At 37.7% G+C, this 144179-nt stretch overlaps 10 protein-coding genes, 3 long non-coding RNA genes, 1 other non-coding gene and 1 pseudogene across 23 annotated transcripts in view; 9 read left to right on the top strand and 6 right to left on the bottom strand.

Annotated features, from left to right (window-relative positions):
• Positions 1–5214: 5214 nt before the first annotated feature.
• Positions 5215–6245, bottom strand: LOC147517520 (uncharacterized). Its single transcript, XM_086593623.1, has 3 exons — positions 5715–6245; positions 5337–5666; positions 5215–5295 (listed from the first exon to the last, which is right to left on the bottom strand). Exons 1-3 carry the CDS (start codon positions 6243–6245, stop codon positions 5215–5217), a joined length of 942 nt encoding a protein of 313 aa, XP_086449749.1.
• Positions 6246–31751: 25506 nt separating this feature from the next.
• On the bottom strand, positions 31752–35024 carry LOC147517519 (uncharacterized). The gene is made up of 3 exons (XM_086593622.1): positions 34493–35024; positions 32032–32140; positions 31752–31917 (listed from the first exon to the last, which is right to left on the bottom strand). Exons 1-3 carry the CDS (start codon positions 35022–35024, stop codon positions 31752–31754), a joined length of 807 nt encoding a protein of 268 aa, XP_086449748.1.
• A 5296-nt stretch (positions 35025–40320) lies between these two features.
• On the top strand, positions 40321–45071 carry LOC147517518 (bifunctional 3-dehydroquinate dehydratase/shikimate dehydrogenase, chloroplastic-like). Its single transcript, XM_086589684.1, has 10 exons — positions 40321–40641; positions 41500–41605; positions 42542–42757; positions 43160–43497; positions 43587–43650; positions 43743–43851; positions 44029–44178; positions 44290–44438; positions 44529–44691; positions 44909–45071. Exons 1-10 carry the CDS (start codon positions 40427–40429, stop codon positions 44950–44952), a joined length of 1554 nt encoding a protein of 517 aa, XP_086445810.1. The 5' UTR covers positions 40321–40426; the 3' UTR covers positions 44953–45071.
• A 2035-nt stretch (positions 45072–47106) lies between these two features.
• LOC147517517 (uncharacterized) lies at positions 47107–51048 on the top strand. Of its 2 annotated transcripts, none has more exons than XM_086589683.1 (5): positions 47107–47273; positions 47961–48210; positions 48787–48962; positions 49462–49753; positions 50665–51048. In XM_086589683.1, exons 2-5 carry the CDS (start codon positions 48032–48034, stop codon positions 50729–50731), a joined length of 714 nt encoding a protein of 237 aa, XP_086445809.1. In that variant the 5' UTR covers positions 47107–47273; positions 47961–48031; the 3' UTR covers positions 50732–51048. The 2 variants fall into 2 exon arrangements, with proteins under 2 accessions (XP_086445809.1, XP_086445808.1); XM_086589682.1 differs by lacking the exon at positions 47107–47273 and adding an exon at positions 47306–47726.
• A 216-nt stretch (positions 51049–51264) lies between these two features.
• LOC147517516 (bifunctional 3-dehydroquinate dehydratase/shikimate dehydrogenase, chloroplastic-like) lies at positions 51265–59410 on the top strand. 2 transcript variants are annotated; one of them, XM_086589679.1, is made up of 11 exons: positions 51280–51576; positions 51666–51901; positions 53612–53717; positions 54721–54939; positions 55988–56334; positions 56644–56707; positions 56852–56960; positions 57044–57187; positions 57852–58000; positions 58184–58346; positions 59092–59410. In XM_086589679.1, exons 1-11 carry the CDS (start codon positions 51562–51564, stop codon positions 59130–59132), a joined length of 1593 nt encoding a protein of 530 aa, XP_086445805.1. In that variant the 5' UTR covers positions 51280–51561; the 3' UTR covers positions 59133–59410. The 2 variants fall into 2 exon arrangements, with proteins under 2 accessions (XP_086445806.1, XP_086445805.1); XM_086589680.1 differs by lacking the exon at positions 51666–51901 and having other exon boundaries at positions 51265–51576.
• A 151-nt stretch (positions 59411–59561) lies between these two features.
• LOC147517515 (pentatricopeptide repeat-containing protein At2g36980, mitochondrial-like) lies at positions 59562–61490 on the top strand. The gene is given in 2 exon segments (XM_086589681.1): positions 59562–60559; positions 60561–61490. Coding segments are annotated over 2 exon segments (1473 nt in total). The 5' UTR covers positions 59562–60010; the 3' UTR covers positions 61485–61490.
• A 1490-nt stretch (positions 61491–62980) lies between these two features.
• On the bottom strand, positions 62981–63628 carry LOC147517514 (uncharacterized). The gene has a single exon (XM_086593621.1). It carries the CDS (start codon positions 63626–63628, stop codon positions 62981–62983), a length of 648 nt encoding a protein of 215 aa, XP_086449747.1.
• A 1960-nt stretch (positions 63629–65588) lies between these two features.
• On the top strand, positions 65589–65660 carry TRNAP-UGG (transfer RNA proline (anticodon UGG)). Its single transcript has one exon. It is a non-coding gene; the product is annotated as a tRNA-Pro (tRNA).
• Positions 65632–70943, top strand: LOC147517512 (uncharacterized). Of its 4 annotated transcripts, none has more exons than XM_086589677.1 (8): positions 65632–66026; positions 66143–66172; positions 66259–68708; positions 68801–69070; positions 69221–69301; positions 70057–70168; positions 70256–70322; positions 70731–70943. In XM_086589677.1, exons 1-8 carry the CDS (start codon positions 65831–65833, stop codon positions 70828–70830), a joined length of 3306 nt encoding a protein of 1101 aa, XP_086445803.1. In that variant the 5' UTR covers positions 65632–65830; the 3' UTR covers positions 70831–70943. The 4 variants fall into 4 exon arrangements, with proteins under 4 accessions (XP_086445803.1, XP_086445802.1, XP_086445801.1 ...); XM_086589676.1 differs by having other exon boundaries at positions 66253–68708; XM_086589675.1 differs by having other exon boundaries at positions 65632–66038.
• A 6416-nt stretch (positions 70944–77359) lies between these two features.
• LOC147517511 (uncharacterized) lies at positions 77360–78244 on the bottom strand. Its single transcript, XR_015213893.1, has 2 exons — positions 77825–78244; positions 77360–77734 (listed from the first exon to the last, which is right to left on the bottom strand). It is a non-coding gene; the product is annotated as an uncharacterized LOC147517511 (long non-coding RNA).
• A 1156-nt stretch (positions 78245–79400) lies between these two features.
• LOC147517510 (uncharacterized) lies at positions 79401–80514 on the bottom strand. Its single transcript, XM_086593620.1, has 2 exons — positions 80457–80514; positions 79401–79951 (listed from the first exon to the last, which is right to left on the bottom strand). Exon 2 carries the CDS (start codon positions 79947–79949, stop codon positions 79401–79403), a length of 549 nt encoding a protein of 182 aa, XP_086449746.1. The 5' UTR covers positions 79950–79951; positions 80457–80514.
• A 4118-nt stretch (positions 80515–84632) lies between these two features.
• LOC147517509 (uncharacterized) lies at positions 84633–88231 on the top strand. 2 transcript variants are annotated; one of them, XR_015213892.1, is made up of 4 exons: positions 84633–84767; positions 84849–84906; positions 87775–88029; positions 88114–88231. It is a non-coding gene; the product is annotated as an uncharacterized LOC147517509 (long non-coding RNA). The 2 variants fall into 2 exon arrangements; XR_015213891.1 differs by having other exon boundaries at positions 87770–88029.
• A 12-nt stretch (positions 88232–88243) lies between these two features.
• Positions 88244–89057, top strand: LOC147517508 (uncharacterized). The gene is made up of 3 exons (XR_015213890.1): positions 88244–88259; positions 88567–88655; positions 88749–89057. It is a non-coding gene; the product is annotated as an uncharacterized LOC147517508 (long non-coding RNA).
• A 40839-nt stretch (positions 89058–129896) lies between these two features.
• LOC147517507 (uncharacterized) lies at positions 129897–131691 on the bottom strand (annotated as a pseudogene).
• Positions 131692–140606: 8915 nt separating this feature from the next.
• LOC147517506 (uncharacterized) overlaps positions 140607–144179 on the top strand; it is a 5399-nt gene continuing 1826 nt past the window's right edge. The window contains exons 1-4 of one of the 4 annotated variants that reach the window (XM_086589667.1): positions 140632–140744; positions 142163–142577; positions 142708–143959; positions 144077–144179. The exon at positions 144077–144179 is cut by the window's right edge and continues 14 nt beyond it. In XM_086589667.1, coding sequence (XP_086445793.1) covers positions 142799–143959; positions 144077–144179 — 1264 coding nt within the window. In that variant the 5' untranslated portion in view covers positions 140632–140744; positions 142163–142577; positions 142708–142798. Of the gene's footprint in view, positions 140745–142162; positions 143960–144076 lie in introns of those variants that run through there. The other 3 variants (XM_086589666.1, XM_086589668.1, XM_086589665.1) reach the window with 3 other exon arrangements.

Here is a 144179-nt window from a genome sequence, read left to right as displayed (position 1 = left end):
ACTATATTTCATGAAGCTAACTATTGTATTAAGTGATGCTAATTATTGTATTTGTGAGCTTCCCAAAGTCCAAGACCACATGCTAATTACAAAATGTATATTTCATATGTTCAAAGTTCAAACAAACAATGAAAGGACTTGTAAGTAAAAGGATGATACACCGACGCTATATGAGGAAAGACTACTTTCATTTGTTTAGTTGTTAAGTGTATAATCATAGATGACGTCATCATTTGTCCACAGGTAATTAAGGTTTTTGTGACCTTGTTCTATATAGGTGTAAGCTTTTTCGCTCTCTCTCTCTCTCTCTCTGTCTCTCTCTTGTTACGCCTTCTTGTATATCTAACTTGCTGTAATTGATATGGGTAGTGTTTGTTTTGCTACACACGGTGCCCGTACTCTATGAGAAATATGAAGACCAAGCCAGGTCCTGCCAAAGGAAGGTTGTAAATATCTATGGGAATGATGTGCCTGCTTGTCGCTTTTAAAGTGACTTTTGTAAGTAAACAATATCAAGAGTAGTATTTTCTTGTATTTTTCTGTGCATGTTTATTTCCAGGGAGGAATATATTGCGAGATATCGTTCTTAGTACGAGATTTGTGCGGAAGTTTGAAAGGGTTCACTAACAAAAGATAAGCACTCTCAAGTGGTCGGTTGCTCAATTGAATTTTGCCTTGGTGTTTAACAAGGACCCAGGTATACAATGTTTTAATTTGTACTTAGTTAACCTCAAAAGTTATTGTGGTTAGTAATTAGATATTTTCATTGGTATATATGGTTCTCCTAGTGCAGAGTTATCATGTCTACTAGTGTGGAATTACCATAATGACCATAAGGAAGGTTGAATGTATCAGTTGTCAAATTTAGTTTTAATGGTTACTTTAGATTGATGGAAGAGTGCTCGTGATTGGAAAAGTGATTCTTTTACTATTTCTTATGTAAATTTTGAGATGTAACTAGTCTGCCGCTGCATATAAGATCATATTTACTAGACCGCCTTACAACATGTGATGAGTTTTAGTCATATGTACTAGTTCCTTATGTAACTTATATTTTGTTATCTCGATCGATATTGATAATCACATGTAGCAACACTTCATAATAACATATAGATAACTTCATAATAACGTATAGATAAGTAATCTTTAAGATTGTAAATAGTGTACTGATTATCTTTTTCATTCAAATCCATTGAGAGTATTTTCTTTTCGATGGATCTATAAGCTCAAAATGGGAAGAGCGCTCACTCAATGATAGTGAGAGGTTGATGGTTCAAATCCATCTAGATTCAATTGAATTTCTTTTTAATGGATATTTATAATTTTGAAATCAATTAAAACTAGAATATGAAAATGTGCATAGATCTCTAAAACGTCATAAAATAGGTATAGCATTTTAGACAAAAATGCTATTGAAATAGGGATAGCGATAAAGAAAAACGTTATTAAACTGCATAGCGCTAAGGAAAAAACGCTATTGAAATAGGGATAGCGATAAAGAAAAACGCTATTGAAATGCATAGCGCTAAAGAAAAAACGTTATAAATATAATAGCGTTTGTCAATAAATGCTATTAATTCCATAGCGTTTTTTTATAAAACGCTATCAATAAAAGCATAGCACTGTCATTAATAGCGTTTAGGAAAACGCTATGGTACACGAACCATAGCATTTTTCGCATGCTATCATAAGACTTTTTTGTAGTAGTGTAATCTATGGGAACTGGCGGATATGGGGCCTTGAATATATTGGCTCAAGGATATTGAGTAGCACGTGAACAGTACAATCTTGTGAGCTATGTGCCAACATCTAAAATTCTAAACTCACATGACTAAAGGAGGTGCTGAAGAGCGGACCATGTGTACCCATGTACAACTAATTAGACCAACCCATAACTAAACATCAAAGCCCACACTTCCAAGCCCATACAAACATATAACCCACCAAGCCATATTCTAACTATGTTGCACCTTGGACCACCGAATCAAACAGTTTCCTTCTCCAAATTCAATTCGCACGAATAGAAGAAACCCGAAACCGATCCCTCTAATTTCGGCGATCCAAATCAGCACCCGAACCAATCAAAAATCCCAACCGACCGAGCCGCACCATCTGATCACCCATGGGCTTAAACCATTATTTCTAATTTCGTTTTTTCTTTTGGAGAAAACAATATCCAATTCTCAAGAGACGTGAGCAGGTCAATCTTTGGGTTTGCAATCCAATCCCGAATTTCACGCAACTCGACCTAATTAGATACTTCTAATTCAAATCAAATTCTGAATGTTAATCTATTATATATAGAAGAGAGAAACAGTAGAGAGGGGCGCTCCAGAATATCCAGAAAATCAGATCTTGGGGGAGGAGAAACTCGAGTTAGCGCCGGTGGAATTGAAACTTGGGCAAACCGAATTGGGAGAAGACGACACCACTGCTGGACTACGGTTTTGCGATGATTATCTCTTCTTTTAATTTCGTTTTTCCCTTCAGTGATATTATTATGTGTAACTAAACTCTGTCTAGGACTTTGATGAAACTTTAGATTACTGTTTGTGTATTGGGATTGATTTTGATGATTTCCAGTTGGTTTAATATCGTTATATTCTTCTAAGTTAAGTAATTTGATAGCAAGAATTTATCTTTCATATAGTATGTCACGATGCGATATAGTTCGATATTCGCCGTTATTGATTAAGCCCGCTTTTAACTGTTTGCATCAAGTTTAGATATTACTCGTGCGTAAAAGACGAGTAATCTTTTGAGTTTGATCATTAGTACTTGAACTTTTAGAAGATACATGTTTAGTTAAGAGTTGTCACGATCATATCTTCGAGAAAGGAAGGGTTACCTTTCCCTCGTGCTACTTTCGTGATTAAATCGGAATATTAAAATTACTCCTAGAAATATAAACGTAAGTCTAAGGTGGATTCAACAGTCCTAGAATTCTCTCTATTTGATAAAACCCAATTATTCAGTTTATAGTTTTCGTAAACGTAGTTAAAATAATTAGCTTTAGTTAATAATAATTCCAAATTTCTATAAAACAACATTGTCGAATTAGGTTAGGTAATATTTTAGTACTCGTTTGTCTGAAGTAGCAATCCCTGTGGGATCGACCCGTTTGCCGCAACTATTTTCAACGATAGTTGTGCGCTTACGGTTTAACTAGGGTTATATTAGTCTAATTAATTTAGACTGACTGATTTCCTATCAGCTGTGAAGCCTGATGGGGGCAGCTTATTTGCCCCCAATTTGATTCGGACGTATAGTCCGCGAAGGGCTCATCCCCCCAGCTTTCTTTGGACGGCTGTGAAGTCTAATGGGGGCAACTCATTTTGCCCCCAGTTTGATTTAGACGTGTAGTCCGTGAAGGGCTCATCCACTGCCTTTGATCGGTTGTGAAGCGATGGGGCAGCTCATTTGCCCCAGTTTGATTCGGACGTATAGTCCAAGAAGGGCTCATCCCCCCCCACCGCTGTCTTTGGACGGCTGTGAAGCCTGATAGGGGCAGCTCATTTTGCCCCCAGTTTGATTCGGACGTGTAGTCCGCTGGGCGGCCTCATCCCCCCATTGTCTTTGATCAGGTTGTGAAGCCCGGGGGGCAGCTCATTTGCCCCAGTTTGATTCAAACGTATAGTCCGAAAAGGCTCCCCCCCCCCAGCTTTGTATTTGGGCCGGCCATGAAGCCCTGATGGGGCTTTTATTTTGTCCCCAGTTTGATTCGGACTTGTAGTCCGCGAGGGATCATCCCCCCCGCTGTCTTTGATCAACTGTAAAGCCTAATAGGGGTACCTCATTTTACCCCCAGTTTGATTTGGACCTTTAGTCCGCGAAGGGCTCATCCCCCTTCTGTTTTTTATCGGCTGTGAAGCCTGATGGGGGCAACTCATTTGCCCCCAGTTTGATTCGGATGTATAGTCTGTGAAGGGCTCATCCCCACCACTGTCTTTGGACGGCTATGAAGCCTGATGAGGGCAGCTCATTTTGCCCCCATTTTGATTTGGACCTTTAGTCCGCGAAGGACTCATCCCCCCGCTGTCTTTGATCAACCAGTATTCATGCCATGTTTGGAAGAAATACATTCTTTATTTCATTGACTTAGAATTTGAAATGCAATACATTTTCTAATCACTTTATATATATAAAGACTTTTCTTATCCCACTGGAAAGTTAAACAATGCTTCTTTCATGGAATTTCTTCAGCATTCTGATGTTCCATGGTTTTTCAATCTTTGCCCCTGCTGGCGTCTCAATCTTGTATGTTCCAGAAGTTCCCTTCTCTGTCACGACATACGGTCCTTTCTAGTTGGGTCCCAGTTTGCCGTCATTCTCTTTCTTAGTGGTTGGGGTAACTCTTCGCAGCACCAAATCCCCAACCCTGAATGCTCGCGGCTTTACTCGTCTATCATACTGTCTCTGTAGCTTTTGATGGTACTCCTCCAGTCGCATGCGAGCTATATCTCTTTTTTCCTCAATGACATTCAACTCAATGGCTAACATCTTCTCATTTAGTCCCATTTCCACAGCCCTGGTTCTTGTCGTTTTCTCTATCATTTCCACAGGTATAATTGCCTCTACCCCATATGCCATTGCGAATGGTGATTCATTTGTGGAGGTTCACGGTGTGGTACGATAAGCCCATAAAACATGATTCAATTCATCGGCCCACGCTCCCTTCCGGTCCTCCAATTTTCTCTTTAAATTGTCCATGATGATTTTGTTTGATGATTCCGCTTGACCATTCCCCTCCGGATTGTATGGCGCCGAGAACCCTTGTTTCACTTTGTAGGCTTGAAGGAATTGGCGCACCTTTCCCCCAGTAAATTGTGTTCCATTATCTGCGATTATTGTGTAAGGCAATCCGAATCTACATATGATGTTCTCCCAAAGGAACTTCTTCACATTCTCTTCTTTGACTTGCTATAATGTCACTCCCTCCACCCACTTGGTAAAATAATCAGTAGCGGCCAGCATAAATCTTCTTTTGCCGCTTGCCATAGGCAAGGACCCAACTATATCCAGTGCCCATATGGCGAATGCCCACGGACTAAACACATTATGTAACGGCTCAGCTGGGGAATGTATGAGTTATGCAAACCTCTGGCATTTCTCACATGTTGTTGCATACTCTGTCGCATCCCTCTTCGGGGCCAAAAATACCCCTGAGATATTAATCTGTGGGTTGTTGTTCGCCCAGCTGAGTGACTTCCGCAATCACCTTCGTGTACCTCGGCTAGGACTTCTTGCACCTGCTGAGGCCCTATACACCTTAACAGTGGTCCGCTGAAACTTTTCCTGTACAAATCCCCATATAATATAACGTATCTCTGACTTACTTGCTCCATCCTTCGTCTCTCCTGTTTATTCTCTATCTCCACTCCCATCAGAAAAAAATTTATAGGCGTCATCAAACCTGACTCCCTCTCAATGGTGAGCCATACACCTTCTTCTTCTGATGTACTTGGTTTGTTCAACACCCTCACTTCAATTGAACGACCCTCTGTTCCTGGAAGCACAGCAGCCACATATGCTAAAGCGTCAGCATGTCTATTTTCACCGCGGCCCAAATGGGCGAATTGAATCTTTTTGAACTTGCTTGCTTTTCTTTGTAGGACCTCCAGATATCGTGCCATCCTTGGGCAGCGCACCACAAACCCCCCATTCATCTGACAAATAACCAAGTTAGAGTCAGAGTACACCAATAACTCACTTACTCCCAGATCTCGTGCCAAATCTAAACCTGCTATCACTGCTTCATATTCAGACTCATTATTAGAAGCTGCGAACCCCAGTTTCATTGACAACTCCAGCCTTGTGTTCTCAGGAGTCACCAAAACAACGCCAATTCCATTCCCTGTATCTGTAGCAGATCTATCCGCGAATACTCTCCATCCATTCCGCATATCCCAAGGATCCAAGGGATCACGGTTAGGTTCTCCCTCCTGGTCCATGACCATTTCCTCTCCCCAAGTTGGATCCTCGGCTGGGAATTCTGCCAGGAACTCCGCCATTGCTTGCGCCTTTTCTGCCGTTCTGATCTGATATTGGATTTTGTAACAACTAAGCATCACTGCCCATTTTAGCATTCTACCTGACTTTTTTGCCTTCAACGCTTGCTTGAGGGGCAGATTTGTTATCACCACCACTGAATGAGCCTTGAAATAGGGCTTCAACTTTAACGTAGAGAATATCAAAGCCAATGCGTACTTCTCAATTCTACTGTATCGCGTCTCCGCGTCTAGCATGGTTTTACTCTGAAAGTAAATTGGCTTCTCTACTTTTTCTACAATTTGCACCAGGACTAAGCTTATTGCATACTCTGAAACCCCCAAATACAGATGCAATTTCTCTCCCTATTTCGGTCGTGACAGTAAAGGTGCTTGTCCTAAATAAACCTTCAACTCCTGAAAGGCTTCTTCACACTCAGCGGTTCATTGGAAATCTGGTGTTTTCCTCAACAAACGATACAGCGGTCTGCATTTGTCTGATGATTTAGAAATAAATATGTTCAATGCCGCGACTCTTCCCGCCAACTGCTGCACCTCTTTCACACTCTGAGGGGACGACATCTCAACCAATGATCTAATATGCTCAGGATTCGCCTCTATTCCACGGTAAGTGACTATGCATGTAACCCAAGAACTTTCCTGAAGTTATCCCGAAGGTGCATTTCTCAGGGTTGAGTTTCAGCTTATGCCTCCGTAGTATGTGAAAAGTTTCTTGGAGACCCCTCAAGTGTTCCTCCTATGACATGCTTTTTTCCACCATATCATCAATATATATATATATATCCATGCCCTTCCTAATCTTGTCTTCAAACATTTTTTCCCCTAACTACTAAAATATAGCCCCCGCATTCTTTAAACCAAAAGGCATTCTTGTATAACAGTAAGTACCTCCTTCCACCACAAAAGTTGTCTTTTCCTGATCTAGGCCAAACATCACGACCTGATTATATCCCATGGACGCATCCATGAAAGAAAACACCTTGAAACCAGCAATTCTGTCTACTAACTCATCCACTCGCGACCTAGGATAACAGTCTTTTGGACACTCTTTATTCACGTCTATGAAGTCAACACACATTCTGACCTTGCCGTTCTTTTTTTGAACAGCGACAACGTTGGACAGCCATTCCGTGCATTCCACATCCCTAATTATCCCCGCACCTTTAAGCCGTATAACCTCCTCACGAATCCCCTCTGCTTATTTGGGTCTTACGCTTCTCATCTTTTGTCTTATAGGCTTCACATCTTCCTTCATATGCAAGTGATGACAAGCAAACTCTGGGTCTATCCCTGTGATATCTTCAATCTCCCATGTAAATATATCTGCATTCTCTGTCAACAATTGTACTAGCTTGATTTTCCATTCCTCCGGCAAGTTCAACCCGACCGATGTAAACTTCTCTTCCTCTCCCACCCCCAGGTTCACGACCTCAATCTCATCCAAAGTTTACGGTCCCTGAGGAGGTTCGTATTCTTCAGTCGAATTCACCTCCTGTAATTGCTATGCTTCTCCTCTCTCGTGTGTCAACTTCTCCCCTCCTGTTCCGCGGACTATATTTTTTACAGTCACCTGATGTATGTTTTGCGCGACCACTTGATCCCCCCTTATTTCGTACATCCCCCCCTTCGTGGGGAAGCGGATTATCTGATAATATGTCGACGGAATGGCCTTCATTTCATGAATCCATCTTCTCCCCAGAATGGTATTATATTGGGACCCAGTATCTACCACCATAAACCTTGTGAATACCGTCGTCGGACTTGTTGTTACTGGTAGTGCTAACTCCCCCATGGGCTCTGTCATGCTACCATTGAAGCCATACAAATTGGTCTGAGGAGCCTTTAACTGATCTCTATCAATGTTCATCTCTTCCATGGCCCCTTTAAATAACATATTCACCAAACTTCCACAGTCTATCAACACCCGCTTCACTAGATAATTACCCATTGCTATGGTAATCACCAAAGCATCCTCATGCGGCGAAATCACTGATTCCAAGTCTTTCGAGGTGAACATTATGTTTCCCTCACCTATCGCGGTTCCCAAAACTAACCGCGGTGTGCTCGCCACCTCATTTACCTACTGTAAGCTCGCCGTCTTTCTTATCTTGTCTCGGTGTGCATTTCTTCCGAGTGTCTCTCCACTGAAAATGACATTTATAGTTCCTAAGATCCTAGCAGGAGCCTACACTCTCTCAACATGACGAACCCACAAATTCTCTGAGCATCTCCTTCTCAATCATTCTTTCCACCAGCCACTTCAAAGCATAACACTCGTTAGTGGTATGGTTCCTAATCTGATGGCAGGCACAAAAGGGTTTCCCCTCTATCTCTCCAGGCGTATTCCACGGTCCTTCATAATGCTGCAACCCCTTTATCAGTGGCAAGATTTCCTCTAATGGCCTGTTAAGAGGTGTCAGTTCTATCTCATAGTATGGCTTTCTTTCACGAATATCTCTCCTACCCCGATCTCCAGTTCTTTCGAGTCCATGATTCTCCCCTCTGTAGGATCCCCCCTCTCTTTCTTCTCTCTTGCCTTTATCTTTTCGATCATCCTTATCCACAGCCTGTACTACCTTCCCGGATCTCTTTTGTTCCATCGCATTTCTTTGCATTATGTCCTCGTACCGAATATATTTTTCTACCTTTGGGTATAGAAGATGCAAAGTGGTGATTTCTATTTTAGACACTGACTCGTGGACTCTAGTTCCCTGTCTCAAGCCGTGCTGAAAGGCAATGACCACTGTATGTTCATCCAGATTCTCCACTCTCAGGGTCTCTTCTTTGAATCTACACAGAAATTCCCTTAACGATTCCGCTGACCTTTGCTTGATGTTGAATAGGGCCACGATATCCACAACCTTCCTTTTCTGGTGGATGAAATGATCCACAAAGGCGCGCTCTAGCTCTTCAAATCTACTGATGCTCCGCGAAGACAAGCGATAATACCAATCCGAGGCTCCCCCCTTAAGGTTGGCAGGGAACATCATACAGCGCAGTCTATCATACTTACTTTCCTACCACAACGACATCTGTTGCCTAAAGTGATGCAAATGATTTGTTGGGTCGCCCTTCCCATCATACCTTTCAAATCTTGGTTGACTGAATCTCTTAGGCACCTCCGAATTCCATATCGAATCTGCCAGCGGATTCTTATTGAGGTTAGCAACTTCCTTTTGAGCGACACTTTGGTTCACTTTTTCAGCCGCACGGTTCACTTCTCTATCTTTCTCAATCATCGTCTGTACTACCTCCAGCGTGATGCCCTCTACTGGATCTACTCCCCGGGGCTGGTACTCTTCATTTTCCCCTTCCACCTCACTGCCTCGATGATCCCCACGCTCTATTTTCTCCTGTGTGGTCTCCCTTTCCTTTCTCAACTCGACATTCTCGTTCCTTAACCTAACTATTTCCTCTTGCAGAAGTCTGGTGGCATCTGCCGCCACATCAGATATCTCTTCCTCTTCGCCCACCTCCCTTTCTTCGCTCACAACCTCCTCTACTGCCTCTCGAACAACTTCTTTTCTAGGTCTTCCTACTCTCTTTTTTGTTACGGTGGCCATTTTATTTTGCTCTCCCCACAGACGGCGCCAAAATATATACTCAAATATTACAACCTATGAACTCACTTGTATTAGGGTATCTCTCTCTCCTTTTTTCTTCCCCCTTCTTCTTTTTCTCCCTCTATTCTTTATATCCTATCTCTTTTTTCTAACTTCTCTTTTCGTCAGGTTCGTTCATCTCTCCCCCATCTTGCGCTCCTCATCTCCCCACCTGTTCCACTCTCTATATGACAGTTCTCGGCAGGTAGGTTATCGCAGACCTGATCTGTTGCATCATGTCTCCTCTTCGCTACTCTGCATACGACCCCTTTGCCACCTATGACTCCACATGTCATGAATACGTCCTATACAAATATTTATGTATTATAATGCACATGATTTCTTACACGAAATATATACGTGAGCTGTGTGAGTTGATACTCACGAGAGATGAATGTACTCTCTAGTTGTGATTTCCTCGATCCCGTAAGTAGATGAGTGGATGCATATAATTTCTTATGAAGGAATGTACGTGAATGTGATTAGCGTGATATGATGGATAGGGTGGTGTGACATGAATGTTAATATTTGCGATATATTATGTCATATTATGTATACCCATGATGGTTGCAGTGAGAGTGAAATAAATGTAGATTTTTAAAGATTACGTTTGGGAAATCTAATTTTATTTTGCAGGCGGGTAGGACTTATTAAATTTTTATGTAGAGACGTTGTCCTACCCTAACACGTAAGCGGTTATAGGTAAGATTTTAATTAAATTAATTTACGAGATAATGGGATTGAAATCTTACTTGGGAAGAAACTACACGCCGTTTTGGAAAACAAAACTATCTTGTCTTCCAAGTTGAAATGGTTGGTAATGTTATATTTATTTGTTTGGAAGATGGAATGTAGTAGTGTATATTTTATTTTAGTCTTACTCATACTAGGAAATTCAATTTGATGATCCATGTTTGCTTTGTTTTACAACGTGGGTGTGTTCTTAAAAACATAGATGGTAGAATGCAGTGGATGACAACGTTTGATTTGGATTCACTTTCGGAGCCTTACTGGTTTAAGTTTTCTGAAGTAGAAAGTTTTTATTTGAAACAGATGTAATAGAGTTGGTTAGTATTTTTTTTATTTATAAATTAAAAGTTGTTCTTTTGGTTTTAATTTGATTTTTTTTTTTTTTTTTTTTTATATCATGTTATTAGGGTTTCATTTCATCCTGGGTTTTCAGAAGATGGAATACGGTATGGATAATTTTTTATTTTTAATTTTCTGAAAATATAGAGTGTGACATATATTGTAGGACTTATATACTTTATAACACCCCGTCTTTTCTTTTATTTTCCTATAATAATAATAATAATAAGTATAATAATAATGATAATAGGTTAAACTAAATATATAATAACTATCAGTTAAGGATAAAAGCCCTGTAGGTAAATAGATAAGTTTCATCCTTGTTTTTCGGTGAGATTTTAAAAACTAAAAAAAAGGGATTCTCACGTAGAGTTTTTGAGGGAAAAACACAGCAAGAGTTTTATACAAAGGAAAGAAACAAAAAGGGGGGAGTTTTACTGACATAAGAAAAGGAAGATTTTTCTGTTAGCTAGCGGATAGTCGGAACGCAATACGGGTGAGTAGTATGAAGACATTCTTTTAAATTTTCATTGACTGCTAATCATGTCGGTTATAGTGTTTTCCTTATATGATATAGTGTTATTGAACATATTGTAACTCTGTCAATGGTGACCGGTGTTCATAAAACAAAAAAATGTTGAAGTACTGTATCTATGCAAATTCTTATTTTTTTGTGATTATTATGTTGTGATGATGATGAGCATGTGGTATTAGTAAATACCAAATCTTTGTTTGATTGGATTCGAATAGATATGCTATTACAAGGGTTTTGTTTTACTGCTACTGTGGGTCTGTAGGATTTTGTAGGTGGTTGGAAGTGTTTTAGGTAAGGAGATGATCTATATAGATTGTGTGGGTTGCCGGAGAATGATTGGTAGTGGTGGAATTATAGTAGGAGTGTTGTGAAGCTTTGAACAACCATTAATGGCGTTCACACAAGAACCAAACCGTCCTGTTTTTTTTTTTTTTTGTGTAGTTTGAATGATTGTTTTGTATGACTTTTGTTGTGCGATTGTTGTTGGGTTGAGGTGGATTGTTGGTGGTTGATTGGGTGTTGGAGAGGGGGCGATTGAAGCTTGACGAAGCCATTAATGGCGTCGATCACAATTTTCGCAGTATAAGGGAATTGGGAATTGGGAATTGATGGTATCGGCGGATTGGGTTTTTTGTGAGGAGTGAAATCGTGGGTTTTATATTGGAGATAGGTTGGTGGTTCGTGATGGCCAATTGGTGGAAGTGGCGAGCTGGTGAGGGAGGAAGAAGATGAACAATGAGGTTTTGGGTTTTGTTGGGCTTGGGCCGAGCTAGTATGTGGGCTTGTGGGTTTTTTCTTTCTTTTTCATTTATAGGCTTAAGTTTTAGACTTTGGGCCTTAGTCTTTGGGCTTTTGGGTTAGAGGAGTTTAGGTCTGGTTGACTGTTGTTGACCTAGCTGGTTTACTGTTGTTGACCATTGGCAGGTTTACTTTTAATGTTGACCAGGGTTGACTTTGACCCGTTGACTCAGTTTGACTTTTAACTCGGATTATGATTTGGTCTATTAGGATAGGTCTAGGGCTATTAGCATGCTTGGCTTTAGGCTACGACCTTTCTATATATACGTGTGTACGTGTATTAACTACTATATGATATTTCAGTATTTTATGATATGCAACGTTATGACATTTAGACATTAATCTAATTAATAACGCGTAAACCAAACATACATGAAACAAGATACTCCTTCATTCTCTAAAATAATATATGCAATAAAATTTAATAATGCGTAAACAAATTTACCGCACCCTTTTAGAACTCTCCACGCCTCAAGTTTTGGTAATGAGTTTTATGACTGATGATGTCATATGTTAGGTAGGCATTTATTGAATGTGCCATAAATGGCCCGTTAGCGTTCTAAATGAGTATTCATTGAATGTGCCATGAATGACCCGAGTATTCATTGAATGTGCCATGAATGACCTGATTGTTTGGACTGCCCAAGAGAGGAACTAAGGTATTCGCCTTGCGGGTTAGTTGTATTCCTTGAGTGTACGGAAATGTAGGGTTGGGTATTCTTTGAATGTGGCGGGAATGACCCAGGGCATTCATTGAATGTGCCATGAATGGCCCGTTAGTGATATGATAGGTATTCCTTGAATGTGGCGGGTATGACCTAATGTATTCATTGAATGTGTCATGAATAACCTGAGTTTTATGCCCAAAGAGACTATGAAATATGTGTATGAAAGCCCAGAGATGGCTATGATATTGTGGTATTCGGTGGGAGAGAGGCACACAGGAATGTGTGATTTGGCAAATGTGTGGAGTGCAAATCGTGGAGTAGGTACTAAAGGGTGGGTGTATAAGAAAAGTAATTGTTTAATTGATAAGAGAAATTGATTTGATTATGCGAGTGTGTTTGGGCTTACATTTGAATACCTATAGGATATCTATATATGTTATATAAAATTTTTAACTTTCTTTTGCAGGAGGGTAGGACTTAATAATATTTTGTACAGGGACGCGGTCCTACCCTTATACAGTAGTGGATATCGGTAAGTTTTAATTCAATTACTTAGTTATTAAAACAAGTTATTATAATGAGTGAATAAAATGGAAGTCTTGCTTGGGAAGAAACTATGCCGGTTGAAATGACGGAACTACCTGTCTTCCAAGCGGAGAATGTTTAAGTTATGATATATTTAAAGTGCTAGTTTGATAAGTAAAGACTAGAAATGAATTTATGTTGTTAGTCTACTCATACTAGCAAATTCCATTTTGCTGACCCATGTTTGCTTTGTTTTGGTAACATGGGTGTGTTCTTGGGAACATAGGTGGAAGATAGTGGAACCGCGGCGTATGATTGAGATTCTTGCCTGGAGCAGTCCGTTAGTTCTTTTATTAGGTCCAATTATTTTGGAAGGATGTAATAACGTAGTTTTATTTTTATAATATGAGAACATGGTAGTGAGGAATTTTTATTCTTAGAGTTTGGTTGATGTTTTATTTTGGACGGATGATAGCTTAATAAAGTGATGGTGGAAAATTCTGGGGTCTATTTAATTCATGTTGATTCTTTTATGATGAGAGTTTTTAGGTTTTGACATGTGTTGTATCCACTCAGTCATAGCCTGGGTTTTTAGACAATTGAACCGAGTGATGTTTGAGATATTTATATTTCAAATATTCACTTTGTAATTGTTTAGAAATTCGGGTTGTGACATACTTAGTTCGAGTTGGAGTGTCTTTTAGTCTTTTATGTATGCTTTTTTCAATTGGATTAGCAGCTTATTCATATTTTTGAACTAAAATATCTGAACTTGTACACAAAAATATTTTCGGACTTAGTTCTACGGTTTCTTCCTCGACCGGGGTGGGCTCAGTTGCATTTGGAAGCTTATTTGAAGAAGAAGAACCATGGCCCCTCGTGTTGGTAGGTAAGCAGTAAGCCTAGCATTATTATACCAAATATTGAAAAGGATAAAATACCAACTATTGAAAAGAATTATTCAATTTATATATTTCTATCACATCATTAGAGGTATTGAATTTCACTTGTTCCTCAGGGTAACCACTGACCAGTATGAGACTCAAGATTAATCATGCTGTGATGCTGATGTTGGTTATCGAAAAAAAGATTAATCATGCTGATGTCATCAACTATTGCGATGGATCACACCTGGTGTCTAATTGCCGCGATGTGCATTTCTAAGAGCATCTAACGGAAACTGATTAAGGAAGATGACCCTTTTGAGGTGACAGCAGAAGTTCGTGTTTCTCGATGGGTTTAGTTTTCGTTACACTGAACGTGTAAGTAATAATCAGATAAAACCTTCACTACAAACAGCGAATTAGAATTAGAATTAAATCTTCATACAACTCCGTCATCGGTCCTACCTAACTTACCTACCCCTGTTTCCCTCTGCGATTTATCGCGACCTGATCAGGAATCCATTTGCAAAAGTAAAAGTTGCGAGGTGCGCTGTACTGTGCCCACTTTCACTCGACCCTGACGCCCTGTAGCTGCCACCAAAAATCTTGCATGCAGCCACCACTTCGTTTCAATGAAAATTTGGTGACCGTGCGCGCAGCTAGTCAGCAAACACTTAGAAATTGGGTTAAGACTAAAAGTCTAATATATATTTTTCTTCAATTAAGATTGTGCATCTATGTCACAATGACGAAACTAAAACCATATTCGAAACGATAATAGATGCCCGATTTATAGACCTATATTAAATATACAAATATATTTCCATATTAACAATGAGTCGTTGACTCAATGCCTCAACGGTCTCACTCACGTTGCTTGGGGGAGTTTTCACAGTGAATTATACAAAGTAAGTTGTGACTTCATGGCTGATCGGACTATTCACCATATAGACGGCGGCGTGGGTGTTCAGGTGGCCGGATAAATGGACAATGGACTGAAACGATAGCTAGCGAATCTTCCATGCATCAAGGGGTTAATTGTATGATGCGGAGGCCATCTTTCTCACTATATCTCTTTCATCAAGGGGGTTTTCGTATCAGGTGGAAACATGTCCTCTGGCAATGTTTAACATCTCTATCTATATAGTTACCAAAAAAAAACATCTCTATCTATATTTCGTATACCAAATTTGTATAACTCATCGTGGTTTAAACAGTTTTCTTAAGAAATTCGGATATTCCTTTACACCACAAAGTCTTGCAAGAAAATGTATCTGTGCGCAGTATACTGTATGCATAAAATAAAATGGAAATGTGTTGAGTCATTGTTGACTAAGATAAGGGGTTGGTGACCTCGTGGGTGGTGGACAGAATCAATGCCTTATAAATCTATGATTAATTTGCGAAACTTTTTTATTTTTTTTATACGTTATATTTTCCACTTGTGCAGTTGTGCGTATCGGTTGTCGGTTCTACAACATAAAAGTTCCTTGAGCTGGTCAACAAAACAGAATTTCATGAACTACCTAGCAAGTAGCAACTCAGTCCTTCCGCCACTGAATGATTGATACTCTGATTCATGAGCGAATAGTGGAAGATGATTTTTTTTTTTTTTTTTTTTTTTATAATTTATTTTCTTTTGTTTTATGGAGAAATTTGTCCAAACTCCCTACTTTTGAATAAACCCCCCACATTTGTAAACATCACGATTTTTCCTCCGCTCCGTCTGACTTCCATCGAAGTTCCGTTGGTATTTTACATAATACCAAAATTACCCCTCAAGAAACATATATACGTGATACTTAGTTTCACTTAAGTTGTTGACCCTAAGATGAGTTTAAAATCAAGGACTATGAATTAGCCATGTGGCAAGTCAAAATCAATTCTTTTTTGCTTTTCCCTTCAGCTAGCCCAAGCCAAGCCAGTCGCCAGTATTGTCATCTTCTTCCTCTTGACTTCTATGACTTTTTTTTCCCATTTTTTGAGACGAGTTGTGAGGACGCCGATTCCATTTATCAAAAAACAATTTGAAAATCATACTAACAGAATTCGATTTATCTATTATCGATTTTCTTCCACTAAAAATGAACAACCTCTTTCAAATTCATCTCTTCTCACTTGAATCCCAAAATATGAAAGCATTCTTTTGAGTTTCAGTGAGGTTTTAAGTGATTAGTTAGTAAAATATAGAAATAATGGTATGTTCGGGTATTTGATTTGTATCGTCGAAATTAACGGGGGTTTTGGGTCTGTTCGTGCGAATTGGAATTGAGAAATATGAGGGGTGATCAGGTGGTGCGGGAATAAGAATGATAGATGATGTTGTGGGCTTTGATTTTGTTTGATTGGTTGGTTCGATTTCATTCGTCGGAATTTGAGGGAGAAATGGATTTGTTCGCGAGAATGAATTGGAGAAGAAAGATGGGTTGCTACGGTGCATCTAGGGTGGACAATAATGGTATGGCCATTAGTTGGTGGGTACGAGATTTTTATATTTACACTTGAAAAAGATGTGATTAAATACCCGTTTTACCTTTCGTTTAGGGGTAATTTTGGTATTAGATGAAATACCAACGGAATTTGGATGAAAGTCAAACGGAACGGGGGGAAATCGTGATGTTTACAAATATGGGGGGTTTATTCAAAAGTGGTGACAAAAGTGGGGGGTTTGGACAAACTTTCCCTTGTTTTATAAACGAATATTTTAATTTTGATCATATCTTACTATATTAAAAAAATATGGGGTACGATAAATAGTGATTTGGTGTCACTTTGTGTCCGTCACAGGGGCAAAATTGTAATTTCCTCACTTAACAAAACTTATAGCGTCTCTCTCTCTCTCTCCGACATCAGCACACTCAAAACCCATTTATTGTATATATATATATTAGAAAAATATGGTGTACGATGAATAGTGATTTGGTGTCACTTTGGGTCCGTCACAGGGGCAAAATTGTAATTTCCTCACTTAACAAAACTTATGGCGTTTCTCAATTTTTCCTCTCTCTCTCTCTCTCGGTCTCCCCATTTCGCTCTCTTCTCAAACTAGGAGGTCGCCCACTCTTTCTCTGAAATTCATCTCCGACATCATCACACTCAAAACCCATTTAATGTATATATATATATATATATATATATATATATATATATATATATATATATATATATATAACCTGTCTTACACATGTTCTATTTGATTTCACTGGAAAACAGATTCTGATTCGTCTAGGATTTGCTTTAACAATACCTGAGTCACATGGTCAGACCATTCCTCATTGCACTCTTACTAGTAAGTAATTAGATTGTGAATTGCCGTAAGTGAACTCTATACGCAGTTTGTTCTTTTTTTTTGTGCAGATTTATTATTGTGTGAAAGATGTTTGTCCTCCAATGGTTCTAGGTGTAACAAACCTGTTTTTCCTCAAGTCCCTTCGGTGCATACCACACATTGTTTCAGTTGGTAGCCCTGATCCTAATTCAAGCAGGCTCGCCTTAACTCCCAAGTCGTCCTTTTCAGGCAAGACCTTTAGTAAGCTAGAAGGTTTTGGATTGCAGCAGTTGTCCTTAAAGAAGTTGTCTCCTTCAAATTTGTTGAATTTTGTAAAGTTGTAGAGAGATGGTCCTCTTTGTCTAATGACGGAACATAGGGAGGCTGTTTGGAGCACATATAGTGCAACAACCAAACCAGGCACTGCTATCTTGAACATGCTTATTGACGCAGGGATGTCCCCAAGGGTTGAGGAGTCAATGTCAGTTGTTAACAATGAGATCCTATAGAGACATTTCTTGGAGCTAACAACAAACTTCCTTGCACCTTTCGGCCCATACTTGAGAGCTACTACGCCTTCTGAAGGAGCTTCGCCTTTCTTTGATCCTCCTCCTCTGCCTACATTTAATGCTGATGAATTTCTTAAGAGCTTATCAGCCCGGGGAGCTGGGAAGTTCTTATCTAAAAGGATGAGGGTGAATTGGCTGGACCTATATAGGTAAGACCTGCTAGCTGCTGATGCCTTTCAGTGTTTTGCTATTGTTTTCTTCGTTCTTTAGCATGTCATTCACGGTGACTACTTTAATCAATCGCTTATTTGGTATGTCTTGGTCATTTTATTCTCGTGCACTTTTTGGAAGGACACAACTTTATGCCATGGTTCCAGAGAAGGCACACTGTTGCTGAACAAGAACAACATAGACTATGGAGGCAGGCGAGGTTGAGGACTGAGATTCAACAATATCTTTTGAAAATGTCTGAATTGGAAATTGTTGATTATTTCAATGTAATTGAAAAAACATTTACTTGTAGATATACAGGTAATATATTTTTTGTCTCTTCTAATTACTCTTCTCACTTGTCGATGAGTTTGAGTATTTGATGAAATACATAGTAGATCTGTTTGTAAAAGCCTTTTGAAGCTCTATAGATGGGAAGGCTGGCTTCAGTCAATAGTTTAAACAACACAACCCATTAAATTCTATATCACACATTTTTTTTTTAAAAGTAGTGTTGGTTTAAGGCATCAGTGTAAATGACACAACCCTTTGCATACTAAATTATAATCTTTTTTCTTAAAACTTTCTAGTTACAAAGATTCTCGCGCATGAGTGCACTCGTGGTTGTGTGCCAAAAGCTCAAGTGTGATTTGCAAGCAGTGTTCAAGGTGCTTCCCAAGGACATGCAACAACTTCTACTTTTCAACCCACAAACGGCAGCCTTACTACAAGGTAGTTTGGAAGTGACTAAAGTCCCTGGGCATCCTTCCAGTCAAGTTGAGGTTGTTTCTCCCCATTCACCAAGGTAAAGCCAGATATTGTTACTTTGCCTCTATTAAAGGGGAGACCTTCCTCAATGCCAAAAGAAGACAGTACCTTATGACAGGATTGACTAGATTCTTTGATCACAGTGCTTTTGTGTTGTCGAGGTTCAAATGAGTTTGTTCTACTCCCTGTTTGGTCTCAAAGCTTCCATTGCAATTTCAACTAGCTTCTGTCCATATATATATACTAGCAAAATACACGTGCTCTGCACATGAATGACAAACAAAACTTATTGAAGATAATGTGAACATAGTTATCAAGAGGAAAGCTATATGTCAGATTGTTACTAATTCATATTCAGAAAATCTAGCGACGTGTTACAAAAACTACAATTTTTTTTATTTGGGAAAAGGGACAGTAGCAATGGTGTGCTAGTAAACACAATAGGTCAGTGTGCATTGCACTAAGAAAAAAAAAAGGAGATGAATGTATATGGTCCTGAAAGTCTTTGTGACACATTTGAAGTATGTGCATTATAAAATTGTGTTAAAAGATCATTGGTTTACTGCCCCAAAATTCCTAAGATGAAGATCTGGTAAGGAGGTTAAGTTCTTGAAGAGAGCTAATTTTATGGGTTTCACACAGAGGAGTAAACAAACACGACTTCAATGCCTAAGAACTTCCTTCATCATCATCAATTGCTCCAACTAAATTTGTACCATCAACCTTTGGCCCCACATAATTCGTGAAGTGCTCTTTTACAGAAATGTGCGAGCATTTGCAAAGAAATAGAACTCGAGCTACTAAAAATATTAGCGCTTCTAAGGTGCACAAGATGCACCCTAGATTTTAGATAAAAATATAAGTGAAACATCAAGACATCTTATTTCTCATAATTAAGCGTAATTACATTTGGTCAAAACAACTAAAAACAAAGATGATTTCCTTAAATGCGTTATAGAAAAAAAACTAATACAAATAAACACATCATAAAAGTTTAAGCTACAGAGTTTTTTGGTGGGTATTGTTGTGTTTCTTGCTATACTTAAATAACTGCTTGTTCTGAGAAAACTCAAGTCTTCTAGCATGTTTAACATTATTGTTATTGGAAAAGAAGCTTAGAGTCCTACCAATGACCAGCAATCACGTACAATCTCTCAAATGTAAATGAGGAAGAAGGCCAATTCAGGTGTCCCTAAACCAATCAGTAAGCCAATTAATAATTATCATCAAATAAATATACCATTGAATGTAGCTTCATAAACATACATTTTTGAATCATCTTATTCGTCCATTTGTCAAATGGTAAAATGTAAAGCGTAATAAGCTCAAAAAAAAAAACCTCAGATTGGAACTCTTCTAACTTGCTAGTTGCTACCTTTAGCATTCAAATTGTAGATAAGCTTGTTGAAGAATTGCAGATTGTAGATTAGCAACACTCAACATTACACCCAGCAAAGATGATAAAATAAAAGGGTACCCAAAATAAAACCGCTTTCAACAAACTTCAACCATGGTTTCATAGGAATGGTCCAGCTCATTCTAAACCATCCAAAACTGGGCACTATGCACAGCAATCAAGCAAAGGCCTCAATATGTAAACCTCTTCGGCATACTTCACATTGCAAGGTGTAGTTGTTTTCATTATTGAAGCCTAAACCCCTTCAATAAGTACCCATGAACCAGTAGGAGCTTTGGCCACAGGAACGCAGTAACAGGCTTTGTTACTTCTTTTACAGTCATGTCTTCTTCGTCCAATTGAGATATAGAATTAAGCTAGTAATAATAATAATTAGTTGAACTTCTTTTATGAAATTGTAATAATAAAATTAATATGTTTACCTAATAAGTTATCATTAATGAATCATGCATATTCATTTAATCAACCATATCATGAAATTGTAAAAGTGCTTAGTTCCTGCTATCTATTAATTAGTACACCCTCCAAGCAGCCAAGAATTATATTTAGAATCAGGCTCAATTATTACCTTTGAGCTTACAATATATGTTTCGTTGTAGCCATATTTCAAAAGGATGAATAAGTTACTCCTTGTCAAGATAGTCTAATTGTACTGTGATGGTAACAAACTATCAATCATATTCTACTTACATTACAAACTTTTCTCACCGTGCGTAAAATTCTAAGCAATCTATGTAAAGTAAAGTTAGTTATACTATGAACTCCTCTCACCTGGTTAAAATAATGAGCAGCCCTCGTAAAGGGCGGGCGATCTAATCACTTAGGGGTTAAGAAATTACACTCCAAACCCAACCTGAGAATGGTGTGACCCAACAAAGGTCACAGTAGCCACAACAACAATATCAATACTAAAGTATATATGCCATATCCAATCCTATCAGGCAGTATAAATGTTTATCTATGCAACATATCTACCAAGCTATTTTTGAGAAAAATGGCTTATCTTCTAATTTCTAGAGGAACAAAACACGTAAAGCTCCCAAAAAAATCATTTAACAACACTAACTTGTTAGTTCAAAGTACATAAGTTAAACAAATGCCTATAAAAGAAAAGTACATAAGTTAACAAATGCCTAGAAAAGAAAAGAATCATACCTATGAGGCTTGGTAACAGCCTTGACTATCAATGATCAAGTTGGATATTAGGAGCAATTACTTTTCTCTTTGGGTATCAATGAGTTTGAGTGTGGGTAGTCCTACACATCTACTAACATCAAAGAAACAAACTCATCACCTCAATACCTATAACAATATATGCACAGCCTCCAGTGGACCAGGTTGTACAGGTGCACTAAAACATATTAAGCAATGTAGCAGTCTACCTACGTTCTTCAAATTAAAGTTATTAAGTTAGACAATGACATACCTGGTACAACTTTGCTGATTCTTCCTTTTGGTCAGCAGCAATTCAAACGCTAACTTTTGCACCTTATACCTCACCATATCCAACACTTTCGATGCACACAAATCTCCATCAGGCAAACTAATATGACTTCCAATAATATCACCGTCCACACATCCTTAAAAAAAAAGAGTAAAGATATAAAGAGATTCACATTAGATTACCTTGGTAACTAAAAGCGATGGGAGTAACTAAAAGCGATGGGAATGAAATTCCAACAATAAATCCAAAGACAACTCCAATATTAGTTGTGATTGTGAGTCTAGCACCATTATTTGATTTCTTACTTACTCCAAAGTTAATGAGAAAAATAGCCTTTAATGGATACAAACCTGTAGTCAATTGTAATGAAAGTTAAGAGCAAGATAGGTGCTAGCAAACTAAAACCACATCAATACATATCACTATCACTAAACGTATCTAACAGCAACTCGATTCAAGAGATAATACCACTACCAAGGAACAAACACTGAGATCAAAACAATGCAATCGAGAACAACTTAATAGTAGTTCAGCAATAGAGAATAGAATTTACAGAAGATGAATTGTATACATACTAATTATGGTCACTTGGTGAACCACCTCTTCAATCACCGAAACAACTTCTTCAACTGGTTCAATAACCTCCGCAGTATTGATAGCAATAACCGGTGCTTCCACCCCTTCCTTCGACTCGCTCAATTCCTCCATCTTTGGCCCTTCAAATTCCACTTTATTCTTAACCTCTACATTAGAAGTATTTTGAAATGATAGTAAAAGATTGTGAAGTTTATATCCAAAGCCTTACATACGTGAAACACTTGCACTGTTGCAAACAAAAGGTTTGACAATAAAAGAAATATTCCAAATTAATAATAAGTCATGGTTCAATGCTGCACCTTGATGGGACCTTTAGAAAAGCTAGTAAACCCACAAGGTTGTTTGAGTCCCTTCATAGCTTGATCTTGATTCTTCCACATACCCTATGCTACCAGATAGCAGACCCAATTACCTAAAGTAGATTTGCCTTATGCTTGACAACTTGAATTTCTTTATTTAGTCTTGCACTACCTCCATTGTTTTGTATCCCATCTTTATAGCCCGCTATAATCCATGGAAATTATTCTTATATTGAACAACTGATATAAGTTCAGTTGCATATAGGGAAAGCTTTAACAGCTTCCTAATGAAAAACCTTGATGATGATATTACCGGCAACTTCACAACAATGCAGTAACACTGTAACCAACAAAAACGATGTCAGAAATTCTTATGTGGTGTATTTGTGTGTGTGTCGGAGGATATATGGAACAAATGTTTGCTGTATTTGTGATGTACTGCGGCTTTTTAACAAACAAATGATAAAGTTATTAAACATGCAACTGAAACGAATATTGTATGAATCAACTTCTTCTAAAAATTAGACACCATAATCACAGTGAATCCAACCCCAGCCAACTCCCATACTGTATAAATAATTCCATTTATCAGCGACAAAGAAATGAAAATCTAAAGAAAGTGTGCCAATAAAGTCATGAACACTATCTGGTCCATGTAATGTGTTGAGACGATCTATTGTAAAGCAATAGCAATATAGCATAGCTTCCATTTCAGGTCTAATATAAAAGCAACTAAGTTGTCTAATATACCGGCCCATAGATTTTTAGGTTGTGCAATGCATGTTAAAAGAAAATGACAGGCCTATATTTTACACTTGAATCCCAAAAACAACCTAAAATCACCTGATTTTTACAAACTTGTTCAAGTACATACTACAAAATCCAATACAGGAATCAAGCTAGCCAACATGAACAGAAATAAACTCGTGTACAAACCTCGACGCCCCCCCATCAAGTCTCATATGAAGTCGTTGTCCGACAAATGCTTGCCTGCAATCATCCAAATTTGTTGCTTCCACCATATTAGTGAATGAAGTGAATGATAATATAAATAAATAATATAAATAATTAAACAACCAAACATATGAATGAACTGGTAGAGGAAACTAAGTAGTATACTTTTCCTTCAAAGTCTCAAATTCAACATATATTGGGTTCTTTCACACTCTCAAGTGCTCTTCTTAGCTGAGGCTTCTCCAATCCCAACTCGAACCTGCACTAGTTCACTTTAATTCAGGCCAAGGACCAGATACACAAGCTTTTAAATCAAACGTGATAATTAAAGGAATCTTTACATTCTTTTTGTTTCACTTGTTTGCATGAATATAACTTTTTATTTATCAGGGACAATATACAGAAGCTTTTACATCAAAAGAAATGTGATAAACAGAATCTTGCATTCTCTATGTTTTGCATATTTGATTGATAGTACTTTCGATCTTTGAAAGGTGACTTGATTTTGGTTCTTTTATGATTTTGATTATGACATGAAGTTACAGCTAGAAATTTTGACACGTTCACATAGTTTGCCATGATTAGTTCTATGAAGATGAGATCATCTTTAGATGCCAGACATTCAACAGGTTGTGGTTTGATGCGCACTTAGCACAAACCTTAGTGGAGCATTCAGGCTGTGGTTCCAAGCCTTTGAGGCACTTATAATGTTTTTGTTATATTCTAATGACCACCAGCCTAGGGGTCTGAGATTTTTATTAACAAATCAATAAACTTTGTGGTTATAGATAAGTAGATAACATGATTAACATCATAATAAACTTACTTCATCATGAAATCAAGCCGTGCATGGGGGTTCTTCCGAAGAGCATTCACGATTGGTGCATACTCGTGGGGCTCAAGTCCATACTCTGACAGTATCCCTCCAACCTCAGCAGCCTCTGCAGTTTACATAGAAAGAATTTTACATGCTTGAATAAATTGAAAGAGGATGTATATTTTTCCTGCCAAACTATGTGATTATAAGCCAAACTCGTTGCAGTAAAAATAATGAATGTATTAAAAAATATATATAAAGGAGAAGAAACAAAAAAGACCTGTATCAGGGACACTGATAACTCTTTCCCATCTCTATTCAAAACCCTTCCCTTCATCCTCTACATCATCTTTTTAGCAGTGAATTAATCCAAATAGAAATCTCAAAAAAATCAAAATATGATGAATAAAAGGAAATTCTCATGATTTAGAGAATTGAAAGTAACAATCATACCTAATTTAGAGAAATAGTCAGATGGTTTTATTGTCCATGACCTTTTAATTTTTCAATAATGAGAGGAGATTGGAGAGAAAAAGAGAAGCTAGAACGATGTAACTGGTTTTCTAGTAATGAAATCGGTATAAATGTTAATAAAAGTGGTATTAATGGTAAGCGTACCTCGCGTACAATTGAAATGGTGCGTGCATTTTATTTCCGACTTGAATTTACACAAAAATCCTTAAAGGTATTATGTAAACTTAAGGGTATAAACGGAAGCAAAAACTGAAATGACGAAATAGTCCATTTTAAGGGCATTGAATAATTTGTTTTAATATTTGATCAAGGGTATTTAGTGGTAGAAAAAAGGCTGGTCCAATTTAAATGTCCATGTTAATTATGGTGTACTCTACTAATTGAGATATATATATATATATATATTAACATATTTATTTTCTTGCATAGTTACTATTGCATAATTATCAATAATATTGTCATTAGTAGCCAAACACAACCTTTTGGATAAAATAAATGCTATGAAATTAGTGGTGTTCATGGGTCAGTTCTTACCGGTTTCGGTAGTTACTATTGCATAATTATCAATAATATTGTCATTAGCAGCCAAACACAACCTTTTGGATAAAATAAATGCTATGAAATTAGGGGTGTTCATGGGTCAGTTCTTACCGGTTTCGGGTTCGGTTATATTTTTAACGGTTTCAACCGGTTATTTTTTTGAAAATCCGGAACCATGCATACCCATTAATTAAGTCGGTTCCGGTTCCGGTTTCGATTCCTTCTCGGGTCATACATTATTATTATTATTAAAATTACGTTTTTAATTATGTAACCGATATAAAAATTAGTTTTTAGTGCGACACTAACACTTGTAATGGTCCTAAATTCAATAATCTTTTAAAATTTTCTAAAAACTGTAAACCTTAAATAAATATCATAAATTGTACGCACGCATGTATTAATTTGCATTTCAAATTGAACATGTGTACATTATACTATCAGATATAATATATATCACACACCAAATTGTTAGTATTGCACACATTCATAATCATATATGTATATGTATACACGTGTAATATATAAGTACGTGCACTTATATAAATATTATCATGTACACGTTTAGTAGTTAATATATACAATGTATTAATTAATTTATAGTATACGTGCGTGTAGTCGTTAACATTATTATTAATATTTATAATACGCATGTTCAATGTAATGTTACAAAACATGCATGTAATAACATATATTCACTGTTATGCTACTCCTATATATTTATTAGACTTTTACACCTAAAAAAACAAACAAATTATATATTATAATGTTTGGGTTTGTATTTATTTAGTGTAACATAATACTAAATTTTATATATAAAAATCATAATAATCGGTTCCGATTTCGGTTCGAGTATCCGCCAATTTTTTACTATTCGGTTCTAACGGATTTGATTATTTATCGGTTTGGTTCTTGAAGACCTGCTTTTAATGAGTTTAACATTTTAGGACCCCAAACCGCTATAAACGGTTCTAGTTTCGGTTCGGCTTCGAATAATCAGATATCCATGCACACCCAATGAAACGTTAATTCAGCATTTAGGTCACAACCAACAACATAGCAATTATTATATATTGTAGTATCACACTTTCCTTACTTTTCTCTCCCTACCCTCTTCTCAGTCTGCTCCCCTCTCTCTAATGAAATTTAAGCTTCTTTTTCCTTCACATCTCTTTCTCTTTATACCCCTTCCAGCCTTCATCCTAGACGTCCACCTGTCTCCTCATCACTCGGTCTCCCTTCTTCCTGTACACCTGCCACATCCGCGGTTTAGGTATCTGCGGCAATGTTCCCCTACTCCTTGGCTTCCCCTATTATGTTGCTTCCCAAACAACTCACCGCTAACCAAGTCCCCTTACTCTTCTTAGGCCCCTACAAATGTCCCTCTCGACTCCGCGGTCATCTAATTGGCCCGGGGTTGAGAACTCCTGCTGCCCCTTTCCTTCTGCATCTGGTTTTCCTCTACATCGGCATACGCGTACTGCTAAGTGCAATCATCACGCGCATCTTCAGTAACTCTTCGTTTTTCGTGCTTCCACGTGTCACCTTTCTACTGGACCACCTAATGACCCTTCGATTTCCCCACCCTACTTAATTTACTCTTTTGCCCTTCCCCTATTTAAATCCCACTCCTTCTTCCTCCTCCCTCATTTTATTTCTCCACTCTCTCTCGATCTGCTTTCCCTTTACCTCGCCAATTCTTCTTTTTCTATTCGCTCTCCACCCGCGTGTTCTCCAGTGATATCTCCGGTGACTCTCTTCTCCTTTAGGCACTCCCCTCAAGATTGTTATCTCCTTCTCCCCTTTGTCTTGGTACGTTTTCTTTCCTTCATTTTCTTTTGTTTGGTAACTGTTCTTGAGTTTTCCCCCTCCCTCGAGTTTGTTCATCTCCCCTTTCCAATGTCGAAATCCAAATCCAGTGACTCATCATCTTCCCAGTCTAATAGGATAGCATCCCCACCTCCACTGGCCCCGGCTACGACCCCTTCCACCTCTGGGCGGCTCACACCCTTATTGCCACCCCCTTCTCGGTGTTGTAGACCTAATTTGGACGCAATTAGGGCTGCCTATGGTTCCAGCAGATATATTATTAGAACATGTGACCTCAGTTACCCACTACCCTCATTTGGTTCCCCACAGGCCTGGGTATCTTGTCGTTACCGAAGGTCAAATCGTTGCTAGTGTGCGGCTTCCCCTCACATTATTCGACGTCTAGGTGTGCAACCATTTCAACATCCCTCCTTGCCAAGGCATTGAGAACTTTTGAAGAATTATGTATGCCACGAACTCTTACAATAGGATAGGAGAACCCAAGATTGCCAGCCAGTATCATCTCTCAATACTATATAAAGACAAGTACCAAAGATGTCAGTGTAGGGTATCAGTCCTTTTGCGTACGCCCTAAAAAGTAATCTTTTGTCCTTCGTATTACCACTTCAGACAAGGTGTGCCATCACTATCTGCTATACGTATCTGGGAACTTTTTATCTGTATAGACCTTCCTTCCGGTTTAACTCTTAATTATCTCGCCTTCCAAACCCGTGGTAAGTCTTCTAATACTTTCCTTCTTTTCTGATATATACTCCCTGTTATCAACTGACTCGTGACTATTTTCCCTTACAGATTGGTGGACTGATTCCAAGTCTAGAATCTACTCTGGCACATCCTGTCCTGTTTTCGAAAGACTCCACAGTCCATGCTCTGCCCAAGTTAACCGCCTAGGTATCCACCCCACCTAAGGTACTCCGTTGCTACAAGTCCCAGCGCTCCATTCTATCGGCAGATATTCAGCCCCTTTTTACCGTCCTCTGCCGCCCAAGGAAAGGAAACCCCAAGCTTCACCCCCACCCAAGAAAAGATCTTGCACTCAGTCTTCCTGTCGTAGCCATCCCTGGACCTCATCTCACTCCCCTGCATCCGTTAAACTCCGCGAACCTCATACCTCATCGACACCAGAAGACGTCCCCTCCTACCGCTTTATCTCCACTTAGGAAGATCAATACACCTCCTCTCCTTCTCCCACCGACGATATGGATGTCAACAAGGCGAAGTTGTTTGACAGCGACTGATGAAGATGATGAAGTGATAGAGGTACCCTTTACTGAGGTGTGTGCTCCTACTGATGGGCCTCCACACAAAAGCCAGTGGACTTCTGTGTCCGAGGAACCTGCCTCTGCAACATTGGCTGTCGATTCTGCGGCCTCTTCCCCCCGCACACGCCGGGAAGGGAAAGATCCTGTCATACCTTCGGGCCCGAGATCCACAATTGTAACCCCAGAGGAATTTTGCCACACCTTTAAGGTGCGCAAGCGCAAGGTGAACACAGCGGATTCAGCTCTGGAAAATCCGGTTGTGGCCTCTTCCCTATTTTATGGTGCCCATCTGCCCAAAGATCTGGCTTATGTAGAAGTTTGAACAACACTCGACTTCTCTTTATACCAATTGGGAGAAGGTACAACTATTTTCCTCTACTTTTTACTTTACCACATTCCATTCTTGATCCACCATCCTCCTTGATCTCAGGTGAGTCTGGACATCTCTTATATGATCTGTGGCCTTTTCGGTGCCAAGGCCAAGGTGGAGTCCTTTAAGAATGAACTCAGCGGCCCTACCGGACTACGGGCTGTCTGTGCCCGACTCCAACAAGAGCTGGAGGCTACTAACCTGGGCAAACTCAAGGCTTAGGATGAACTCAAGTCCGTGGAGGACTCCCATCAATAGTACATGGATGGGGTCAACGACCTTTTGAGTCCTCAGCGGGAAGTACTCTTCCAATAACATCAAGAGAACCTAGATGCCATCACTCAGTGACATTAAGATGCTTCCGCGGCCCCTCTGCAGCAGCACCAGGCTAACATGGGCAAGCTCCAAGAATGCTTCAAACTCTTGGCTGACAAGAGGGTGGCAAAGAAGATCCAAGAAGAACATGTGCGACTCCTCCAAGAACCCTTCTTCCCGAGAAGCTATCCACCCTTGTACCTGAAGCCATGGAAGCCGTGGTGGAAGATGCCGCAGAACTTGCCGCAGACAAGGATGCGGTAGATGAACCCACTGCGGGAGATGTTGTTGAACCTACTTCCAAGATAGTCTAGGATTCACCCCTCCTCTTGGCTCCAATCCTTGTACTTTTTTGGTTGTTCCCTTTAGCTTTTATCTATTGATATTGTACTTATGTGTGAAAACTCATGATCCAGTTATTGTCCCGGATTTTATCTTATGGATACTCTGCTTAATGTGTTTGTATTTACTCTTTTGTTCCTTCAACATTTGAAATCTACTAGCACTTGAAATTATGAATTGCTTTAGTCTAGTGATTCCTGATTCCACTATTCATCCTCTTCAATCCCCTCTGATCGTGTATGTTTGGATAAGTTATGGCTAGGGTTAATACCCCTGATCAATAGCTTGGTACACACATTCTCATTGTACTCGTATGGAGTTGTATCATATTTTCCTTACCCCATTAATATTCCAGGTATAAGGTGTCTCCTTTGACCCTAAGTTCCTAAGGCCTCTCTACACATCCCAGCTCTCTCTGATTGGCTGTGCAACCTGCTAGGGACAACTCCCTTTGCCCCCACGTGTGATTTGAACCTCTCGTCTGTGAAGGGCTCATCCCACTCCGCGATCTCTATTAGGCCATGAAGCCTATTGGGGGCAACTCATCTTGCCCCATGTTCGATTTGGACCTCGTGTCCGTATAGGGCTCCTCGGCAAAGCACGAAATCTCCTATTTGGAATTGCCGCAGCTTGACTCTCTTGTTATACTGTCTCTGCGGGCGTCTATGATACTCCTCCAACCTAATACGGGCGGAGTCCCTTCTTTCTTCTGCCAAATTCAAATCCCTTGCCAGTATGCCCCAGTTCAAACCTTCCTCCACGGCCTTTTTTCATGTTGTAGATGCCACCATCTCTTACGGGATCACGGCCTTAACGCCGTAAGCTAGGGAGAAAAGAGTCTCTCTGGTGGTCGTTCGAGGCGTGGTTTGGTAAGCCCAGAGGACATGATTCAATTCATCGGCCCACGCCCCCTTCTTATCTTCCAACTTCCTCTTGAGATTGCTCATTATGGTTTTATTAGAAGATTTAGCCTGACTGTTGCCCTCGGGATTGTATGGGGCCGAGAACCCCTATTTCACCTTGTACACTTGCAAGAAATCCTACACCTTTGATATTGTGAATTGATTTCCATTATATTGTCCGCTAGATATGATATTTTCCCATAAGAACTTAATCACCTGCGCCTCCTTCACCTGCTACAAGGGCACAACCTCTATCCACTTGGTGAAATAATCGATGGCTGCTAGCATGAATCTCCTCTTGCCGCTAGTCATGGGCAGCGAACCTACTATATCTGTTTCAGCAAGATTCGCTAAAACACACCAGTTGAGGGTCGGAAGTAATATTTTTTTTGGAGATGGTGGTTGGGAAAAGATGAGACTGGACTTTGGTTTTGAAGTTGCCTACGTACCCAAATGTATTGCTTGGGATCAAGTCTCGATGCGTAGTTCTGGAAAAATGACAAAGGTTGGATTTTATAGGTAGGATTGGTGATAATTACTTCCTCGTTCTCCAATATTCCAATCGTGGGATGAAGTTGGAGAACTGGCGAGAGAACTGTCCACTCGTGGGATGAAGTTGGAGAACTGGCGGGAAAATTGTCCAATCGTGGGATGAAGTTGGAGAACGGGCGGGAGAACTGTCCACTCGTGGGATGAAGTTGGAGAACTGGCGGGAGAATTGTCCAATCGTGAGATGAAGTTGGTGGAAGTTGTTTGACTTGCAAAACGTGTAGGTATGTAGGCTTTGAGCATGGGTTCTGAGCATGGGCTTTTTTATAGATGAGCTCTGAGCATGGACTTTTTTGTAGATAAGCTTTGAGCATGGGCTCTGAGCGTGGGCTTTTTTATAGATGGGCTCTGAGCATGGACTTGTATTGAAATGGGCTTTATTGGGCCACATTTGTGGGGGCCGGAACATCGCCCTCTCTTTGTTACATGGGCAAAGCCTGTGTGGCGCCGTCTGTGGGGCTACCCTCAACCACAAAACAAAAGTTATGGCTTCTCGAAAAACAAACAACGGTGAAAGTATCCCTTTTACCGCACAAGTTTAGCACTCCCCTTCTGCTAGGAATTCACTTTCTAAGTCCGATGGTCCTCGGCCATCTGCAACTGAGAGAGTGGGTATCCATGTATCCGATCCATCAACTCAAGTCGACTGTCGTCTCCGACAATTGGAGAGCAAGAATAACAATCTGAAGAAACATTTGCGTCAACTTCTCGAAGATGATTCAGGGTCCACGGCAAAAAGTGTTTGGGATCGCTTTGAACACATCAAGCATCTCTCTCAAAAGACTCCAAGTACAAACTCCCCCGCACCAGAGAAACCGTATGAAGTCGCTAAACTAAAAGGCTTCACAAGAAACAGAATGTGCAACGCAGAAAGCCAACACTTTCCAGTGTAATCGTAAGCGAATCCACAAACTCCTCTGCCGACCTTGATGCCGATCACCCTGTGAGGGATCACCAACTCACAAAAGATCTCATGACGAAAACCGGTTTAGCCGATTCGAACCGTACTAAGGGAGATCGGCAAAATATGCATATAGGTCGGCAAGGTAGACTACCCAACGAACGAAAAACTCATGAAGTTCCTACCCCAAGCTCTAGGAGGGGTAGGCAAGCCACTACAAGTCCTCGTCGCAACAGCAGTATGCGCTGATCTCGACAACAGCACTATTCACCAAGCACATAGTCAAAATGAAAGACCATATATACATAAGGGCATCTTAAATATCATTTTACATTTATAATTTATCTAATCTTCATACATGCATACATTTAAATTAGCATTTCATTCAAAGTATTTTAATCATTGTACTATGGGGGCGGCGACACCCCAATTTCCATTACGTTATTGTTACACTATGGGGGCAGTGTCACCCCAACTTTCAATATATAATCGTTACAATCTGGGGGCGTCACCTCAAATTTCATTATCATTACAATATGGGGGCGACGACACCCCAAATTTCATTACGTTATCATTACACTTTGGGGGCGACAACACCCCGAATTTCATTACGTTATCATTACACTTTGGGGGCGGCGACACCCCAAATTTTATTACGTTATCATTACACTATGAGGGCGGCGACACCCCAAATTTCATTACGTTATCATTACACTTTGGGGGTGGCGACACCCCAAATTTCATTATGTTATTATTACACTATGGGCGGCGACACCCCAAATTTCATTACGTTATCATTATATTATGGGGGCGGCGACACCCCAAATTTCATTATGTTATCACTACACTATAGGAGCGGCGACACCCCAAATTTCATTATATTATCATTACACTTTGGGGGCGGCGACACCCCAAATTTCATTATATTATCATTACACTTTAGGAGCGGCGACACACCATATTTCATTACGTTATCATTATATTATGGGGGCGGCGACACCCTAGATTTAATTACGTTATCAATACATCAGACTAGCCGAACAAAATTAATGGCCCGTCAATACAATTACATGTCCAATCAAATTATTTGCCGACCAAATAATTTGCCAACTAATCACTATTGACCGATGAATTCAATTTTGGTAACTCAACTTCCTATTTCAATTGGTAGCCAGAAAATTTTAGCCGATCAATAATATACAACTGATCAATTTGATTACTTGCCAATCAAATTCATCTTGTGTATCAAACTCAACTTGCAAATCAATCACTACACACTTAATCATCAACTCAAACAGCCGATCAATCAATCCAATCCAATTACATCTTGCTGGCTGTAATCGATCAATTTGTTCTCCAGATCCCAACCGATCAATTTTTCAAAAGAATATTGAGATGACTGGATCAACCCTTCTGTGAATAATTACTCTTCTGCCGACCCCTCCAATTTTGTAAATCGTCATATTTTTTGTTTTTTTTAAAGCAATATATATGGAATTGAGCAGATCATTTGTTGAACCATTTTTCTCTATCTATTGATACATGCTAATTTTGGGTACTGCCAAACACCAATTTTTAAATTTGCCTACCCTTTGTCCGCCTGATGGAATTAATACCCTATCTAAATTAAACCAAAAATTCCTTTTTCAGACTTATCAGTTTGTATAGCCCACCTGAGAAGCTTACCTTTTTTGCCAATTTATATCGATCAACAGTTTTTTTTTTTTTTTTTTTTTTTTTTTTTTGACCCTTTAATTTCCTTAGGGCTAACCAACCCACCCACTTTGTCCAATATGAGAAAGCGGTCCCGAAACCGATCCTAATTTTGTTGCCGATCCTAATATAGGCCTTTGGCACCTTAGTTTCACATTTACCTTAGCAACCTTGCTTCACTCACAACTCAGAATAAGCAAACCATTGAATCAAACTAAACTGAGTGAAAGAATCCCAGCCAACAGGATATTCTTTTAAAGAAGTTGAATTAAAGGAGTTTAGCGGAATTAAAGCCTAGGAACCATTCAAGCTTATATGGGTACCGATGCATCGCCATATCAATTGTTTAACGAGGGGCTGTAATTGGTAGTTGCCGTAACCAAAGAGATAGAAGATAAGTTCAGGGATTTTCTGTTGGCATTCAAGGCAATAAAGATCGGCAAGTGTACTTCAATCAATCTCATAAGCTTTGAGCTGCCAACGGGAGAATTGTCCAATCGTAGGATGAAGTTGGAGAACAGGCGGGAGAACTGTCCACTCGTGAGATGAAGTTGGAGAACTGGCAGGAGAATTGTCCAATCGTGAGATAAAGTTGGTGGAAGTTGTTTGACTCGCAAAACGTGTAGGTATGTAGGCTTTGAGCATGGGTTCTGAGCGTGGGCTTTTTATAAGATGAGCTCTGAGCATGGACTTTTTTGTAGATAAGCTTTGAGCATGGGCTCTGAGCGTGGGCTTTTTTATAGATGGGCTCTGAGCATGGGCTTGTATTGAATTGGGCTTTTATTGGGCCACATTTGTGGGGGCCGGAACAATATCCATCGCCCACATGGCGAATGGCCATGGACTAGATACGTTATGCAGTGGTTCAGCGGGTGCGAAGATCAATTGAGAGAATCTCTGACACTTTCCATATTTCTTAGCAAACTCCACCACGTCTCTTTTCATATGGGGCCAAAAGTAACCCTGAGTTAACAGCCGGTGTGCTGTGGTTCTTCTCGCTGAATGGCTCCCACAATCTCCCCCATGCAATTCTGCTAGCACCTCTAGTGCCAACCTCGGTCCGACATATTTCAACAACGGCCTATTGAAGTTCTTTTGATACAACTCTCCCCCTAGCAAAATGTATCTCTGAGAAGTTTGTTCCAATCTTCTTCTCTCTTTCTTATCAGCCACCTCTTTCCTAGACAAAAAACACTTGATAGGATCCATCCAACCTCCTTCTTCTTCCTCAGTTTGGCATACCTCTGCCGCCTCCTCAGTGCTCGGTTTCTCCAACCTCCTTACTTTTATCATTCTTTCCTCAGATCCGGGTATTGTTGCGGCTACATAAGCCAGGACATCAGCATGTTTATTATCACCGTGACCCAAGTGTACAAACTTGATCTTCGTAAACTTCGCAGACCTTTTGTGTAACACCTCCAAATACCTCGCCATTCGAGGGCACCGCACGATGAACCCTCCATTTGATTGACACACTACTAAGTTTAAGTCCAAATACACCGTCAGCTCATTTACCCCCAAATCCTCGGCCATTCTTAAACCCGCTATCACCGCCTTCATACTCCGATTCATTATTAGATGCCGCGAATCCCAGCTTCATGGTTTGTTCTATTATGTTGTTCTCAGGCGTAACTAATACGACTCCTATTCCGCTGCATACATCCATTGCTGATCCATCTGCGAATACTCTCCACCCATTTCTCTTATCCCATGGGTCTAGAAGGTCCTGCTCCATATCTCTTTCAGGCTCCATGACCATCTCTTCCCCTCAAGTGGGATCCTCTGATGGGAATTCCGCCAAAAATTCTGCCACAGCCTATGCCTTCTCTGCAGTCCTGATCTAATATTGTATCTCATAGGAACTCAGTATCACTGCTCATTTTAGCATTCTTCCGGACTTTTCTGCCTTTAGCGCTTGATTTAGGGGTAGATTTGTTACCACCACCACCGAGTGTGCTTCAAAGTAGGGTTTCAACTTTAGGGCCGAGAATATCAATGTCAAAGCGTATTTCTCAACTCTACTGTATCGGGTCTCGGCATACAGTAAGGTTTTGCTATGAAAGTACACCGGTTTTTCTATCTTGTCAACAACCCAGGCGAGGACTGAGCTAACCGCATACTCTGTGACCCCCAAATATAAGTACAACTTCTCCCCCTGTTCCGGCCGTGATAACAAAGGAGTCTTGCCCAAATAACTCTTTAACTCTTGAAACACATTCTTGCATTCTGACGTCCATAAGAAATCTGGTGTACTTCTTAGCATAGCTAGTAAATTCGTGGACGGCAAAAGTTTGATACGACAATTATTTGCCTAAGATTCGGAATTTTCAATAATAATACTTTTAAATATTCAGTCCAATAAAACGCTAACAGTAAAAATACGATATATGTGTTTTAAACGAGTATAATACGAATGCATTCCTTTAAAATTGGGCTATATATTTTACATTTAAAACTTTGATGTATAAGTACATAACGTTTTTATTTTTATTTTTACAATTTTATTCATGAAAAAATAATACAAATGTCAAATTTTTTGTTCTACTTACTATTACTAATACATTTATTTTTGGTTCCAACTAAGGCCCGACCTTTTTTTTTTTTAATTTCAAAGATCCGGACATTATAATTCGGTAATTATAAGCCTGGCCCAACCAATTCACGAATTAAACCTTATCATTCAAAAATTTGCCGACTTATTCGTTTTATTCACGAATAATTCGGCGAATTACTAGCTATGCTTCTTAGCAATCGATACAACGGCCTACACTTGTCTGACGACTTCGAAATGAATATGGTTAAGGCTGCGACCCTTCCCGCTAGTCGCTGTATTTTCTTAACGTTCTATGGATAAGGCATTTCCACCAAGGATCTTATTTGTTCGGGGTTAGCCTCTATCCCCTGGTGAATAACAATGTAACTGAGAAACTTTCCTGTGGTCACTCCAAACATGCACTTCTCTGGATTGAGCTTCAAATTATGTGTCCATAGTATGCTGAACGTCTCTCTTAAACCCTATAAGTACTCCTCCTCTGACATACTCTTTTCCACCATGTCATCTATGTATATTTTAATACCCTTTCGGATCTTGCTTTTAAACATTTTCTTTCCCAACCGCTGAAAGGTAGCCCCGACATTCTTCAAACCAAACAGCATCATCATATAACAATATGTACCGCCTTCTACCATGAAGGTCGTCTTCTCCTGATCTGGTATGTACATCACGACTTGATTGTATCCCATAGATGTATCAATGAGCGAAAATATTTTGAATCCCGCTGTTCTATCCACCAGCTCATCTACTTGTGGTATGGGGTAATTGTCTTTAGGACACTCTAAGTTGACATCTATAAAATTGACACACATACGGACCTTGCCATTCTTCTTCAATACCACGACGACGTTAGACAATCAATCTGTGAGCTCCACTTCTCATATTATTCCAACCCCTTTTAACCTCGTAACCTCCCTCGCAAATTCCCTCAGCATACTTCAGCCTAATACTTCTCATCTTTTGTCTCACCGGCTTAACATCTTCCTTCATGTGCAAACAGTGATATGCGAAGCCTGGGTCTAATCCAGTGATATCTTCAATTATCCAGGCAAAGACATGCTTATTTTCTGATAAGAATTGTACCAACTTATTCTTCCACTCATCAGGCAAACTGGACCATACTAATGTAAACTTCTCTTCCTCTCCCGTCCCCAAATTCACTATTTTGATCTCGTCGAGGGTCTTAGGTCCCATTAACGACTCTGCCTCCTCCTCCACAGAGGCACATTGTAATTGATATGTCTGCCTCTTCCTAGGGTTTGATGCCTCCCTTTCTGCCCCTTGGACCAAACTCTTCATCGTACCCTTATGACTATTTTTAGTTGCCATTTGATCTCCACGAACTTCATACATCCCGGTTGTGGTGGGGAATCGAATCACCTGGTAGTATGTTGACGGTACCGCCTTCATCTCGTGGATCCAACACCTCCCTAGAATCGCGTTGTATTGTGAGTTCGAATCCACCACCATAAATCTGGTGAATACCGTCACTGGACCCGTTATAACAGGTAATAAGAGTTCTCCCATGGGATCCGTTATACCCCCATTGAATCCATACAAGTTGGTTCGCGGAGGTCTTAGCTGCCTTGGATTAATTCTCATTTCCTCCAAAGCCTCTATGAATAATAAGTCCACGATACTACCGCAGTCAATTAACACCCTCTTGACCATGTAATTGCCCATCGCTACCGTAATGACCAGTGCGTCATCGTGGGGGAAATCGATAGCTCTGAGATCTGCACTGGTGAATACGATCTTATCCCCTTCCTCCGCCGACCATGACTTTGGTCGCGGATTGCCTATTACTTTATTGATCTGTTGGATATTCATGGTCCTTAGAACCTCCCCGCTGAAAATCACATTAATGGTTCCCAGTATTCTGCCCTGAGCTGGCACTTGCTCCTCATTCTGAGCACCCCTTACAAACTCTCTCATCATTCCCTTCTCTACCAGTCTCCGAATCAACCATTTTAACGCATAACATTCATTAGTCTCATGATTTTATACTTGGTGATATGCACAATATGGCTTGTTTGGTATCTCTATTAGCATGCTTTGCAGTCATTCATAGCCCTGAAGATTTTTAATCAAAGGCAAGATCTCACTCAGTGGCCTATTCAGTGGCGTCTGTTCCAGTTTGCGGTATGACTTTCTCTCCCTATTATCCCTCCTGATCCCATCCCTACTCTTTTCAGGCCGTGATGAGTATCTGCGATACCCACCATTCCCTTTCTCGGACGTCTCCATTTTCTGGTGTTCCCCACCTTTTTCTAAAGATAATACTACCTTCCCTAACCTTCTGGAATCTTTCTGCATGGTGTCCTCATACTTTACGTACTTCTCCACCCGAGGATACAACTCGTGCAAGATCGCGATCTCATTCTTAGCCACGGACTGATGCACTCCTGTTCTCGGTCTCAGACCTCTTTCAAACGCTATTACCACGGTCCTCTCATCCATGCTCTCCACTTTCAATGTCTCAGCTTTGAATCTACACAGATAGTCCCTAACTGATTCCGCGGATCTTTGCCTAACGTTTAATAAAGTCACAATGGCAACCACTCGCCTCTTATGATGTATGAAATGATCTATGAATGCTTGTTCCAACTCCTGAAAATTATTTATGCTCCTTGATGGCAATATGTAGTACCAGTCCGACGCTCCCCCTTTAAGGCTAGCCGGGAACATCATACACCGCAGCCCATCATACTGAGCCTCTTGCCAAAGAGGCATCTGCTATCGGAAATGGTGAATGTGATCCACAGGGTCTCCTTTGTCGTCATATCTTTCGAACCAGGGCTGATTGAAACATTTCGGAACCTCTGAAGCCCATATGGTGTCCACTAACGGATTACGGTTCAGACCAGCCACCACCTGACTAGCCGCTCCTCCTTGAACTTTCGCTTGCTAAAGATTCGCCTCCCGGTCATTGTTTATCATCTCTTGAACTTGCTCCATCGTCAGGTCGGTCACCGGATTTTCAACGACGTCCGGCACGCCTTCTTCATTGTCAGACTCCTCGCTCACTTCCTCTCCTGCTTCTTCCTCTACTATTTCTCTTTCTCTTCTAAATGCGTCATTCTCCTCTCTCAACCTCATGATCTCTTCTTGCATAAGTCGTGTCTCTTCTGCTGTTGACCCCGCTGTTGTCTCCTCTGCTTGATCTCCCCCTTCATCGCTCACCACCTCCACCACTGGCTCATGCACTACTACCTTTTTTGGTCTACCCACCCTCTCTTTACTACTGTTGCCATATTTAAGTTGCTTTGATATGTTCCCCACAGACGGTGTCAAATGTAGTATCATACTTTCCTTACTCTTATCTCTCTACCCTATTCTCAGTATGCTCCCCTCTCTCTAATGAAGTTTCGGCCTCTTTTTCCTTCACATCCCTTTCTCTTTATACATCTTCCAGCCTTTATCCCAGACGTCCACCTGTCTCCTCATCACTCGGTCTCCCTTCTTCCCGTACACCTGCCACGTCCGCGGTTTAGGTATTCGCGGCAATGTTTTCCTATTCCTTGGCTTTTCCTGTTATGTTGCTTCCCAACCAGCTCACCACTGACCAAGTCCCCTTACTCTTCTTAGGCCTACAGTGAACACAAACAGATATCCACGGCCTATATATATGTGCGTAGATTGTGTATTAAGAATTAGGTATCTGCGGCAATGTTCCCCTATTCCTTGACTTCTCCTGTTATGTTACATATAAATCACACGTGTGCGGTTGGGATGGCACCTAGTAGAAATGTAGACTAGTTCTCTTCGCATCTTGGATAATAAGACGTAGGCAACAATCATTGCGTTTAAATTGAGATCAGATTTTTTTTTTGAGAACTAAATCGGATTCCTAATTTACAAATTGCAATTTTTGAATCACAATCCAAGATTACATAACACTTGTTTCCGTTTCTCTCAATCTAAAAACGAGACACCTAAATACCTAATTATATCCATTCTACTCCAATAAGAAAGAAGCAACTGATACCAAAATAACCATGTGGACCCCTATATACAGTGCTGTGACGGCTCCACTTGTACTTCAATTTTAACGAGGATTTGCCGATTAATTTACCTTTTCAAAGTCAGATTTTCAAACACGACCTGCCAACTTCCACTTCACTTAACATTTCTTCTATTTGCTCTGTTTTTCTTCTTCTATATAAACTACCTACCTTTCTTGCACTACTCTCCATAACACATTCATCCATTCTTTGTTCTACATTGACAACTTAAGCTTCTCATCTTCATTCTTTATATTTTTCGTTTCTTTTCTAATAACATGGGTAGTCTTGGAATGATGAAGAGTCCAACAATGATTTGTGTCCCATTAATGGGACAATCTACAAAGCAGATTGTTTATGAGATGGCTGAGGCAAAGTCGCAAGGAGCTGATCTTGTTGAGATTAGATTGGACTGTATAAAGGATTTTCAGCCTCGAAAAGACCTCGAAGTCATCCTCAATGATAAGCCATTGCCAGTAGTTGTTGTCAACAGGTACAATGAATTTTTAATCAAGATTTTTGTTCTTGGATATGTATTGAGTTTGTTAATCTTTATATTTGTTTATTTTGGCGTGCCTTTTCAGTTTACGAAAGTAAAATTACATTTGACGTATCAGATGTATCATGTATTGGTTATTCCAACTTCCAAGGAATTTGTTTTCTGTTTTATTATTTTTACTAATCTTGCTTTGATGTAATCTGTTTAAAGTCCTGCAAAATGGTCCATATGCTCCATAGTCCACACAGAAAAGGCTGTGAGCAGAAGTACCTTGTTCTCGACAAGTTTCAAAAGATTAAGATTTTTATGAAGGTTTGAGGGTGTAAAAGGGAGAGGAGCAATTAGTATAATTACAACGGGTAAATAGTACAAAATGTAGATGGTTTCCTTAAAAAAAATTATGGCTGAAAAATAGAACGATATGGACGCCAAAAAAAAAAGCATCGTTCCTTTCAGTGGGAAAACTTGAATCAGTGAATACTTGGCCAGGAATGGTATTTGGAAATAGGGACACCAAAATTGGCTGAACAAATAATATTTGAGACTTAGTGTAGAAATATCCTGAATACATTATACTGTTAAAAAGAAAAAGAGAATTTTCGTGATATAAACCCTGTTTGTGTTTGTACTATAAGTGAGGAACCTTGCAGAATGCAGATGATGTCAAAATGAAAATTGGACTAAAGGTTAATACTCTGGACCTACTTGGTGGACTCTAAGTGCTTCCACCTGCACTATATCAAGAAGCTCAATAGCAGTTTTTTCCGATGCTTAACATATAATGACCTCTTCCTTCATATACAGTTTAGTCTACTATGGGCCAGGAGCTAATATTTGATGTGTTTTTTCCAGGCCAAAGTGGGATGGTGGTCAGTATGAAGGTGAGGAAACTTCACGACTGGATGCACTTTGTTTAGCAATAGAGCTTGGAGCAGATTATGTTGACGTCGAGCTCAAGGTATCTATCTGTTTAATTGCCGCTCAAAACGCATATTGTTAATGGAGTTGAAATAAGTGACATGTGTTTTGTTTCTTTTAGTTTTTGGTTTTTCATAGATGTTGCCTGGCATAGCAAAGGAACTTCCTGTTTTCATAGACTATTGTTTCAAATGTTTAATAATTATTATACTGGAAACATCATAACTAAACTGCATCATGTTTTATAGGTAGTTAGATGGTCTTTGGCATTAAAAAGCTTCTTCAAGTTATTTAGTACTCAGCCTCGTAGATGGTCAACCATGAATTAGCATAAAAAGTAGCATATGAGATTATATTGCCGCTTTCTTTTATCTTTTTCTAATTGGCGGGTGACCATTTTTTCCCTGAATTAGTTGCGCCTTTAGGCGCTTTTAAATTTCTTTGTAGAGTCCAACTCAGAAAGAATGTTTCTTGATTTATAAATTTGTTTTCAGTCACATGCAATCTAACCCTCTACTGACCAATAATACTAGCTATGAGCAGAGGATTATAACAATCTACTCACAACTACGCGATGTCAACCCAAAAAGGCTTCGGAAGGCAGCTTCTACCTTCTAGTTATTACTAGAGTGCAGCTTTCTTCATCAAATGTTGCAATTTATGCTACTTCAATAGAAAGAAATAAGTAGTCCCCGCTATATTGTACAACGACGTTGTATTTTATTACCCATGATTTCAACTTGAAAGAACACAAGTTATTTGGAGTTCTCCTTCAGAAAATCTTTTCTAATCCTTTTTCCGAAACATATATATTGCTTATAGTATTACCGTTCCATATATAAATTTTATTATGATCATATAATTGAGACAATAGACATATTCATGAAGTGCTTTAGTTTCCCTCGATGTTACATATGCATTTTTGTGTTTAAAGCATTAAGCCTGGAACTTACACTATCTGCGTGACAACATTCAGGTAGCTTCTGATTTCATGGTGGATGCAAATCTTATTGGGCCTTGTAATAGCAAAATTATTGTTTCCTGCCATTTGGGCGGTGAGACTACAGAAGAGGACCTGAGTCATATACTTGCACAAATACAATCTACAGGAGCAGATATCGTGAAAGTTGTCACAGATGCAACTGATATCACAGAATTAGCACCACTTTTCGATGCGCTGTCACATTCCCAGGTGTGTATCATTGACAATGTGTTGATTCTAATATTACTTCCGATGGTTGTCAGTTCAACTAACTGAGAATAGTTTTGAAAATATAACTAAGATTTTTTTTTTCCACATAATGGTTGACCACAATAAAATGATAGAAACATAGATGTTAATGTTTGTCAAATTATCAATATAAAGCGTATCCCCCTCTCGGCCTCTCCCAAATGTTTGGCGTCATTTGGGAGCTCTCTTTCTGTCCATCCAATTGTATCCAAACTTTACAGTATAGCCTCTGATAACTTCATTAACTTGAGAAGTTTATCATTTCACGCACATGTATATTGAGTTTGGTAATTTTAATATTTCTTCTTATGTTAGAGTTGTGGTGACACCTCAATCTCAATTTCTCTCAATTTCTATGTGCAGGTTCCATTGATTGCATACTCTGCAGGAGAACGAGGTCTTATAAGCCAATTACTATGCCCAAAGTATGGTGGTTTTATGGTTTATGGATCTATGAGAGGCAGCACAATACCTGGCTTGCCTACTCTGGATCATCTTAAGCAAGCTTACAAGCCTGAGTGGATCAATGAAGAAACCAAAGTTTTTGGGCTCATCTCCAAACCTGTAGGCCACAGCAAAGGACCTCTTCTACATAACCCTACCTTTAGACATGACAGTTATAATGGTGTTTATGTTCCAATGTTCGTTGATGATCTCAAGGAGTTCTTTAGAGTCTATTCATCAGACTTTGCCGGTTACAGGTATATAAATTAAATTTAATTATAAGACTCATTTCCTAGCAGACTTTTCTGTAATCACGATTCTTACATTGTTGCTGTGTGAATTGAAGTGTTGGAATTCCATACAAAGAAGCTGTAACTGGGTTCTGTGATGAAGTGCATCCACTTGCTCAGGTAACTTTGTCGTATTTATCAGCTTACAATTTATTGGATGCAAGTTCATAGTTGTACATGAGTTTTAGATTCTGATTAGTATGCCTCATCAGTCCATAGGAGCTGTAAATACTATTATACGAAGGCCTAGTGACGGGAAGCTGATTGGTTATAATACAGACTGTGAAGCTTCTATCACTGCCATTGAGGACGCATTAAAAGGTACACTGCATCCTTTGACACGTTAACATTATAATCTTGGAACTGATTTAAATTTAAAACTGTTAGTCACAGAAATCCTGATCTTATATACAGAAGGGTTCCCTATATAGAAGAATTAAGGAGTATTGTATCTTTCCCATTTCAATATTCTTAATATGTGAGAACTGAATGTTCCAGAAAGAGGATGCACTAATGAGGAGGCATCATTCTCATCTCCACTCTATGGTAAACAATTTGTGCTAGCTGGCGCTGGAGGTGCTGGAAGAGCACTCGCTTTTGGTGCTAGAAGTAGAGGAGCCCACATTGTTGTTTTCGACATAGATTATGGTAAGTATGTGAAAGGTTACTTTTTACGATGATAATGAAATTCGGTTCTCTTCCATTGTCATATGGTCTATATTCGGATTATATCTGACAATCGACGTTCTTTCTAAATAGAGAGAGCAAAGTCTCTTGCTCACTCAGTTTCAGGGGAAGCTCGAGTTTTGGAAGATATTGTTGACTTCTGTCCAGAGATAGGAGCAATACTTGCAAATGCTACGCCCATAGGAATGCATCCAAATACAGATAGGATTCCTGTTGCTGCGGTAAGTAAGTCCCATATTTTTTTGCTGGAACCAGCTAGAGCAATTCAATCACAGTGGTTGGAGCTAAAATTTCCGTATCTGTTTGTTCAGGAGACCTTGGGAGTTTACCAGGTTGTGTTTGATTCAGTTTACACACCAAGAAAAACACGACTCTTGAAAGAAGCAGAGGCTGCTGGAGCCATTGTTGTGAGTGGAGTTGAAATGTTCCTCCGCCAGGCAATGGGCCAGTTCAATCTTTTCACTGGACGAGAAGGTGAGCGTAGAATCTGCCGCCATCTATTTTAAAAGCACATATATACTCTAGAGTTCCGATTGATAATTGATCATTCGCGAGTATTCCTAGCTCAAGTTATTAGCAATATGTGCTGCACCAGGCCAAATAATTTCCAATAACTTTCTGATATATGCTCCCATTCAATATTGCATTATATGAACGAATATCTAACATAATCTTATATTTGTGTTTGCAGCACCAGAAGACTTCATGCGGGAAATTATTCTAGCGAAGTTCTGATTTAACGAAACAAGAAAGAGTGTTGTTTCATATATCGTAATCATTGTAAAACTGTTTACGGGTCTGGAATCGGACCCTTAATTGAAATCGATTATTTTTATACAAAACTTCCTTGATTACATTTCATGTATATTCGCACAAATTGTACATAATGTAGCGGAAACCTCTCAATTATACAAAACACTAAACGTTTCTGATGCGCAAGGCACTACCACACAATTAACTTAAGCAACGAATTGCAAAACGGACCAGGTTTGGGAATTGGGACTGCTAAGGGCATCACCAACGCAAGCCACTAAAACCCAGGTCCACATCAGATTTTTGAAGTGACAGGTTGGATGAATGAGGAGCATTAAAGAGGAGCTAAACCTCAAAATAGTTTGGTGTTCCAATGGAGATTTTCTTTTCTCCTTTAAAAATGGTGAGAAACTGAGAATAACAAATATTTGATTCAACTGAAGTCATGTGAGTTTTTAAGTTGAGTCATGTGCAGAAATTCTGGGCTTGGGCTCCTTCAAAAACTCTGTAAGAATGATAAATTTGGAGGCTCATTTAGGAGCTGTGTTGGAGGCTGTTTTTTTTAAAAGTCCGTCATATTTGAAGGCAAAAGCCCGTATCCAAATCCCATTGGTGATGCCCTAAGTTGCCGAATCTAGTTATGGTCGGATTTGGTTTTTTTTAATTTTCGGAACCGTACTCGAATACGGTTTTACAACATTAGATTTGAGTAGAGCGAGGCGGTTCAAAAAAACTGAGAAACCGAAAAACCAAACCAAATAGAGTCGGGTGAAATTAATGATTTTATATTTTTTCGGTTCGGTTTTCAATTCTCAAAAAACAAAACCATCTAGTTAGGTCTGGCTTTCGGTTTGAGAGTTTGATTAACCGATATAACCTGAATTGAATCGGGTGCTAGATATATATAGAAATTTTAGAGTTTTTTTATCACTATTTTTTTAGCTAAATAGTTAATGTTATTAAGCACTTGAATATTTGTTTTTTGTCAACATGTTTAAATAACATCAATATTATTTAATTAAGTGAGCTGGTTTTGAATGGGTATCGGGTTATCTGAACCCAGACTGGTTTTTAGTGGGTCGGGCTAAGAGTCGGGTATTTTGTTGAGAAGTGTGACCAAATCCTACCCTAATCCTATATTTCGGGTACCCATCGGGCTCGGATTCGAATTTCAGGTAGGATAAAGCCCGATATAAATGAAAAAAGAAGACAATAAGAAACTTTATTTAAAATATATATCTATATTTTATTCCTTCTTCGACTATCCAATCCTTCAAACAAAATAAAACTTCTAATGAACTTGGAAATAATTATCACCTATACTCGAACATAATTATTTGATATGATTTTAAAATAAATGAACTTGGAATAAACTATAGACACGTGATCACGTGCAATTACTGAAAAAATTGAAAATCCCGATATAATTTTTTTCATAATCCAAAATATTAAATAATTCATCATTGTAAACATGAATGAGATCATAATCTAAATATCTATCTAACTCATTGTTTTATATGAGATTAGTAGTATACAATTGAAACTAGATTTCGGGTTTTTTTAGCCTTTTTAACAGATTTAAGACTAAATTATCGGGTCGGGCTCGGGTCGGTCCGGATTTAGAGAGTGTGACCAAATCCTATCCTATGTATTTCGGTTTGAATTCGGGTTCGGGTTTTATCGAATTTGGACAGGGTTTGGTGCAGGTGTTTTGTTCGGGTTTTGGTTGGATTTCGGGCAAGATGGACATCCCTACACAAATCTCTCCTCTATCTTCCTCTTTTCTCCACTCCACGCCTCCAATCAATATCGCTTATCTAAGATAATCTAGTATATTTACTAAGATATCTTTTGTCGGCGGATGAGATGAGCGAGGAGGGAGAGGGAGAGAGAGGAGTGCTTATATGGACCTGAAAATGAAAGCGATGACTGAAATCAGCTGACAAGATTGAGTGCTTCAATGATATATTAAACTTAAACACGACACTAACTATAAAAAGCCTTATAGCATATCCACTGTAAAGTTTTGCAAGCACCAGCCTAGATATATTTCATATTTTTCTTGAGTGGTTATACATATAAAATCCAAGTCAGACATTTTCATAGATTGAGCTACAACATTGCAAGTGAAGAAAGAAAGATACATACCAAAGCCACGGAGGTTCTGAGTTCCCATTATGGTAGTCTTTGAATGAAGGATGAAGGATCACTTTGGGTACCCCAGTTGCTGTTGGAATAAGAATATTAAATATGCAGGAACAAAACAATAATTGATGTGAGAGAAAAATACTACTTCTTACTGTGTAAGTTCAATTGTAGCCTTCTCTAAATCTTAAACAGTATTATCAATTTCAGGACCAAAGACTCCCCATTTAGGTGATTTCATAACCTAGAGGAAGCTATCGAAAAATTGAATTGAAATTGAAGAAACAAAGTCCAAGAACAACACCTTAAGTTTTAAACAATAATAGTGGAGATTTACTTGGTTTGTTTTTCTTCTTCAACCTATCGTTGACCCGGTTTGTCTACTACTGAGCTGTTGTTCGTCTGCTACTGAGAGATGGTCGTCTTCCTCCTCCAATCGGTTAGACGGAGAGAACGAGCTAGGAGAAATTCACAAAGTTTGTGCAAGAAAGAAAAGAAAGAAGAAAGGGCAGACAGAAACCAACCAATTGACATTTTAGGCCACGTACTCCCACCCGGCCCAAAATCGTTCGCTCCGCTCACTTGATTAAAATTCACTTGGATGGTGATCGGTAGGCCATATAGACTTGAATCTTGATAAAAGGCCCAAATGGCAAAACCAAAACCAACCGGACACACTTTGAAACACATTCCGTTAAATTTCATATCGGTTTTTGTTCAAATTCGATTCGGTTTCGGTTTAGATTTTTAAGAAAACTTGGATCTTGATACGTTCAAATTCGACTCAGCCTAAATTGTTTCATACTTCAAAGTCTTGATACGTTTATTTATTTGTCAACTTGTAGAGATACCTATATTGAGATTTGCAACTCGTTCGCATCAAAACAAGAGGTTATTTAGTGGGTTGTGTAAGAAGATGTCTTGGGAGTCACGAAGATGCAACACAAGTGTTGCAATGAAGACAGCGACGGAGACAAAGGAAGTAGTTGTTCCAGCAAAAGAGGAGTATGCCGATGATGCAATTATAGGTATCAAAGAAGGGAAAGTTATTGTTGTACCTACAGATACCCTGTATGGATTCGCTTGTGATGCTTGGTATGTTCAATACTTTTTTTTTCATGCCAATAACACCATTTACATAAGTAGACCGATTGTTAGTTAAACAAATATAGCAGCTATTATGAACAGTAGAGGAAGCTTGTGAGTTGTAACTTATCAGCTGATTTGTTCGCTGTTCAAGTTACAGATTAGATGGGTGGGTTGAGTGACTGTGTTTTGGAAAGGGTGTTTTTTAATATGAGAATTACAATTCTAAAAGTCTTCGATAGTAGAATCTGGCCTTTCTGAGATTCCATGGAGTAGTAAAGTTATGTCAGGGGTTCTTCCTAATCTTGAGGGCTGCCCTTTGGTGTTCTCTGTGTATATTACTTCAAGGTATCTTGCATTGCCTTGAGGCAACATATGAATGGATGAGAGGGACCTTCCAAGAATAACAGATATATTGAACCATTAAAACTCTGCTTGTTACCATTCATTTTTATTATCTGTGTCCTACATTTTACTCTAAGAAGCTGGCTTCTTTAGATTGATCCTTGCTGTTTGACCAAAACAATTTTATTCCTTCATCTATATTTCATGACTATAGATTACATTTTTGTCCAATATTTACAGTTCTCCAGAAGCAGTAAATAGAATATACGAGATCAAAGGGCGCAAACAAACAAGCCCTCTAGCTATCTGTGTTGGGGATGTCTTGGACATAGAGCATTTTGCTGTCACAGACTTCTTGCCTCATGGATTGCTTGATAACTTACTTCCGGGACCTGTTACTGTTGTGCTGAGTCGAGGTGTGCTCCCTATTTAATATTTATGTGCTTGTTTATTATTTGTAGTGGGAGAAAATGTTTATTGTCTGCTGTCTTGATATGTATTTGCATAAAAGTACTTCTTCGTACAAGCGTAGAATTTTGTAAAAGTATTGACTCGTTGTTGGCAGAGTGCTATCGTTTGGGGAAAAGTGTAGTACCCTTATATAAGATGGTAAAATTGAACTATGATCTAAATAAAACCATACTTGAACAGTTACGTTTTATCGTGTCCTCAGTCCACTTGCCTATGCGAATTCATCATTTTGACCACACTTGAAAACCCAGTAAATTGTCACCTCTGGTCGGTGTTCACGGCTGTATATCCGCCTCATGTATTCTCAGTTGCTACTCCATTAAGAGTGTCCTACATGCCACACTAGTAGTTTGCTCATAGTGTGCGAACGACTGTACTTTGAGTCATTTCTGTTAACATATACTTTGCTTAGGAACTACTTTAGTTTTACTATCGAATTTGCAGGTGAATCTAGTATACTTGAGAAATCATTGAACCCAGGATTGGACAGCATAGGAGTTCGTGTCCCAGATTCTAACTTTATCCGAGCCATTGCCCGTGGTTCAAGGAGTGCATTAGCCCTTACTAGTGCCAATTTAAGTGGGCAGCCTAGCAGCGTATGCATCCGAGATTTCAAGAACCTTTGGGAGCACTGTGCATATGTGTATGATGGTGGTTTGCTACCTTTGGGACGTGCTGGATCAACTGTTGTGGACCTGTCAGTGCCAGGAAAATACAAGATTCTGAGACCTGGAAGGTAAAACCAAGTAGATTTATTTAGAAATTTGTCTCATGGCTGAGTTCAGTTTTAAGTTTCTTATTTGGATATGCATAACACCTATGATGCATGGATTCTCCTAAAATGGCATTGCACCCGTATCGGTCGGGTACGACAGTAATCCGGATACTGGATACTTCTAGGGTACTGGAATCCTAGAAATAGACCTGATCCGATAGTTCTACTCCGTTGAAATGTAAATTGTTCTTGAGGCTTCAAGCTGTATTGATTCTGTATTGACTTTGACATGTGCTACAATAGTTTTTCACATGTTCCTGACTAATTTTACTCAAAGAACTACTGACATAATTCTCAGAATACACATATTTTAAAATATTTATATTAATTAGCCGTACCCGTATCCTAATATTTCAAAAAAGCCGTATCATACTCCATACCAGTGTCACTGTATCAGTATCTGTACTTGTATCCGTGCATCATAGCATAACACCATGAAAAAGCAGTTCTTAATGGTGTCTATATTGGATTGGTCGAGGCTCAGTTGAGTACTCTTTTGAGTTCTTTGATTATCTGGAAACCATATTAACCTGGCATTGTGCTTAACTATCTTTTCGAGCTCTAAAGTTTAAGTTGATTTGAATGCTTTCTCGTTCTTTGTTTTGGAATTCTGTTTTTATCCACTGCAACCTGAAAAAGGACAAAACAATAAAAGAAAAAATATTGGAATAATTTTGGTTTTTCTGCTAGTTGAATAAGACGCTGGATGTTGTTTGGTTCAACCTAACTTAATCATTTGCCTATTATTAATTCAATTAGAGTAGAAGGGATGTGTTCACTGTTACCTGCTGGAAGAATATGCAAGATCTTTGCTCTTTCCTTTTAATGGATAATATAAGATAATCATAATGAGTCTTGTGCTTCTATTGCAGTGCCTTGGAGGAGACTCTATCTGTCCTTCAGAGATACTCTTTGAAAAAGAGTAGGAAATTATTATGAAGAAGATTGGACCGGTAGGTGTTTGATTCTTCAGGCCTTCAGGTTGATTATGTCCATGGGTAATATGAAGTTATGAACTAAGCATAATGACATTTACTTGGATGAAAGATGCCCCTGCTGTGTTTCTGACTGACGGCCTTAGATGCTAATTTATCCTGTATCTTTTTCGGATAGAAAGCAGCTAATTTATCAAGGAATATTTGAGGGAGTTCTGCTAATCCTTGATTCCCTATTGTATTTTTGAGTCCATTTCTAATTAATTTATAATTTCATTCGACAAATGGTATATATTCCAGCCATACAAGGTTTTATACTGATCACAACATATTGAAGTACTCGTTTAATGATGTTCCCGGTTAGTTGAAGTTTTGTAAATATCAGCATATACCAGTTTTCTTTTTTTAATAACCATCATCTACTCTACTGAAATGCTCTGTACCTCACCCGAAAATAAATTGCAAGGGTCTTCTATTGGGACATTTTGTGTAATTTGTTTATAAATCGGCTATGTTACTACTCTGATCCACGCTGAGAGTAGTTACAAAACTATCCCCCCTCCCCCTCCTCTGTCAGGATTCAGGAATGTTATCAATCTAAAACGTTCATGAAACTTGTCGTTCAAAGATATGGTCTAAAACCTCAATATATCAAAAGCACGGGAATACTCACTGCGGGAGTGTGGGCTTTACTCTAATCCGAACGCCAAATTAACAAAAGCCCATTGTTTGTGTTTATGTAAACCAATGATCATACAAAAAATCATATAAATAGCTGACCACTCAACTCAAGTCAAATCCCACCAACCTTCTACTTCTCCTCTCATTTCCAAAATGAGCTCCGTCACGGTAACTTCTAACCAATCAACTTTTTTTTTTTTTTTTTTTTTTTTAACTTGAATTTTGTTTATTAACTATTTATATTTTGGATTTTGTAGTTAACGTCACCGGATACTGCCGAAACAAGTAGTAGTAAGAATAATAATTCAACATTAATATGTGCACCAATAATGGGAGATTCGGTTTCACAAATGTTAATTGAGATGGGAAAAGCGAAAGAGTGTGGAGCTGATGTTGTGGAAATTAGATTGGACTATTTAAAAGATTTTAATCCTAGTCATCATCTTGAAACTATTATTAAACAATGTCCTTTGCCTACACTCTTCACTTACAGGTATATATATATATACTTAGGGGTTGTTTGAGATTAGAGAGGATTATCTTATTCCTTATTTGAGTGTTTATAATGTTTGTGAGTCCGGATGAAGATCCAAATGGCTTTCATAGGGAGCATTATATTTATGTGATGAAAAAATTAAGTTTATAGTTGAAGTGTTTTAAGGTTTTCTAAACTTCCCTATGCATGTGGCAGTATGGGGCTGTAGGCCGATAAAAATTTTCTGTATTCCATGGCTCCTAAGATCAGATCAAGAATTGTAATTATTCGTCAAATTATGTACGTCAAGATCAGTGGTTATCTTCTTTATAAAGATACAATCAAACATGTAGATGTAATATTTCTATCTACTTTTTTTGTTTGTATGAAGATAGCCACAGCCATCGATCATGATGCACCTAACTTGAAGATATATTACTGCTATTGGTTTTAAAGTTGGGATCCATGTAATGTATTTTTCTTTTTTTTTGGGCTTTCTACACCTCATTGCAGATAGTTTGTTGAATTCATTTATTTGAACAAAGCATTAATCTGATGTAGAAATCCTTGTCCATATTCATATTATGAGAAAAATGCTCCCGTAAGACCATATGATATAAAGCCACAATCATATACTGACCCCTAAGTACATGAATGCACTCATAGATCTCCCAAAGACTCATTATGATTGAGTAAATTGCATCTCTTCTTAGGATTACGAAATTGACGTACTTAAGAGATATATGACCTCTAAGTTTATATACCAAGGTGATGAGCATCCTGTGTGATTTTTGAGTATTACTTTTTCTAGGAGTCCATGTATGTCCCCTTGAGGGAGCTCCCAATGGAGAGGGCTCCCTATTGCCTAAAAAAAAAGTGTGAACGTGGACACTTAGATTGATCTAGTGCTAAATAAGTTTCGCAGACAATAACGGAATAGCCACCGTATGATCATTATCAAAGAAACTAGTGTTCAAATTTCTAAAAGTTCATATATAAAAATATTTATTTCTGAACATGATTTTGAGACAGTTTCTAAAAGCTTGCACATGTTTCAAAATTTTAACATAAATGAAGACACAATTGGCATTTGATAAAGTCATATGCAGATGAATTTAGTGCAAACAAATAATATAGTTTAAACAAATAAAATCCTATAAAAGAAATTCTAGTGGCTGACACTTTGTTCCAAAGAACCCATGTCTAAAACTGGGATCCCAAGTTGCCATGTGCAGCGTTTTGAATATAATGTACTACGCAAGTCCAGCTCATTTGAGTCTCCTCTTATTTGCGTTCTTACCTACTAATTGCCCACTTCGAAAATGTCCTAATATATGTACAATGCTGCCAAAGAAATATGAGAGTCCAACTTGGGTTTCGCAACCCAAGATTGCATCGACTCCTTCATTTAACGATGGAGTATGGATTGTTAATTTTGCTTCATGTACCACACACATTATTCTCTCCATTTATGCATAGGCCTCTTTATACTTTTAGTGCTTTATATTTCCGTTTCTTTTTGAGCATATGACATATCAATTCATGTTGTCTGCTCACATCTGCTATATCTGTGATTCTCTTCCTATGCTATTACTGACTTCAGGTAAATGGTGAATGAGTTTCTGTTTTACTCTTTCTAATTCATCATTTCCATGTTATAACAAAAGCACACTGTTACGTTGCATCTTGCATCATAGTAACTCTTCTGAATGCTATTTATTTCTGTAGACCAAAGTGGGAAGGTGGTCTTTATGAAGGAGATGATAGTAGGCGATTGGATGCGCTCCGACGGGCCATGGAACTGGGTGCTAATTATATTGACGTTGAACTTCAGGTTGCATTCTTATTAGCACTCAAGAATTAAAAGTATATTAATGGCTGACATATTGGGATCTTCTTTACCGGTCAGCTGGTGGGAATGCATGGTTTATTTGCAGTTGATTGTGATTTGTTTGGTGATTTCATGACTAATCACGCTTGTTTAACTTTTCTTTTCCTCTTTGGTTTTTTGGTTGAAATTAGGTGAGAAAACCTGGCTTTGGTACTATTAGGAGTACTACTAGTGGCACCAGTAGAATAACTGACAGGGTTTTCTATGTAATATATTCATAGGATTAGAATGGATGGAGTGATTGAACAAATTATAAATAGTATTTCCCATGAAAAATTGTCCCCAAGATCTGTCAACCTTTTGGTTTATAACTAAGTGAAGAATTTCCACTCCGAGTGGAGATTAGAATTGATGTGCATTATGGTATGTGTTTCCACTGATCATCCCAATCCCATTAACAAGCCACAGACACAAATGAAAGAAATAAATATGAAGTCTTCCCTGTTCCATCCACGAGTCCGTTTGTTGAGTTATTCTTATTGAATGGAGATATTCTTTAGAGAGTGTTGAACTCATAAATATGCTTACTTGATAGTTTTTTCTTTCTTGGATTGAGCTCTAGTTCAAAATCCAAATCAATGTAAATTCTGTATTCAGGATTTACTAGTCCATTTCATGGAATCCAAGATATCATATATCAAAAGATAATTACCACTTAGAAAAAACACGCACTAGATAATTACGAATTTAGATCTTCTAACAATCCAATTTTAATAAAATTACTGAGACTGCTGTGTAATGTTCAGAAAACTAAGTCAACTGTACAGATTCACCTGCAATTTCGAATGAGCAGGCCTATTAGTCATTCATGTTCTAATACTCTAAATTTTAAGGACTTCCATGAAACCACTATTTCTTGTGAATCTATTTTCAAAAAATGGTTGCAGTTTAGTACTTGTATACGTCTCGCAATAATCTAACATTTTTTAATACTGAAAATTTGAAGGTTGCCCGTGAATTCATCGATTCCATCCATGGGAAAAGGCCCAAGAACTTCAAAATCATTGTATCCTCTCACAACTATGAGCGCACTCCAACTTTTGAGGAAATTGGTGACCTTGTTGCTAGAATACAGGCTACTGGAGCTGACATAGTTAAGATCGCAACAACTGCTCGTGACATCACAGATGTGTCACATATGTTTCAAATAACCGTGCATTCCCAAGTAAGCAATGCAAATACTGCTCTCCTTGTACTCCTCTTGATCTTTTCTTATTCTTGTTGCTGTCTATGTTAAAGTAGTGGGTTTACAAGTGTATCATGTTGTGAAACAGAAAGCTTACAGTAAAGTACAGCAGAAAACAACACATCTCACTTCCCATTCACCCTGCAAAAACTGAATACGCGCAGATAGCCTTTGACCAGCAAGTCATTTGTTTTCACAGGTTTTCTAGTTACTCATGTTGGCATTCTCACTTCTCATACTCCAGGTGCTGTCACCAAAAGGTTCCCCAATTGATACAGCGTCCTGTTACTGACACTTGGAAAAACTAGATTTTAAGGTCTGGTCGCTTTGGAGAATCACTTGAGCAATGATACGTTTTGAGGGGGCACCTTTAGCTTCTGTCAACCATTTAACAAATGACGCTTGGTCCTTCCGCAATTATTTAGGCAGGACGCCCTTTAGTCTCGTAGATAAAATTCTGCATGGCTTTATAGACAATATTCACCAGACTATTGACCTCAAATTGCTAATATCTCTAGCCCCTTTATTTTGCTCAATAATTCATTGTTGACTGCAACATGGTTTTTCCTTAAAGTTAATAGGAACCTTCTGAGAGACCCACTTACCAGCTTCTACCAAGTATTTTGTGTTTTTTATGGTAAACATGTTATGAAAGCATGTTTTGGTATCTTGGTACTACCAAATATGTATGACTCCACTGACCTCTCTGTTTCTCCTTTTAAACCACATATTCAGATCCTACATTGATTAATCCTGAAGCGTTACATCATAAAACTCAAAAAAACCTGTTCCTTAGTTCCTTTTATTATTATTTTTCTATCTTGACTATTGCGTGCTGTACAAAAGTAACTCCATGCGCTTTAAAAAAATTTACTTTTCCATCAGTTATTTGACTCATGTAGTAGATAGAGATGCATGACCTGTGACCAGACAGAAGAAATGCTCAATCCGTGTTTGGCTTATTTGCATGTAGTAAAAAATTTCTTTTGCAACCACTATGCAGATGACCTGTTATTTTCAATTTCAGGTTCCAATTATTGGATTGGTCATGAGTGAAAGGGGATTAATTTCACGATTGCTTTGTCCCAAATTTGGCGGATATCTCACTTTTGGTACAGTTGAAGCAGGGATAGTATCGGCACCTGGGCAACCAACAATCAAAGATCTGTTGAGTGTATATAATTTCAGACAGATGGGTCCTGATACAAAAGTATTTGGACTTATTGGGAAGCCTGTAGGCCACAGCAAAGGACCTATTTTATACAATAGGGCTTTTAAATCTGTTGGTTTTAATGGAGTTTATGTGCCTCTTTTGGTGGATGATGTTGCAAAATTTTTGAGTACCTATACATCTTCAGATTTTACTGGATTCAGGTTTGATATTCTCTTTCAAATAGTTACATACAACCCAGATACCTATTTATCTTTAGTCTTGCTTTGCTTGGGGTTTGTGGCATCTAAGAGTGTTGTCTGGTTGCTGTTAACCTGTAATTTTTTCATGGGTAATTGTTATGATCCTGTATATTCATCTATTCTTCCACAAAAGAATGCGCTAGCGATATTTGGATTAAGTATATCATCTGCTGAGTACTTAAAAACAAGCATCTTTCATAACAGCTAGGTAGTTCAAGTAGTAATGTTCTATTCCCTGCTGAAGTGATTTAATTCTTATTTGTAATGCAGCTGTACTATTCCTCATAAAGAGGCTGCACTTCAATGCTGTGATGAGGTTGATCCCATTGCCAAGGTAAAATTGGTGACATTTTACCTCTTTAATGTTGTGTTACATTTCTATCAAAGTAGTTTTTTGCAAACTGGTTATATCTTGAAGTTCTACCCCCATTTTCACCCCTCATGTGATTAATTTACTTTCATGATTAAATCCTTTCAGTCAATAGGAGCAGTAAACCTCATTATTAAGAGACCAAGTGATGGAAAGTTGGTTGGTTACAATACCGACTATGTTGGTGCAATTAGTGCTATTGAAGACGGACTAAGAGGTCTTTTTCACTTTTTGAAAGCTGTGCTGGAGTATCTGTAGAGTTGTTTCTTAAAACTGTTATCAAACTCTTTTCTGTAACAGGTTCATATAAAACAGCGAATGCAACTGGTTCACCTTTATTTGGAAAAACATTTGTGGTCATTGGAGCAGGTGGGGCGGGTAAGGCACTTGCTTATGGCGCAAAAGCAAAAGGAGCAAGAGTTGTTATAGCCAATCGCACTTATGGTAAATATTAACTTCATTCCACTATTTATCAAACTGTAGTTACTGACCCTGATTATAAGATGTTTTTGTGTATATGTGTGTTTAAGTGGGTGCATTAGTCAATTAATACGCCTTGATAAATTGGTTGAAAACTAGGAAAGCTTTCTCTATATTACCAAAATTTATTTGATACTTCCCTACAGCAAATCTTGAACCCAGTATGTGTAGAGTTCTATCTCCAAAAAGAGTATACCTTTATATACCGAGGGAGGGTAGAGACTCTGCTAAATGCATGAAACTATAATCTGATGAAACTGTTTTTTTGTTGTTTCGTGGATTGATCTGATTACTGTTTGGTCACTTTAAGGATGAGAAGAAAAGATAAGTAAAGAACAAATGCAGAGTCGACCGCCCAATTCTCTACTTTTTTTTCTTCCCAATTTATGCATATAAAAAGAAAATGATGTTTACAAGCCTTGTGTTGATTTATGCCCCTCTAGTTTTTCATGGTCTAAAATGTGATAATTTTGTGGTTTTATGATTATCTTATTGCTGGAATTAAATATGATGGTTTTCATGATCCAACTGTTGAGTTGTAGAGCACGTCAGAGGTAGATTTTTTATTAACAAGAACAAGTTTCCTTTGTAGATTAGTAATGAGTAATCTATTTTTTGTCACTACTAGAAAGAGCTAGGGAACTTGCTGATTTAGTTGGAGGAATTGCATTATCTAGTGCTGAATTAGAAAGTTTTAGACCGGAGGTCGGGATGATCCTTGCGAATACCACATCCATTGGTATGCAGCCAAAAGTTGAGGAGACACCACTAGCTAAGGTTTGCATCCCTCGGTTTCTTCAAACCCAACATGCTTGCTCTTTTTTCCCACTCGTGCTTAAAAATTGCAGTCTGTTTAAAACTATAGGTAGCCTTGTCGGGTATATCACCAATTCACCATTGATAAGTAAGCATGCAGAAGATTGTTCACGAGCTGATATCCATTATAATCTATTTGTGCAGCATGCTCTGAGTAATTATTCCCTTGTTTTTGATGCGGTATACACACCGAAACTAACCAGACTTTTGCGGGAAGCAGAAGAGTCGGGGGCTGTTACTGTTAGTGGATTAGAAATGTTTATCGGGCAAGCATACGAGCAATATGAGCGTTTCACTGGTATGCCAGGTAAGAAACATACAGACCTTGCCATTCCTAAGTTATTTATGGATGTCCTGTATATTCTTTCACCTTATAAGGACCACATTTGATAATGGGTGTTTCCATTCTTGCATCTAGGTGTCATACCATGATTTGTTAGTTATAACCCAGAACCAACATGTCCTCGATGCTGAAATCAACTCGAGAAGCTTGCCTAAATTGTTGGCTTAACTGAACATGTCGTAATTCAGGATCTGGTGATCTAATTAGGATAAGCTGACGTGTTGATTGATATCTGATACTGTTGACAATCGGTTTTTCAGTGTTAGAAGTAGGGCAGGGTTGAGATTTTGGCAGCTGAAAATTCAGTATTTCGTGTGATTGGGATTCCTATCTATTATAATGTTAACATTTTAGTGTTATAGTTGAACACAGCCGGTTTCCTTTCTTCTTGAATGCCTTGCTAAGGAAGTAGAATTAGGGGTCTACCGTCTACACGTCCTTCTCATTTGGTGATGCATTGTTTATATCTTCAGTCAATGAGTATCTTTTACTGATTCTCCTTTTGGGATTTCGAGACTCGTATATTTCTTCCACCTACGGGTCTTTTACTGATTTCAAAAGAGCTAAACATAGGAAGTAATATCAGGAAGAATATAGACCTAACAGTAACCACTTAAAAGGCATTTATCGTTGTCTTCCACTTTGATTTCTTGTGATCTACTCATGATTCTGCTTTTTGTCCTGCTTTGTTTGCTTGTCTCGAATGCAGCACCTAAGGAGCTTTTTAAAGAAATCGTGTCGAAATACTAGGCGACTTGCTTTCAGAGAAACATCAGTTTCCATGGGCCTGGATGATTCAGTACATGCAGTGGTTTGTAACATAAAATGATTTGACCGTCAAACGAATTGAGCATCTCATCTGTTGTATTTTGTAATTATTTATGTACTTTCTTGGGAGGTTAAGCAATAATTGTTGTATCTTCTGTATTATCTGAAGGACTTCAAAGCAATTTTTACTGCTATGGTTATATAAAAACGATCTATGTCCGATCTGTCCTTGAATTAATTGAAACAGAAAATGGAAACCCTGTCATTTGTCTTTTCCATTGCCAATTTGAAGTTTGAGACTGTTCAAAGTATGCAAGTACGATGTTTGCTAAAGTCAAATTAGCAGTCCCAAACTTTTTGTCCAGAAATTGAGGTAATGCTACATCCAACAACCCAATGGAATTTTGGTTAATTCTCGATGCTAGCTTCAATGGCTGTTCAGCTCGGCTCCACAAACGAGGTAAGCTTTAGTTTTTCATCTATACCACCTTACATCTAAGATCACTGCATTAGCGAGATCAGGTCAAATAACCACTGCAAGAAAACTATTTGATGAAATGTCTCAAAGAGATATAGTAACTTGGAACGCCATGCTTAGTAGTTATTCTAAACTCGGCCTTTCTCAACAAGGAATGGAACTTTTCACAGATATGAGAATTTCGGGCTTGAGACCTGATCATTTCTCTTTCACGGCTTCTTTAAGTGCGTCTGCGGACGCCGGGGAGCTTCATTTTGGAAGGAAAGTTCATGCACTAGTTGTTCGTTTTGGATACCAATCTTCAATGCCAGTGTGCAACTCACTTGTTGATATGTACGGGAAATGTTTGCTTCCGTCGAGGGCGAGTAGAGTTTTTTAAGAGATGGAGCAAAGGAATGAGGTCTCTTGGTGTGCTCTGTTGTTTGCTTATGTGAAATTTGGAGATTTTGAGAGTGGGTGTCGAGTTTTTGATGATATGCCGAATCAGATAGAAGTTGCTTGGAACATTTTGATGGCTGGTTTTTCTCGATGTGGGCAGACTGAGATGTGTATGAACTTGTTTAAAAAAATGAAGGCAAGTACATGTAGCCCCGACGTCTGGACATACACTGCTCTTATGAGTGCCTGTTCTGAATTAGCAGAACCTTTTCATGGTCGTGCCGTCCATGCATGCATTGTTAGAAGTGGTTGGAGTTCAGCAGTTGCGGTTAAAAATTCAGTTTTAAGCTATTATGCCAAATTAAGTTGTCATGAGGATGCTATTAAGATATTTGAGTCGATTAGTTCTCCAACCCAGGTTTCTTGGAATACAATGATAGATGCCCACATGAAAATGGGATTGGTTCATGAAGCCCTCGTTGTGTTTCAACTAGCACCAGAGAAGAATATGGTTTCTTGGACAGCTATGATCACAGGGTACATGAGAAATGGCGCACGAAAAACAGACCCTTAGCTTCTTTGTTGACATGACAAGGAATCTTCTTCTACCTGATGATTTTACTTTAGGGGCTGTTCTTCATGCTTGTTCTAACTTGGCTGTACTAGGCCATGGTAGGATGGCCCATTGTTGTGTAGTACGTCTTGGTTTCCACTCTTATGCTTATGTGGGAAATGGCTTACTTAACATGTATGCGAAGTGTGGAAATCTAGAGGAATCATTTCGAGCTTTTACTGATATTTCCGATAAGGATTTGGTCTCCTGGAATGCAATGTTGTTTGGGTTTGGATTGCATGGGTGTGCTGTAAAAGCCCTAAAGATCTATGATGACATGGTAACTTCTGGGTTGAAACCTGATAGAGTGACTTTTATCGGGTTGCTGATGGCTTGTAGTCACTCAGGACAAATAGAACGAGGCCAGGAACTTTTCAAGTCAATGGTGTTGGTTCATGAACTCACTCCAGAGGCAGATCATGTAGCTTGCATGGTGGACCTGCTTGGCAGAGGTGGGCACTTGAGGCAAGCAAGCGAGTTGATTGAGGAATATTCAAAGACAATTACAATTACTTCCCTTGAAGCCTTGCTCGGTGCTTGTGCTGCTCATGGAGATGTGAGGCTTGGGGCAAAAGTTGGGGAGAATTTGATTTTGATGCAACCAGAGAAAGAGGTTGGCTACATGATGTTGTCAAATATGTACTGTGAAAGTGGGAAATGGAAGGAAGCAGAGAAGATAAGGAAAGCAATGAGGGAGCAAGGGGTGAAGAAGAAGCCTGGTTGTAGTTGGGTAGAAGTGGGAAACAGGGTCATGATGTTTGTAGCAGGATGTCGTCATCTTCAAATGAAAGCATTGTGTGTGTTGTTAAACTTTCTAGATTTTGAAATAAGAAATCCAAGTTTTATTATATTTGAGAATTATTGAATTTTGCATATGATGGTGACAAAAACAAAGGCTGTGTTTTGATTAGCACATGAAGCCATGCAGGGTAGTTTCCCCTGTGATGGGATATAATTTGTGTGTTTTGATTAGCACATAAAGCCATGCAGGATAGTTTCCCCTGTGAATATATTTTGTTGGAGAGACTCCATGGGAAAGTAGAAATTCCCTTGTCAGGAAGAGTATGTATACCCTTGTTCATGGAAGTGTTTTTACATGTAGAAAAGGTACTTATTAGATATGTTTTCTATCTCATGGAAACTCTCCAGGGAAATTATACTCTGCTAATCAAACATCTTATTATCAGCACAGCATTCATTCAATGGAAAGAGAAGTCATATAGCTGAAACTATTGGGTCATTAACATAATAAGATTTTCATCGGGTCTTGATTAGCTATCTGATAATAATAGATTATTTGGTTTGCTTAGACTTTCTTTGAACTCGGCTATCCCTAGTCCTTTGGGATAAGGTTTTGCTGTCGAGATAGGCTTTCAGTCACTTTTCTAGGATCCTATGTTGCTAAGGCCTGGTCGATCGGTTGAAGATAAAGCAAGGGAAGCAGCAAATTCCTGATTCCTGACTCCTGAGTTGAGTGCTAAATTTGTGAAAATTGCAATCATAAATGTTAAACCGTTTTATTTTGTTGAGCATTTCATTGCGTGGGACAGCACAACTTTATGAGGAATGGAAGGTTGCCACGCTTAAGAGGTCTCAGGCTTGGGAGAGGAGAGCTCCAAAGGTATTTCTATATCATCTTCTCAACTGTCTTCTATATCTACTTTTTTCTCTCTTGTCATCATCTTTAAATGTTTCTAGCTGAAGTTTAAAGTAGTTCGTTCTTTTCTTATTCTTTATCATTTCAGTAAAGCCGTTCAGGATCAAGGTATCCGTGCTGTGAAACTGAGTGCAATTAAATTGTCAAAAGTGAAGAAAATACTAGCATAACTATTTAAGGATATCAAGATCTTTGATCCAACTTTCCAGGCATTACAACTTCTATATGTTTACCTCTGGTCCTTTTCTGTTCTCTGTTCCCATGAGTAGGGAAATCTTGAAGGTATCAGGCTGGAAATTTTGTTCTTCCTGAAAATAAGCGCCAATAGAATTCTGTCCTAAAGAAAATTGTGATCTACCCCCAATGACCGATCCTCACATCAATAGCTAAGGAACCAATGAGTCAACAGTAAGTCCTTAATTGGACATCCAAAAACAAGCAGTTGATCAGAGAACGAACTTATAATTGTAATCTTTACTTGGGATTGCAGTAAGGTTGTGTTTCACAACTGTTCTTTCTACTCTAGTAGTAAGGAAAATAAGGCAAGTCAAGAACAAAAGGAATGGACAATTTTTTAAAAATGTCAACTGTATACCATCTCCGATCACTGATATGAAAAATATATAAATAACTAACTACGTAAATAAATACAGGAAATAGAAAATCCTAACCAGAAGAAACAAAACTGAATGAACACTTCACTTTCAATCCTTAAAGAGACCAGCTCTGATCTGATGGGACCTGAAAGAATCTAGGATAGATCCATACCCCCTTGTTGCGACATGGTTTCTTTTCATCCCAGCATTCAGGTTTTCGTTGTGAATGTACCTGTCGATTTGACTGCTTATTGGTACAAGTGTCCCACAAGTAGAAAGAGATTCACCATTTTCCAGCCCCATTTTCTGCTTCATGCTGTCGCTAAAATATTTCCTTCTATATGCAAAAGGTAGGGTGCCCACAACCGCTGTACCAGGTGCATTAGGATCTAATATAAAATAGTCATCGAAGGTTTCACTGTCAATAGATAAAGTTATCAGCGACCTCCCTGAGTCCAAAAAGTAGAAAATCCCATCATAAAATATTGCTCCGGTAATAGAAGTCAAACGGTTCTCATGTTTATGAGCAATCCATTCAGTAGCTCCACGTTTAAGCATGTTCACCTCCAGGGTGATGCCATTGGAATGTTTAATGACACAAACAACACAATCTGGAGAAGCAGGTGAGGATGAGAAAGCTGCAACATGATCAGACAGGTTTGAATGTGGAAACTTTGGAAGGTCTATTCTTGCACGGGAAAAGGGACAGAAAAAGAATACTGAACTGTTTTGAGAAAGAAGAAGCCACCCTTCCATTGATGCAATGCAAGTTATTGTGCCATCAAACTCTGGGATGTGGATAGTCTGCAACTTGTCCGATGATGGTGTATACAAGCGACAATGTGAATTATCATTATAGAGTAGAAAGCGCGGCTCTTGGTAGCTTGCGTATTCACATTCAGCTGAAGCATTTGAAGAGGCCTTAGCCAATCCTTACAGGTACTTCGAAAAGCAAGAAGCTCTACCAAAGGCAATTGGCTAGCAATTTTCTCCAGAGGTCAGAAGGAAGGTCCGACCAAGAACTCATTGCCTCACGAGGAATGTCAGTAACTGAATTACTCTCTTGGCTCTCTGCTGCACCCGTTTCTTCCAGTAACATTGTTTTTGCTGCAAAGAGAAGCGGTAACATAATTAGTATTCAGGAATACCTGTCCTTCATTAAATGGAAATTGGATGCAGTGTAAGCCACAAACTTGATCATGTTCATAATTGATCCAACTAAAAGTCATTACTTAAACTAAGAGCATCTCTAGGTGGTGGTAGTATTTCCTTAAAATTTGAAGGCAAAATTTGGAGAAATTAGACACAAATTTTGACCAACAATATCATTTGCAAATTTGGAATAGCTGTTGCCCCCAAGTTGAAAAAAAAAACTCACCACTCGGCGACATTAGCAAAATGGCGCGACAATACCACTGGCGCAGTGTAAAAAATTGGTGCGACATTTGCAATGGACATTACCACGAAATTCCAAATTTGCGAACAAAGATGCGGCTAGACAGTCAACTAGAGTTGGATTTCCGCGAAATTCTGAATTTTGGAAGCAAATTTGAAGAATTTGAGAGGTGATATTGATCATACAAATTTGTACTAGTTTATAACTGTGGGCGTCTTCTGCAGTCAACCACCTCTAAGATTACTTACTTTACCTTCATTTTCTCAAATGAATGCAACCTATTTCTTTCATGAGCAGTCATGTCCGAGTGCGATCCAAAAGTGAATGATTTTTTCAATCTCTACAAAATCAATTTCCTTCATAGCAGTGTCAAGACCATCTAACTATTGATCAAACATGTCGACTTGCCTATATGGCTATATTGACTCAGTAATTCAAACTATAATCAATAGATGCACATACTTGCATGCATCCATCAACATCAAACGGCATAAAATGGACTACTACCATAGAAAGCAAAACAGGAAAAAGATTGAATTTAGGGCATATACAATGAAAAAACAAGGCAGTCGTGCAAGAAGAAAGTGGAGTTGGAAGAGAAATTTTCCTGCCTCCAACTTGGTGGCGGCCTGGATAGTTGTTCATATATATATATATATATATATCGAGAATTTGGGATAAAGATTCTCAATGTTACATTAAATGAGTTATGGAGTTTGAGTTAAATTCTACTTCTATCTCATGGACGCTCTCCACAACAAGGAAATTCCTGGGAAATCAAATGCAACATTAGGCTTTTCTGTTAATACACGTATTCTTAGAATCAAGGTTTAGGCACCTACGCGATGTAGGTTTTGTTACGGATAAAATGGCCCAACATTCTCGCCGTGGTTTGAGTATTGTGCACCCTCACCACTCACCAAGTCACCAGCAACTTTGGTTTTGTAGGATGAGTTCTACATATAAGTTTATTAATCATTTGCTCTGCTTATATATGCCCAGAATCTGGGATAATACGCTGTTGTTGCAGCTTTCAGGCTTCCAGCCATGACCAAATTGATTCATGTAAATTAGATAGCTGAGTATCACAACGCAAATAAACAATGAATTCACTAATTACCGTATTTCAATATAGATCAGAATTGCACTCTTTAGTTTAGAGTTTATCACTATGCAAATTAAATCGATTTTGAATTATGTGAATCTGTGATATTTTCTTGTTTTTTTTCTCGGTAAGGTGTGATATTGAACTTTGGAGCAAGGACATAAACCCTATATGCATAAAGTGTTATATATTAACGTAGAGATGATCATCAGGAAGGGCATTTGGTCTAGTGGTATGATTCTTGCTTTGGGTGCAAGAGGTCCCGAGTTCGATTCTCGGAATGCCCCCCCACCAGAAACTTCACTCTTTTTTCTTTCCGTACCACGTGTACTAAGTAGTAAGTACTAACCCCGCTCACTCTCATTTTCCCTCCAAAAAACAATTCCCACACAAACCCTAAAAAAAATATATATATATAAATCTCTTCTTTACATTTCTAAACATTTATTTTTTCTTGATGGGCTCCATTCAAAACACAATTGACACCGAAATTGCAACACAAGTTATCGATTCTGAGGCTTCCACTCTTCCATTTGACGATTACGCAGATACCCAATTACTAGAAGATTACAATGTGGATTTGCTGAAGACACAAGTTATTGATAGCGATAACGAGACTGAAACAACTCAAATTTTGAGTGACAATGATGAAGGTAGTGTAAATGGTGAGAGTTTTTAGTACACGTGTCATTTTATTATAATATATAAAGATTGGTTATTATTATTATTATTTTTTTTAATTTTTTCATATATTTTTCTTTAATTACAGTAGAGCAGCGTGTATCAGAACCAAATTCAGGTATGTATTTGTTTACTTGTTCTGGCTTTAGGAATAAGTGTTGTCTAGGCACTTGCTCATTTAATTGTCCTCCAACTCAGGATCAGCAAGCAGAAGCTTTATGTCAGTTCGTATCGCATCGCTGCGTGCTTCTGGTCTTGCTGCTGCACGCAAAACAAGATCTGTTCTGGGTAATAATTACTCTGGGAAGGAGGTTTCTCCTAAAGATAAAGAAGTGAGTGGCACGATTGGAAGAGAAGTTGATGTGGACCTTGGTATTTTGAACTCTATTGGGAGAGATGGGATAAAACACAGGGCTGCTAGTTCAACAGCAAGGAAGCTTTTCACTGAGAACGCACCTGAGAGAAATAGTGGATCAGTAAATGCAGACAATGTCATAAATGGTAGAAGTGGCTTGCCTGAGTTTGTTGCCGAGGATCATGAGTTTGCAGGGTTAAGCTATCTTAATTCACAGGAACCTAATGAGCTATCTCAAGCCAATGCATTGAATGTTGTGGATAGGTTATTTTCAGATGATGAAATGGAATTGCCTTGTGTGAACGGGGGAAGTAACATGAGGGGGAAGTCACCTCCTGTCTCAAATGCAAAGGGTGCTCGTATTTTGGCTCAAAGAGTTAGTCGTAGAAACCCAGTTCGAGAGGTTGCTGTCTTTGAGTGGGATGACAGCCATGAGGATGAGGGAGGTGGTTATTTCTTTAGCAAGAGGAAAGAGGAGTTAGTTGGAAGCAGCTGCCATGCTCGAAGATCTTATACTCAACCCAAAAACCTTAAGCCACTAGGTGCCAAAAAGGGCCAAGGCACAGTGGATAAGCTCGGAAAAGGAGAAAAGAGTTTAAATTTTCATCACAAAGTTATGGGCTCAACTCACTCAGATTCGAGGTTAGTTGTGCATAAATTAAATGAGGATGATAACACACTACATGCATCCAAATCAAGAAGTGGAAAGAATCTTTTTCAGAAGTTGGATCAAAAGCTGAACCCTGAGTCTTCACCTAGGCATTTTAAAGCAACTGGGATTCGCAAGAATTCATTGGACATGTGTGATGTTGGTCTTGATACCCAAAACGCTGCTGAAACACTGGAAGTCTTAGGTTGTGGGGTTACTGTTCAAATTACACCGAATGATAGTGAAGGCGGTACAAGAGATGAGATAGGGAACAGAGGAGAGTCAAAAAAAGCACCCTTCAGGAAAAGGAGTTCTAATTCAAGTGGCCTTTTGAGACGATCGAAACGAATAAAGGCGCTTGATATCAATGTAAGTAGAGAAATCTCTCAAAAGAACTCTATAATCCAAACAGTGAAGGGACTTGCTTCAGATTCGGCAACAAAAGTAAATGAGAAAAGTTTGAGTGCAAGACAGCACTTAGATAAACGGAATGCTGCAAATAAAAAGAAAAGCGCAAGCGGAAGATCTGTAAATTCTGTCAACCAAGTAGAGCCAGTAAGTGCAGTGACCAAGACCCATGTCAAAGACAGTGATAGATTTTGTAGTTCATTGACATCAAATGGAAATTTATCATTGGGCAAAGGACAGATGCAAGAGGATTATAAGACTTCCACACCAGTTGCCTGTCAGACTAGGCAGTCTTTAGCTTTAAACCCTTTGAAGAGTTCCGAGTTTTCACATAATAATTCTTGTGATGGCACGGGTATTGTGGTGGAGATCAGGCGGAATAGGAAAAGACCAAGCAACTTGGGTGTTGATGCGCCAAAACCGTCAAATGAAGAGGACAAGTCAATTCAACACAAGCCGTTGGATCGTGGGTCGCATGAAAAGATAGCTAGAGCCAGTTATGAGGTTAGAGATGCACAAAGATATCATGGAGTAAGAACCCGTCAGAGCAAGTTAAACCTCATAAATGGAGTTTCCAATGCAGATGCTCCGTCCATTAGTATTCTTGGATCAGAATCTTATAGGCAATTTCTGGATAGGCAAGAATTGGAGGTCAGCTGTAATGATGTAAAATCAGTTAAGAAGAGGAAAGGTCGGTCATCTGCCCACTGCAATATATCCTCATTGTCACCGGAGAAGAACTCTGAGAGGCGCTTAATAAGGCAACCTGTACCAGAACAAGCTATATCTGTGGCTGCTGATAACAGTTCTTTAGCTGTCATGAGTGAGAGGGTGGTACCAAAAGGTACTCCCACAAAAACATTATCTACACGCTCTGTCAAAGATTGCAGTGGAAATCATGTCTCACCCACAGGTGGTGTAGAGGCAAATGCTAGTTTAGATGCGTCCCCGGCAGGGAAAGCTAACCTTTCTGGTACAGCCTGTGTTACGCCCACTAACTGTACGACACCAATACATGCGGCATCACCAGTTTGTATTGGTAATGGCTATCACAAGCAGTCGTGTAGGAAAAAAATATCAAGATTGTCTCTTGTGATAGAACATACTAGATTGGATTCCAATGAAATATCACTTTCTAACAGCCCTGCATCCAAAGATTTGAGGAAAAGGAGGGATCTGGCCAGTGTTCGAGCTTTGTTTAGTCACCATTTGGATGAGGATGTAATTAGGCAGCAGAAAAAGGTAATCGTTTGTTTGGTGTTTTTCTTGTTTAAGATCTATTGGTAACATGAGCATAGGCATTCTGATATGTGCCGCGTGTTTCTCATTTTCAGATTTTGGTACGGTTAGGAGCTTCGACTGCATGCTCTTCTTCAGAAGCCACACACTTCGTAACCGATAAGTTTGTGCGTACGAGGAATATGTTAGAAGCAATTGCTTCTGGTAAACCAGTTGTGACACATTTGTGGCTTGAGAGCTGTGGACGAGCAAGCTGTTTTATTGATGAGAGAAATTACATTTTGAGAGACTATAAGAAGGAAAAGGATATAGGATTCAGTATGCAAGTCTCACTGGCACGAGCTAGCCAAAATCCGCTGTTAGAGGTATGCTATCTTCTTTTCGTACCGAAATGGAATCATTTAAACCTATGTGCTGCACTTGCGGTGGATTTTCTCTGCAAATTAGTAATCCAAATGGTGGGGCATGCTTACTGATATCTTGATAATTGATATAGACCTAATCCTTCTTTGCAGAGTAAAAGAGTATTTATCACTCCAAATGTGAAACCAAGTATGGAACTTGTAGCAATCTTGGTTAAGGCGGTCCATGGCCAGGTATGTATAATTGTAAATGGTCTGTTATCTGTGTAGATTATCTCGTAGGAATGTTGCATACTTGCATATATGTGTAATTGTAAATGGTCTGTTATCTGTGTAGATTATCTCGTAGGAATGTTGCATATATGATATATCTGAAAGTTCATATTAATTTTATGTCTAGTGTACCTTAGAGAAGATAGAGGTGTTAACTGTTGGAGCTGCAAACATCGTTTCTGTAAGGAAACATGGAACTGAGTGCAACAACACTGGTTATGCTTATAGAAAGTAAATTTGTCATTACGGAGAGTGATTCTTGTTATAATCTGATGTCTGTTATGTAAACATCAAAAACTGGATTTCCCACCAACCTTGTAAAATGCCTTTTTTCTGACTTAATTAAGCTTCTTGGAGATTGTTTAAATTTATCAAATCATTTTCCTAGTAATCGTGGTAAGACTAATGTGATGTCTGTGTTCAACTACACTGTCTAGAATTGCATGCTTATTTTTGAACTCTAGATATAAGATATCTGAGCGACTGGATGATGCTGTTCCAGCTTCCATTTAATTTTTTTTTATTTTTATTTTAAGATTTCTCCGATGGAAATATATTTTGTTTATTTATCGAGTTAACAATACGGATCATTATTATTATTTTTCTCTAAATGAGCCAAATGTGTATTGTTGAATGAAAAGTTACACGGGTAACTTCCTTGGCTAACCAAGTGGAAAGTCCCTGAGGTAGTTAACAATATGGATCATACTTTTTAGGCGGTGGAGAGATTAGGGAGATCAGTGACGAAGGATGATAAAGTTCCAGATGATCTTTTGGTCCTTTCTTGTGAAGAAGACTTTGCAATCTGCATGCCTCTTCTTGAGAAAGGTTAGAACCTGCCATATATTTCTGTATTTTGACAATTACATGTGCATTCAGATTGTAATAACAAATAATATGACCTTTGATTTGCAGGGGTAATGATTTATGGTTCAGAGCTTCTACTGAATGGAATAGTTATTCAGAAACTGGAGTATGAAAGGTTAGTAATAGCAACAAATACACATTTGTTAGGAGGATCACATAAGGTAGGCATGTCTATAGGCTATAGTGTCTGTCGCCTACTGGTTAAAACTTGGGAGGTTTGGCCCAAGGTCGTAGGTTCGATTCCCACCTTCACCGAGGGGAAAGGGGATTTAAGGGGTTTAGAGCCAAACATTAATATATAAAAATAATAAAAATAAAAAACTGTAGTACTCCTTGTGTTTACTATGAGTTTGAACTGTGTAGTATATATATCTGATTATACAGATTAACACACACACACACAATCATATATATATATATATATGTGTGTGTGTGTGATTATCTTGTAGGAATTTGCATGAAAGAGTGTTTGCTTACTATGAGTTTGAACTCGCTGCTCTAACACATTTTCTGTACTGAACAGACACCGTTTATTCACTGATCATGTTAGGAGGACTCGGTCAACAATATGGTTGAGAAAAGGAGATGGACATCAGTTTCTTCCTGTAACCAAGTGTAAATAATTTATTCTTATATATCAAGCCTCTTCTGGTGATGTTTTCGGCTTTGTATCAACTTTTCTGTTTTTATATTGAGATATACGCAGGATGTATATATCATAATATTTATTTGTTTAGTCTGCTCGCTCACATTTCTTACTAAGGGGCTGTGTTTGTTTACTGGCAAACCGGGCTGGCAAATGGTTTTGGTGATTCCATTGGGCACTCATCAAATTGGATTGGGCAACCCCTCAAAAAAAAAGAAATTTTACAAATTTGCCATATTACAAATTTGCCATAAAGCCCAAGCCCAGCAACCAATTCAACCGGTATTGTCAAAACGAACCCTCCGGTCGTTTGCATTTTAAATCAAACGACACGACCATGTCGCCTCGAGTGTACACTCAAACGATTTGGCGAAGTCGTTTTTACACTCAAACGACATGGTCGTCGCTTGAGTAAAACGTAAAACATACATGACCATGTCGTTTGAGTGAAAACGAAACGACTTCGCTTTCAAGTCGCTTGAGTGTATACTCAAACGATATGGACAAAAGTCGCTTGAGAGTGTTACTCACACTAACACCGAAACTACGTGTCGATGTCGTTTGAGTTTACACTCAAACTACGCCGCCATATCGTTTGAGTGTATACTCAAACTACATGACCAGTAGTTTGAGTGTACACTCAAACGACATGGTCACAGAGTTTTGAGTGTACACTCAAACTACATGGCACAGTGGTTTGAGTGTTAGTGTGAGTAACACTCAAACGATGGGTTCATGTAGTTTGAGTATACACTCAAACGACATGGCCGAGTAGTTTGAGTGTACACTCAAACGACATGGCCGCGTAGTTTGAGTGTTAGTGTGAGTAACACTCAAACGACGGGTTCATGTAGTTTGAGTATACACTCAAACGACATGGCCGAAAGTAGTTTGAGTGTACACTCAAACTACATGGCCACAGAGTTTGAGTGTACACTCAAACGACATGGCCGCTAACGATATGGCCAATGTAGTTTGTGTGTTAGTGTGAGTAACACTCAAACTACTTGTCCATGTAGTTTTTTGTATACACTCAAACGACTTGGACATGTAATTTGAGTATACACTCAAACGACTTGTCACGCGGTTTGAGTGTACACTCAAACGACGTGGACACGCGACTCAAACGATTCCAAATGCACTCAAACGATTTCAATTGAATTAGAAAAATTGAAATCGATTTAAAAAATCAAGTTAGAAACAACACAATTACATCAATAAAACTACATGCACTCTACACTCTTTATCCGTTATGACATAGTATCTTTATAACCAAGTTAAAACATGTAATCAAACATGCTATAAAAATCTAAAATAATAATTTGTTTTATATCTAAACTTGTTATTATTATTATTTTTCAATTGTGAATCATAAACTAGTTTGGGGTTTAGAGTTCAGAGTTCAAGGTTTAGAAATTTCGCATCAACATATTTCACTTAATTATTTGAAATAATAATTTGTTTTATATCTAAACTTGTTATTTTTTTTTATTTTTAAAATTGTGAATCATAAACTAGGTTGAGATTTAGGGTTTAGGGTTTAGAGTTGTTTACAAATTTCGTGCTAACAAATTTTACTTAATTATTCAAAAATAATAATTTGTTTTATTTATAAACTTATTATTTTTTTTTTCTTTTTCAAATTTTGAATCATAATCTAGTTTGGGGTTTGGGGTTTGGGTTTAGGGTTTAGGGTTTACAAATTTCGTGATCGACAAAAAAAAATTTAATTTCAAACATATTTCACTAAATTATCCAAATCTAAAATAATAATCTGCTTTTATATCTAAACTTGTTATTTTCCATTTTTTTTATTCAATTGTAAATAATAAACTAGTTTGGGGGTTTACAAATATATTTCACTCAATTATTCAAATATATCAAAATTTCAAATATATATAGAATACTCATTCACTCGGTTTTTAGAGTTTAGGGTTTACATAGAATACTCAAGTTTCTCTACATACTCAAGTTTCTCTACACACTCAAGTTTCTCTAAATGGAACATGAAGATGAAGAAGAAGTATTTGAGGTAATGTTTGATGTACAACAACAAATTAGAGAAGAACAACAAATTAGAGAAGGAGAAAATAGAAGATATGTTGAAAGTGAAGAAGTGGAACAAAATGTTGAAGGTCAAGGTGAAGAATTTGAAGATCGACACAAGTCGAAAGCAAATGAAATTCGAAATCGTCGACGACAAAATGCAAACCTAAATAATGAGGTAACACTTGATTAAAATGAATACAAAACACTTGATTGATTGAATGAATGAATGAATGGATGCAAAATGAATGAATGCAAAACCCGAGCCCAAACGACATGGGTCGGTCGTTTTGGGAACACTATCAAACGACATGGGCCTCATGGTTTGAGAACACTACTGAACGACATGGCGGTGTAGTTTGAGAACACTACGAACGACATGGTAGTGTAGTTTGAGAACACTACGTAATCGACATGGGTCGGGTCGTTTCATTACACTATATAGAACTACATGGCCGGTCGTTTCATTACACTATAAACTACATAGCCGGTCGTTTGGACTCTTGATGAAACTACATGGTCGGTCGCTTTTTGAAACTAAATGCATTGTTTGAGACTCTTGTTTTATTCTTCTATATGTAGAATTCTTTGCCGCTATCCGGAACCGATCTTCTCGCAAACTCGAATGATGTGGATTGTCAACCGATTTTAAGTGATACAACAGAAATTTTTACTACGTAAGAGGTATGATTGAGTAGGCATTGATTTCATTTTTTTTTTAAAATTTTCTAAATATAATTTTATTAGTGTATTAATAATAGTTGTTGTTTTTATGTGTTTAGGTCTTTCATACACGTGAATGCGAGGCAATCGATTGGGCAACCGCTAGAGGAAGACAAGTTAATGTTGTTGTGGTCATTTGAAAAGTCTGAGTGTGCCAAAGGAAACCGAAAGTAGCAAGATTGAATTTGGCTTTATGAAAGTGCTTTCGGGTGTGTATCGGTCACACAAGAAGGAAGGCTAAGAGAAGGCTAATAAGAGAAGGTCGGGAACCAAGAAATCGGATGTCCATTTAAGTTAAAAGGTATTTTCCAACGCCAAATCGGCCGATAGTTGGAAAATTGTCGCTTCTTAATGGTGTTCACAACCATCCATCAAGAAGACCCTTGAAGGACATGCATTTGCTACTTTCGACTAACCGCTCCAGAGTTCGGTATTTGTCGAGATGAGTAAGTGTGGAATAAAACCTAAACAAATATTGATTCCATCAAGAATAGGTATCATGATAACATCTCTAGTATATCCCAAGTCTACACCGCAAGGCGTAAGGTGAGGAAATCGATATGAACGGTCTCACACAATTACGAGATTAAGTAAGTTGTTAGCAAAAGAACATTATTTTGAGGAGTTGAGACAGGGATGAGAATACCGAGGAGATAACGGATTGTTATGGGCCCATCCGAAGGTGTTAAGTTGGCTCGACTTTTCCAACAGTTTTCATGTTAGACACTACCTACAAAACTAACAGGTATCGGTGGCCTTTCGTACAGTTTGTTGGGGTGACTTCAACATGGAAATCTTTCACCGTGTGTCGTCTTTGCCGATCACCAAACAACAAATGACTATGAGTGGGCCCTACATCATTTTAGTGGCTTGCTTGGTGACATAAGTCCATCTGTGATCGTGTCTGACAGGGACTTAGCCCTGATGAGTGCCGCTGACAGAGTTTTTCCTAACGCACACAAGCATCTATGTAGATGGCATATCGCTACGCAAGTCCCTTTCAAATGTTACGATATTTTTCCAACTACAGAACTTGTAGAGAAGGCCCAGTTCTCGTGGAACACTGTAGTCAAATCGAAGACAGAGGTTATTTTCCAGTGTAGATGGGATGATTTGGAAAAATATTACAGGGTTGAGTACTCCAATTTTGTTTGTTATTTGCGAGAGACTTGGTTTCCTCACAGGGATCGATTCGTATGTTGTTGGACTGACCAACACATTCACTTTGGGGAGTACAACGACCAATAGAGTTGAAGGGTCTCATGCTTTCGGTGAAGCGTGTACTAGGAAATGCAAACCGTCATGATTTTTGAGTATGTTTAGCTTAATCCACCCGATTCTAGAGATCCGGATGTCCGAAATTAGAGCTACCTTCGAGAGAAGTATGATTGTAACTCAAAGACCACCACCGGATTCCTTTGTTTCGCGAACTCGGAGGCCTTGTCTCACGCAAAGTGTTTAGACTTGTTATTTGAAGAAATAGATACCCGCGTAAAAGCGTGTTAAAGATGGAGAGATAAGGTGTTGGTGCTATTTGGCGCACGAGCCATGGACCGCCATGTGCTCATGAATTAATTGAGTTTGAAGAGCAAGAGCGGTCCATCCCTTTGATCGCTATCGACCCCTTTTGAAAAACATTGTCCGCTTCTCCTAATGTGTCGGTGGGTGTTGGTCCCGATGTTGCACCTTCTTCACGGACTTGTTCATGAATAGGTTTGCAATGGTTTCAAGAAGAGCGAGGGTTATGATTAGGAAGCTTATGGAGATTGCCGCATCGTAAAGTACATGGCTAGTACCGCCTTGTGAGGAAGCAAAACCAAAGGTCGGCCGAAGGGTAGCCGCAGCAGAAAGCTTCAAACCGAGATGATAACTCTTCAAAGCGAGATCCATCTCATTTTGAACATTCTCAACGTGACCATGAAGAGAGGGTCTCGTCCACAAACCAAACATTACCACCCAAAACATCCACACTACACCAAGAAAGAAGTCTTCTCCAAAACTACCAACCCAAAACATCCACACCACACCAACAAATAAGCCTTCTCCAAAACACCAAAAACAACCACACCAAGAAATAAACCTTCTCCCAAAACACCAAAAAACAACCACACCACGAAATAAGCCTTCTCCAAAACAAATACACCACGAAATGTGAGAGATGGCTTAGACTTTGGAAAGACGATGGGTCCTAAGGATTACGGGTTGGATGAATTCCCGAAGAAATGCATAAATACATTGTTAGAGTCCATGACCACGTTGGCGATGGCAACTGCGGTTATAGAGCTTCTCTGCATTGCATTAGGAAGAAGTCAAGAAGAATGGCCACAGATGAGAAGGGAGTTGTACGAAGAGCTTACTGACAACCTCCCCCTTTTATTGTACTTTGTACAATCAAAGTGAGGTTTTTATTCGATGAAGGAAATCCTACATGAAGAAGGTTACGCACCCTTAAATAAGTGGATGAGCATGCCTTTTCTTTGGATACTTATTTGCTTCAAGATTTAATGTTGTCCTTATGCATTTAGGAGCTCGTCGCTTGCTTCCTTCTCATGCCACCGAGAACCCAAGCAAATCCTGAGAGAGTGACCCAAGTGTTGGGTAGCGATATGTTGGTGGAAATCATTTTGTCAATGTTGAACTTGTTGAAGATTGTCCGGTTCCTCCAATGTCGCCCAATGGCTTAGAGCTCGATATGATATTACTGAAAGTTGGAATTTGGCCTTGACAAGAAAGGCAATTGCAATTTATGGCATTGAACATTCCCAATTTAATATGGGAAAATGAGCTCGTTGAAGAGACCCAACAATACATGTTATCGACTAAGTTGTTTGTATGTTGTCGATATGATATTTTGATGTAATTTGTATTTTGATGTAATTTGGAACAAGTGTAATTTGATTTGATTTTTATGTTATCAATGTTAGGGCTTTTATTTGATTTGATTTGGAAATCGAAAGTAATCGACTAAGTTGATTCGACGGCAATCGAAAGATTTTGAAATCGAAATTTATCGACTAAGTGATATATTGATGTAATTTGATATTTTGATGTAATTTGGAACAAATGTAATTTTATTTTATTTTTTTGTTATTTGGAAATAATGTTAGGGCTTTTATTTGATTTGATTTGGAAATCGAAAGTGATCGATTAAGTTGATTCGACGGCAATCGAAAGTGATTTGGAAATAGAGCGATCGACTAAGTTGATTCGACGCCAATCGAAAGTGATTTTGAAATCGAATGATCGACTAAGTTGATTCGATGGCAATCGAGTGATCGACTAGTTGATTCGACCTCAATCGAAAGTGATTTGAAATAACGTTAGATGTTGTCAATAATGACCGAAACTACACGGTGAAGTCGTTTGGCTTTAATACAAAACGACCACCCGGATCGTTTGGTCTAAAGGGCAAACGATGTGGCCATGTCGTTTGGCCTTTTAGACCAAACGATGTGGTCATGTCGTTTGTCATTTAGACCAAACGATATGGTCATGTCGTTTGGCTTTTTAGAACAAACGATCTTCGTGGGTCGCTTTGAGATTAAAAGAGACCGATCTGCCATGGTCGTTTGGCTTTGATACAAAACGATCTGGCGAGGTCGTTTGGCCTTTATGCCAAACGATGCGGCCGGTCGCTTTGGAAGCAAAATTTTTCAAAATTCGTTTTGTTTTTACAACACTTTCATATTCATCAAATTCCACTTTTCCATTTAAACATCAAATATCAAACACTCTCATTCATCAAATTCCACTTTTCCATTCAAACATCAGATATCAAACATTCATCCATACATAAAATTCCATTCATACATTAAACCTTAAACTGAAACAAATTACATTCAAACATTAAACCCTAACCCTAAACATTAAATTCCATTCAAACATTCATGCAAACATCATATCCATCAATGTATGAATTACATCCATCAAACTAAACTACAAAGTTACAAACCCTAAACTGAAACAAATCAACTATAGCGCCCACCAATGTACTTGCACCTAGTCAAGTTGTACGCCTGTTCGAAGGAGGACCTTGCTTCCTCTGGCATATCATTCCCAGCCAATTGCAGACCTCTCTCTAGCAAACGACTGGTTTCATCGATGATGTCGTTCTGTCGAAAAAAGAAAAATCAAGATAAGTTACCAATCGAATGCAAAAAATCACAGTTAGAGAAAACTCAATTAAAAATCACAATACTTACAATCGGTGAACAGTTAGGCAGTGTCTCCAGGGAGGGATGAATAGGAAGAAGCTCCGGGTTTCACCAAAACTACATGAGAATTCCTCGCATACCAAGTCATGTAGTTTTGATGACACTCCCATGGATAAGATGAAATAGGTCCTCGGTTGCGAGTTGGATCACGTGATTCTGCCACTACTCCCAATAAAGTGGCCCAATATTGGTCCAGCTCACCTCATACCCGCGTCCTGCCACAGTTCTTGTTCTCCAATTTGGCATTGGAGGATCTTTAGGTACAAGTTGCACGTGACCCAACTGACGCACCACCCTTGCGACAGCGTAAAGCTCGACAATGTTGAAAAAACATAGCAATCCCTCAAAAAATGCAATGTCATCGATCGGGTTTGTATCTCTGATATTTTTGTAGGGATGCCAAACAACCTGAAACAAAATCAAATGTGTCATTAACAACTCTAATGATCAATTACTAAAAAAATAAATATAAACAAACTTAAATACCAAATTGTCATTGAATTTAATACTTACATTGAACTCATTCAAATAATCAATTATCGCCGATAAAACTGCAATGCATACGTTGTGTCGTAATAGTGTGGAGCGGCCGGATGTGTCTATGAGCACGCGGCCGACGAGATATAGTTGAAATTTGGGACTGCCATGAATACCGAAAATACTCATAGATCCATGCCTAGATATACACAAATAGTTAACATATTGATAGAGTAATAAAATTAACATTAAAAAAAAATAAACTCTAAAATACTCAAATTTTACCTAGAAGAGTCATATAGCCCTCAGAACCCCTTTCACCTTCGCACATGTGGCAGCCCCGAGACCTCTATATAAAACGCCAAAATTGCCGCACCCCATGCATACTCTTCTATCTCATCAATTTCAACAACGGCCTCGAGATAACATATAGGCACTCCAGTCCCGAACTTGTCGGAAAACGGCACATCCAAAGAAAACAGAATAAAAAGCTCTAACAAATCCGTTGAACATCCCGAAACTCGAGGCCTTCTCTACCACATTCCCAAAGAGCGTCACATATAGGGCTATCATGAATCTTGTTCGCAAAATGCTTCCGGATGAATTCTAGCCTTACTTTTGAAGTGAACTTGCTAGCTTCCATCTCCGCCTCTAATCAAATCAATAGGGAGCCCCGGCACGAGATGTAAGAGATTTATCGATTGTTGTAAGTTCAAATTCATCGTCCCCTTGCACCGCTTCTTCCTCATCTAATCGTGACTCCACAGATTTGGACAACATCGTCCAAAGTCACAGTCATCTCCCCAACTGGCATATGGAAGGTGTTGGTCTCCGGATGCCATCTCTCCACAAACGCCGAGATCAATGGTGGATCCATATGCTCGTGATAACCTTCCACGAGATCAAACAACCCAGTCCTTCTCAACTGCACGGCAAATCTCGGAGACCTTTCACATTCATTTTGAAATTCCATTGGGATAACTTCGCTAAGTGTGAAACACACTTCAACGCCCGCGATCCTCCCCGAAACAACCGAAAGCACGATTAGATATATATGAACAGAAATAAAATATTTTGTAAAAGAAAATCAAAGTACACAAGAAAAACAAAATATTACCCTTCTCTCCCAAACATCGCGAGCGACATGCACCGCATAGTCATACAACAACTCTGACTCATACGGGCCTCCCCCATACACACCTCTTTGAAACTCCAAATCATCATTGGATTTTCTTACGAAATCCAATACTGGAGGTGCTTCTTCCACTGGTGGTACGTCTTCTACCACATATTCTTCAACATCATCATCCTGCTCATCCTCCTCCTCACTCTCCTCCTCACTCTCACTCTCCTCTTCTACTATACTCTTCCCTTTGTCTAAACCTACATCTAAACCTACATTAGTATCACTATCTACACTATCTACACTATCTTCACTAAACGAATCAACCTCAGGAACCTCAAGAACCTCTTTTTCCAAATGGTCCCCTCTACGCGCTGATGCCGTTAAGCCGTCTGCCCTATGTCTTTTTCTTCCAACTGCATCACCGCTAGAGGAACCGCCACCAAACAATTTCTTAACACCCTTTAATGTAGTTTTCGCTACATTCTTCACATTCTTTGATCGAGGACCCATCGCTACAAAGAAAAATAAAACAAGTATTAGTAAACCATATTTAAATAAACAATGTACAAAGAAAACCACTAGAAAAAAGAGATCATCTCAGTCGTAAAACTAATAGACTTATAAGCTTGCTATGATAACTCCAAGTATATATGAAGAAATAGAATGAGGCGTTACGCTATCCAAATTCTATCGAATTTTGGGCAGAGTTTCCTTTGTTTGGTCAACATTTCGTATACTTAAACCTGTCATAACCTGGAAATCAATAATGACATCCTTCCAACAACCATATGTACATATAACCTAACTTTTACACGATTACAAAATGTATATATATATAAGACTGTTTCTGTATGAACCGCCATTTATGTACATCAAGTATTACAACAAAATAACTGGACTCTCTCTACAACAAAATGAACTTGACTGTCCCTCGTCAAGTATAGGGGAAACCACCCAAAAAAACCACCTTGATTGTACATTCAGTAAAATTTGATAACCAAAGAAAGAGCTTCTCACCTATAATGCTTTACCGCTTCAGTTTTGTTCCCTCAGATCCGGACCTTAAGCAAGTACTGTAAAAAGCCATGTGATCAAGGTCATTACTCATTAGCCAAGACTCAAGAACATAAGCGATGAAAGGTGAGTAAATGTAATGTACGTAAACACTAATCATAAAATGGTAAAAGTATCTTCTCTTATAACATCATTCATCATTCATGATCAAAGTAGCTTTCCCCCAAGTAGTAACTTCATATTCATCATTCATGATCAAAGAAAAAGGTTTCTTTACATAGAAAGTCGAATAAGTTCTTGGGCTTGAATTTTTGCAAACCAAAACTGCGCCGCGGTGGCTTAATTTAGCAATACTAAGAATCCTAGCAAAGTCCAACCACTAGCACCTTTCCCCCTAAATTCATTATCCGCACATATAACTCAAACTCAAACATGTAGATTACACCAGAAACAGAAACAAGGAAATAAGAAATAAAGAAGCAGACAAAAGAAGAGAATAACCCTAATGTATTTCGCTTGTCACCTATCCGAAAAGTAGTCTTTGATCTATGATACATAACCCTAATGTATTGATCCTCAAAAGAGAAAGCCTCGTATAACAGCAGTGCACCTTGATGCTATGACACATTGTCACCCTCTTCTAAGTTCTAACCATACCACAAAAATATTTAGCTTGGGGGCCAATCTTAAATCAAAATGCACCAAAAATTAGATTCCAATGAGATCTGAATTTACATTGCTTCAGAAAACTAATTTACAATTGAATCTGAATTTGTATTTTCAGAACAAACGAAGTTTATTGTGATCCTTGATTACCAGAAAAAAAGAAAACTCAAAAAGAAGAAAACAAGTCATTTTCCAAGAATTGTAACAAAATCAAGTTCGATGTCCAACACCGTGATTTAGGAAAACAAATCGGACATCCAAATCGCAATCGGATGAATATAACCTTTCTTTGTTTTTGACTTCATTTGTGGTTTTGAGGGTAGTTTTCCATTTCAACTATTAAGGTTGGTAAAAGGATTTGAATCCATACAGGTTATTATTTGCTGTTTGGGCGGGCTAGGACCTCACATTTCAACGCAGACTTGCATTCGAAGCCTAGCATTGGCCAACCCCATGTCCCAAACTCCCAAGTCCCAACCCCTGGGCAAACTGTCTTCACGCAGTGATCCGTCGAGTAGAAACCAGTTGCGGAGAGTTTAGATGTCACACAATCAAGAATTGAAACTAAGGTGCGTGTGCGTGTACAAGGATGCATAACCAGAGAACCGCTACATAATTGCAGTTGTAAACTGTTCCTTAATAGGTGAGTTAATAGTTAATACCTCTGAAAACCGAAAATACCATCAAGTATTGTCGAAATTTAATTGAATGCACAACTATTTAGAAGGCGTGGAGGCTTACACCATGACTTGCGAGAAGGCAAAGCTTATGAATCTCCATTAAGGCTTCAAGGAAATGCCCTTCAACGGCTTACAAATACTCGATATGAAGGCAAGCCTTTTAATTTATCTTATTGGTTGTTTGTACAAATTTACAAATAGTTATTTCTTCAAATAGTGAAGCTATCACGAATTATATTAACAACCGAAAACAAAAGCTATTACACACTTTCCACCAAGCTTGAACACTTCATAATACACTTACTATTTTCTTTTTTTACCATTAATCTCTACAAAGCGATACTCAAGTGAACCACAACAATCTCGACCTCTTTTACCTAGTTCATTTTACAATTTTTATTCAAGCTTGACATACTCCTCCTGCCTTCGTCATTCTTGAAGACAATGATATACAATTCTATTTTTGACTGGAAGCATTTGATGGAATAGCAAAACGCTTTGTCATTCATCGCATGCATCTTTGCACACTTTTACTTAACGGAGGTTATATTTACTCACTACTCCAAAGAGCATCATCCAAAATTCAACTCTCCCCGACTTACGGTGACGAAAGTGAAACTAAGTAGGTGTTCATGCTCATGCAAGACTACTATCCAAAAGGAATTCTGAATAAGTTTCTAAAACGACACAACACGAGCAAGGGCTCAAAATGGTGGCGATAAGTAAAAGTAAATAAGAGAAGGAGCTTTCAAGAGCAAGAACCTTCTAGCCACCGACACTGCAGTTTTACTACACTAGCAAAATGGTGAAAGTAATTAGAGACGGGCTGATGAGGAAAAACCTCCTAGCCACCCCAATCTGTCTTAGCTATCGACCAACCAAGTGTTATGTTTTAACCTTTCAAAACAGAACAAAAAGCAAAATCATCATTTGTTTCAAAGCATTATTTTCAGATCTGGATAATTAACACAAAGAAAGCATCCTTCTAACAACCCCGATTGAAAACAATTGTTGCCCGGAAAAACAATTTCCCAAAGTAAAAACTAATATTTGGAGCCCCGACCATATCATTGCCCACCTAACAAACCATCCCAAAAGAGGCCTCCTAGCCTCTGTAGGAATCAATCGAAAGGCCCGAACTACAAGACATGAACAAAGTCGATCTGAGGGCCCTACCTGAACTCCTCAAGGCCAAATCAATTAAACATATTTTTTTTCTTTTCTGGTTTTGCACATGCCAATCCTTCCCTTCAAAAACGACAAATAATGCCTTGAAACGACCCAAGCAATAATAATTGACATGTTATAATTCTTCCAAATTTACCTGATAAACCAACTTCCATAACCCACATTTTCACTAGGCGTCAGTATATATACTCACTAACATGCCACTAAAACTTCTCCTACCAAAAAACAAAAAACAGGTTCGGAAAAGATCAAAGAGGATACTCCTCCCATCAACCAGATAGAACACATTGCCTTCAACATCTGGCAATTCAGGATACAAAGGTACAATCTGTTATGTACTCTACTTCTACTTAAGTACAGCCGAGCATTATGAAGAAACTCCGAAATCAATCAGGCCCGTGAACCCTACCATACAAGTTGCTATCTCCCTGATCTCTTCCTCCAGTCCTATGAAATTCATTTGAAAGATCTTTCACTCTCCAATAGAATCAAAATCTACTCCAAGCTCTAAAACAAATCAACCCCCTAGATAAATAAACTTCCTCAAACTGTTCTCTATCGAGCATTAACACTAGAAACCACTCACATTACTTTTTTCAGCAGAGCCATCCTCGTATCTATTACTTTTTTTTTTTGGATAATGTCATTGTCACTACTACAAAATACAGAGACTTGAAAAAGAAATCGTGTTTCAGATTTGGAGCAGCAAATGCTTTTTTTCTTCTAAGCCTCATTCTTTTACAAATATTTGACCTATTCTGTAAGCAATAAAGTAAGGATTGCATCCTAGTATATCTCCAAATTGCTTCTCTTTCATGTAATGACATAAATAGATTCGATTATATATATAAACCACAAAGTGAAACTCTTAGCATTCTCAGGTACGCTATCTATTGTCTTGTTCTTTTTAACGCAAACCAAAATTCATATAATAGTAACTATGCAAAGATTGGCAGTAATGCATGCGACATTCAAGTGATTTCTTATATTGTTAGATAATTACGAGAATCTAGAACTAGTATATATTGAATCTAGTATATAAGAAACGCCAACTAGTATATAATCTATAACTAGTATATAATTGAAACTAGTATATAACAATATATACACAAAAAAAACACAATATATACCTGAATCAGGATGAAGAAGATTGAAACGCAAATCAAGGGCAAGCTATTGGCGATAAACTTGAGTTTGATGAAGGGCAAGCTGTTGGCGATAAACTTGAGTTTGATGAAGGGCAAGCTGTTGGCGATAAACACGGCTTTCTTGCTACTAGAACAAACCCTTCCTCATAGTCGAAGGTTCAATTGGATTGCTTCAATTCGGATTTTGATTTTTTTTGGTTAGGTTTCGCGATAATTGGCCGAAGGGTTTTGGCAGAGAGATGACCGAGAGAACAGGTTTTTCCGGTTTGCGATTTGGTGGGGGGTGTATTGGGCTTTCTTGTTTGGACTTTGTTGTTTGGGGTACCGAGGAGGCTGCCCCGATCTAATTTCGATGGCCAATACAAAGACTCATGGTTTTTCCCACTTAAACAGTGATTTTCCCCGTGTTTGGCTGCCAAAAACGCAGATCGGCAAACAAAAACTGATTTGCCGGAAAATGATATTTTTCCATCAGAAACAAGAAAATAGGACCCCAAAATCCTTTTGCTAGTGGGAAAACAACCGAAATTTTCCCGCTATAGCAACAATATTTTCCCACTATCTCTCGCTCTCATCTCTCACACTCTCAGTGCCGCCACTCCCATCTCCCATCTCTCGCTTTGGATCGAAAGGTAGTAACGTTCTCTCCATCATTTCTTCTCCTCTCTCGATTTTTCTCTAGTTTCTAATCTCTTTCAAATCTCTCTCTTAAGTGGACAATTGTTTCAGCGTCAAAGGAGGGATTTTTTTTGTTCTAATCATCAAGCACAGGTAAAATTTCTAATCAGTTCTCTCTATGCTATTTTTCTCTCTAGTTCTCTCCTCTCTATCTCTTTGTTATGCTGTTTTTAGATACCTTTTTCAATTTATTGATATAAACTAATTTTTTTATAGATTTTAGTAGTGAAACTCGATATATAACTTGATTATAGAAATTATCTACTGTTATTTTAATTATTTGCTTGAATTGTTGTTTGAGTTTGGTAAAAAAATCTTTTTTTTTTTTTTTTAGTTTCCGAATAGTTGTAGTTTTGCAATTTGGGTGTGGTTATAAAATTTATGAACTGTCCTTGTTGTGATTTAAGAGGGTGATGAAAGATTCTAATCAAGTGTAAAATGTTCTCATTTATGATATTTTATTGTTCACAGATGTTTTTTTTATACTATTGAAGAACTTATAATTGAAGTTTTCAATTTGTATATGTTTGTTTCAGCAATTATAGCAATTATCTCAATGTTTGTTGTTATTCCATGTTATGCTAAACTTTCTGTTGAAATTGGGTAAACTGTAAACACTTTCTTGGAATTTAAATATATGTTGGTTTGTTGTCTCTAGTTGATGAACTTTCTGTTAAATGGTTTATTCTATTTGAGTTTTTGTAGAATGAGAACAAAACGTGAGCGTAGACTAGTTGCGACTTTTCTTATTATTATGATGGGTCATATTATGATGACATGGTGGTATAGGAGAAGGTATATAGGAAGGTATAGGCCTAGGCGTAGGGCTCCGCCCCCGTCCCCGCCCCCCCGTTCTTATTAGAGCTCCTCGTACAAATTGAGATTCTATACGGGCAACTGCGTTGGGTAGGATGTATATAACCACTGACAGATTTTGTTATGAGCAATTAAGAATGAGACGAGAAATGTTTCGTCAATTGTGCACTCGTTTGCGTGGTCATGGTCTATTTGATAGTAGACATGTCACCGTCGAAGAGCAAGTGACTTTGTTTCTTAACACTGTTGGGCATGATATGTGTAATCGAAATGAAATATTTCAATTCTTGCGCTCGGGAGAAACAGTCCATCGTTACTTCCATGTTGTATTGGTTGCATTGCTTCGGTTATTTAGGAAGTTAGTAACAAATGCTACTGCTAAGAACTCTCCTCGCGAGTGCTCCAACACACATCATTGGCATTGCTATTTCAAGGTTAGATAACTTTTTCTTACACAAGTTAAGATGAGTGTTATTTCAAGGTTAGAAAATTTAATCTTAATGAATTTTCTTTGTTAGGATGCGGTTGATGGTATACACTTTCCAATCAACTTACCATTAGAGCAACATGCTAGGTATCGTAATAGGAAGGGTAACCAGGGGTGGACCCAGGAGTTTCGTCGAGGGTATTCAAGTCAGAAATTCAACAACCGAAAATTTTCTTTAGTGTTGTGTAAAAAAAAAATCAACGAGTAATTCTGTAAAATCTTGAGGACACTAAAAATAGAAGGTTCAATATAAATATATGATTTCAAAAGGCAAAATGATATCCGCGAGAAATTGAATTGAGAATTCGAGATGGTTTGAGAAATGAATCTGAGAAAAGGTCCAAATAATAGAGAAGGTGATTGAGAAATCGAGAACGCTTGGGAAGTTTACTGGAGAAAAAAAATGAAATGAATTGGAGTAATTCATTGGAGTAAAAGTAAAAGTGTAGACTTGGCCCAGAGTCCATAATCCAAAATGTTAAAAATAACTGGTGAACTAATGAGCCAAGTTTTTTTTTTTTTTTTAGCTAAATACTAATGGGCCAAGTTAAATACTAAGGATTTAAGCCTACTACTTTTGTTTTGGGCAAACTTTGAATACCTTGGTTATACACTGGGTCTGCCCCTGAGGGTAACGTCACCCAAAATGTGTCACCCAAACTGTGTTGGTGGCTTGCACATTTGACATGAAGTTCACATACGTACTTGCAGGGTGGGGAGGGATCTGCCCACAATGGACGATTGTTGAGAAGTGTCGTGTCTCGTCCAGGGCATAAGCTTATTCTACCCATTGGTATAGTTTACAACTTAAACACCCCATGTTTAGTGTTGCATTACGCTTAAAATGACTAGTTATAGCTAGAGAACAGTTTTTGTCTTTTGTCAATTTCAGTACTATGTTTTATTGAGTGTTGAATAAGAACGGAATTTTATCTATCTTGGGGTGGTCATGTTTTGAAAATAAAACTTGTTTGTATTTGAGAGTGCTAATTTATTTTGGATATTATCATGTTGATGTTTGGATATTATTATTATGTTGGCGTTTTAGCTATTATTACTATGTTGATTGTCTTGACTTTCTTGTATTTTTTTTTTTTAATCTCTACTAGTAGTATATTCTATAATGATCGTGGCCTCTTAAATTCATCCGGGTCTTTTTCTTACGCATAATACCCCTAGATGAATAATAAAATCAGATACTTAGATATTTATTAATGAGGACTATTTTGTCTTTTTATGCCTTTATAAATTTTCAGTGCCGATATTGTCCTTAAATAAAAATATTGCTTAACACCTTTGAATAGGAGCAATCAGTCTTTTCATGTGGCATTATATTAAAAAACCAATTCCACGCCATTTTGAATTGTACACATTACTATAAATAGCATATAATTAGCAATAATTGAGTTATTTAATAAGACTTTAAGAAAGGGAAAAGTCTAGGAATACAAAGCGATTCTTTTCCTTTCTCTCCCATCTTTTTTGTTTCTCATATTTTTTTTCCCTCATTACAATGAAATCCTTTCTGTTCCAACACTATAATCAAACATCTTACAACTTTAGTCAATTTATGGGACAAGTGATTGCTTGAATATATTGAATAGTGTGAATTGTTAAGGAATAGTAACATGTTTCATTCTTGTAACAACTAAGGTCAGTTGTGGACTAAGGTCAGTTGTGGAATCAAACACTTCTGATTATGAAAAGGAGAAGTTGCAAGAGAGACTTGCAAAGCTTTCTGGTGGTGTTGTTGTTTTAAAGGTTTGGTCCTAATTTTCAATGAACTGCTTCTCTTTTCTTAATGGTGATAATGGTGTCGATTTTTTGTATTTGCAAATAATTTCCAAGATAGCCAGATGACTTCAAAATAAAATGATTACAAAGAGAAAGAAGGGATTCATATAAATCTCAAGGTACTTCTCTTATTGATTAATTATGAATTTGTTGTTGTCACTCCCAATCTTGGACCTACATAACCAAATTATGTGGCCAAACAGGGATTCACCATTGGCAATGGACTTACCGATTCAGCAGTTCAGTACAAGGTTTCCACGGACTATGCCTTACAAATGAAAATTATCCAAGAGTCCGAAGTATTAATGGAATGGTTCCGAATCTTGAAATGACACAGTAGAACTATGTGGTAAGTCTTCCCCACTTTCTTAATACTACTCCCAGTAATAACAATTCTCAGACTACAGAGACATCATTGTAGTTTTAATGTTTTGAAGTCTTAGATGTTTGTCCATTTCAAGATACATCATTTATGACGACGGGATTTGGTCGTTGACACCACTTATTATTATTTTTTTGAGTTCATCTGAGATGAAAAGATTTTAGAAGGGAGCATCCAAACTGATCTCTCTGTAAATGAATATAGAAAGCTTTCTTCTATACTTTTCACTATGATTATGTTAGACTTGTGGATTATTTTTGAAGTGTTGTTGCAGCGAAAAATGGTGGAGATGATTGCAACAAATCATATGATGCTTGCACTTCAATCTTTAATAAGATCTTGGACATAGCTGGGAATGTCAATGTAAGTAAGCATGGGCATTCATCCTTTTTGTCAGACTTTAGACAATTGGTGACAATACAGCAAGCTTGATATATATTGTGTTTCCGTATGCAGTACTATGATATTAGAAAGAAATGTCAAGGGAACCTCTGCTATGATTTTTCGAATACGGAGGAATTCTTGAATCAAAAGCCTGTTAGGGAAGCTCTTGGTGTTGGGAATATATAATTTATTGTGTCATGCAGCCCTGCTGTTTACGATGCAATGCAGATGAACTGGATGAAAAATTTGGGACTTGGTATCTTTGCACTTCTCAAGGACAGAATCAAATCTCTCATATATGCTGGGGAATACGGTCTAATCTGCAATCTAATCTAATCACTATATATAGGCCCCCCTATATATATATATATATATATATATATATATATATATATATATATATATATATATATATGGGGCTGGCTACCTTGACAGCTCCAATTGACAGCTTATCTTGACAAAACTCGTCCGTCCGTTTGATCACAACCCATCCAACGTCCAAGAACTATTCCTTATCAAACAAAGAATTCAGGGTGGGTATAATGGTCATTTTGATTTTCTAATCATAAAAAAAACAAAAAACCCAACAAAACACTCTGAGACTTCTTCTTCCTCACTCACTCTCTACAGATAAACCCACGCCGGTTTCTTCTTCACAAAAGATCACCCGACTATTCAATTAGAGCCCATTATCTTTCTTTTTCACAAAAAATCACTATACTATTTTTTTGGAATTAGCCATCTCTGTAAACCAAGGTAAGTTAATCTTATTTTATCGTTCTTTTGGTTTTTCCGATTTGTAAGAAGGTAATATTCTTTGCTTTGATATTGTCCTTTTGAACTTGAGTGCTTTCTTTTCGAATTAGAATTCTTAGTTGTTTGTTCTCGAAGAATTGCTCTATAGCCCTCTTTTATACCATAATCGTTTTTTGCTAATTAGAATAGACGTTAAAATTGTCAATTTAATATATGGGAGTCATTAATATCTATTTTAAGGTCATTTGATATTTTCTCTTTTTTTTTTGCTAGAAATGGAAGAAAATGTTAGAGCTTTTGTTGGCACTTCTTCTTGTTGTACTTGATTCTCAAAGTAATGACGTTAATAAATTAGTTGCTCCACACTTAGGTATGAAATTTAATAGTGTTGATGAAGCAAAGACTTACTACGCAGAGAGTTTGGTAAACAGGGGGGGATTTGAGATTCGTGTTCGACTACGATAAAAACAAACGGGTGTGGAATTGCCTTCTAGTTGTCTATTGGTTTGCTCACGCCGAGGGGTCCATAACAAGAAAGAAGAAATTGAAGGTGTAGCTTCGAGAAGTACTTCGACTATTAGATGTGGTTGCCAAGCTAGAATGCGAAGTTACAAAAAAGAAAACTTGAAGATATATATGATGTGAGTTTGGCTGAAAATCGCCATAGCCATGGTTTCACGTCACTCCATCAAAGAGACAATATATGAAAGGTAACAAAAATATGCCTGAAGCTGCAAAGAGTTTGACAGAGGTTTTTCATGACAACGGTATACCTGTAGGGAAAGTGGCAGACGTTTTCCATGGGGATGAGATTGGGTTTTGGAGAAAGCATTGTTGGAACCACCATTATGGTTTGACGAGAAAAATGCCTAAAGATAATGATGCAACAGCCGTGCTTCACTATTTTAGGCGTAAGAGTCTTGAAAATCCTCGGTTCTACTATGCCGCTCAATTAGATACAAAAGGTGTAGTAGTAAATTTCTTTTTGGGTTGATGGAAGGTCCCGTGTCCAATATGAGTACTTTGGGGATGTCGATCTTTTGATACAACATATAGAACTAATGTTTACGGTATGCCGTTTGCCCCTTTTATCGAGTCAACCACCACATGCATCCATTCAGTTTGGTTGTGCCCCCGCTACTTGATGAGACAGAAGAGACATTTGTGTGGTTGTTTCAGACATGGCTTGCAACTATGGGTGGTCGTCCACCAACTTCAATACTTACTGACCAAGATTTAGCGATGACTGCAGTAGTTAGAAGAGTTTTCCCTACTATTCGACATCGATTTTGTCTTTGGCACATTATGCAGAAATTTTCAGAGAAGTTGTCATTTGTTTACCATAGGCTCGATGCTTTGTGTTCAGAGCTTACATATATTATTTGGAAGTCATATAGGATTGTTGATTTTGAAAGCAGGTGGTCTGCACTACTGTTGAAGTATAACTTGACTGAAAATACTTGGTTGACAGAAATATATAAAAACCGTACGTCTTGGGTTCCGGCTTATCACAATGACATTTTTTTTGCTGGTATGCATACGACTGGGCGAAGTGAATCAATGAATTCTCATTATGATCAATTCGTTAGTTCGACGACTACACTTATGGAATTTGTCCATGGTAATGAGAGGTCTTTGGAATCGATAGCCAGGAATGAAAGGGAATCTGATTACCGTACCGAACATACTTCTCGCATTGTGGCTAAGGATGCTTTCCTCCTCAAGCATGCAGGTAAAGTTTATACAATTAGTGCTTTCAATAAATTCAAGAAACATTTAGAAAAGGCTAAGATGAAGTATAGAATTGTTGGAGAAGAGATAGACATACATGGAACAGGAATTTATACGGTGAAGACAAGAGACATTAAGCAAACTTCAATTTGGAAAGTGACTTTTAATAGAGGAACTTTGGAGGGTGACTGTGAATGTAAGAATTTTCAGTTCGAAGGATTACTTTGTGCTCACATTTTAAAGCTTTTTCAGCGTTATGACATCGAAGAGATTCCAGATCATTTTATTTTGAAACGGTGGACGCAAAAGGCAAACACATACAGAGCGGTGTTTGATGGTGGACTAGTGGCCGGTCATGAAGACCATGAGCCATTAAGAGTTGCCCATTGTATCAAGGTTGCTACTCAATTGGCTTATGATGCATCAACTAGTGTTGAGACATATGCATATTTTATTCAGAAGATGAGTGAAATGTCTATTGGAGTTTCGGAGCTTAAGGAAACTATCAACAAAACGGATGCAATGAATAATGAAGCACCTCCAATTGAAGAGCCTATAGTTGATACCTCACAGGTAATTTATTTAGTTTGTTTTTTTTATCTTTGCAATGATAAAAATCTTATTTGATTTTAACTCTTAAATCTTCTTTTCAGCTCTTGGTTTTAAATCCCAACATTTCAAAAGCGAAGGGGGAGGAAAAAGAAAACGGAGAGAATGAAAGGCCCTGTATGAAGCCTTAGAGAATCCAGGAAGAATGTGTAAATCTTGTAATAAGATTGTTAAGCACGACTCCAGAAATTGTCCAGAAAAATTAAAAAACAAGAGTGTGGAATGACATGCTTGTTGAGTGTGGAAGGACCGTTGGTTATGTTCTTACTATCTTGTTTTTTTGGGTGTTTTTCTTCTAATTGTAAGAATTATAAAACTATCCAATTTTTTGGGAGCTTACACCAATGATTTCGGTTTTTTTTTATGCCGGATAATTGATACTAGAAAAATGGAGCTGATCCTAGGTTGTAGAAATCATTGGTGTAAGCTCCCAAAAAATTGGATAGTTTTATAATTCTTACAATTAGAAAAAAAACACCAATGATTTCTAATTAGCAATTCAAACAATTCAAAAAATTCAAACAATTCAAAAAATTGACATCATTCGTGTTCGTGGTGGCACTTCGTTCCAATTTTTTGAATTGTTTGAATTTTAAATTGACTATCCATTTTTTTGGGAGCTTACAGTGTGGAAGGACCGTCATTTTAAACATGCCTCCACGAACACGAGGAGGATTAAGCACCCAAACCCGAAAAAGAAAATGTAACGAAGTGCCACCAATTCCCATTGTTTATGAACCCAATGAAGAAATCGCAAAATCAACAATGAACACTTAATGTTCATACTCTTGTTGGACTATGAACATTCAGTGTTCATACTCCTAGTGGATTATGAATATTGAATATTCATACTCTTGTTAGACTATGAACATTCAGTGTTCATAGTTGATGCAATACAGTTTGCCAATGATGTCAATGAAGTTGGCATATGATGTGTATGTCAATGAAGTTGACATACGTCAATGAACTGGAAAAGCGGGTAACAAAGTCGGAAAGACATGGACGTGCCCATATTTGATTGGAAATGTCAAAATAAGCATAACCCACAGCTTTGTTGTGGGCACCACCCTCTCGGTCCCTAAATCCATCATTTAGGCCGTCAAAATCATGTTTTTGCTATATCTTTTGATATGAGATTCCGTTTTCGATTTGGTCAATTGGGTTAATTCTATTTTGATTAGTAGTTTCTTAATATATGGTTATCCCAAAACTTTCCATTTTTGGAAAATTTTGAGTTTTGTGGAAATTAGGGTATTTCGCCTATATAAAGGCTGGTAGTTTGTATTAAAGTTTTCAGTTTTGGTTTTGAGTTAATCATATTAAGAGTTACCACAATTGGACTATGAACAGTGATATTAAGAGTTAATCATATTATGGGCTATAAACATTCTTTGTTCATATCACAATTGGACTATGAACAAAGGATCGCTCATAGTTCGGTAGCTATGAACACTCATTGTCTATAGCTATGAACTATGAACATAGCTATGAACAATGAGTGTTCATAGTCCATATTGTAATGCATTTATGAACAATCATTGTTCATAGTCCAATTGTAGTATGCACAAAAGAATATTCATAGCTCATGACTATGAACATTGATTGTTTATAATACGCATGCAAGTATGGACTATGAACACTCACCGCTCATAGTTCAATTGTGATATGAACAAAAATGTTCATAGCTCATGACTGTGGTATGAACAAAGAATGGTTAATTTGAGATACCCCCTTGTTTTGAAGTGAGAGGAGTGATTTTTCCCGATAATAATATCATCCTTATTTTTGTTTTGGTAAACGGTTGAGATTAGATCATCTCATTTATTTTAGATCGGCGGTCGAGATTAGATCTAACCATTTTGGTAGTCTTCCACACGTGCACAGCTTATACATTGTCGTATATAAACTTTCTCTGTTATATAGTGTTGTACACAGCTTATATAGTGAGGTATGAACATTGATTGTTCATACCCCAAATATGTATGAACAATGAATGTTCATATGAACAATGAGTGTTCATAGCTCATATTGGGGTATGAACAGTGATTGTTCATACCCCAAATAAGAGAGGGTACAATGGTCATTTGACTTTCTATTCACAAAAAAAAAAAAATAGATCCACAAAAAATCCACGACCCCATTCTTCTTCCTCCTAACAAAAGCCATCTCTGCATAAAATTTCATAGTTGGGTATTGATTTGTGTATAATTCTTCAATTTGGAGATGGGTTTAATTTACCTTGGAGTTATCCTCATAAATATGAAGTGGGTGATCGGTTATCTGTTGAAGTGAATTCTTTGACTTCCATTGAATCATTGATAAAGAAATACCTTATATAGTTATGACACATTTTTTTATGTAAACCATTGGAAGGAATTAAAGATATGGATGGTTGAGTTGAGAATCTTGGTGAGTTTTGTATCTCTTTGATTCTATTGTTGAAGCAGGAGGTAATCAATTTTCAAATGAGTTCTTCAAACTTGATTGAGTTGGGTTTCAAGGATTCAACTTTAATTATATTTTCCTTTTGATTCTTAAGATTTGATTGTGGGTTAACCGGTTCCATTGAGTTTCCAGGCAGAGTTTTCATGAAAAAACATGGTAGTGGGTTTCTCTGAAAACTTGGTGGTGGGTGTCCCTGTAGTGAGGAGAGAGAAAGAGGATGAGGAAGAAGAAAGAGGCGTCAGTTTTTATCCAATTTTCTAATCTAATTTGTGAAAGAAAAATAAAATAACTATTGTACCCTCTCATATTTGCTTTGTGAAATTAGTGCAAGATCTGGACGTTGGATCGGGTATAATCGAATGGACGTGATGAGCTGTTAAGATGGGCTGTCATTTTAAGCTGTCAAGTTAGCCAGCCCCTATATATATATATATATATATATATATATATATATATAACATGCATATATGTTGCACTTAATAAGGTTATAAATGATGGTTTTGGATGGTCTAATTATTTTTTATATATATATTTTTTCAATGCAAGCATTATTCTATGGGAAAATCTACCTCAGTCATGAAGTCAATGGCAGGTGTGACTTTCTTTCTGATTTTATTTTTTTATACTTCATTAACCTCTATCTTCGCGCTATTATGATTATCCAACGTATATCATGTCTATCATTAGTGAAGTTATCCGGTTCTAAGTCTTTGTCCAATCGCATTCTTCTTCTCGCTGCTCTCTCTGAGGTAATCATTTTATTAGTTCGGGTAGCATACTTGTGATAGAATTGGATGAGAGGTGACTTGATTTACTTTTTCCCTCAGGGAACCACGGTGTTAGACAATTTGTTAAACAGTGAGGATATTCATTATATGCTTGGTGCTTTGAAGACTCTCGGCTACACCTCGAAGTAGATGGTGCTAATAATGAGTGTTGTTGAAGGATGTGGTGGACAGTTTCTGTTGGGAAAGAATCGACGAGGAAGTTCAACTTTTTAGGGAACGCAGGGACTGCAATGCGTCCATTGACTGCTGCATTTATTGCTGCTGGTGGAAATGCCAGGTACTATGTCTATATATCTAAACTCAATACATGAAATAATATTTTTTTACAAAGTCCCTCAGCCTCATGCTTGGGATTCCCAGTCCCAGGGTACTGGTGTTTTATGAACTGTGATAAAGAATTCTCACTTTGTAAACTTATTTTTGAAACACTGTTGGTTTTGTAATCTACGGTATGGAGATATTTTTGCTTGTAATATATTGAAAGTAGTTGCTTCTTGACAAAGGAGATCCATAAATTTTCCGGCTTTGGGCTTCTTAAGTTCACTTATGTGTCTTCTGCAGGCATTCTTTTAGCTGACACCTCTTTTTATGTGACTGCATTCAGATATGTCCTGGATGGAGTCCCAAGGATGAGAGAGAGACCAATTGGCGACTTGGTTGTGGGTTTGAAGCAGCTTGGTGCATATGTTGATTGTTTTCTGGGCACTGATTGTCCTCCTGTTCGTGTAAATGAAAATGGAGGCCTTCCTAGGGGAAAGGTGAACTTTTCCTAATTAATTTGGTTTGTTTGGAAATCAACCGCAAGATTTATCATCTCTTAGAACATAGTGGGCTGTCGATTTGTAGTTATCTTCTTTAGTGTATGTAATTATTTTGTGTCTGTCAAAAGAATGAAAAGAAAAATAAATGAAAAAATAAAACTATTTATTAGGTTTCATTATGATTAGGTGAATCACATGAACCTAATTTAATGGCCCTATTTCTTCAACTGGATTGTTCCTTTAGTTTATTTAGGTATTTGTCAATACTCTTAGATTCACTATCTTGATCCATAAACTGCTCATCCGTCCTGGTCAAAATGCTTGTCGGGCATGAAAATTGCCCATTGATAAAATTTACTAAATAGTCACTGCCGTCTGTTCAGTAACCACTTCTCTTTATTGGGTCAAAAGAGTACCTGTTTTGTTTGGTAGCACTCAGTAATTATTACCTTCATATGTGGGGTACCTCTATGTTGGCCCTCCGATAAACCCATATATGTTCAAAGGGTTTTTATGAGAAAGAATCTTATATTCCGCCAAGTATCTTTGTTCATGCTCAAGAATCCCTTTACAAGTTACAACCTGTGTATAAAGTCTCATTTGTTTTTCATAAAGATAAACTGCATTACGATAAGTTGTTCTCTTCTTCATGCATTTTACTATCTTTCTGATTTTCGTATGGGTTCATTTTTGTTGATTCTTTAGGAAGAGAGTTGGCAATTGTACCTCTAATAATGTCTCCTTCTTCCCTTTTTGTTATTGTTGTTGTTGTTGATATACCCGTTTTCAAGTTACTCAATACACATGTGCTTTTCAGTGAAACTCTCTGGACAATCAAGAGTCGTCGACTTAACTTCGTTGCTCATGACAGCTCCTTTGGCTCTTGGAGACGTGGATATTGAGATTATTGATAAACTTATCTCAATTCCATATGTTGATATGACTTTCAAATTGATGGAAAGGTTTGAGGTCAGTGTTGAGCATAGCGATGGTTGGGATCATTTCTTGGTTCGAGGTGGTCAAAAGTACAAGTAAGTCTCTCAGATTTGTGATGTGGTAGCATTTTATTCAAGCTTATTTACAATTGATTTAATTGAATAAATTGTAACTCGTCAGGTCTCCTGGAAATGCATTTGTCGAGGGTGACGCAAATGGTGCATCTGAATTCCATAGTCATTAGAATTTTTTTTTGGGTGAAGTAGTATTAACCGCCCACTAGATGAGCCAATTAGGGTCTCCCCTAAATACACACAAAAAATTCCACCAACCCATTTTGACTTTTTTTTTTTTTTTGTGTATTTAGGGGAGACCCCTAATTTCCCATCTAGTGGAGGGGAATCCTAATTGGCTCGTCTAGTGTGTGTGTGGGGGGTAATATACTAGTTAACCTTTTTTTTTTAATTGTTGATTTGGGATGCATGCGATCGATCAAGGATGGTGACTACTTTGAGTTTCTGATGCATGCATGTTTCCTCCAAACACCTAATTTGACCCCAAATTGGTTAGTGTAAAACACCCATAAACCATTTAGAAGGACTACTTTGTCTTTTTAATCTTTTGTAAATTCTCGGTTCCCATATTGCCCTTAAATTGAAGTATTGACTAACACTTTAAATAGAAGTAACTGGTCCTTTCATAGTACAAAATATCCCGATATATCGTGATATTTGGGGATATATATTTAGATTTCAGAAAAAGATGTATAAATATCACGATATGTTTAGAGATATATACGACTGTAAATATCGGTAATATTTTGATGATATTTGTGATATTTATGATATTTGGAGATATTTTGCGATATTTTGTATATATAACAATTTTATTTAATATTTACTATTATATTTCAAATAAATATAAATAATGTATCATGATATATTAAGAAATATCTACAATATCTATGATATTTGTCGATATTTTGGATATATCTACTATATTTGCATGTGAAATAATGTCAAATATCTCCAAAAAGGAGGATATATCTACGATACATATCCAGAAATTGAATATCGATAAATACCCATATCCTGATATTTTGTACTATGGGTCCCTTCATATATTAGTGAATTAAAGTACTAAACCCACGCATCAATTTTAAATGTACGCCGCCATAAATGACATTTAATTAGGAATTTAATTACCAATTTAATTTGATGGTTTAGAAAAATGAAAAGACAAGAGAGAGAGTCTGAAGGGAACTCTCCATTGCCGAAAACTGAAAAGTCAAGAAATTAACCAACAAAGGTTTCTTTCCATCTTTATCTCATCGTTGCAATAATCAGTTTTCTTATTTGTTTACAACATCTTAATATTGCTTCAACACCAACAACAACTATTCCTCCTATTGGTGTTCATGAATTGTTGCCGTGTCAGATACCGACATGCGTATCTGTGTCAATGTGATTTAGATTTTTCTCAAGCGTAGATATTTTTTTTTTCTTTTTGTTTCCCTATCCAACTCTAGCTTAATAAAATAAAATAAAATAACAAGGGTAAATAGGGTATTAACATAAGAAAGTAGATGGTTGCAACATACCAGCTATTATAGTGGAGGACAAGTTAGAGCGACCTACTTCTTATTGTTATTGGTGTATTTTAATTCTTATATTGATATAATATCCTATGTAGACTGAGTATGTCGTTATGCCGCATATGTCATTGTAACTCCATTTTGGATGATTGATTAACAAACCAAATGACTTAGCTTTAGGAGGGTATGTCCCATTCTTCTAATTCAATACCTACGGTTGCATATTACCTATTTATCTAATGGTTGGATACTGATTTCAGTGAACAGCGTTACATAGATTCTTTTGATGCACTAACCTTTTATCTTTGTCGTTTGCAACATGCACTTGCTATGATGAGAGGCTCAAAATACATGTTATTTGGAGCTATATTTAAAAATTTATTGCTTAGGTTTGTATAGAAATCAAATAGGAATGGAATTCTATTCAATTCAAAATTTAAACGACTGTCAGTGGGTCTGCTCAGACATAATGTCAATTGTAAGTGTGCTCACCCAAATTATGTTTACACTTTTCGGCAAATTTTGTTTAACATCGCGTGCATAGCACGTGCATCTTGCTAGTGTTAATAACCATTGAGTGTTGAATAAGTGTGGATTTTTTTTTTATTTGTTTCAAACTAGGTATGACAAGTGGTGGTGTGAATCCAACGAATGCAGGTGGTGTGAAACCAACGATAGATAATGGTAATAGGAAACGTAAAGACTGTGAAAAAATGAATAAGACCCAAGTGAGATGGTATCCGAACATGGAAGCGATCTTGGTTTAGTGTTATTGGAGGAGGCTGCTACTGGGGAAAGAAGGCTGATAATGGTTGGAAGACAGAGAGTCTTAAGCGAACTGCTGATGAAATAAATCGACGACTAAATATGACTCTTGTATCTGACAATGTCCGATCGAGGTTAAAAACTATGAAGAAAGATTGGAAAGTTGCCAAACATGCACTTGACGCAAGTGGCTTTGGTCTCTCTTTTAGGGCTGGCAATGGGTTGGATCGGTCCGGATATAGGCAAATCCAAAACCGATCCGCTTTTCAACAATACAGACCCAGAACCGGACCCGACCCGAACATATATTTGAGTTAGAGAACCAGAACCGAACCGAAAACTTTTTTTTGATTCCGGATCCGATCCGTTCCGAACCAATAAGCTCAATTTCAACCCGGTGAACTGAGTTTTTAATAATTGGATCCTAATTTTCGTTATATAAATATAAAATAATTTTTTTTTGCTAAACACAAAAACAAGATATACAAATAAAAAAGGCATAATGAATTATTTGAAATCCAAATTTGTAATAGAAACCATCTTTTTATTATGTAAAAAAATATCGTAATATTACATATGTATTTTGCATATCTTATTTTGGAACTTTAAATATTGCAATGTTGTATAAGGTAATAGAAATATATGGTGGAGGAAAATTAGAAAGAATAAGACTAAAAATTTTAATTAGATTAGGCCCATAACGGTTCGGTACATACTTAATCCAGAACCAATCCAATAAGAGTCTGGTTCTGATTTTCAAGACCCAGAACCAGTCCAATATGCTAACTACCTGTCCCAGACCCGTTTTTATTGGTTCGGACCGGATCGGGTATCGGTTCTTACCTGACCCATTGCCAGCCCTACTCTCTTTCAACCAAGACAACAAGAAAATTGATGCAAATGATGATGCATGGGCGAGCTACGTGAAGGCACATCCCCATTATGACCAATGTTAGTTGTAATGTTTCCTCATTATGACCAATGTTGTATCATATTTGGGAAAGACTTTGCAACTGGAGAAGGGGGTAATAGTGGGTTTGATGACGATATTACGGTTTCATATGTCGATTTAGGAGGTTCACCAGGTTTGAAATAAAGAGAGTTGATTTTTTTATTTTTCTAATTTGCATTGAAACTAACTATGGATCATATTTAGATGTTGGAGAGCAATCCAATGGAGGGGGTGATGGTTCTCAAGCTGGTGAAAACTCACCTGGTGTAGGTGATGGTTCTCAAGCTGATAGTGGGGTTAAAAGCACTACCCCAACTGCCAAAAAGGGTAAGAAGTCTCGGCTCTTTGAGGATATACCTAAACCCCCTTCTTTTAAGGTGTTTACTGAAGCGGTGATTGAAATAGCCAAGTCCTTCAAATCCCCAGTGAAGCCAATATAAATGCTGAAGGAAGCTTTGAAAGCTTTTCCTGACATTGAGCCTGAACTTTATTTGAGGTCACTAGACTTGATGGGAGAGAACGATAAACTGATGGAGATCTTCTTGGGGCAAGATGAGGAAATGAAGACACCTTGGCTGTTTAGGAAGCTTCACCAAGCAGGGCTGTGAGGGTCAATATTAATTATGGTGGTCACGTTATGAACTCGTTAGTTGTTTGTTTTTCAAACTCTTTATGTGCAACTCTCTTGTGTTTTGGGAGTGTGTTCGCTGTTTGTGTTTGTCTCTTATGGGCAATTCTCTTGTGCTTTGGGAATGCTCATTTCTTTTGAAGTTGTTATGAACTCATTATTATGTTATGAACTGCTTTATGTTGAAATTATTATGAACTTGTTTGTGTGTGCTAGTGGAGGTATGGTGGAGGTTCTGTGTGTGTGTAGAGTGCTGGCTTTGTGTGCTGCCTCTGGCTTTTGCTGCTGTGTGTGTGTGTGTGTGTGTGTGTGTGTGCAGGTGGTACTAAGTGAGTGTGGTGAGAGTGTGAGTGTGGTGAGAGTGTGAGTGTGTTGAGTGTGTGAGTTGTGGGTGTTGCAGTGGTGTGGTGTGAGTGGTGCGGGTGATGCAATGGTGTGGGTGCTGCTGCTGCTGTGTGTGTACAGGTGGTACTAAGTGAGAGTGAGTTGTGTGATGTGGGTGGGTGTTGTAGTGGTGTGGTGTGAGTTGTGTGAGTGGTGTGAGTGGTGCGGGTGATGCAATGGTGTGGGTGCTGCTGCTGCTGTGTTTGTGCAGGTGGTACTAAGTGAGGTGTGAGTGTGCTGAGTGTATGAGTTGTGTGATGTGGGTGGGTGTTGCAGTGGTGTGGTGTGAGTGGTGTGGGTGCTGTTGTTGCTGCTGTGTGTGTGTGTGTGTGTGTGTGCAGGTGGTACTAAGTGAGTGTGGTGAGAGTGTGAGTGTGAGTGTGTGTGCAGGTGGTACTAAGTGAGTGTGGTGAGAGTGTGAGAGTGTGAGTTGTGTGATGTGGGTAGGTGTTGCAGTGGTGTGGTGTGAGTGGTGCAGGTGATGCAGTGGTGTGGGTGTTGCTGTGTGTGTGTGTGTGTGTGTGTGTGTGTGTGTGTGTGTGTGTGTGTGTGCAGGTGGTACTAAGTGAGTGTGGTGAGAGTGTGAGTGTGTGAGTTGTGTGATGTGGGTGGGTGTTGCAGTGGTGTGGTGTGAGTGGGGCGGGTGATGTAGTGGTGTGGGTGCTGCTGCTGGCAACCTTTAGTTGGTGGGTTAGAATTAGCTGCAGCTTTGCCGCCATTAATTTGGTGTTAAATGACAAACCACTCGAGTCTGTTTAGCACTTAGTCAACTTACTAGATTTTGGACCCGGACATATGCCCGGGATCTATTAAATATTTTGTGTGCTGAAAAGGCTTTACAAAATGTTTCACACAAATTTTCGAATCAAAATATATTTTTATTGAAAATAGAAAAAAAATGCATAGATGGGTAACGAACTATACCCTTAATCAAACATTGGGGTTCAAACTTTTTTTTGAGCAAGTTTGGGTATCCCATGTCTATCACATTTTGCAACGTTTGGTTCTGTTTCGTTTCCGTCCATTTTTTTTACATGTGGCATGCTATTTTTCATTTTCTCTAATTATTTTCCTATGTGGCTATGTACAACTTGCCACATCATTGCCACACGGCAGGGGGTGTTCATTCAGGTCGGGTCGGACACTCTGTCTGTTTCAATTTCAATTTCGGGTAACCCGATTAAAACCCGGTTCTTCAAGACAAAAAAAAAACAGATATGAGAAGAAGGTGGTGGCTTAAATAGTTATTCAAGATCTAAACCCCAAACATTTAACAATAAAAACAAATCCAAATCCCAAACACTTAAAAGTTATTTCTTTCTTGATTCCTCCTTTCAAACTTATAGTTTGGACTTTGGAATCAGAAAATGAAAATTGAAAACCCAAATCTCTAATCGGAATCGGAAAAGTTTTGAGTTGATGATTTATTGTGGGTAGTGATAGCTTTATCTAAACTAATCAACTTTTGTTATCGTCGTGTTTTTTCTTTTTTTGATAGTGTATCGCATGTTTTTTTGGAAAGTAATAAATTGAAAGCCAAAGATGGTGGGGCAGTTCAAACAATGAAGACGCCACCTTAAACCGCCGTCAGTTCTCTTTCTGCCATTAGAGAAGCTTGAAGGATCGAAATAATGTTTTTTCTTCCCGAAATATTCACTAGGTTGCTATGGCGATATCTGCCGAATAATCGATATATGTCGATTTTGGAGGATTCTATATGTCAGCATACCACAAGGCAACTTTTACATAGCCACATAGGAAAATAATTTGATAAAAAAAAAAAATGCCACATGTGAAAAAAAGGGACGGAAGTGAAACAGAACCAAACGTTGCAAAACGTGGTAGACATGGATACCCAAACTTGCTCAAAAAAAAGTTTGAACCCCAATGTTTGATTAAAGGTATAGTTCGTTACCCATCTATGCATTTTTTTTCTTGAAAATAAACCGAAATACGTTAATCACCAACGATTATGGTGCATAAGTACTTGGAAACTAATTAAAGGATGGATCAAATTGAGATAGCCTCTTCACTTTGTGGTTTAGGATATTAATCCGTAATTTTCAAATAGAATTATCTTAAACTCGATCTAGCTTGTATAATAGTTTTATTATATTTATGGTGATTAAGCGGCAAATTTTCGAATCAGAATATATTTTTATTAAAAATAAACCGAAATACGTTAATGAGCAGCGATTATGGTGCATAAGTACTTGGAAACTAAGGGATCAAATTGAGATAGCCTATTCACTTTATGGTTTAGGATATTAATCCATAATTTTCAAATAGAATTATATTAAACTCGATCTAGCTTGTATAATAGTTTTATTAGATTTAAGGTGATTTAGCAGCAAATTTTTGAATCAAAATATATTTTTATTGAAAATAAACCGAAATACGTTAATAAGCAGCGATTATGGTGCATAAGTACTTGAAAACTAAGGGATCAAATTGAGATAGCCTATTCACTTTGTGGTTTAGAATATTAATCTGTAATTTTCAAATGAAATTATTTTAAACTCGATCTAGCTTGTATAATAGTTTTATTAGATTTATGGTGATTTAGCAGTAAATCATCATCGTTCGGCTTACGTACTAATGTATACAAATCACTAAAACAGATTGATTATTTCCATATCCTCAAAGAATACACTACTCCCACTTGAAAAGATTTATCATATGAACATGTCCTACGAACGAGTGTCGTAATTACTCATATGAGAAGGCTAAAAAAGTGGATATTTATGTTTTTAGGTCAGTGCGATACAGTTTCATCTGACTTTCCGATTTCTAGTTAACCATTTGTTGATGTTATTTCAATGCATTTGCATCCAATTTCTGATTTCCCGTTAGTTAATATCTGATTTTAGTTTAATGCAGTTGCATCCAGTTTTTGGTTTTCCGTTAATTATTCTTTGAGGTATGTTCAATGCAGTTGCATATAATTTTTGATTTTATGTTAATTGTTCTTTGAGGTTAGTTCAATGCATTTGCATCAAGTTTCTGATTTCTCGTTAATTATTTTTTGAGGTTAGTTCAATGTAGTTACATCAAATTTATAATTTTCCGTTAATTATTCATTTAGGTTAGTTCAATGCAGTTTCATCCATTTTTTAATGTTTCGTTAATTAGTCTTTGAGATTAGTTCATTGCATTTGGATCTAGTTTCCGATTTTTCGTTAATAACTCTTTAAGGTTAGTTCAATACATATGCATCTAGTTTCTGATTATTTATGCTTTGAGGTTATTTCGATATAATTATATCCGGTTTCTGATTTCCCGTTAACTATCCTTTGAGGTTATTTCAATGCATTTGTATTTAGTTTCCAATTTCCCACCAATTATTCTATGAGGTTAGTTCAATGCAGTTGCATTCGGTTTTTGATTTTATGTTAATTATTTTTTGAGTTAAATTCAATGCATTTGCATCCAGTTTCCGGTTTCCCATTAATTATTATTTGAGGTTTGTTTGATGTATTTGCATACCATTTTCGATTTTCCGTTAAATATTTTTCATGGATTTGCATTCAATTTCTAATTTTCCATTAGTTACTCTCTGTCGTTAGTTTAATGCAATTTGCATAAAGTTTATGATTTTCCGTTAATTACTCCTTGACTACTAAAAATATGGTTTTTTGCCACGGTCAGTTGTGGTGGCAAAAAGCCCAAAATTCGTGGCAACATGTGTTTTGCCACGAAAAACTTTTAGCCTCGCCGAGGCAAAAAGGGTGTGGAAAGAAGTTTGTTGCCACGACTTTTGCCACCGCTGCAAGAGAGTGAACATTTAGCCGCGACCATGTCGTGGCAAAACATTGTTTTTTATTTGAATTAATTTAATTGTCAAAATAAATTAATTTCTTTTTGTCACAGGCACGACCGCTGCAAAAAGTATTTATTGCCACAAGTCGTGGCAATAAATGTTTCTCCCGCCATTATTTTTTTTTTTTTTTTTTGCAGCAAATGGCCGTGGCAAGACATTCTTTTGGTTTTTTTTTTGCAACAAATGGCCGCGGCAAGACATTATTTTTGGTTTTTTTTTTTGCAACAAATGGCCGCGGCAAGACATTATTTTTGGTTTTTTTTTTGCAGCAAATGGCCGCGGCAAAACATTACTTTTGGATTTTTTTTTTATAGCAAATGGCCGTGGCAAAAAGTGTTGTATATATAATAATAATAATAATAATAATAATAATAATAATAATAATAATAATAATTTGTGTACTAAAACCACATAGAACTATGAATATAATGAGAATCTAAAGTGAAATTTCATTTCACATAGAAGCTACATAAACCAATTCCAATCACTACAAAAAATAAGAGAAATAACAATCCATCTTTCGAGTATTTCGGTATCACACAAACAAAAGTATCAAACTATCTACACAAAAAATTCTTGTGATGAAAATCCAAAATCCAACAAGATGATATCTGCTATAGTACCATATTCAGCCTATTAGCCAAAATCGCAAAAAACTATGAAGTTTCGAATCAATCATGCATGTACAATAAGCCATCGTTGTACATTTATTTTCTCGTAAACAAACAACAACAAGAAAAGTTTAGAAATAACAAGAAAGACATAAACCGAGACAATAATTAAAGGTTTATCACTCCAACAAGGTCTTAGTCATCTACCAAGCTTAGCATATGCTTCATTAGTGTCGACTCTATAAACCAAAATGTTCACTATAAGTTTTGTAGCTATTTCATACCTAAAACCCGAAAGACCAAGGATGATAGCCACTCCCTGCCCTTTTTTTCTCACCTGCCCAAAAGAAAAGGAACAAGTCAAGACCGATCACTACTTGTAACATATCTAGAATTCTAGATTCTAGACAAAACAGAGTAGATGTAGATGCAATTCCATTATTAGAAACTGAATAATACAGATAGATAATATTATAATGTAGCAAACACATGGATTATGACGTAGTTGACAATACCCAATAATCGACCTTTAAACCCCATCGCTTATTCTACTTTAAGTAGTTGAAAACAAGATACTACACAAATAATCACCGCAAATGAAACAAGATACTCTTTTTGCATGCGACTTCCGTAAATGAAAAACAAAAAGGTAATTTATACAAAAAAAGATCAAACTTCTTCTTTAGCCAAAACACTTTCAAATCGAAACAAAACTTAGGAGGCTACCCAATCTCATTATCGGTCTACCGTGATCGCTTATAAAGGTGATCATTTCAAGAAAAGAATATATATTACTTTGCTTCTTTGTATTATTGTAAACTATAATAAAAGTATTGCTCCATCCCCCCTTTCTTAAAACCAAGATCAACCAGACATTGCAAACAATGCCTACTTATTAATCAGTCTACCCAATAACTTCTGAAATTACCAAAAGTTTTTTCAATAAGATAGGTCAATTGATGAACAAAACAATAACCGCACTTCAAAGTAAATCCCTCAAAGTTTAATAGCTCAAAGGAATACCTAGACTAGAGAGAGTGAAAGGGTAGTGTGGTCTTTTCCAATCTTTTAACTACTTATAGTTCGAAAGTACAGGTTGGAGGGAAAGCTGCCACTTTTGGCAAACTTTGACTGATGCTTCCCGGCGAAGATCGCCGTTGACTGAGGATGGAAACGTCTTTGGAGCCAGGTGGAACTCCAAATCTATTACCCCCATCCCAAGCTGATGAGGGGATGACAAATCGGGATGAGGCTCAAATCCAGAACCTTAGCTCCACCGGAATGCAAACATGGAGCTCACTTTTTACTAAGAGTAAGAATTCTAAACTTCAGCCTAACCTTACTAAGGTGAATCCTTCGTTTTCAGATGGAATTGCTGAGGTTCCAAAAGAAATCATAACTGAAGGAATAGATCATAACTGAAGAAATCATAATGTCATAAGAAATCTATAGATCTATGTCATAAGAGGTCTCCCACAACATTTGGTGTACTCGTTGAACCCTCCCAATCCCCAATAACGAATTATCATACATCATAGTGTGGTGGGGTTTGACATCTTGTAATGGAAAACATGTGGATAAGGACAGCACAACAGATATTATCAATTTAAGTTGGTTGTGGATGGAAGTGGAGTGACATACCTGAAGAATGACTACTTGGAGGAAGGAGATCCACAAGTACTCGAAGTAGTAGATCTGCAGTACTCGAAGTTTTGGGATCACAGAAGTTTAATTTTCTGTAGTAAACTGGCCAAAATTTAAGTCAAGGCATCACGTATAGATCTCTGCGATTACTTTCGAAGTCAAGGTGAGGCAATGGATCTAATCTCGGCACGACAAAGAAATCTGAAAATTATAGATTTGCAAGATCGCGAAGGAAGTGAAGCTTTTCAGCCATTCCGCAAAGTCTTCAAACCGTCCCACCTCCGATCGTTAGATCTTTTAAAACAATGGGTGTCGCATTTCTTCCGCGAGACCGCAAGTTTCGAACAAGTAATCCAAAGATCCATGTCGCCCTCCGAATATGCATCTTTTCACAAGTACTCAAAGTAGTAGATCTGCAGATTTCGAAGTTTTGGGATCACGTAAGTTTAATTTTCTCAGTAAACCGCCAAAATTTAAGTCAAGGCATCACGTATAGATCTGCGCATTACTTTCGAGAAGGCGCAGCGAGGCAATGGATCCATCGCACGCCCAAAGAAATCTGAAAAATTATAGATTTGCAAGATGCGGGGAAGTGAAGCTTTTCAGCCATTCCGCAAAGTCTTCAAACCGTCCCAACTTCCGATCGTTAGATCTTTTAAAAACATGGAGAAGGTGTCGCATTTCTTCCTCGCGCAGACCGCAAGTTTCTCGAACAAGTAATCCAAAGATCCATGTCGCCCTCTAGAATATGCATCTTTTCACAAGTACTTTCGGGTAGTAGATCTGCAGTATTTCGAAGTTTTGGGATCACAGAAGTTTAATTTTCTGTAGTAAACTGGCCAAAATTTAAGTCAAGGCATCACAGAAGTAGATCTGCAGTAACCTTTTATGCCCCAACGCTTTAAGATTTCGATGTGGCTCGAGGTTTCCCAGCACATCAAAATCAATTTTCACTCTAACGCCTTCGGCCATTCCATACTAAATGTAACCTTGCAAGGTTGGGCTTACCCTTTAGATTCGCTTCCACACAATCTCTAGCACTGCTCACATTTTCAAGATTGAAAATCTTCAACAGGCCTTTGAGATGTATTAGTCCATTCAACTCATTCAATTTGCATCCAATCCCTTCCCCACAAAAAAGTTTCTAATCTCCGAATAGAAGTTAAATGACTAAGGCCGATGGCATGTATGTTAACACAAAGTTGTCCTTATGGGTATAAATGTGCTCGAAGTTTTTGCAATTTCCAGATTTCTCCAGCAATGTGTAATTTTACTACATAAAATCCCCAAGCTTTCTAAACTTTGCAGCTTAGTAATAGAGTTGGGGACACCGAACAAAGTCGATATAATCTCAAGGTATCTTAGGGCGCTTCAACTTACCAATGGAACTTGAACTTCCCCAGTTTCTACCAGAAACCCAAAGACACGTAAGCATTTAAAGCTTGAGAGAATATCCTCGATTGAGAGATAATTTCGAAGTTAAAAAGAAGTGTCCGTAAGTTTGTATGTTTACGCAAGGATTCTCGAACTCAACTGGCAAATCTTCTCCCACGCCCATGCGCAGATGCCGTGACTCCATTAGGGATGTCTCCTTTAGTTTCCTTTCCCACAATGAAGTACTCTGTTTCCTCGCAATGTGATTGTGCAAGGTCATGCATTTTCAAAGTCCGATCTCCCCAAGTAATCTAGTTACGCTTTTGAAAGAACGATCTCCACATCAAATCTTTGACATATGCATTACCTATATCTTCTAAGATTTGATTTTCTCCTAACGTGTGAACAAACCCTTATGCCACCCATAATTGGATCGGTTAAAGCTTCGAAAAGTACCCAACCTTTAGGAAATATAGCACAATAGGAAAAGCATTGCCTCAAATGGAATGGCAAATGATTATAGCTTATTCTCAATGCAGTGGCAAAATCCCAACTTCTTCTAGAGGCAATCTCCAAAGATCACTATCTTTGATACTGGCCCACTCATGTTCCTCGGTCTTAAACCGCATTAAGCTTCCAAGGGCTTTAGCTGCTAGAGGCACTCCCCACACTTTCTCACAATTCCTTTCCAATTTACACAAGGTTCGGCTTTCCTTGCTTTTGATCTGAACCAAATGCCCTTTGCTTGAACAAATCCCAGCAATCATCTTCCGACAACCTTAACAGTTTATATTGTGAAACGGATCCCATTATAACTGCAACCTTTTCGCTTCTAGTGGTTACAATTATTTTGCTTCCCATTGCACCTCCTAATAACAAATCTTTCAAGTTATTCCATTTCTCACCGTTTTCATTCCACACATCGTCTAGAACTAGTAAAAATATCTTCCCTTTAAGTTGTTCCCGAAGACGAGATTGTACGATTTTAAAATCCTCCCCGACACACACCCACAATTTTAAATTAAAAGTACGATTTTAAACAGAAGAAGTTGGCCAAACACAAGAGAGAACTTACAGAGAAGTGACTGAAGCCCTTGAACCTACAGTTAGAGGTTCACAAGTCGTAGTTCATTCTGAGGTACAAGCTTCAAACAGATTTGCGATCATGCCGCCAGAGGATGAAGGTGTGCAGGAATCTGAAACTGAGATTGAAAAGCAAAATAACATGGAAATAGTTCCACATGTGGCAGCCATTTCCAGAAATGAACAAGAACTGTTACAGGAGGACAAATTTGAGGAGGTCGAACTGAATTTGAGCCATCGGTGGGTTCTCTGAATACGAAGGAGAAGAAGGGAAATTATGAAGATTCTAAAGAAAAGAAAGTTTACTCAATCAAGAGAGGAGAAATTCGGCAGGAGGATAGCTACTTTCGGTAAGTGAAGAGGAATTCGAGAAAGAATATTTTTCGACCACCTTGATGTTTGAAGAAGATTCGAGGGTAGCTGGAATGTTAGAATCTCCACCAATAAATGGTATTAGTGTCAAAACTAAACAGCTAATAGAAACCATCGGCCTCTCTAGTCGACGATGGCATAAGGCCAAGAGGAAGTCTAGAAACAAGGCCAAAGGGCAGCCAAAGTCAGAAAATATAATAATGAAGAAAAGGAAGAGAATGCAATAGGAGAGTATCAACGCCATTGCAAGTACACAACACATGCATAAGAGCAACAGAGTGGGTGCGAAAAAAGGACCAAGAGTGGGTCGAATACAACCCCGGAAAAGGGACCATATCGGGCAAGTTCATGGGCATAAGCCGATGTAAGTATCATATCACCAAAGAATACTAGTAGATACAATCTGAGTAATTATATCTTTGTTGGTAAACCGCACAACAAAACGATATTTGGGTGTCCCGTACTTGTTCTTGTCCTGGTTGATAAGACGGATACGAGCCTTGTAATCCGTCTTTCCAGCTCTCCTTCTCCTGAACTTGACTTGATAACGCTTAAAGTAAGCCCTCGACTTTGTGGGTTTGATGAACACCATGGTTGGGTTTTCGGATATGCTCTTTCTTCTGCTGCCGAGAAGAGAATGAGAGTGAGAGAAAACCAATACAAGTTGAGTGTAGGAACACCCAGCGTCCCCAATTTCTTATAGCTGATCAGAATAAAATAGAACCATGGCAACAGACTGATATGTGTGGCACAGGAATATCTATAAGTCAAAGACTCTACGACGAGAGTTTTACAAGACCAGTTTTTGTTCCCGATATGCCCAGTTCGTATCCTGCTGTTCCTGATGTTATTGAAATTGGGTCATCATTTTCTTCATGAAGAAAGCCAACAAGTAGCTTAAACGAGACTGCGATAGCGAGTTCAAGCACAACCCCGCTCTAGCACCTCTTCCCAATTGAGTAGGAGTACTTGAACTTCAATCCAGAAAAAATGGGTTTATTGAGGCTCGGCAAGATCACTAGCCATCCAAGATTAAACTCAAGTTTCGGATCGATCATCCTACTACTAAAACGCGTGACAACCTCGTTTTCACATTTCGAACAAAGACACCGTGAGTAGACAATATCTCAAAAGTCAAAACATAGACAAAGACTCAAAAGGCACCAAGAGTCAAAACAAGAAGCACACAAATTGAATACAATCAACCCTTGTAACGATCAAATAGGAACTCTAGCTTGCTCTAGACTTGGACACCAAGTGTATATCGGTTTCCCGACTTGAACTCTAAGCAACTACTTAAATACTATTTGGACTCAAAGTTGCAAGTACTTGATATTAAGCTCAAAACCACTTCCGTAATCCAACCAAGTTGCCATGAAATCTAAGCTAACTACTTAAACAAATATTTGGACTCAATGGCTTAACAATATGCATCCAGGAAGGTTTTTTAACAGGGTGAAGATAACTACAGACTCTAAGAGACCAGCTCAGATTATAAAGAAAAAGAACATTCATAGACAAGAAACTAAGCATGTTTACGTACCTACATGATACCATTTGGGCAAAATTAGCCACCTTTTGCATAAGTCGTGTTTCCATGTCCGCATCTCGTGCATCCAACTGCCTCTTCATCTCATCTATTTCATGTCGCCTTTGCTCATCTTTCTCTTGTGCTTGCCTCTTAATCTCTTCAATCTCAAGTCGTCTTTCCTCCTCCTTCTCTTTGTGCTACTCTTTTGCATTTCAGCCAACCGGCTTTCCGTGTCATTCACACGATTGTCCAAGATAGTCGAGAGCCAAAGTAGCCGGTTGGGGTTACACCTCGTCCCTTCAACCTCACACGTCCATGCCGCTCGAGGCATCATCACTTCCCTATAGATCTCATCCGAGAGAGGTAGTTGTGTCCCATGTTCATCTATACCTGCTAGGTCTTTCATTTTGTGCTTCAGATTCCAAAAAAAAAAAAAATACACACGGGATATTAAATACAGCCGAAAGTATGATATTTAAACCGAAGCTATTACTAAGATGAAATTGTTACATACAATGTATTCTCTTGATTGATCATCAAGAGCGTCATGCTTTAGAACTTGTGTGAGTCCTCACAAAAAAGATCTCCTAGGGAAGGGGTGCTCCAAAATCCCCCGACTCTAACCAAATATAAAGAAATTTATTAATTGTTAATCACTAGTCAAATTCAATGCTGCAGTAGGAAAATAAAAATAATAAGCATATGTACCATTATCTCTTCAAACCGGGAAAACTTATTCTTCCAAAGAAGATGCTTCGCTATTTGCTTAGCACGGTTAGCCCTATTACGTTTAGAAATTGCCTATACAAAAAAATCTCCTAGTTAGTATTGTACCCTATAAAAAATACTTAAGCTAAACATTACACTTTTTCTTACTTGATGCTCTCGAGTATCCCAAAACTCCATAAGTTGAACCCACTCACAAGCGATAGTTGCTCCGCCTATGGCTTATAATTCTTCATATGTGGCATAGCGGGTATAAAAGTTCCTTTTCCATTTACTCTTTTTGTTTCTGAATTGGTCCCCGGAAATCACAGCCAAAGTGGGCTCCTTCCGGGTCTCATCAAGTTCCCATTTATCCTAAAACGAGAGACAAAAAGATCTACTAAGAAATGAAATAGACAGTTTTTTTAAATTAGTGCAAGTGTGTGCAGATCCAAATGTCCATACCTTAATGTTATCCCATAACCACTCTTTGTCGCCTACATCTTGGAGCTCCCATTTTTGTCCAATCAAATCGACGTGGACGTTGCCATTAATACTCCAAGAGATTCGAGAAACAAGCTTGGATGTTTCCGAGGTCCCACCGGTTGTCGCCTTTCCATACCAATTCCAACTTTGAGCCATTTGGTTGGTCAAATACCTTAGGAAGGGTAGAAGTGCCTGATCTTTGCACTTTTCAGTGTTTTTAGAAGTTGACTTACTACGTGCTAAAACTCAATAATTCCTTACTCACTGTTTTTTTTCTTTGAGAATGTCACTAGTTCGAAAGTAGGGATTTCGCTCCAACTTCTAAGACAAGAATTTAAATGATCACAACTGGAATCTACACTTTGGAGAACTAAGTGAGAAGGATTTTATAGATAGATTTTTTTTACACAAGTTATCTAAAATTTGTAAGTTTGTTTATAGTTAAATGAAAGAGAGAGAGAGATAGGGAAGGATTAATCCTACTCATGCAAGGCCTAGCTACAAGTCTTTTAGAAACAGGTCACTACCATCTCAAATCCCTAACATAATATACCTATCTCTAAACATATCATGCTAGCATGTAGAATTGAAATGATATTTCATCTCTGAAATATCATTCCAACTCCTAGTTCTACTTTACAACAATTGATCAGATAATTGTCAATCTCTGTCATTTTGGGACAGGATGAAAAATAGAACCTAAGTCTTTTAAGTAGTGATTTTGGAATCCTAAATTTGTAGCATGATCCTCACATGAGCATCATTAACCCTCCCTTGGGAGAGTTTTAGCTCATGATCCTAGGATTGAATTAAACTACAAGAAGATATGTGAAATGAAAAAAGAAAGAGAATGAAATAAAGAAAACTACAACCTGTTTACCTAAATGAAGAAGAGTTTATTAAAAACTAGAGAGAGTTCCCCCATTAACAAGTTACAAGCTTTTCTCTAAAAACTAAGAACTAAAAAAACAAAATTAAAGACATGGATGTAAATGAAAAGTAAAAGTCAAGGAAGTAAAAGCTTCCAACTCCCAAAATCAGCCCCCTTTACATAAGAGAGCCTTTTTCTCTTCTCCTACGTGAAACACTCTCCTCTCATTTATTTTTCACTTATCCATAACTAACTCCCATTTGACACCTTTCATTTTTTTAGATAATCATCACCTAAATCCAACTAACTCATTAACTTCATGCAAGGTGTCAAAATTGCACCAATTATTTGCACCTTTTTCTTGACTTGCATGATGACTCATCAAATCTTATGGGCCCGCCTAGTGGGTCCACGATGAAGGTCCAAATGGCAGTCCGTCTTTTGACATTTTTACAACTTCCCTATTTATTTGTAGAGTTCATCGCGACCGATCGTCGGAGCAGCTCACTCGTCGATTCGAGTCCCGGTTTCAAGAGATATGAGCTTCGAAGTTTGATGCTTCGTGCATGTAATCCGCTTTGATTGATTATGTACTATTTGAGTCTTTGGGCTTTAGTCCGAATTTGTTGGGCTTTCACATGGGCTTGATCGGAAGGCATGTGTATACTCCCTATTCCGTGCTTAAATGTCGGCTTTATCATAATTTTTACATTAGTTGCTCCAACCTCGCAAAAAGCGAAGATGTGATTATTTCATGATTATTAAGCACAAAATTGACCAAATGTTATGTCTCTACGTGTTTTCATAATACGCTTTTGGTGCTTATAACACCACTCCCAAACAGCATTTTGCTTGTCCTCAAGCAAAGAAGAGACATTAAAACAGATAAGTGGCCAAACTGTGCATTCTAAGCTAAGTCTCGTTTAGAGTGCGGTTGCATTGACCATATGCAACAAGGCCTTAAACCACTAGGAATTCCTAGTGGACGAAGTTATAGCCTCGCGGAGAGTTTTCCAGAGAAGATACTCACAAACTTCATTTATACTACAATGACTTAGTAACAAAAGCTTGTTTCCTAAATTAATCTCGGATATCTATACATCTCCTTAGCGGGAACGAGGATTAATTCTTTCAAACTCAAGTTAATATGCATACAATAATTAAAACATCTACATATGAGTATGCATTCAGTGAATTTACATTGAATTGCACAAGCAGTGGCTGTTTCGATTCTTTGGAGAGTGTACCTAAATGGGTTCTCACATGTATGTGTAGAAACACAAATTTGCTCATAATTTTCCCACTCGTGTTTTGTTAACTCCAGGTTAATGCAAGCACACTTTTCCTCTCACATACTTCGATGACAAATCCGGAGCCGAGGGTCGATCAATCACATCTACTACTTATTATCACACCATCCTACTCCTAATCGAGCTAGAGGTCTTTATTAGGTATTATGGGGCTTAGGTGATAGTGTAGAAAAAAATGGAAGTGGAAGATAAAAAATGATAAGTATAAGAGAATAAGGTCTTCAAGATATTTACACTTGAGAAATCCTTGTTTTCTTTTCCGCCTCCCACGAAAGTTTTCCTACCTTGCTTTAAGCCTTATTTCATTTTTTTTTTAGGCTTAAGAAACATGATCCTGTTTATTTATTTATTTTTATTTTTGAAGCATAGGTAACTAACTTTTATTTGGAACAAGTCTTCTTTTATTTTTCTACATTTCGTCCTATTTCTCATACTCATCACTTAGGTAGGTTCTTTTATTTGGGGTTAATATATGGGTAAGGAATTTTTGGTGAAAGTGAAAGGTTTGATGAAAGGTTCAAGGAGTGACTAGCAAAGAAAATTTGTAAATGTAATAATTTATAGCTATGTCGATCCAAAGAATGCCTAAATTCTCGCCTAGGTTCGATGGTGATCAAGTAAGTCGATGCTGATTTTTCTATTCGAAAAAACTACTCCTCCGTGTCATTACTCACAAATCACTCATATCGAGGCTTTTGGTTAGATTCTCACAGATTGATAGTTTAAGTAGACTAACCGTGGTTTCCGTAAAACTTATTGTCATGTACAATCAATGATACTCAGTGCATGAATACTCATAAAAAAGATATAAAACTATTGCACGTATTAGCTTAAGTTTCTTAAAAACGAATCATAATTCAATGCTAATGTGAGACTTCTAGATAATTTTCATCATTGAAAAAGAAACAAGACATTGTCACTAATTACATTTACTAACAAGAAAAAGAAACTATAAACTATATATATATATATATATATATATATATATATATATATATATATATATATATATATATATATATATATCATATCCCAAACAGAGTGATGATTAGTCTTCAAATAGAAATAGATAAAGAAAGGAATTACCCGATAACCGTAAAACAAAATTAGAGCCGGATTGCCGAACGTAAAGTTGTGGTAACATAATATATTATACGAAAAAAAACAAAAACAAAGAAAAAAGAAGTAGCACACTATATACAATTATATACGCTAGATATATGTACAATTCCCTACTCAAGTTTACCATCCAGATGTGGTGAAGGTCCGGCCTCTTCTTCGCTGAAATGCATTTCCTTAGTATCGCGCCAAAAGATAACGTGATTCCCAAATGGTGGCCCATTCTTGTTCACCGTGATTCGCTCAAATGTTTTATCATTTTATCATCGCTGATAACAACGAACATGTCTCAAGTATCGTCGGCGTGACGCTTCCATTGCCTAAACCTTTAATGAACGAATTATCTTGTTTGTTTGGCACATAGAATCTACTTTGACCCAATCATGAAAAGTAGCTGAAAACTGTGGGAAATATGTCTTCATAATTCGCAAGCGCTATGTAAAAGTATATACCGATCCCGAAAAGTACGAGCTCGTTTCAAACCGAGATAACACGCTTTAAGATATCAAAGAATGTATGACCTCGAAAGCAAGCGCGATTGAAGACTACATGCATGCAAAGATCATTGGCGATAGAAAAATGCCAATCTCCCATGATGTTAAGAAGGACAAACAACATCGCGATTTCCCATGTTCATGGTCATGCCGGCTAAGGGAATGGTGATGTCCGCCATCCGCCAAGTTTAGTTCCTTCATCTTTAATTTCAAGACCGCCACCGTGATGTCGCGCTTAAAAGCAGCCATGAAAAGGAATGAGTAGAGTTGTGATAAATGTATGGCCATGTTGTTGCCGCCTCGCGATATGGAAGATCTAAAGTCGGGCAAGTGTTGCCTCTCTGAAAAGACATGGTTTGTGCCACCAACTTTTGTGATTGTGAATCCATGAGCCTAAGAAAACCATGAGCAGCCAAACTGAATAAGTTTGGTCGTGTATCTTCCATATTAGCATAAAATGAAGTCCATAAGTATTGAAACTTGGAGAATAAGTTTGGTCCCGCTTTGATGGAAGATGCTACGCTTAATAACAAGGGAAGACCACCCGATGTTAGTAATGCAATCACGAAATGAAGTCCATAAGTATGCAAGAAGATAAAACCTCCCGTAATCAAGTTTAAAAACACGCTAAAATTGTTATTATCACAACTTGAAATATGACAATCCTAGTAGGCATTTATTACAAAAGAAGATACAAAGATAACAAAAATACTTAATAATAATAATTTTTAATTTATTTATTTTGGGGAAAGTTGAGTTTTGTAAAAACGAATGCAACCCCCTTTTTTATTTTTTTATGGTTCGTAATGATGATAAGGATGGTGATGGGAATGCAGATTGTGGACAACACCGCTCAGTTCATTAATTTGTTGGCTAAGCCGGATTTGAAGGGTTCCCCGCTTTGCCGAGATCGTAGTTTGATTCTCTATTAGAAGAGTGTGATTTTCTAATGACCGAGAGTGAGTTTCCAATAGTGCCTCTTGATCAGCATCATGCATCGCTTTGACGCTCTTGGAAATCCATAAGACTTTTGATGATGATTTCCCTCGACGTCGCGGAGTTCCCTCATTCCTTGATGAAGAATTTGAATACCTTCCATGGGATTAAAAATGTTCTCGCGATGGCACTTTCATCAAAGAAATGTGCAGAGTTTGAGTTTTGGCCATCCATTTCATCCGGCAGTAGTATCCAAGGCCCCAAGAACCACCGCAAGACGCCTTTGTGAAGTATTGTAACAAGTGCTCTTTGAAGAGGTATTTCGAGAAACTGGCCGGATAACCCCAACACATCATAATTTTCGCGACTAAAGTAGGCAGAGGTGCTAACCTTTTGTTCTTCCGGTGATTGCGTTCCGTGAGGTGTTGGATTATACAAAAATCATCTCTTTGATTCTCGCATAATCCAAAGTAGGTGTAATTGAGGCTTGGTGACTTCAGATTGGTGTGACGCACTCCACCACATTGTGTCCCAACCAGGGAGCAATGTACCGTTGATTTTGTTTCAAAGAGCGCTGAAGAACAACATGATTTTTATTTCCGACTTCGCCATGAGATACGGTGGCCCGTGAGTAATTTTTGACGAATTAAATGGGGACTCGAAAGATCGAACCCCGAGTCATTGAATTTGAAGTATGTCGGAGATAACTTCCTTAGTTAATTCAAAGCGTTGTCCATAGGCATGGAAACAGAATTTTCCATTTTCAGGTCCGCTAAATTGGTAGAACATCAAGACCAAATCTCCGAATAGGCTGCTCGCATGATATAGAAGAGGCATCCATCCTCGACGCATAATTTCTCGTGGTCATAAAAGGAGAAAATCGGCCATCATCAAAAAAAATTCAAGTAGTTCTTCTCGGTACTATCTTTCTTGGTTGATCCATTTGGAAGGATAATTGATGGAAGGATAGTGTAGAAACCGTGGTAATGAGAATGGCTGAAATGAAGAGATTTATAGCAAATATAGGATCCGGTATGAATTAGATGTCAAGTGCATCTAGATCTCAACTTACAAGTGAAACATGTGATGTTGGTATCCCTAATTATGTACAAAGAACTATGGGTATCCATAGTATGTCTTTTCATGTCGTGTCCAAAAACAATTAATGGGGTCTTAAAATGATAGAGAATTCGAGGAAAGTTTCACAGGGCGCTTAGACCTACACGTAATTTCAAAATTTATGATCATACCTCAATAATAGAAGATAGATAGAATAATTGAGCCGCGTATGCGACAAGTGTTAGGCGCATCGTAGCGCGCGCAATCTTCTCCTGAAAACAATAAGTTGAGTTTGATTTATTTTATTGCGCTATTGATTTTTCTTATTTGTTATGGTTTTGATAACTATTTTATGTTTATGATAAGGTAAAAATACAACTAATATACCCAATTTATTAAAAGGATGCTCCTCCATTTAGTACGTGAACCCGCATAAATGGTTGAGAATTATTTAACACACCATAGTAATATACAAAGCGACAAAGGGAAAGAGATATGGAGGTTACATAGATCTAGATATTCGATGAAGTTATGCATGATCGACAAGAGAATAATGACAAATACCGTTATCACGAATACCGCGGATGTTCCCATTCACGCTGTTCTTTTCCAATCGCCGATCGGATCCATTGTTGTTTGAATGAAAAGATAATATGTGAAGATTAAGCTTTGGATAGTGAGAGAATGAGGTGAGTGAAGGGTGATGAGGAGTGTCGGAATTTATAGGCAAAAATCGCTTTTGACCGCTTTGGATATCCGACCGCTTGTGGATATCCGACCGCTTGTGGATATCCGAATCGCTTTTTTTTAATAATTACGATGGAGATAACATTTGGGTTTTGTGACCGCATTAATTGATTTGGTCGGTTCTAATTTTTGGTCCAAGCCCAAATGAATTCGAAATTTCGCTTTATGTCCCAAAATTTCAAACACGAATTTCGATTCATTTCAATTCCAAATTAAACGAATCGAATGCTAAAATGATCGGCATTAAAAATGTCATCCATCGAATATGAAGAAGGCACCTTCAACCCTTTTTTTTTTTTTTTTTTTTTTATTATTTTTTTTTTTTTTTTATATACAAATGTACAAGTGGAGATGAACGTGGCAATGTACAAGGGAAGATGTATGTGTCATTATACAAAAGAACGCGGACAACAACACCGACTATAAGAAGAAAAAATCATTACAAGAAAAATCAAAGTAACCGCCATGTCGGCTCGGGGCTTAACCCAATCCAGCCAGACCGCGGGCTTAACCTTTATGTTTTGGGGCCTAGGGTTCGGATCGGTACCATCCCCGACCAATGTGCAATGGTCTAATAATAATATTACCCTTAGTATATATGGTATAGCTCAAAACCGCCTAACCGGCCATCAAATAGAAAACTATTCGGGTTGGCTCGGTGAAATCCATTGCCCGTGCGAACGGGGACTATCCGGTGTTGTTCATCACGACTCTCTTTGTGCACAATGCAAGGGTGAAAATGAAAATAAAATACACGAAATATACATATGGAGTCTTTTAACGCCGATCCTCAAGACGAATGTGAGTCTTTTAACGCCGATCCTCAAGACGAATCCCACCCCGTGGGAGTAACGACGACGACGGTTTATCCCGCCGAGCTGGTGTCGCATAATAATATACCTTATACCGCTCATATCGATAGTAAATCAAGACCGGACAGAAAAGGTGTTTGACAATTCATACACCACCCCATCCTTCACAAGACGCCGCTGAAAGCAAAAGTATCGCACGACCATTACCTATTCGAGATGGGTGAGATTTACACCAAATGATGAGCTGGAGTTCGCGAGGAAGAGAATAGAAAAGGGAAGAGAAGGAAGGCTGGGAAATTTTGGTACCCATTGTTTACCGTAAGGCACGCTTTGCTCGATGAACGTAAGACATTTATACTCAGCCTCAAATAGAGTTTTTGTGGACTAAGGTTCCGCCTTTGCAACCACACACTCTAGGAGTTTTTAGAGAAGAAAATAGAAGAGGGTCCCGCTACCCTAATGGTGTACTTTCCTTTGTTTTAAACACTGAAAAAAATACACCAAATAATCTTTAGTCTTTATAGACCGATCTTTGAGAAGAGTCTTTTCGACATCCGAGAACGCAACTCATGATAATGTTTAAGGCGCTGGCCATTTACTTGAAATTCGCTATCATCGCTTTCATTTTTCAAAGAGATAGCCCCATAAGGTTTGACAGCAGAGACAAGTTGAAAGGACCGCACCATCGAAGTTTTAGTTTTCCTAGAAAAATGTGTAATCTCGAAGTTGTACAACAAAACTTTTGACCAATTTTGAATTTTTTCTTAATATGTGCTTATCATGCACTCTTTTCATGTTGGCTTTATAGGATTTCGAGATCATAGGCATCACCTCAATCTCTTCAAGCTCATTTAACCGCAATTTTCGCTTCTCGCCACCGTGATCGGTATTATAATTTAGGCTTTTGATAGCCCATAGAGCACGATGCTCGAAGTTCAACCGAAGATGACAAGGTTTACCAAAAACGAGGCGTAAGGGGACATGCCTATAGGTGTCTTAAAAGTCGCTCTATATGCCCACAAGGCATCGATAATCGAAGAGACCAAATTTTTCTAGATGGATTAACCGCCTTTTTCTAAAATTGATTTAATCTCTATTAGAGACTTCTACTTGGCCATCGGTTCCGAGGATGATACGGAGTTGCCACTTTGTGAGTAACTCCATATTTCTTTACTAATGATTCAAAAATTTTATTACGAAATGTTTTCCCCATCACTAATTATAGCTTTGGGAACGCCAAATCGAGAAAAATATGTTCCTTTACTTAAAAATACGACCATTTTATGATCATTCACACGACATGCCAATGCTTCAATCCATTTTGACACATAGTCAACAGCTACTAGTATGTATAGGAAGCCATGACTATTTGAAAAAGGACCCATAAAGTCGATCCCCCATACATCAAAAATTTCTACAATTAAAATTGGATTTAAGGGCATCATATTGCGCTGAGTAATGCGCCCTAGTCTGCCGACAAATGGGTCGTTGCATGCTTTGCAATGCTCGTGGTGCATCTTTAAACAATAATAACAATAAAATCCACATTGTAGGACCTTTTTATTGCAGTTTTTCTTACCACTGAAATGACCACCACAAGATTGTTCATGGCAAAAGGATAACACGCCATTATGTTCCCAAAGAAATGCAACGGCGACGGTTGGTCCGGAACAATAATACTTAAAGAGGTAGGGATCATCCCAAAAATAAAATTTCACAGTGGATAAGAACTTCTTTCGGTCCGCTCGAGTCCAAGATGAAGGGACCTCCTCGGTAACTAGGTAGTTTACTATATCAAAGATACCAAGGAGATGAAAAAATGGAATACAAATGTTCATCCGAAATGAATCGCAGATTGGTTCGACTCATTATTGACATCATTAACGAAGTCGCGATAAATGGTCCGCTACCACGCTCGCAACCTTTTTATCTCTAATTTCTAGAGTAAACTCTTGCAAAAGGAGGATCCATCGGATCAACCTCTGCTTGGCATCTTTCTTTGCTAATAGATAACGCAGTACCGCATGGTCGCTGCAGTAGACTATTGTAGAAGAACCAACTAGGTAAGGACGAAACTTATCCAGGCATATACAACCGCTAGAAATTCTTTTTCAGTGGTGGTATAGTTACGCTGAGCCGCCATTAAGAGTTTTACTAGCATAGTAAATGACAATTGGCTTGTTCTTCTGGCGCTGCCCTAAGACAGCTCCAATAGCGAAGTCACTCGCCACACATTAATTCAAAAGGTTTAGACCAATCGTGGTTGAATTATCGAGTCAGAGTCGTATGCACTTTAAGGTCTCAAAAGCTTGTTTGCAATCGAAAAGTGAAGTCAAATACGCATCTTTAAGTAAGAGATTTGTTAAAGGTCGGGCAACCTTTGAGAAATCTTGAATAAATCTCCTATAGAACCCTCGCGGTCCTAAAATGCACGATTTCCCGAACCGAAGTTGGTATAGGCAAGGAAGCAATTTTTTCAATCTTTGCTTTATCGACTTCGATTCCGGCCCTTCAAAACAATGTGACCTAGTACTATTCCTTTTGTAACCATAAAATGGCATTTTTCCCAATTAAGAACGAGATTTTTCTTTCACAACGCATTAAAACCTTTTCAAGATTTGATAAACAGCTATCAAAAGAATTACCATATAATGAGAAATCGCCCATGAAGACTTCCATAAAACGCTCAACCATATCAATCAAGATATGAAGCATACAGCGCCATTGAATGTACCGGTGCATTGCAAAGGCCAAATGGCATTCGCTTATATGCAAAAGTACCAAAAGGGCAGTGAACGTTGTTTTTCTTGGTCACCAGGATCTATGACGATTTGAAAATATCCCGAAAAGCCATCAAGAAAACAAAAATGCATGACCCGCTAACCGCTCAAGCATCCGATCAATGAATGGGAGTGGAAAATGATCCTTACGAAAGTGACTGCATTAAGTTTTCGATAGTCAATGCATATTCGCCACTTCACCGAAATGCGAGCGATATGCATTCATCTTTATCATTTCGCACAACCGTAATTCCGCACTTCTTGGAACAACATGGACCGGACTTACCCAAACACTATCCGAGATGGGGTAAATAATACCGCATCAAGTAACCTTAAAATTTCTTCCCGCATCACATCCTTCATGGTTGGATTTAGACGACGCTATGTTCACGGATGTCTTGGCATTGTCTTCAAGATGTATGCGATGAGTGCACACGTAGGGGGTCAATGCCTTTAATGTCATCGAGACCATCCAATAGCGAACGGTGTTCTTGAATGACCTTTAATTAACCGCGATTCCCGACGCTAAATAATTGTGATGATATGATAATTGGGTGACTACCATCCGATCTAATTGTACGATTTTAAGTCCGGCGAATATGCTTTAAGTCGTAAAGGGAGGAGCTGGTATTAAAGATTCTTGAGGAAAGTCGCCTTCCACAGAGAAAACAGATTTATGTTCGGCCCAAGTCGCTTGATAGGATGGTAGTAGAGTCAATTGGTGGTATTGATTCTAAAACTCATGTACCTCCTTTGAATAATCATCAACATCAAATTCAAACCGCCAAAAGAATGGAATTGGTGTACTTCATCTTCGTGAAAATAGTTTGTTAAATATTCTTGTACGAGGGTGTCAATCATGTTAATCTCACCATCAATATCATTCTCTCGAATTTGTTTCATCAACTTGAACACATTAACCTCGACGTAAAGATTTCCGGCGGACATGGTCATGGACCCATCCCTACAGCTTTATGAGCGCATTAGCAAATATGAGGAATGGACGCCTAATATGATAGGAATGGAGTCACAGTGCAACTTCAGATCCAAAATGACAAAATCTACAGATATAAAAAAAAATCTTGACTTTTACAAGGACATTTTCCACAATGCCTTCGGATGCTTAATGGATCGATCGGGCTAATTGTAAAGTCATCGCGGGTAGGTTTAAACTCATGTAGACCTAGTTGTTTGAATAAGTAATAAGGAAGTAAGTTCACACTAGCTCCTAGGTCTAGTAATGCCGTGAGTCGTGATACTTATCACCTAATGTGCATGGAACTGCTGGTCTACCGGGTCCTTGTATTTTACTATACCATTGTATTCGATGGAAGGAAACCGCTCAAGAAGGAAAGCCCGCTGAGGCACATTTGTTCTTCTTTTTGTGGTGCACATGTCTTTCAAAAAATTTTGCATGTTTTGGTAATTGCTTTAGGGCATCGAAAAAGGTAAGTTTATTGTCAAATTTTTAAAGGTTTCCCTAATTTCATCAAAGTTTTCATCCGGGTTTATTCTTTGCCAAACGGCAGGAAATGGTGCCTTAGTAGGGCGAATTTGGCATAAGGGTCCACCTGCTCGCTTCCCAATTTTTTAGATTGTGACGCTTGAACTTGGTGTGTCCATTTGAGGTTCATTATCCAAACAGATTCCTTTGAACCTCCCAGATCGCTTTGTTTTATCATCCGCATACGGATTTGATTATCAACGGTTTTCCCAGATCGAAGAGTAGTGATTGTATTCACCTCACCTTGGGTTGGAGTACTTGTACCAGGTATATTAGTGAGTTCAAAGGCGTTTTGTCGGCTTAGGGTTCGAACCGCTTTTAGGAAACACACTTTCCGCTCTTTGTCTTGCTTAATTGTTGAATTGATTGTTGGATAGACGCTAGGATTTGTGATTGTTGGTTCATGTAAGCGAAGAACATCTCACTTTGTCCTATCGAAGAGGAGAGGCATAGGTTGTGCAACAGCTTACTAGTTCACGATTATTGCCGAGAAGTTGTTGATTATAGCCAGAATTTGGATTAGCCGGAACAAGGTCAGCGTTGTTTTGATAGTTAGCATTTGAATTACTTTGAAATTGATTTTGACTTTGTTGGTATTGCTGATTATTTCCTTGGCGGTATGGAATAAAATTGTTGATTGGTCGAACAGTGGATTTTTGCTAAAACCCGAGGAGCCATTTGTTGGTTATTCGGCCAAGCTTAAATTAGGATGTTGTCTCCATGGTGCATTAGGAATGTTGAATGCACATGCCTCCTCCGTGTTTGGTTAGGGTAGCATGTAACAAGGGACAATAAGCATCAAGATGGTCCGACTAAGACATAGAACACATGGGGAAGTGTTAACGCTCATGGCCCGTTGTGGAAGTTGATCGCTTACTTGAACTACAAGAGCATCTACTTTTTAGTGAGGGTTTCTATCGCTTTTTCAACTCGATCGGTTTTACCTCAAAAATAGACGAGCTTTTGTAACATTATCCTTAGATGACCTAGAAGAATCAGTGTTACCCCAATGTGTACCTTTTTTTTCGCTTGTTTGTCAAGAAAAGTATATGCTTCAAGAGTCCTTTGTCCATGAAGCAAACGCCGCTCATTATATTAAGAGTTTCTTTTTGATGATCAGAAAGTCCATTAAAGAATGAACGAACAAGGACAACTTTGTCTAGTTGGTGATGAGGACATTCTAAAAGAAGATCAGTAAAGCGACTCCATGCTTCCGTAAAGGATTCATGAGGATTTTGACGAAAGAATTGAATTTTCTGAAGCATTTCAAGAGTTTTCTTCGAAAGTGTAAAATTGAAGCATGAAAGCTTGAACAAGTTTATTCCATGTGTCTATGGATTGTGGCTATTGTCCCCGCTAGCCAAATTGACGCTTTATCCGCTAAAAGTGAATGGAAACAAATACCGGGCAAGAGTTGTTCCTTAGAGACGGCCGGATGGTGAAATGTTGTGGCTACTTGTTGTAGCCTATGAAGATGATTGTACGGTTTTTCATGATCCAAACCATGATACATAGGTAACAAACTAAAAACGCTTTGGCGGAATTCAAAATCATCGACAATGTCCTCAAGTTTGATGCAGAAGAAGGTCCTTCCCCAAAGGTCAGATAGAAGTCCGAAGGGGCTTCACCTGGATTTTCGTCGACCATAATGAATGACGGAAAATGTGACAAGGAATCTTGTTGATTAATAGATGAAGAACTTTGTGGAGGTGAGAACTTACGAATCGCTTATCGTATTTTCTCCTACGATAAGTATGTTCAAATTCTTTAGTAGAACCGCACCTTTAATCTCATGCAAGCATAAACTTAGATCTAATTGACAAGGAACTTATTATTACTTGAATTTTATAATTATGTTCAATCATTAGAGTTGAACAACGTGAGGGCCTAAGTTGCCGCTAACGAAAGCAGCTGAAACTAGGAATACGCGGTACATAAACCAACAACCAGTCACAAGAGAGATATGAGGGAGGCTTTTCGCGCGCAAGCACGGTTCTAATTAAGTAACCTCAATCTGTCAAGTTTCCTAGACACCGTTGGAATATGATTAAGAGTTATGGAATTAAAATTTATGCAAGGTCGTTTTTTTTTTTTTTTTTTTATTTTTTAATTTTTTATTTTTTAATCTTTAATTTTTTTATTTTTATTTTTTATTTTTATTTTTATTTTTATTTTTTTTTACGATTTATGCAAGGGTGAAAATACAAACATACAAATACGATCTACTCATACTATACTAGATGCAGTAGCATGTGAAGATACTCTACTCATAATGATAGCTATACCTAATAGGCAAGGTTGTATCATCGATAAATATTTCCATACGCATAGCAAATATACATCAAGAATAATGATATGTACGCTTAATTTGTAAATCGATATTATGAGTCGTGATATCTACAGTTACAGGCAAATTTGAATTACTCATAATGTATTTAGATATGGTAGCATGTGAAAATATTATAATGCACGATATATATACTAAAATGTGAAAACGTGAAACTAAACAGTAACGATTTTACCTAGACTAAAATACAACTTTTTGTATTGCATAATAATTCGATTTCATCAATACTCATTGAGATTGCAAATGTCATATAGAGAGCAGCTTCACCCCCTTAGGGTTTAGAAACAACTTACCCAACTCAGATTTTAACCCTCGTTGGAATGTTCTCCTCTTTCATGACAAAATCGACTTATTAAACAACACCATTTTCTAAAATGATGATTTTAGAGGGGAAAACAGTTGATTTTGACTCGTGACTTCCACCGAAAGCGCCGAGATCTTTCCGAATTGAGCTCACACGCTATTCAGAGAATCAGAGCCAAAGTTATGGCCAAAATACCAAAACACATCCTAATTACTATGTATAACTCCTAAGTTATAGATGCTAACATGCAAATAATCACTCACTCAGTAATATATATGCTAAACATGTGACTTAGATATATATATATATAGATAACCATGCAGAACAGTTCTATTTTTATGTATATATACATTAATATGTAATTCATGACCAGTTAACCGCATATATATACTCACAGGCGTATTCACATGATTCATGCATATTACTAACCTAATACGCAAAATATAGTCCATTAACTATAACACAATAACTACATACATGTGAAGCATGCAAAAATATTTAAAATTTGGAACCTGCAAGCTTCCCGCAAGTCCACCAAATAAAAGAAACGTGCACAACAGACCAAATGTTTCACAGTAAGCTTAGTGATTCTTGTAGCCTAGTTTCCGTGTCCTAGCATTTGGAACCCGGCGGTTCAACCAAAACCGAATGTTTATCAAGAGCAAAAAATGCGGAAATTTAAAAAAAAAGAAAACATAAGAAAAAGAAATATATGAAAGGATGAGCGGGGGGTTTCCCTTGGAGCAATTCCAGTTTTGCAAGCACAGTGTCCTTGGGTCTTTAGAATGGCAAATGGGCCCATTTGATCTTTGCACTTTTCAGTGTTTTTAGAAGTTGACTTACTACGCTAAAACTCAATAATTCCTTACTCACTGTTTTTTTTTTGAGAATGTCAATCTAGTTCGAAAGTAGGGATTTCGCTCCAACTTCTAAGACAAGAATTTAAATGATCACAACCGAATCTACACTTTGGAAAACTAAGTGAGAAGGATTTTATAGATAGATTTTTTTACACAAGTTATCTAAAATTTGTAAGTTTGTTTATAGTTAAATGAAAGAGAGAGAGAGATAGGGAAGGATTAATCCTACTCATGCAAGGCCTAGCTACAAGTCTTTTAGAAACAGTCACTACCATCATCTCAAATTCCTAACATAATATACCTATCTCTAAACATATCATGCTAGCATGTAGAATTGAAATGATATTTCATCTCTGAAATATCATTCCAACTCCTAGTTCTACTTTTACAACAATTGATCGATAATTGTCAATCTCTCGTCATTTTGGGACAGATGAAAAATAGAACCTAAGTCTTTTAAGTAGTGATTTTGGAATCCTAAATTTGTAGCATGATCCTCACATGAGCATCATTAACCCTCCCCTCGGGAGAGTTTTAGCTCATGATCCTAGGATTGAATTAAACTACAAGAAGATATGTGAAATGAAAAAGAAAGAAAGAGAATGAAACAAGAAAACTACAACCCGCTTACCTAAATGAAGAAGAGTTTATTAAAAACTAGAGAGAGTTCCCCATTAACAAGTTACAAGCTTTTCTCTAAAAAACTAAGAACTAAAAAACAAAATGAAAGACATGGATGTAAATGAAAAGTAAAAGTCAAGGAAGTAAAAGCTTCCAACTCCCAAAATCAGCCCCCTTTACATAAGAGAGCCTTTTTCTCTTCTCCCACGCGAAACACTCTCCTCTCATTTATTTTTCACTTATCCACAACTAACTCCCATTTGACACCTTTCATTTTTTAGATAATCATCACCTAAATCCAACTAACTCATTAACTTCATGCAAGGTGTCAAAATTGCACCAATTATTTGCACCTTTGTCTTGACTTGCATGATGACTCATCAAATCTTATGGGCCCGCCTAGTGGGTCCACGTCAAAGTCCAAAGGGCAGTCCGGTCTTTTGGCATTTTTACAACTTCCCGCTATTTGTAGAGTTCATCGCGACCGATCGTCGGAGCAGCTCACTCGTCGCGATTCGAGTCCCGGTTCAAGAGATATGAGCTTCGAAGTTTGATGCTTCGCATGTAATCCCGCTTCGATTGGATTCTGTACTATTTGAGTCTTTGGGCTTTAGTCCGAATTTGTTGGGCTTCACATGGGCTTGATCGGAAGGCGTGTGTATACTCCCTATTCCGTGCTTAAATGCTGGCTTTATCATAATTTTTACATTAGTTGCTCCAACCTGCAAAAAGCACGAAGATGCGATTATTTCATGATTATTAAGCACAAAATTGACCGAAATGTTATGTCTCTACAGGTTTTTATAATACAGTTTTGGGTGCTTATCAGTCCCCCTTACCCACTTTCCAGCTGTACACAAGCCCAAAGCTTCATTAATTAAACATAAGACAATAATGAACTAGAATGTTATTTTAGTTAAACTTACCGCTCTGGTCACCATTAGGATCCTCTCGAAATCGTTTGACCATTGCACCTGTCTAAATCGTCACATAAAGCAATTCATCAAGTAAATCCATCAAGGAAGACACTAGATAATAACCACTCCCAAAACATAAAAAAAAATAGCACAAAAACGAGTTTGTTCCCACAAAAAAAAAAAAAGACAAAAATGAGTTTGTTCCCACAAAAAAAATAGCACAAAAACTACATATAATCATCGTCACCGCATTGTCTTCATCACAATCATTATCAAGGTCTTCATCACAATCACTATCATTGATGAAGTCTTCATCACATTCGACACCGTCAATGATATCTTCATCAATAGTATCCGCAACAACTTCTACTCCATCAATCTCACTCCTAGTCCAACCGTTAATGTCGTGTGTGTCAACTATGTTATCCACATCTTGTCGCTGCATGCAAGACGTGTTATCTTCAATCGACTCAACCATCAACCCATATCATACAAGTCCCTTGGAAGCGTCTTTAACACAACTCGCCAATTATCATCCAAATTATCTTGGAGATAAAAACTTGTTCAAATTTGAGATGCTAAAATAAACGGTTCACTCGTAGCTAAGGTTAGTGTAAAGTTCACATGAGTGAACCCATATTCATCTATTTTCATTCCTGCGCGAAGTCATAACATCCCACCAATCACACTTGAACAGAAACACTCTATTCTCCTTGCAATAACGCAACTCAACTATGTCATTCAACACACCATAATAACCCACACTACCGGTCACCGGGTTCATGTCTTTTCAGCTTCAAGAAAAGCTTGACGTTTACTGCCGATACAAAAACTCCACTATTCTGAAGTTTTCCTTCGTGGACTCCACGAGCTTTTGTGTGAAATCTGTATCCATTTGCAATACAGCCCTTGAAACAAGAAGCAAATCGACTAGGACCATATGCTAAACTCCTCAGTTGCTTTCGTGACCCAACTCCCCATCCTTTTTCATTTGTTGGACCTATTCGGATAAGTAGAAAAAATAATGTTGAACTTCAAGAACATAAGCAATCAGTAGCAAGTAGCTCCAATCAAAAAGAAAGAAGACAAAAAAATGGCTTCTTTTGCAACAAACAACATGGCAGAATATTGGACTTTTATTACAAGGTTTGAGGCTCAGACCTCAGAACACTCTATCTGAAGCAGAATATAAATTGTTGTACATGAGTAATTATTATAAGGTTTGAAATTTTGAATAGCCCTAATAACTTTACCACTATTGATAACACAACTAGATCAAGTAAAGTCATTATAGTAGATCGACATTAGATCAAGATATACTCTGAAGCAAAGAAAAAGAGCTATTACAACTAATTACTCGGTAATGCAGAGAGACATTCTTTGTCTTCCACTCTCCAGGACCCAAAAGAAAAGGAAACAACTAATGCAGGAGGGAGGGGGAGAGAGATTTACTAACATCTGCCTATTTTTTTCCTTGTTCTTTGTGTTGGACGGACTAATTACCAATGCTCTAGGAACCTCGCAACTAAATTCCAAGCGAACAAACATCCCTAAATAAGAAACTAAATCTAAACTGTACTAAATATCCTCTAAATATCCCTAAATCAGCTAAACATAAATCTAAATAAAACAAGTAGAATCCTTCTTGAGGCATGTTACTAAACAGTGAAATCATATTGCTATCTACAAAACTACTTTGGAAAAAAGTAAATAGAGTACATAAACTGATATACATAATCTAACTGCATACAATTAACACTTACTTGGTTTTCAAACCATTTACCAAACCGTTCATTATGAATACGGTCCACATTCCTAGCACTTCCCCGCCGCCCGAGCTCATCCCTAATCACTTGTTTGTGTTTCCTGTACAAAACATTATTGCATTTACGACATAGGTTTATAAATAATATTTCTTTTAACTAAAGCACAATTTCAATAAAGTGGACTTACTCAATAAATGGTACCACTTCCTCACAATTGATTAGCACATACAAACGAGCTTGTTCCCACTCATCGTCTGTTAAAGTCCTAAACGTTCCTTTCCCTAAAGCACGACTGTATCCTGAAAAAATAGAAAACTGTCCATCCAATCCAACAACTCGGAACTCTTCATTCCTCCCTGTCCGGTTGAACTTAGTCTCCATCCCATCATCTAAGTATCTTGAGCAGAAAGTCAAGCATTCATCAGCAAGATACCCTTCGGCAATGGATCCCTCTGGTCTACTCTTATTACGAACATACTTCTTCAAAGTGTACAAGTACCTGAATAAATATAAAAGATGACAAAATTTAAGTTCAAATTTTAACAAAATACAAACAAAAGTAACCATTACTATTATCTTTACTTACTGACCTTTCGATTGGGTACATCCATCGATAGTACACTGGTCCAAATGAGCTTAGCTTGACCAGCTAAATGAATAGGCAAGTGCACCATAACATCAAAAATGATGGAGGAAATATCATTTCCATTTTGCATAGTGTGACAACAATATGGTACTCAAGACGTTCCAACTCGCAACCCATAATACTTTTGAACACAACTGCTTGTAGAAATTAGAGAGTTCAACAAGAACTAATGTAACTTCCTTAGGTAAGATTCCACGTATTGCAACTGGAAGCAGTTGCTGCACTAGAACATGCCAATCATGGCTTTTTAGGCCAGGTATTTTGCATTCTTTCTTTCACGAACATAACGCGATATATTTGATGAAAAATTATCCGGAACTTTAATACCTTTCAAGAATTGACAAAGCTTCCTCTTCTCAGTCAAGGACAAGGTAAAGGGAGCAGGGGGGATATAGTATTTGTTACCCTCTTTAGCTATCGGATGAAGTGACTTTCGCATACCCATTAACACCAAATCTTGTCTTGACTTCAGGTTATCCTTTGATTTCTTCTCTAAATTCAGCAGTGTCCCAAGCCAACTTTCACCGTTGTTCTTTTCAATGTGCATGACATCTAGATTATGGAGTAAACAAAGGTATTTCCAATATGGGAGCTCAAAAAATACACTAATCTTCTTCCAATTGTGTGGCAAAGAATTATCCTCTCGACTTCTCTTTTGTCCAATAACCTTATCACTATTCACCTTGCCAAATGTGATTTGGTCGAATCCATCTAATTGAGCAAGTACATCACTTCCAGTAAAGGGGCTTAGGGCAACTCCCATTTCTGTCTTGTTATCAAAAGAACTCTTATTCTTTCGATATTTATGATCAAGTGGCAGGAATTTACGACTTCCCATATAACAGAACTTTTTCCCATTTTGCAACCATTTTGAGCAAGTCTTCTCATGGCAAGAGGGACAGGCAAGTTGTCCTTTAGTGCTCCATCCGGACAAATTAGCAAATGCTGGGAAGTCATTAATAGTCCACAAAACAGCTGCATGCATTTTAAAATTCTGTTTTGAAGAGGCATCATACGCCCTCAACTCCCTTCTCCCACAACTCCTTTAACTCATCAATCAATGGTCGCAAGTACATCGCCAATGTTATTTCCGGATTGCTAGGGCCAGGAATTAGCAATGACATGATGAGAAAAGGTTGTTTCATACACATCCAAGGCGGCAGATTATACGGAACTAGAATAACGGGCCAAGTGCTATGAATAGAACTAAGACTACCAAAAGGATTGAAGCCATCACTAGCCATTCCGAGTCTGACATTGCGAGATTCTAAACCAAATGAAGGATATCTTTGGTCTAAGCTTTTCCATTCCTTGGAGTCAGCTGGATGCCTCAAAGCACCATCTTTCGTACGATCATCAGCATGCCATCTCATATCTTTAGAAGTTTTTGAGCACATAAATAATCTTTGGAGTCTTGGTTTTATAGGGAAGTATCGCAAAACCTTAGCAGCCTTTTTCTTAGGTTTTGCAGATGAACTAACTCTATTTTCTGTACACTCCGAAGTCGTGATCCATCTTGACTCACCACATACATCACAGTTATCCTTGTCCATGACCGTTTATTATCCTTCCAATACAAAGATACAATCATTAGGACATGCGTCTATCTTAATGCACTCCATCCCAAGATCCCGGTTGTTTTTTATTCATAATGATTCTTGGGCATATTGATGTCATTTGGAAGTGAATCATTTAATACCTCAAAGCAACATGTCAAACGAATGATTACTCCAAATTGTTAAGACACTTTACATGAAGCAATCGTACTAGAAAAGACAATTTTGAACTCTTAGTACAACCGGGTACAAGGGTGTGTCCGCTTCCTTCAACAACTTGTAAAACTTATGTGCTTCTTCATTTGGCTAATCCGTTCGAAAGTGTCACCGAACTAGACTCATTTGTATTCGAACTAGGTGGTATGTCATTGTCTATACCAACCATGTTTTGAAATCCTAATGCATCTTGCAACATTGTATGCATATCATCACCACGATTAGACTCGGTATTTACCTCCACACTCTCCCCATGCTTTGTCCAACGGACATAACTCCGTAGTATACCACGATTCTTTATATGATGTTCCACTATATGTTTAGGCAATAACATTAGATTAAGGCATCCTACACATGGGCAGAAATCTCACCACCAAGTTCCTTAATTCGATTATTCCAAGCAAACTCGATAAATTTCTCACAACCAAGTATATACTTACGACTGCATCTTCCTAGAGTCGGATCCATCCAACTTTTATCCATTTAAAACTGAACTACAACTACATAAAAAGACAATCTTGTTCACCAAAGAATATCATATCCTACATCAAGTTCAAAAATTAATATATTCACTAACATATCCTAACATAACATAGGAGAACCAATAAAAAGATCTGTGACAAGGCCATATTAATCTGTCCCAAATGTGGGATTTACCACCAAATATTGGTCTCACATAATTGAAGAAAGCAATAGCCATGAAAACATAACTAGAACTCAATACGAGGAAAGCTAAAGCTTTAAATTTGAAAAGTCGATCTTTTTATCCAAAAATAACATAAATTGGATTAAAACCTCATATATATATACAATATTCTAACAATAGAAAAGTCGAATCAATTGATCAAATATTCTTACGATATTTAGATTTAAATAAAATAATGAAGTGCTTGACTTAGTCACCCGGATCGTTGGCCGGAGCGGGGAGCGAGATCGCCCTAACTTGAGAAGCTCCCACTTTGAGAGCCCGAGAGCTTATATATACTAGTAATTTTACTAATTAATGAAGTCTTGAGTAACAAATGCTAGTTATCATACTTGATTTTTTTCTTGTATGTTCTCAAAGTAATTAATAAAGGATTAATAAATCAAATGTTTGATAACAAAGTTACAAATGATTCTAACCAAAAAACAAAATTACGAAGGATTGAAAAAGAAGTAGAATTAGGAGAAAGGACAAAAACATAATTAGCTATTGAGTTGGTCAGTCAAACCGAAAAAATAAGTTATACTACACTAGTGCTACTATGAGATGGGGAGTATAGTATAGTGGTGGTACAGTCTTCTTCCTTAAACCTTCTTCACACTTCAGAGACCCAAAAATTTCATGAACGACAACATCTCGACAAAAACCCATTTCATCAATTATGAGAAACAAAACTCGCTAGTTCGATAAAATCGTCATATTCTCATCTCTTCCAAATTTTTTTTTGTTTTTGGATTTTGATTAATTCATCTACAATATTTTGATTTAAAGTTGAGAATCTATTAAAGTTCTTCAAATTAGTGAATGGTTTGTATAGATAATTAGATTCGTGTTTTACTCTAGCAGAAAAGTCATCTAAATGGATGATTAGAAATGAATTAACTGATTCTTTAGTGCAAAGAGCAGTTCTTTAAATCCAAAACGCGGAGAAGGAGGATTACCTGAAGGTAAAATAAGCAATGGAGAAGGAGGCAGAAGCAGTGAAGAACAAGAAGGCAACCGGTGAAGAAGAAGCAACAACTAGCGGTGAAGAAGAAGGTGGCGGTGAAGAAGAAGGCACTGGTGCGGCAGCCGGTTCAAAGTATTTGGGTTTTTTCGGTTTCTTCTTTCTTCGATCTTTTTGTTATTTGATTCAACTATCAAAAAATAAACGAGCGAAAGAACCGCGGGAATGCTAATTATTTCTATTTTCTATTTTATATTTTTTCTATTTTCTATTTTCTGCGGTTTTTCTATTTTCTGATTTTTTTTTTAATGAAAATAATTATTTAATGTTTTAAATAGCCTTTTTGCAGCCATTGACGCCAAACACTTAATTAAAGCCACGCGCAAAATTTGTTCGCTACGAAAGGTCTGACTTAAAGCCACGACCACATTGAAACGGTTGCAAAAAATGCACCTTTTGCAACAAAAGGATAATCACGAGGCAAAAAGGTACTTCTTGCCACATATTTAGTTTGTCGTGGCAACAAGTAAGATATAGCCACCAAACCCCTAGCCGCGGCAATATGTCCGAGGCTAAAAGTCACTTTTTTGGTAGTGTTGAGCTCAGTTATGTATTTGAATCCAGTTTCCGATTTCCTTATAATTATCTAATGTAGTGTGTAATACCAATTTCTACTGATCCATCTGTAGTGTCCTTGCAAACATGACATAAAAAGTAAATTATGTTTAATTTACTATGTGGGATCATCGAAGATTATCCAGTTTTTGATTTCTCGTTAATTATTATTTAAATTATGCATAACTCACTATGTGGAATCTTCAAAGATTATCTACGAACAGGTATTGTTATATTAATTATTCTAAAAAATATTTGTAAATATGCATAATTATTATATATTAATATTATATTGATCACTCAACAAAATTTCTTATAACGTGAAAACCTCACTCTCTATTAAAAAAAAATAACTCACTTTTGATAAAATCTTTCAACTTCATTTTTTTGTTTAATAATAGAAGTTTGATTGAAGTTTTGTGAGATTGCCTAATAAGGCGAAGTTCATATATATTGAAGTTACTTGAATAGCAAGGAGTTCTCAATCATACGGAAAGAGATAAGATAAACATTATTTTAAATGCAAAACTATACTTATCGAGACATTCCCACAATATATAACCAACCTATGTTTTGAGGTTAGTTTAATGCATTTACATCTAGTTTCTAATTTTTTGTTATTTATATTTGGAGGTTAGTTCAATGCAGTTGCATCTAATTTCCAATTCCCGTTATTTATTTTTTGAGACCAGTTCAATGCAATTGCATCCAATTTCTGATTTATCGTTAATTATTCTTTTCGGTTAGTTCAATACATTTGCATCCAATTCCCAATTTCATATTAATTGTTCTTTGAGGTCAGTTCAATGTATTTGCATCCAGTTTCTGATTTCCCGTTAATTATTCTGTGAGATTAGTTTAATGCATTTGCATCCAGTTTTCAATTTCTCGTGTTTATTATTTGATAAAGTTGCATTTGCATCTAGTTTCTGATTTCCCGTTAATTATTATTTGAGGTTAGTTCAATGAGTTTGCATCCAGTTTCCGATTTTCCGTTAATTATTTTTTGAGGTTTTGCATCCAGTATATTTTTTGAGATTAGTTCAATGCAGTTGCATCCGGTTTCCGATTTTCCGTTAATTATTTTTTATGATTAGTTCAACGCATTTGTATTATGTTCCCAATTTATCATTAATTTTTTTTTAGGTTAGTTCAATGCGGTTGCATCCAGTTTCCGATTTCCCGTTAATTTAATCTTTGAGGGTTAGCTCAATGCATTTGCATCCAGTTTCCGATTTTTCGACAATTATTTTTTGATGTATTTGTATCCAAGTTTTGATTTTCCGTTAATTATTCTTTGAGGTTAGTTTAATGCAGTTGTATCCATATTCCGATTTTCTATTAATTACTTTTTAAGATTAGTTTAATACTTGCATTTGCATCCAGTTTTCAATTTTCCGTTAAATATTATTTGAGGTTAGTTCGATGCATTTGTATCCAATTTTCCGTTCCCCATTAATTGTTTTTTTACGTTAATTTCATTCAGTATTATATATATTTTAAAATATTTGTCATTATTGTTTTGCCGTTATTTTTTTTTTCATTTTCTATTATATATTTTGTATAATTGTTTTTAACTATGTTTGGAGATCATGTTAAGGATATATTCAAAATAAGTTGGTGTTTTATCATAGATATTAAAATTGTATGATTTGTAATAGGGAATTAGTTTCTACAAATCACTTATTTTTTAGCATTTTTTTTTATTTGATCAAATATAAATTAGTTTCTACAAATCACCTATTTTTTAGCAATTTTTTTTTATTTGATCAAATATAAATTAGTTTCTACAAATCACCTATTTTCTACAAATCACCTATTTTTTAGCAATTTTTTTTATTTGATCAAATATATAAGAATTCGAATACTAAAAGTGTTTGATTCGTAGTAATAGAAAATTAATTACCTTCTACAAATCACCTATTTTTTTAGTATTTTTTTTTTTATTTGATCAAATATATAAGAATTGGAAATACACTCAAACTCTCTAAATATAAGAATTAGAAATACACTCAAACTCTCCAAAGAGATTCCATGTACGTGAGATTGTAGGCTATTAGAAAATATTATCTTTCATATTAGAGTGATAGAAAAAAGGTTAACTCTCATATTAGAGTGTCACATAGGAGAGAGAAAATCCTCCTTTAAAGATCTCTGCTTTAGTATATAGATAGTAGATTAGCACTCGGGTCTGTTTAGCACTTAGTCAACTTATTAGCACTCGAGTTTGTTCACTCTTTTATTTTTTATCAGTCTTTATTTCTTTTCAAAAACTTCGGGTTGCAGAGTGACCAATTGTGCCAACACAACTCAGGTTTTAGAGATTTCCTATTGAAGCCAGAACTTCTTCGTGTGATTGTTGACTCAGGATTCGAAAATGATTTCTATATAATATTTAATTATTTATAGAATGAAGAGAGTTATCAAGAAAAAGAGATAAGGAAGTAGGCTCATTATATGATCCCATTTCCTGTACTCATTTTGGAAGTAACATGATTTTGTTGATGTTAATAAGATTGAACTGTATACGCTTTAAGGCTTTTAACTTAGATGCATATTAGTATATTATATTTTAATTACAATCTGCCTCTTTTTTTTAGTGAACCAAGCTAGGATATATTTAGTACAATGTGTAAGCTGAATATTGTGCTGGACTGTGTTTATCTGGTAGGAGTATATCCTTTATAATTTCATAATTGCAGCTATATTGCTAATTGTTTAGCACTTGAAAAAAAATAACCTTATTTGCTATTTAAATGTTTAATTTCTTATTTAAAACATTGATAATCTCCAATCTAACTAAAACAAGAGCAACACAATACTACAGATCCAGTCTAATTACAAATAAAAAAACTTCGACTAATCTTAGAAGTAATCGACTCAAAATATCCTGCCATTGTCAAATCACCTAGATAGAATCTGCACCAAAACACAAAAAACAAGGTTTCTCAAGACAGCTTACCATACTAATAAAAAAATTGCACAAGATACAAAAAGGGTCCCAAAAAGATGAAGGAAAACATTGGCTGATAGATAGGGCACAAATAAAAATCATTAATACAACTTAGAAATAAATACACTTGCACTTAAGTGTGTAGATATATAATTGTTGATGCCTATGCATGTGGCTTGCATTATTTTATATATGTAATTGTTTTCTATGGCCATTTTGTATGTTGTAAAATTAATTTTATGTTCTATGGCTATTTTGTATGTTGTAAAAATAATTATATGTTCTATGACCATTTTCTAATATGATCACAGGAATGGATAAACCTATGTGTTACGTAGTGTTCGAGGGGAAGAATCGCAGAGTGTACACAAATTGGGATGATTATAAAGCCCAAGTGAATGGTTATAGTAACGCGAATTACTATGAATGTAAGTCCAGAGAAGAAGCTGAACATAGATTGGTCACTCACCTTCAGCGTAAGATGTCTTCAGAATCCATTATTCGTAGGTACACACAACCCATCGAAGAGACCAAATTGACAAATTCACAACCTCACCAAGTGATAGCTTCTCACGTTCCACATGCACCTCACATAGAAGTTCCATATGCACCTCACATAGAAAATATGAAAGGTCATGTAGCTGAACAACTCGACGATTGGGTCTACGTCCGTTACTTGGTCATGGTGTTCCTAGTTATTTTAATTGTTGTAATGATCAAATTACTATTTGTCTTGTAGTTGTACTAGTCCGATATGTTTGTAGAGTCTTCTAATTAAATTTATGTTTATGTGGCTGTAACGACATTTGGACAAAGTTTGTTTTACTAATTATCCTAATGAACTTTCTTAACTTGTTATTGTTTTAAGTGTATTAACTTAATTTGTATGTTTACTAGTATTTGCCGGTGCCGTACGACAAAGATCCATTGCGCCTTCGGCTCTCGTCGATTCACCCCATTATGGCATATATACTCATGTTTCCAAATCCCAACATCCCATAAAAGTTCAACCCAAAAACAGTCCAGGCCCGCCTTTTTTGTGTGGGGTGGATGAGGTGAGAAAAACTTTTAAACTCACCCCAAAAAAACTTATTAACTCACCCCAGAAAAATATTTTAGTGGTTATGGTTAGGGGGTGACACGACCACGTATCACCTTATGAGATGGAATTTGTCAACCCACTCCACCCATCTTTGTTATATATATTAATTAGATATGGCAATGCAATGGACAAATGAGATAGACAATGTTCTTATCGATATATTCCATAACGAGCTACTTCTAGGTCATAAGAATGAGAACGGATTTCTTCCAAAATCAAAATAGCGTGCAAAAAAAAACACTCCAAAACACATTTACATTTGGTATCGACTAGACTATTAGTCATGTAACTTAGCGAGTGAAGACCTTACGATAGATAGCACACGATATTGCTAGTGTAACTATGCAATAGGGGTTTGAATAGAGTTATAAAGAACATAAGATCATAGCTAGCAACGAGGTTTGGGATCAAACCATAGCACGTGATCCGAGTATGGGAAAATATAGAAATATAATTTATCCAAGGCACAATGACATTTTATATGCGTTTGGATAACAATGGTTGTTAAGGTCTATTGCACTCTGACTTTATTTTATGGTTGTTTCAAAATACATACTATTATTTATTTTATTTTGTATTTTATTTTTAGCTTTTTTTAACTTCATTCATTGAGTTTGGAAACAAAAAAAAAAATATTTCCAAAAAGTTGAAATTTCATTTGCCACGGGAAAAAAATGATGACAAACACTGATAAATCTCATATTTTCCCACTAGAATATCGCCATTAAACAAACTTGGGTAAACTAAAAAGTGGATTGGGTACTAGAGAGTCGAGCCCACATATAAAGTCCAATTGGAATACTCGGAAGGGTACATTACGGTAATTATCTGAGAAATCAATAGACCTTTTGAGTTTTGAGAGAAGTTCTGTTTCGAAAGATCGAACAACTCAAGAGCTTTTTAAAGGTAAATTCCCGTACCGATAATGAGAATAGATATTGATCTGTTTTGCATAATCAATTTGTTTTAATTTTGTTTTTCTTATTCCCGTACCAACAAATTTTATTTCTTTTTTAATAATTAAGTGTGTGTGTGTGGGGTTTGAATCACTTCAATTCTTTTGCTTGCCACAATTGCTATTACACTTTGGAATCTTTTAGCTGTTTAATGTCTTTGTTAACCATATGGATGAATACTATAACACCATTTTGCGTAGAATTCAGTTGAGGATTTGATGCCTTCAATTAACTGTTATTGTTTCTCCTCATTTCTAAGTTTGAAGTCCTTTTTTGAGGAAGAAAGAAAACAAGGTGCTGAAAATTATTCAGCCCGTGCCAATTAAAGTATTGAGCCTAGGGGAGGTGTGAAGAGTTGGACACTCTTTGGACTACATAGGATTAAGTACGAGTAAGGATGGTACTGAAGAAAAGGATCCTCGTCACTTTCATACGTTGTTATCTTTCTCTTCGCTCCATGTAGAGTGTAAGGAACCCATGAAGATAGCCCATATATACAAGCCACCATCTATAAACGCAGGTGTAGCTTGGCATTGCAAAGAAGCCTTAAGGCGTCTAATGAGCCATGTAACTATGTTTTACTCAAGGGGTGAGTCTAGCGCCTCGGTGACTGCAGAGGGATACTTTCAACTGCATAGAGGCCTAAATAACATTGATAGAGGCGTTGGGGACAACAGAGGAAACCTTGTTCCTTTTATTCGCTTCTTTTCCAGTACTTGACTTTTGATATCTTCTGTTTCTTCAAATCGGCACTAACCACTCGACTTCAAACCCCTCTTTTGTCTATTCGTACTCTTTCAGACCCTCAGCAAGTCTTTTAAGCAGAATTTGTTAGCAGTTTGCATTGAACAGACTAAACCCTCTCAACCAAATTTCTTTAGCTTCTTATTTATTTGAAGTCTCTTTTACACTTTCCTGCTGTACTGACTCCTTATATCAATCCTTGTCCTTGCATCCCTAACATATTATATCTGTTATTTAAGCCTATAAGCGCATATCTTGATTATCATTCTTTTTTATAAGAGCATAGCTGGCCATATTGTTTCCTTGTACAGCTCTTCAGTCTAACCAAAATGTATCAGTCACATAGCATCTTGAAGCAGACATCCAATCCAGACATCCTATCCTAGACCTATGTGAAAAGCTTCGTTGAGACAGCTTTGTGTCGAAGCACCACCGTCATCTATCACTTTATTCACTACACTATAGATCTTAAGTTCATTGTCCCTCTAATCTTATGAAGCATACTCTGTTTCACAAGCATGCTTCCTCGTTTGTCAATAAGATGGCAACTCATATCTAACCATGAACATTGACTCAATTTGTCAAGTAGATTTCGTTGGAAGTTGAAATGCTTATTATCAATAGGGATTGCAGATGAAGGAGAAAGTTGGCCAAATGTTTAGGACTAAAGTTTTTAAGTGGAAGATCGTGGGGTAATGCTTTGTAGATGAGACACCAAATGTCCGTAGACTTAGTGCCGTAAAGATCAGTACATGTTGAGATGGAGTGGTAAGATTAGGTAGAAATGAATTTGGAGTTGAACTCAAACAATTCCAAGCATGATATTCCAAGTGAAAGCCATTTGAGATGGTCTGGGCATGTGCAGCTCCTATAAAAGTGTTCATCTGAAGGAATGTGTAAGTTGAAGTTTCTAGATGAGCAAGAGGAAGACAAAAAGACGAGTTTGTGGGATCAGATTAGTTATCAGAGCTATATATTTGGGTAAAACTTAAGAACAACCAGCTTCAAGTATATCGGATCTTTCGATGCTGTTGCAGTGGTAATAGTTGTTGATTGTGGAGTTATGATATACCATCATTTTCTCCATCTTTTATCATGTGGTTGCTTTCCCAAGTTTTCTTGTTAAGTTTCTTATCTTTTCCATTTTCCGTTTTTGCGCGCCTTCATAGATATCATGTTTTGAAACGAAAGAAGAAAGAAACTACAGTCGAACTTTGCTGTTCACATCTACACTTTGAAATCTGGTTGGCAGGCAAGAGTATGGCCCTAGGAGAGAATAATGAGGAAGTCGGGAATGAAGGTGACACATCCTCAAAGTTGGTGCCATCAAAATTAGCAACTCGAAAGTCGTTGAAACCTAAAACTAAAATTGTAAAGAAAATTCGGCGTCAGATCTCTACAACGGCAAAGAAAGTCAAAGGTTCTGCAGAGGTTCCAGAGCCAAAGCAAGACGCACAGGGGGAGGGGAAGAAAACTGAGAGTGCAAATAGTCCAAAACTTGAGGACGGGAAAAAAGTTGGGAATGCTGGTGAAGCGTCCGCAAAGCTGGTTCCGGATAAAACAGGAACTCCAATTTCATTGAAACCTGATCCTAAAATTGTGAACAAAAGTCTGACTCAAATCTCTTCAAAGGCCAAGAAGGCCAAAGGTTCTCCACAGGTTCAGGGGGAAAAGAAGGGTGAGAAGAGGGACGGGAAGGAAGTTGAGATTGCTCACAGTCCAGAAGCTGGGGGCAAGAAGAAAGTTCCAAATGCTGGTGAAGCGTCCTCAAAGTCGGTGCTGTCAAAAACAGCAACTCTAAAGTCATTGAAACCTGGTCCTAAAATTGTAAAGAAAACTTCTACACAAATCCCTGCTATGCTGAAGAAATCCGAAGGTTTTCCACAAGTCCAGGGGGAAAAGAACTATGAGAGGAGGGAGGGCAAGAAAGAAATGAATGATAATATTCCAGAAGCTGAAGACAAGAAGTTAGATGGGGAGATCAAGGAGAAGCACACACAAGCTGGCAACCAGATAAAAATTACAACTCAGAAAAGTGGAGTAAATAAAATTTCACGGAAAATGAATAGAGAGAAGAATACCACCATAGAAAAATCAAGGAGAGATGAAAAGAAGAGGCCAAATTCAGATAATTGGGACAGAGATAAGGGTGCCAATGCAAAGCACCTTAGGAATCAGGACAGAGAAATGCTTGGAGGGTTGATTTTTATGTGCAATGCAAGGACGAAACCAGATTGTTTCCGCTATGAGGTCATGGGTGTATCATTGAGCAAGAAAGAGGTTGTATTGGGCATAAAACCTGGTCTAAAGCTCTTCCTTTATGATTTTGATAGCAGGCTTATGTATGGTATCTACAAAGCATCTTCTTCTGGTGGCATGAAGCTTGAACAATCAGCTTTCGGCGGGGCATTCCCTGTTCAGGTTCCATTCCATATCATCTTGTTTTTCGTTCACAATTGAGATTAGCAAATTGGGGAAGAACCATAAACTTTTATAGACGCGGGAGTCATGTCCTGTTGACTTTTGGTCCTTCTGCAGGTGCGCTTTAAAGTTCACATGGATTGTTATCCACTACCAGAAAGTGTTTTTAAAAAGGCAATCAAGGAAAATTATGACGGCAACGACAAATTCAAGCAAGAGC

This window comes from Coptis chinensis, chromosome 2 (assembly GCF_015680905.1).
Source record: "Coptis chinensis isolate HL-2020 chromosome 2, ASM1568090v1, whole genome shotgun sequence".
Classification (NCBI taxonomy): domain Eukaryota; kingdom Viridiplantae; phylum Streptophyta; class Magnoliopsida; order Ranunculales; family Ranunculaceae; genus Coptis; species Coptis chinensis.
Note: the sequence above shows the minus strand (reverse complement) of the source record. Positions and strands in the feature narration are given on the sequence as shown.

Coding starts and splice junctions, on each gene's coding strand:
- LOC147517516 (XM_086589679.1), top strand. Junction 54,940..55,987: donor AAATAACCGTGCATTCCCAA/GTAAGCAATGCA, acceptor TTTCAATTTCAG/GTTCCAATTATTGGATTGGT. Junction 58,347..59,091: donor GCGTTTCACTGGTATGCCAG/GTAAGAAACATA, acceptor TCTCGAATGCAG/CACCTAAGGAGCTTTTTAAA.
- LOC147517510 (XM_086593620.1), bottom strand. CDS start 79,949: ATGGGTCCTCGATCAAAGAATGTGAAGAATGTAGCGAAAACTACATTA.
- LOC147517517 (XM_086589682.1), top strand. Junction 48,211..48,786: donor GGATTCGCTTGTGATGCTTG/GTATGTTCAATA, acceptor CAATATTTACAG/TTCTCCAGAAGCAGTAAATA. Junction 48,963..49,461: donor TACTGTTGTGCTGAGTCGAG/GTGTGCTCCCTA, acceptor TCGAATTTGCAG/GTGAATCTAGTATACTTGAG.
- LOC147517514 (XM_086593621.1), bottom strand. CDS start 63,628: ATGGAAGGGTGGCTTCTTCTTTCTCAAAACAGTTCAGTATTCTTTTTC.
- LOC147517512 (XM_086589674.1), top strand. CDS start 65,831: ATGGGCTCCATTCAAAACACAATTGACACCGAAATTGCAACACAAGTT. Junction 68,709..68,800: donor TAATTAGGCAGCAGAAAAAG/GTAATCGTTTGT, acceptor TCTCATTTTCAG/ATTTTGGTACGGTTAGGAGC. Junction 69,071..69,220: donor GCCAAAATCCGCTGTTAGAG/GTATGCTATCTT, acceptor CCTTCTTTGCAG/AGTAAAAGAGTATTTATCAC.
- LOC147517518 (XM_086589684.1), top strand. CDS start 40,427: ATGGGTAGTCTTGGAATGATGAAGAGTCCAACAATGATTTGTGTCCCA. Junction 43,498..43,586: donor TCAGACTTTGCCGGTTACAG/GTATATAAATTA, acceptor TGTGAATTGAAG/TGTTGGAATTCCATACAAAG. Junction 44,439..44,528: donor ATAGGATTCCTGTTGCTGCG/GTAAGTAAGTCC, acceptor CTGTTTGTTCAG/GAGACCTTGGGAGTTTACCA.
- LOC147517519 (XM_086593622.1), bottom strand. CDS start 35,024: ATGGCGAGGTATTTGGAGGTGTTACACAAAAGGTCTGCGAAGTTTACG. Junction 32,141..34,492: donor TGCTAAGAAATATGGAAAGT/GTCAGAGATTCT, acceptor CTTGGTGAATAG/TGCTGTTGTCGAGATCAGCG. Junction 31,918..32,031: donor ATGAGTTTTTCGTTCGTTGG/GTAGTCTACCTT, acceptor GATCCCTCACAG/GGTGATCGGCATCAAGGTCG.
- LOC147517520 (XM_086593623.1), bottom strand. CDS start 6,245: ATGCTAGACGCGGAGACGCGATACAGTAGAATTGAGAAGTACGCATTG. Junction 5,667..5,714: donor ATTTGGCACGAGATCTGGGA/GTAAGTGAGTTA, acceptor GTTATTTGTCAG/ATGAATGGGGGGTTTGTGGT. Junction 5,296..5,336: donor AGAGACGAAGGATGGAGCAA/GTAAGTCAGAGA, acceptor GGATTTGTACAG/GAAAAGTTTCAGCGGACCAC.